Source organism: Diabrotica undecimpunctata, chromosome 6, assembly GCF_040954645.1.
Source record: "Diabrotica undecimpunctata isolate CICGRU chromosome 6, icDiaUnde3, whole genome shotgun sequence".
NCBI lineage: Eukaryota > Metazoa > Arthropoda > Insecta > Coleoptera > Chrysomelidae > Diabrotica > Diabrotica undecimpunctata.
This window is the reverse complement of record NC_092808.1, coordinates 13693780-13819505: the sequence shown is the minus strand read 5'-3', so window position 1 is coordinate 13819505 and position 125726 is coordinate 13693780. Positions and strand designations below refer to the sequence as shown.

Here is a 125726-nt window from a genome sequence, read left to right as displayed (position 1 = left end):
TGGATGTCAAAATTCTACATAAATGCATTTTCAATGTAAATTCCCTATAGCGTCCTGGATAAAGTTAAATTAATATAAAAATGTTTAAAATTTTGATACCAAAGATTCTTGTGTCTAATCTTTCGTATTCATTGTATAAATTGAAAACAATGGCTCTTAGTGCCATATACTACTACTAATATAATCGCGACAATATAAGTTGTACAAAATGAAATATAATAAAGTTTTTTTATATTTCATTTTCAAATAATAGGTCTTAGCGTTTAATATATCGACAATATTAAATCTAAGAAAAAATCTATGGTCTTCGTTTACTTATGTAAGAATATATTTTATACAACTGTACAAATTATAAAATATTTTAAATATATTTAATTTCTATACCGCTTGTTATTTATTTTTTTACTCCACAGTATACTAATGTAGAATATTTCAGCGTTCTTCATGTGTATAATATCTACTATTTATGAAGTCAGTTAAAACATTTCACAAGACAGTTCAAAATCACCAATATTTTACATGCTACTTGGACGTTTGCTACCGCCGCACATGCGTTGATTTTAAATAATTAGCCGGACAAAAGTCAAATTTCAAAAGTGACGTTAAAAATTTAAGAAACATCATAGAGATACATGATGGTTTCAATTAACAAAAACTATTTGTCCTAACTCTAGAACTGTTCACCATGCGCGTGCGCAGACGCAGGCGCGCGGCAGGTAGCTTGTCAATAACGTTTTGTTGTCTACGCCCAGTAATACACTTTTCAAATATCGTGATATTTTGTGATATTTAGCTTATTTTTTAAAGTGAGTGTGATGGAATCGAATCATTCAGGTAAGAATGCATATTTCTTGAAATATTTAAAGAATGTTTACTTTTATCTTATATTATTTTTACAAAATCAAAGGCAAGCTGTTTTGTATTGAAATTTCTTTTTAATTTTTATGTTTATAAGGCATTAAGTTATATTATCGCCCCAGATCCAACAATGCTGTTTATTTTATAGTATACTACATATATTTAGCTAATTATTAATGCCGTACGATATAGCTGCGGATGACCGAAATACAGGGGTTTTTGTTTATTTTGTTATATTGATGACGTCACAAAAATTAAAGTACTTAATTGTATTAACTGTAACACGTTCCGATTTTCTTTGTCTTAGCTACATCTGGTGCCTCTGGCATAAAAATAGTAACCCGTAAATATCTTCACGACCAAATGAAGCTTCAAGATTTGCCTAATTTAGATGATAAACTGAAATATTTGGAAAATCACTTAGTGGCCTGTTATGGTGACACATCTGAGAATTTAACCAGTTTAAAGCGAAGATTTCGGCATTTTAAAATGGTCATGAAAAAGAAATGGTTAAAGGCCACCGAAAATAGGGTATTTCTACAAACAAATAAATGGAATGGTTGAATGGAACATTTATACTGGTAGAAAACGAAAAACTGCGACCAGGTCGGTCATCTAAATTATTTATTGACTCCAGTGAAAGAACGAAAAGAAGAAAAACACAAGAAATACGTTCTTCGCTTGATGGGAAAGTTATCGTTCATGCATCCCAATCAACATTACAGGCTCGAGAAAAAAGAAATTCTTAAAAAATATTAAAAGAGATTACAAACTCTCCAACTCGTGCAGATAATTATAGAGATGCGTTCAGGAAATTACATAAAGAAAACATTACTGCTTTTCCACCGTTGCAAGCCCTAGCAATGTTTGTTAAAGCTGGCTGATTTAACCAAGCGACAGTACGAAATCGTTAGAAATACAAATAAATCTTTTTATCCATCCTATGACTTACTGTTAAAGGAAAAAAAAACAATGCTACCCGCCAACGGATTGCATCAAGATTTCAGGTACTTGCGCAGAAAGCAGTTTACAAAGTTTAATAGATAACACCGTTCACCGCTTATCAGTGGGGTTAGAAGAAATCCTATGTTCTCTAAATGACAATTAAAGGAAGTCTTTAAAAATAATTTGTAAATGGGGTTGTGACGTATCTCAACAAGCCAAATACAAACAGAAATTTGATGATGACGCTGCTTCGGATGCGCATATATTCCTATCTTCTTTTGTTCCACTTCGAAGAATATGTGGCAAAGAAGGTAAAAAAGTAATTTGGCAAAACTCAATACCGTCCTCGCCTAGATATTGTAGACCTATACGATTTAGATTTGTGCAAGAAACAGTTGATGTAACGAACGAGGAGATCAGTTACGTTGAAGAATCTTCCCAGAACTTAACACGTACTGAAGTTGTTTTGAACGGTAACACATTCATGTTTGATCATGTTTTTAAGATGACCATGATTGATGACAAGGTTTGTAATGCTGCAACTAATACAAAATCTACAAGTCGGTGTTATATATGCGGAGCGACATCTATAGACTTTAACAATCTGAATAAAAAATTAAGTACGAGTTCTACGGCTATTGAATTTGGTCTCTCGGTATTACATTCCAGAATCCGAATGCTTGAAAGCGTTTTACATTTGGCATACAAAGTACCAATAAAAAAGTATGGAGAAAAGAGAACTGACGAAGAATTGAAGATAGAAGTGCTCACAAAAAAATATATTCAGGAAAGATTTAGAAAAGAAACTGGATTGTTAATCGACATGCCAAAAGCCAATTTCGGGAACACTAATGACGGCAATGCTAGCCGAAGATTTTTTGAAAATCCTCAACTAACTGCCGATATAACAAAAGTTAATTTTGAATTGATAGATAGATTTAAGACTATATTAGAAACAATTTTAAGCGGTCATAAAATTGACGTTCAACAATTTGATGATTATTCCAAAGCAACAGCGAAACTGTATGTCCATCTGTATGGATAGCACCCTATGACACTGACCATGCATATATGACCAGAAATAAGCGAACATGTCTTATTACCCATAGGACAGATGTCGAAAGAGACAGCAGAAGCTAAGAATAAGCGTTTTCGATTTTATCGCAAAAACTATGCACGAAAGTTCTAGAGGGAGGAATGCAACCTAGATATATTCAACAGACTTCTTCTAACTTCTGACCCACTATTAACCATTTTAATCAGCAAAAAAAGTGTACAGAAAAGGGTCAAACCGGGTCATTTTCCCTGAAACAATTCAAATCCTTTAACTATGTGACCCGAATACTGAGTCCGATATGTCAGACACTGATATGTAAGGTAAAACAAAAACATATATTTTTTGTTCATTTTAAAATTTGATTTTGATTTTTTCCATGAAAAATAGATGCCGATATTAAAAAAAAACAATATTTCCGCTAATTTGTACCAATTTGAGTAGAACTATGCTGTAAAATAATTTTGGAAGCGTAAATCCATTAAATCGACGTATGTGCGCCGCGCCGGCGAGGGTGTACAAATAAAAAACGCTGTTGACTCATGCCAGTGCTGTACAGCTTAATGTTTGTTTAATATTTTACGAGGTGTGATAAGTTTTTTAAATCATTATACTGTCAATATCAATATGACCGTTTGGCGACCATTTGAAAATGAGGAAAATATTAACCTTCCGTTACTCGCGCACGGTGTGTCAGACCGGCCCTGTAAATAGTTTCCAGTAACTCTAATTGTAGTGGAGATTTGGAATTGCTGCTCCATAATCTCTTCAGTCGTCGTTCAACTGTGGTATTTGTTGATTTGAAGGTATACAGATATGGATTACGAGAAGGAGAAACAAAGATTATTAAAATAATTTGAGAAAGTATCGACCGATGAGGAAATGTATGAAGATGGTGATGAACAAAATGAAATTGATCATGTAGAAGAACGATTTGAATGTAGTGATACTGAACAAGAATTTGGAGACGATCAAACAGAGGAAGAAAATGTTAGTTTCAGAAGGAAGCTGTACTTTATAGGTAAAGATAAATTAACAAAGTGGAAAAAACATTGTCCACCGAAGAATGTAAGAGCACACAGTACTAATATATTTGTACGATTGCCAGCTATAAAAGAATTTTTTAAAACTCTATTAACACCTATTGATATCTTGAATTGCATTTTTGACGAAGAAATGCTAAATCTAGTTGTTGACTGTACAAATATAAAAATTGAGAGTATTACAAATGATTACAGCAGACAAATGATGTGAAAAGAGATGCGAAACCTACCGCCATTGCCAAAATCAAAGCCCTAATTGGTCTTCTGTATCTTGCTGATATTAGAAAATCAAACCACATGAATTTGGGGTATATCTGGAGAACACATGGCAGTGACATTGAAATTTTGGGCTTGTAATGAGTAGGCCTAGGTTTTAATTTCTTTTGCACTGTCTGTGATTTGATAACATTCCTACAAGAAATGAAAGAATACAAGTAGATAAGCTGGCTCCAATATGCACATTACTAGAAAATGCAATGTGCATATATGAGCATATTTTACAGCAACATTAAAAATGCAGTTTCAGGCAGTACATTCCTAGCAAGCCGAAAAAATATGGCATAAAAATTTTTCCTATTTCCGATGCCAAACACTTCTATACCAACCACTTAAGTGTACGTCGGAAAACAACCAAATAGCCCTTTTTAAGTTAGTAAAGCGACGCAAGACGTAGTAGTAAGACTTTGTGAACGTATTTATGGGAGTCATAGGAATGTTACTCTGGATAATTGATTTTGTAGTGTCTCTCTATCTGATAGAGTTGCCATTAGAATTTGTACAAAATAATGGCCAGTGTATTGGCTCTTCAATGTTTGGTTTTTACGACGGAATCACCTTAGTTTCGCATATTCCAAAAAAAAAATCGAAATTTCCTACTCATCTCTACAATGCACCATGATTTTGATCCTACCACAAATAATCCTAAGAAAATATTTACTTATAATAAGACAAAGAGCGGAGTAGATGTGGTGGATAAATTTGCGCGCAATGTAATTGCGCCCGTGCCACAAGCCGATGGTTTATGGTTCCTTTTTTTAGTTTGTTGAATGTAGCAGGAATAAACTTTTTTGTAGTCTATACTAGTCTAAATGAAGAATCTAAAACACCACGTAAAAAATTTTTACTGCAACTCTCGATGTTACTAACCAGGGAGTATGAAAAGTACGGGCTATGTCTACCAACTTACCCAGAACCATCAGAATGAGGCTTTGGGAGATATGTGACTTTCCAGCAGAAGTACCAGTCATAACACCAGGGACTCAAGGTCACTGTCCTGTTTGTGATTGGCGGAAAATAGGAAAAAAAAAATATAGATATAGAACGAAATAGGCCTAGACGAAACCCAGTTTGGATTTAGGAATGCTAGATACTAGTGAGGCACTTATTGGCTTAAATAGTCTTCTTCAAAATTGCCGCGACCACCGGAAAGTTATTTATGTGGCTTTTATCGATTACGAAAAGGCTTTCGATAGGGTGAAGCCTAGAACGCTTTCGAACATATTAAGAACTAAAGTCATTGATGGTAGAGATCTATGTATGACAGAAAACCTATACTGGAAGCAGTCGTACGAGTCGATAGGAGACTAACCAACATACAAATCCGTTATTTAAGAATAACCATAAGGGTAAAATTTATTATAGTCCATTTCCATCATATTGATAGCACATTATGTATGCAAATCCCTAAACTTTTGATACGGGTGACTCAATGAAAAATAGATATTTGTCAACAAGTTTACAGAAGTATATAGGAAAACAATTTTAAATTCAGTATGACCACCAAGTATAAAGGTTGAAGCAGAATAGAATGTAATAGTTTTGAAGGTTACTAATCCCTAAATAAAGTTGCCAGTATCGGAGTGATGGAGATTAACAGGTACTAATGAATTTGCAAGAAATGTAAGATGTTTATTTTATTGGTTATATATAAAATAATTTGTGGCCGTAACAGGGGCCGATTTGTAAAAAAATGAATATTATTTTAATCAAATTCCATTTCAGATTCACTGCTTTCTTCAGAATCTAAGGAATCTTCAACTCCAATGTTAATTATTACCGGTTCCAGCATTGCATCAGTCATATTATCCAAATCCCACATTTTATTTTCTTCCTTGTGAGCATGACTAACAGCATTTTTCCAATTTTCTGAAGTTACTTTTGATAAGGAATGTTCTAATAATTGTTGTAAGTCTTCTAATTTAAAAGTCTTGTTGTTGCATCCGACTTCACCCTTTACTTGAGACAATATATTTCTATCGGATTCAGATCACAGTGGTATGGAGGTAAACGTAAAATAATTACATCACAGTTTAATGCCATTTCATCAATTATATATTTTTTATAAGCTGCTTTATGTTGCCTTACAACAGGTAATATTCCTTGCGTGTTTATCCAACCATTCGATTATCTCTCCTTTTTTCCATGCCGTTGTTGGCAATTTTTCTGCTAGTCTTGAATGGTAACTAGCATTATCCATGACCATGACAGAATTTTTTGGAATTAAATCCAACATTTGCTCAAAATATTCTTCAAAAACGTCAGCAGTCATTTCCTCGTGGTAATCTTTGGTTGATTTTGAGGCAAAACTTAATAATCCACCATTGACAAAACCATATTCGTTTCCAGTATGGGTTATTATGAGTCTGCGTCCTTTTCCAACGGGAATATTGTTTATTCCAGTAGATACACCTTCGATGAATGCCTGACGGGAACTTTTCACATTTGTATCAACCCATAGATATGGTACAGTATGACCTTCATTTAGCCAAGTCTCGTCCAAATAAAAAATTGTTTTCCCTTCTTCTCGGTACTTTTTAATAGTTCTTAAATAATCTCGTCTCCAACATACAATGTAATCTTTTTCAATTAAAACGGATTTTCTTCTATTCTTTTGCCAACGAAATCCCATCTCTCTCAATAGTCCCTATAATTTCTTGTTGCTCATGATTGGTAACTCTTCGTTTTCTCTAATTAATGTTTGGATTTTGTCCAATGTTGGAAATTCCTTGTTAAAAAAAAAATGAGCGGACGCTGCGTCTTATCATGTTTTTATGTATTTCTTCAATTTCCAAGGGTTTACTCCCTCCACTCTTCTTGGGAGATGAAACAGTTCCTCCTTTTCTTTCTTTTAGGAATCTATAAATTGTTGCTTCTCCAATCCCTGTCATATTTGAACACATGTTAACGATTTCACGAACATTACTTAAAGGGCGTTGATGTACAAGTGCATCGTGTACATTTAATATTATATTTTTCTCTCTTAGACTGAAGGCACCTTTAAAACTACACTTAACCGGTATAAAACCTATTGTCGACGTCATTTTTAAATGCAAATAACAAAATATCGACACCAAAAACGTAGGTAGGTAAGACATGAACAATGTACATCTACAAACTAAATGGAGAACGCAAACAATTTCTAATTTATATTATTGGCATAAGCTGTAATGTGGCATAAAAACTACTTAAACTATCATTAGTGAAACCTTATCAGTAATTCCAGGTAATCGTTCAAAGAAGGTATTCTTTAGGTGTCAGGCGATAACGTGTATAGAAAACAATAATCACCTTTAAATTACTGTTTACATTAATTTATTTCGCGAAACATTGAATTCTCTCGTTAATCACCCGTGTATAATTAACAATAATCGTGTGGCATATATACCGACGTTTTTTACGCACAAAAAAGGTATAGTGAGATTAGTGGACACATATTTTACAGAAGATTTTTTAAAAGATAATGAATTGTTGACGGCATCTTAAAATATTAATTTTTTTTATTTATTTCAAAACAAGTATAGGGTGACGCCTATGGTTTTTTGACCTGTTGAGGATTTGCATAGATAATGTGCTATCAATATGATGGAAAAGGACTATAAGGATGGAGTAAGAAAAACGTAAAACAATGAAAGATTAGCGTAAAAATTTATTATTGCGAGTTAGAAATCTTTTTATTTATTATTATTGCAAATGCGATTAAAACAATAACAAAATTATTTTACCGACTTTCCGGTACTTTTCGCAACTTAATTGTTACTTTTAGGTAAACATGGTCACTGGTCGTACTCACTATTGTCATCATAGGATCTCATTTTATTGATTCTCATCTGATAAATAATCATTAGAATGCATGACCATTATTTACTATTCGATTATTTGAGACATTAATTGCACATTGTTTCGAAAATTACAATTTTAATCTAATATTTTCTATTTTTCTCTGCTTCTGGTATATTTTCTAAGTCCGGCAACAGCGCATTACAGTTCGGTATATTTCCTCGATATCATAGTGGCATTTTTTTGCTTAATTACTTAATGTATTAGTTCACTGTTATTGTTTTTTTTCTCACATCAGTAGTTAACCTGTAAATTTGATCCACAAACGTTATTTAAATTTTTAATTTGTTTACCGAACAATTTTAACTGTTTATATAGGAGATAAAATCAAATGACATTAATGGATGATATTAATCTGAAATTCATAATATGATATCAAAACACTTCCTTTATCGGTACGTTGGTTATCATTTGTTTTACAGGTTCAGTTAGGCAGTTATATAACGAACATTCACTTCAATATTTAGTTTACTTCCAAGTTTACACCAAAAAAAAAACAAATGAATTTTTTAGATGTAACCATTAGATAAAAAAAATCAATAAACACTTCAAATCAGGATTAATCCATTCCAATCTGTCAGAAAATAATAATTACAATATTGAACTAATGATTAATGCGCATTAAGTAAATGACAATAAACAACAACAATATGATTTAAAACCAGGCCTTCCTTCCAAAAAAAGATTCAGTGTTATCTATACCACTGTTACTAAGAAGAAAACTAAGAAATTACAAAAAAAAAAGAAATTCACGTACTTAGAAGACCCCATAACTTTCTGAAATTGATAAAATATTTAGATTTTATTTTTCTCGAGTAAGACGCTATACAAAGAGCCTAGGTAACTGATATTCCAGAAGAAAGATTCAGTGTTATCTATACCACTCTTAGGTTTTTGCCGAAACATTTAGGCGTGGGATATCGCTGTGGAACGGGCGCCAGCGACTGGGTTATCACATAGATAGACATATGACAATTTAATAGATCTCAAATATATGTAGGCTCGCATGGGAAAATAAGCATAGAGGTGACCTAGTCCTGAAAGAAACAGTCGGTAAGAATAGAAAAATCAGAGAAGCTACTTTAATTAAGTTAGATAATGCAATAGAGTAGTTATCTGAAATAGAGTTAAAGATACAGTTGGCGCCGGAACTGTCCGAAAGATAAAAAGTCATACGATATTGTTATTATTATCCAGATTTAGCCATACGGCTCACACTCCCCCTAAGGGAAAAATTCACTCATCCCAGATACCTACGATATTATAGCGACTATATACTGGCCTAAGAAATTATCCAAAATAATTTTGGAAGTACATCAATAATAAGCGATCTAGTCATAATCATAACCTTCTTCAGTCCAATCTGCAATGAATGGTCAAGATATACCTAGTTAATTTATTTATGAACTTCTTCTAAACTATGCATTCACCAAATTACAACAACCTTTACATACCTATCCATTCATTAAATAGCAACTTTAGTACAAATATTTGTCCTTTTAAGATTACTATGACTGTTCGTTTTAATGGCATAAATGAGCTACCCAATAAGCTTACTGCTGGTCCAGATGGTGTGCCTAATTTTTCATTAAAAAAGTGTGTCTGTACCCGTGTAATGCCATTTGTTATATTGTTAAATAAATCTCTGGAAACCTCTGTTTTTCCTTCTTTATGGAAAGAAAGTTATGTTGTTTCTATATTTAAAAATGGTCAGAAAGACAATATTAAAAATTATCGTAGCATTTATGTAAAATCTACACTCCTCGAGCTCTTCGACTGTCTTATAGCAAAGCAACTTTCTTGGTTATGTAAAGGCTTAATATCTCAATCACAACATGGTTTTTATAGTAAAAAATCCACTGCAATAAACTTGGTTTGCTATCAATCTGATATATTATCTCATTATGGAAGACCGTAAACAGGTAGATTCAATATACACAGATTTTTCCAAAGGATTTGATCGTGTGGATCACCAAATACTTTTAGGCAAATTGATTAATGTAGGCTTTCATGTCAGGTTTGTTGAATGGATTAAAAGCTCTACATCTGGGAGAAGTCAAAGAGTCAAGATTGTTGTCATCTGTTTGACAGTATCTCAGTAACACCTGCAGTTCCTCAAGGAGGCCACACTTCTCCACTTCTTTTTAATATCTTCGTAAATGATATCAATTTCTGTTTCCTAATTAGCAAATGTCTAATGTTGGCAGATGACCCTCTCCCTTCAAGAAACGTCGTGATATGTCAGGAGCTATATTTATATATAAGATCATTAAGATCATACATGGATTTACTGATTGTTCAAACCTGTTAAGCCAGATTAACTTTAATGTTCCTCATCAAGCTCTACGTTACCACAATGTTTTGAATATTCCTTTTCACAGAACAACCTATGGTATGTTTATTGTATCATGGGTTATAATAAAACAAATGGCGCTAACTTCACCTACATCGAAATATGTCCATTTCAAAGATAGCTACATATGGAATTGCGAACTACGTTCATTATGTACATAGATTCTAATGGTTCTATATATTCTGGCGCCAATTTTTAAATTAATGCAATTCACCACATTTGGAACAAAACTTAAAATAATTATGCGGTTTACTGTGTAAATAGCTCAAAAATGGAAAAATTGTAGTTAGCCACATTTGGATCCAAGCTATCGATATGTCATGTCTCGCAAAGTGAGTTCCGTTATTCACAACAATAACATCATTAAACATTACCAAGAGTGTGAAGTAGACAATTTCTGTCCGTAAAATCATGTATTTCGTATTTAAGGTCAGGAAAGCAAAGTCACGATGAAGAATAAGAAAATCATCTTCAAGAATTTAAAATTTATTTAAATAAATATACAGATTTTTTAAAAATTAAACTATCTAGCTATAACATAAATAAATTAAGTATTGTTTGAATTATAAATGTTTAATAAAATTATTCACAGCGCGTACACTTTTATGTAGTCAATTTGAAAGTGACTACTGTCAGTCGTCATATTCCAAGTTGGCATCCATAAATCTTTTGCCTCCCAGAATTCAGTCATACTTGCTCGACCATCTGTATTCTTCCAAGGCTTTGGATAACCGTCGTTTTGAGCTAAATCTGAAAACCACGAGGTACCACCTACTGCAAGATTTATGATGAAGTAAAACTCTCGATCAAAAGGTGCCATCCTGGTTCCCGCTGCCCAAGGATTTTCTATGTTAGTTGAGAAATTCCCAAGTTCCCAAAAGCCTCCGTCTGGAGGAGTGACAGTACCCAAAACTGTATTATCAATTGAAAAAGTTATAGATGTCGTATTCCAATACATTTCATAGATATGAAACTCTTTATGATAACCTTCTGGATTGTTCAGTGTGTAATGTGTTAATGGAAATCGGTTCAACGAGGAGAACGGCCCCCAGTGTAAAGTGCAGCCGACTTGTTCCACTCCAATATTTACTCCGCTTTTTATAAAACGGCTATTTCCTCGACTTTCCAAAAGGTCTATTTCACCCGAACTAGGCCAGGTTGAATATTCGTTGTATCTTGGTTTCATCCACAGAGCTAAAATAAAAAAATTCTGATTGTAATACTTATATAAAACTTTAATTTATGAAGTTTAGAAAGATATGTTGTTAGGACTTTTTTTATTTGGTGATTTATGTATTTTTTATGTGGGAAACATACCTGTCGTGAATACAATAATAAGTATGTTATTTATACAAAAGACTGCATATACTATTGAGTATATAGCATGCCCGCTACGGTCTATACTAGCTAAAAGATTAGTCCGCTGTTGGTCTCGGTATTCTTGAATTTTTTTTAAATAATCTAAACGCCAGTATACTATCCTCTTACTTTCCGTAATAGCCACCCGTTTATTAACGATTTTGTATTTAAACTCAATTTTTTTCAGCCGTCTACGTAAAGTGGTTTTAGGGCAGCTTCTTCCCATCGCAACAAGCTTGGTGTATATAATATCAATTGTTCGTATTACATTTTTTTTGTATTCCTCGTAAACCAAATTTCTTAAAGATTTAGCAGTCACGATATTAATTTGTTTAGGTTTTCCAGCATCCGATCTTGTTTTTCTCTTTTTAACACCACTTTTCACGATATTTTTGAAATATTTTCATTAGATTGAAGAGAAGAAGCAATTGTTTTATAATTGGTAATTCCTTTTTGAAACAAAATTCATGTTCTGCACGACGAATGGCCTGTTTGGTTGTATCATCCAATTTTATTTGTCTCCTTCCTCTTGTCTCAACCTTCGAACTAATGTTATCGTTTGTTTCATAGTCTGTTTTAATTACTCTGTACTCACTAGTTTCGGAAACTTTTGTCAAAGTACTACATAATGTAACTACATCACTTACATTTATATTTTGTTCTCTGGCTCGAAGTCCTTCAAATACATTTCCAATCATAGTTTTTTCTTCGCGTGTTAAATTGTGACGTTTTTTTTTTCATACACGGTTCACTATACTACTGTCAGTAATATTTATTATTTATCACCAAATTGACATATACTCTCAATTAAAAAAAAATAAACGTAAAAGCTCCTTCCCTAGTAATAATACTACAAATAATTCTGTTCTTTGCTTTATGAATGCTCTGTCAGTGCGCTTATGAAACTCCTGTCTGTACGCTTATGAAACCGACATACAGATAACAGACAATAAAATTGTTACCCGAACAATGGCGTTGTTAACAGTTATATCGCCGTAATTTGCGATGATGTTGTTGATCGCACACATTATCTACCGTTAGAGAAAGATATTAACTACAACATTGCAGAAAACTTCAAATTAAATCATACACGCTGACAACCTTACATTTTTCTTAGAACTCAAATCTTTGCCAAATTATTTGAACAGTGCAAATATAGACCAGTCAAATTATTGAAATGAGATCTCTTCGATCTCAACGCATATTCTTTTAACAGTCAAAAGAAGAAGATTTTTGTCAATTTTTAAGAGATTTAACAGATTCTGCAATAATCCTCTAATTTGTTTATTAAATAGTAATTAAATTTTCTTCTTTTGTCGAAACAAAAATATTTTTTCTATAGGGTAAACGTCCAATTTTACTGAAGTTTAATAGTTATCTAACCAACAAGTGTATTAATAAGGGCGATTAACAATTGAGATATATTGACGCGCGAGCGAAGCGAGTGCGTTAATGTTCGTGATTGTTAATCGCCATTTTAATTCACGAGTTCGTTACAAAACTTTTCCGTCGGCCGTACTTTTTAGAAATAAAAATATCTTAGTTTAAAGTTTTATTTACTTAACGATAGATAATGACATACAATGACAGACAGTACTTACAGCGGCTACTTCATTTTAAATAATTTTTTAGTGGGAATATAAATAGGTATGTTTGGTTGCCTACACCACAGGTAACTGCCAATCACAAAGCGTTAAATGTGGTTAAATTAATTTATACAAGCAATGTATGTTGTATTGCCTATAATGAAATCGTTCATTAATAGAAAATCATTCATTAATAGGGGTCATTAATCAATGATTTTGAGGGTGTTAAAATTAATCATAAATGGATGGTCGATGGAAAAATAATTAAAACATCAATCCCTTTCTACAATTGTGATATTTGATTGTAGTTACGATAAAGAAGTGTTATTTACTGTTATAGATTTGCGCCGCTCACTATTGCCACTGTCGCTTATTTACGTAACAAATAGCGCTAAATTGAGCCATTTAAAATTGATTCGACACACCTTTATACATTTGGTGCTTGCCGTATCATATTAAATCAAATTTATCATCTCTTACCTGGCCATAGCCAGTCACCCAATGGGACTTTGACTTTGGCTTCCACTCTTCCGTATTTAAAAGAGAAAGAATATGCAGTATGGATTCTGGCACTTTTAATAGGATTTAATATTATAGTGTCGTTTCCCGTTCTAAGGCAGCCATCATATCCAGGAATGGTACACCTAAAATAAGCCAGAATATGCAAATAATTATCAAATAAAATATTTGGCTACAAAACCCAAAATATGGATGTTTTGGGTTTTGTAGTCAAATACTGGCCTTTAAGTAAAACTCTTTAAGCCGCTTTAACCGCTGAAAAATCATATTTTTCTGACAAAATTGATTTGCTGCTTCAATTATTCTAACCCTTAATTGTTGTTCGTCTTCTATTGTTACAGAATACACTTTCTCTTTTATAAGCCCCCAAAAGCAAAAGTCCATGGGGTTAAGACCTGAATTTCTGGGTGGCCAAGAAATAGGTGCGTCACGACCCCTTCCAATCCACTGACCAGGATACTGCCTGCAAAGGTATTCCCGGACTTCATTACTGTAATGCGGTGAAGCGCCATTTTGTAAAAACCACAAATTTTGCCTTATTGCAATATTCACTCCTTCCAAATACTCTTGTAAATCGTTTGCCAAGAACTGCAAATAATTATCACCATTTAAATTGTTGGAAAGAAATACTGGGCCTATTAGATTGTTATCCACAATTCCTGTCCAAACATTAACTTTGAAAGTCCTTTGGTGATGAGTCGTTTTTTTGGAATGAAGATTTTCGTCGGCCCAAATGTGCTCGTTATGATGGCTTATTATTCCATTTCTACTGAAGGTAGCCTCGTCGGTAAACAAAATATTTTTAATAAAATTAATATTTCGAGTGTTTTCCATTAACAACCAATCGCAAAATCCAATCCTTTTAGGATAATCTTCAACCAATAACTCTTGAACCGTTGTTAAGTGATAGGATTTAAGCAGCTGATCCTTCAAACGCCTCCAAACTCTTACGTGAGGAACATTTAGTTCAGCAGCTATTACCCTTGTACTTGTTCCAGGGACTTCTTCAATGATTTCTAAAATGCTTTCATCATTGCATCCATTATTGGACGACCACTTTTGCCAGCAACTTGCGGTTGGAATGTACCCGTTTTCCGTAAACGACGATCAATGGTCAGATATAATCGTCTATCGGGTGTATTTCGATTGGGGTTAAATGCATATCTGCCATTTCCTGAAATGTGTAGGCCATTGTAATATCAAAATTTTTAATATTAGTCTTATTCACACAATAAATGATAGCTTCAAATTATTGTCTATTATTGATTGAACTGTTTGTAATTATTGTATCCGTAGAAACTAATTGTAATTTTATGGCCAACTAGAAAAAACTAGTTTTTCGAAAAAGTGATAACAGGCAAAAAAGTTTTAAAAATAATGTGTTAAACTAATGATGCCACAATTCATTTGATTTGAACGTACTCAAAAGTTTGGGGGGATTTAGGGCTGCACACCCTCCTTAAAATTTTTTTGTGCGCTTAGATTTTGTTGTTTCTTTTGTATGAAAAATGCTTTGAGAACAAGAAAGTAACGTGTCCATTTTTATTACAAAATGTCAAGTAGTTTTGGAGATAATGCAAAAAAACAATTTGTATTTTGTAACTTCAAAGGGCTGTAACTTTTGTACTAAGGTAAGTTGGATTCAATCAATTTATTTTTATCCCCGGAATGCGTGATTTAATTAATGACATAGCTTTTTGAAACACCCTGTATATTCGAACAGTTTCTTGTTGTGATTATTATTTCTAACTATTGCATTTGTTCAGACATCCATGTCTCTTTCTTTCTTCTATAGAGTTTCGTGAATGGTTTTTATGTTCGGTATTGGTTCAGTTAATCCTAACACTGTCTTAGTTACGTAAAATTGATTTTTAAAAGGTAAAAATATTTTATTCACACTTACTGTTCATTCGGGAAGGCTCCATTAACATTAATTGTTCCATTATAGAGGAATCCTTCTCCGTTATCATCAGCGAGCAAAGTTGGTCTTAGGTGCAAAACACCATCTCTAACAAAGGTGTTGCTTCTATTATTAAGATACTGCTGGAACTGCTGGTTGCTCTTAAACAAATATTTGAATTGCTTACTATTTAGCAAAAGTCTCGTTTGCTTTAGACAATTACACAATATTAAAGATTATGAGCATCCGATCTAAACACAAAATAGAGCTCCTATATCCCACTAATCAATGACAAATTCAGCGTCAATTATAATTTAAGGGGGTTTCAAGCAATACCGAATAAATCTACTTTTTACGAAAATTTCATTAGTGGCCAAGACTGGAAAAATTTGATATCAGGAATTAAAAAAAATAACCTTAACAATATTGTTGGAATATCAGACTTAAAAAGAATCTGTTTGGAAAAGATACACATTCAAAAAAATTAAAGAAATTAAAATTTTTATTTCATGCTTTTAGCATTATCGATTTAAAGTCCAATCGGAAATTAGGCGAGCAATAATCCAAAGGGGAAAGTCATTAAAAAAAATTTTGCTATCGGAAGTATACCTGCGAAGTGCTATTCTACTAAAGAAGATAAAAAGTGTCCAAAAACTTCTGGAAAAAAACAATTTGGAAAGGAGTAGAAAAATGACGAAATTTTTTTGTGGTGTACGAATCTATTATGTGAAAATAATCAAGTTGAACATACTGAGGAAGAAGGACATACTCAAGAAGAAGAAGAGCTAAGAAATGAATGTGACTGTCTAGAAGAAGAGTTTGCACTTTATATTTAAATTGGATGTGCTGTTATTCTAACAAAGGCCATATGCCTTTTTTTGTATTACTAATAAAAATAATACTTGTGTTAATTTTTGCTAATAAAGTTGTGAGCAAAATGAAATAAATCCAGTTATTTCAAGCAAAACCAATTCCCAAAAATCCGTTTTAGTGGATTTATTCGATTTTGCTTTAAACCTCATTTACTAAATGTATACATGGAAGGTGAGAAGGTTTTAATAGATTTCGTAAGGACTGATTTTTATAAAAATCAGTAACTATATTTAAAATAATTAAAATTAATTTACAAGTAACTCATTTTGGCATAAAATAGTGATTTATGTATTGCTTACTAAAAATAAAACAAAATAGATTAAATATACAAAAACAATCAACACAATTTAAATTTATTTAAATTCAAAGCAATTCTGCAGTAAATAGTGGTATTGTTATATTAAAATGCATTCGTGTATACGATAAATTTATTAAGGAGTAAATGGAAACGTTTCGTGACCTCAAATTTCTATTCCTTAAGCCGGGATATTCCTGTAACCGGTATTCTAATGGCGAGTTCTATTGTATGGTTTTGATAATTTTTGATACCTGTCGAAAAGTCAACTCATGAATAAATAAAATGCTTTTAACAATAACTACACTCAGATGCAAAAAAAGAACGCAACGGAGAAAATTTTGGTCAAATTCATTTTTTTTTGTTTTTAGCCCTATTTAGATGATTATTTTAGCACACTGTGTATAAATTTATAAATGTTAATTTGGTATAGTCAGTCGAAAGGGCAAAAGAAGGGGTAGGCTGCCTGATACACAGTAACCTAATAAAGAATATTCAAGATTGGGAATGCATTTCGGAAAGAATTCTGAAGATAAGACGTAACTGCGGAACACAAACTAGTCAATATCATCGTTATGTATGGAATAAATGATGACGAAAGAGCAGCTAGCAAAGACCAATTCTGGAATAAGGCCTCAGAAATAATAGACAGTTTAGAAGAATACTATAGTACTAGGGGATCTAAATGGTCGAGTGGGTGTAAGAGATGAACATACCCAAGATGTATTAGGACCATATGGAGAAGAAATAAAAATGACAATGGGGAAGGTATTATTGATATATGCAGAGAAAGTAATTTAATAATAATGAAGACATTTTTTAAACACAAAGATCTACATAAATATATAAGAGAAGTCAAAAGTAGAGGCGAAAGATCCATCATAGACTATGTGTTAGTAAATAGATCATCGAGGCAATTTATTAAAGACGTAAGAGTAAAACGAGGAGCTGAAATATATAGTGACCACTATCTAGTTGTAGCCAGGACCAGCTTAGGAGTGCGACAAGAATCAATAACGAAAGAGACCAAGAAAACCAGAGAGAAGTAAAGTCTCTTAAAGAGAGTCTCTTAAAAGAGACCAGTAAAGCTCATGATACACCCACTATAGAAGTAATCAGGTCACATAAGCTAGCAGACAAGGAGACAGCAAAGAAGTTTGAAAACTACGTTAAAACTACCTAACAGAGCACGCTGAACATGACTGTGACTTAGACCAAAATTGGCAAATACTAAAAGAAGCACTCCTGAACGGTGGTAAACAAGTATGCGGAATAACAAGAAATAACAGAAGCAAAAAGTGTACAAACTGGTGGAACAATGAAATAAAAGCAGAAGTGAAGTCCAAGAAGATAGCTTGGAAAAATTATTTAAGGAACGGAACCGCAGACAACTGCCAAATATACAAACTGCAAAGAATCAAAGTCAAAGATATGGTACTAGCAGCGAAACGGAAAAGTTAGGAAGAATTCGGAAACAAGATGGAAGAAGACTACCACTCTAACGAAAAGTTATTCTTTAAAACACTGAAGAATTTAAAAGGCTCCATAAACACCAAAGCAAATAAGGGACAAAGAAGGACAATTACTGTATGACAATGACCACATCCTAGATAGATGGAAGCAATATTTCGAGGATCTACTGAATATCCAAAACGATGTAGACATTATCACAGAAGAATCAAAAGAGGTAAAGCAAGAAGACCAAATTCAAGACGAAATAACTATAGCAGAAACAAAAGAAATCATACAAAAGCTTAAGAAAGGTAAGGCGGCTGGAATTGATAAAATCACAGCAGAAATGATTAAAAACATGGGTGACAAGGGCATTGAACTGCTAACAAAAGTATGTAATAGGACATGGAGTGAGTGCCAAATACAAAAATATTGGGAAGTGGGAGTTATTCTACCCATTTTCAAAAAGGGAGACAGACGCGAATATAGTAACTACAGAGGAATAACACTACTGAGCATCCCATCCAAAGTATATGAGAGAATACTAGAAAAACGTCTTTTAGAAGAAGTTGATTCTAAAATGAAACAATCACAGAGTGGATTCAGAAAAGGCAGAAGTATCCAAGATCACATTTTTACTATCAAGAAACTAATACAAAACGCACGGAACTCAAGCACTGAGTTATACCAAGCCTTTATAGACTTAGAAAAGGCATTTGATAGTATTCCAAGGAAGGTGATTGACATATGTTTAAAAAAGAAAGGTGTGAAAATCAAACTCAGGCAAGCCATCATGAGTATATCTAGACATACAAGGAACAAAATCAGAACTGATAATATGGAATCCGAAGAGTTCATAGTAAATAAGGGTCTACGTCAAGGAGGAGTTCTAGGCCCAAATATTGTTTAACATTGTCTTGGATGATATAATTAAAGAAACTAGAGCAGAAACATTGAAATTATATGCCGGACATAGAAATCTAGAAGCAGTGTGGATCTCAGTGTGTGCATACGCAGACAATCTAGTGATATTTGGGATAAATGAAGAAGCACTCAATCGAAATTTGCAAGTATAGAACGCTGCACTAACTAAACGAAATTTCAGGATCAATAATGAAAAGACGAAAGTAATGGTATGTGAAAAAAATAGAAAACAAACGAAGATAACACTTAACGGAAATACACTTGAACAAGTCGATAATTACAAATACTGATAAATTAAAATCGAAAATACAGAGCATAGAAATGAAGTTTCTTAGAAGAATAATAGATATAATCAGTTTAGACAGGATTAGAAATGAGGCAGTCAGAGAACATCTTAAGGTCCAACTAATTATTAAGAAAATTAAAGAGGCCCAAGTGAGATGGTATGGACACATGGTTAGAATGAATCAAGAAAGACCAGTTAAGAAAGTATGGGAGGCCAGACGACAAATCAAGAGACCAAAAGGCAGGCCAATGAAGACATTGGATGATAATGTAACCTCAATCGTAGAGACACGAGGAATCAGCAAAGAACAAGCAAGAAACCAAGCAAAGAATAAGAAGCAATGGAGAAAAATTGTACATGCAAGTAACTAAAGACATTACACCCGAAACCTTAGGGTAAATGGGTTTAGGATTATATACAGTTTTTTGATAAAATTTTATATTTAATTTATTGTACGGGCTTAATCAACACGTGGTTTTATTATCCTAACTTAGAAACAACTTGTGGAATAATTCCAGCATTGTGTTTTTTGTTTTATGTCAAAAAATGCCTTGGTTCATTTTTTAGAGCCAAATAAATTTGCCATCCACAATTTAGGACATTTTTAATTATGATTATTTTGGAGTTATTTTGTAATACGACGATGTGGCTGTTATCATTATGTCATATTGATACTTACATTTGGTTACCTATGATTGATCATGGTTCTTAGTGTCAAAAATTGTGCGAAAGCCGTTGCTCTGGTTGAAGATGGGCGAAATTATGAATATGTGGCTAGAGTACTACACACTCATCGCTCTACCATCCAAAGGGTAGGGGAACGTTTTATACGAACTGGAACAAACAAGCGTAAAGCGGGAAGTGGCTTCCGCTTTAGATGATCGTTTTATACGAGTAAACGTTTTGCGGGATCGTCATTTAACAGCGGTGTAAACAAGAAATCAGCTTTAAGAGGTTCGAGGTAATAATGTAAGTGTATTTACAGTTCGTCGAAGATTACATGAATTTGGTGTGCAAAGTTGCAGACCAGCAACTGGGCCCAAATTACTTCCACGGCAAATAGTGGCTAGACTACTATTTTCCAAGGAACATTTGCATTGGAATTTAGGAAAATGGAGTGATGTTGTTTTTACGGATGAGTCGAGATACTATTTTCACTCATCAGATGTGAGACAACGAGTATGGCGTCGAACTGGAGAGAGATTTGCGGAGTGCGCTTTCAGTCCCCGCGTTAGCCATGGAGGGGTTCGGTGATGGTATGGAGAGGAATATCACGAGAGACGCACACTGAATTGGTATTTATTAAGGGTTGAAGGAATCACGTAGTACCCTTTTCTCAATATATCGGCGATGATTTTCTATTAATGCAAGATAATGCGCGACCCCACTCTGCAGTGTATGTCACGCAATATTTAGAGGAAGTTGGTATTAATAAAATGAACTGGTCAGCGTGTTCGCCAGATCTGAACCCAATATAGCACGTTTAAGACATGCTTGGTAGAAATATTGGAGGTCGCGAAGTCGCACCAGCCTCAATTAACGATCTTCGCTTGGCTCTAGAAGAGGAATGGCAAAACATCCAGCAATATGATATTCGCAACCTCATAGACAGCATGAGCCGACGTGTACAGGCAGTTATAGAGGCTAGGGGAGGCAATACAAAGTATTAAGTTATTTTTTAGTAGTTTTCCTTTGTTATTTTGAGTAAGTTACATTTAAGTTGTTTTTTATGTTTTGTTATTATTATCAATATTCATTAAAACCAAGATCATGTCGTTGCTTTTAAGCATTATTTAAATACAGTGCTTCTGCGAAGTCGATATGACATTCCTTCGATATCAGTTACCAAAGTCCCCATCGTCGTATTACAAATTAATACAAACGATACTGGTAATAATAGTGAAAGTCGTAAATACTGGGTGGCCAAGTCATTTCGCTCCTAAAAATGAACCAATCCATATTTTCACATGAAACACATAATTCTTAGAAGACATAGTTGCAACCGAAAAACAAGGTTTTACGAAAATCCGCTAACGGAATTATTCCATAGGCTGTTTCAAAGTTAGGATAAAAAAACACCTTTCGATTAACCCCGTATAATAAGTCAAATACAAAATTTTATTAAAAATGTCACTACACTAAATTAAAATTTATAAATTTTTACACAGTGTGATAGAAAAATCAGCAAAATAGGGCTAAAAATAAAAAAAATTGAAATACTTTGAATTTGACCAAAATTTTCCCCGCTGTATTTTTTTGCATCTGAGTGTAGTTTTAAATGAACGAATTCCCAAGAAAGTTTTTTCAAAAAATATAAACTTAAGCTTCAAGAAAGTAAATAAACTAAATAATACATATTTAACTTACCGCTCCTCCTCCGAGTGTCCTTTCATGCTCCCACGTTTTGAGTTCAAACTCGTCAAAATTTTCGTTAAAAATCAAATCGCCTTTACAAATTCTTCCAGTGGGGGCTCCTGTTCCACTAACAGTGGTGATCGATTGTTGACAAGCTCTTAACGCACCATGTACCGTTGGATAGAAAATACTTATGAAAACTGTTTGTAAAATTAGTTTAAACATTGTGGTTTGCGATTTGTTTAACTGTAGAAATATTTTATCGCCGATGTTTTTATAGTTCCAGTGGGGGCCAATAATTATCTCATAATTGTGATGATTATAGCTTTTATTAGTGATAAGAATGTGTACTCGACTATTTTTAAATAAAAAATACAGTACCTAATAGTGTTGTTTATTTGTATCTTTTATTTATGATTGTATTTATGTCTGCATGTAAACGTTTTATTTTGTTTAATATTATACTTTCCCCGACAGTATCCACACAGTAGTAAAATATGTTTATGCTATTATTAAAACAAAAGCAAAGGTAAAATAAAAAATAGTCAATTTTCGTAGACAATATTTATAAAGATTTATCAACATCTGTGTTTATCAATAATATTGTCAGTATAATGCAAATTTCGTTTTAAGTTTACCAATAGAATCAGAAAATTTACCGCAATGATCCACTAACCAGATGTTTTTGAAAAAAATTAAATGGAAACTTTTACGTCAACACTTATTACAGTGTTATTAAGTAACTTTTTCTTGTAGTCGAAACTACAAGGAGAAGAAGAAGAAAGATGTAAACAGTATCTACGCGACTTACGGGTTGTCACTCCGGAAGGTACTTTTTAAAAAGTCTCTTTTATAGGTACAACTAACAGAGTAACAGTACTTTATTTAATTAAATTACAACTGACTTTAAAATATAAATTTACAGTATATATAAGAAATTAATTGATGACGACCTCTCTGCAATATGTGTCGAAACTGCTGATCGACTGGACTATTGAACTGCAATACCGCTGACAATCGGGGTTATGCCAGGGTAATGTATCTTAATTTATCCATTCCCTGAGCAAATTTTGTGAGGGATCAACAAAACTATGTGTACTATTTCTGAAGACTCTTGGCTTTGGTCAGGAATGTATGCTTTGGATTCTGCTCATTTTTTTCTTCTTGAAATATTTGAAAATTTACATCTTCTTTCTTGTTCATAGTAAGGGTAATCTAGGTATGTCTCATTATCTATACCTTAATCTTAATTGTTTTTCTCTTGTTGTTCGGTATTAAAGAGCTCTTCTGCGATGAATCGGGGGCTGGCTGTTTGTTAAAAGCGGAAGTTTCTTTGAGATTGGGGTCTATTAAATGGATACGCTCGTAGGTGTTGGCTTATATGATTGAAATGGAACTTCTTCTTCTTGTAGCACTACAACCAGGGGTGGGTTTTGGCTGACTGCACAACTTGCTTTCATCTTGAACGGTCGTCCATAATAGTTGGGTCAGTGGGTAGCCCCATTGTTCTTAGATCTGACCATATATTGTCTCTCCATCGCATTCGTGGACGTCCTAATGGCCGTCTTCCTCCCATACTAGCTTGGCAAGGCGGTTATTAGGGAGTCTATGGACATGGCCGGTCCATCTTAGACGTTGGAATTTAATCTCTTGGACTATATCGCTCGCTCTATACATCTGCTTGACCTCAGCATTTATTCTCATTCGGTATTGGTTGCTATTAATGTCGTGTTAAGGCCCAAAGATTCTTCCGAGGATTTTCCTCTCAAAACATCTTTCAACACAAAGTTTTCTTTCAGTTTCTTTGATCAGGGTCCACGTCTCATACCCATACATGAGCACCGGTCTAATAATCATTTTATATACTCTAATCTTTGATGTTCGTGTTAGGTTTTTAGATTTAATAATATTGTTGAGGCTGTACATACAACTTTTTGGTGCCTGAACTCTTCTTTTAATCTCTTCCGCGATATCTTAGACCAATTTTCTTTGCCTCTATCTCCAATTTATTCAAAGTCTCCGTCACATTGGTGACTGTGTTTCCCACAATGTCAATGTCATCTGCGTATACTAGTAGTAATTTTGGTCCATTTACTGTCAGTAATTCTGTTTTAAGTTGTGCTGCTCTTACTACTTTCTCCAGGACGATATTAAAGAGGAGGTGACAGCGCATCTCCTTGTTTCAGGCCACTGTTTATTTCGAAAGATTTAGAGAGTTTATTACCTATCCGTATTCTGAATCTACAGCTATTCACACAACTTAAACAACCTGTATAAGTTTTTTTAATTTTTTTTTTTAGATGGAACTGGTTTATTGTGGAATTGTGCATATGTAATGATTTGCTGATTTTGTTGGAATCTTGGGGGTTAAAATGTCCCTCTTGAACTATTGCTGAATGGCTGTTGTTGCAAAGGCATTTGATCTAGCCTAAAGAATGGCTATGGCCATTGGGGCTTGGGCATCTCATCGAATAGGAGAGAGTGTATGAGTTAAATTGTGTCTCTGCGTTTGTGGAGTGGCAGATGGTTTATTAGAAGATGATAAGGAATAATTATGAGATTTTTGGAGCTATCTAATATTATTTTCTTTCTGAATATATTGGATAGTAAGAGCGAGATTCGGTAGTCTCATGGATCGAATGGTTGATCTTAGGGGTTCTCTTAGACCTGCAAAAAATGTGGTTAGACCTTGTTGTTGGAAAAATTCTTTTATATTTCTTTTAACCTTCTCATGTTGAAATATTATTTAAAAGACTGATGACTTTTTCATGGAATTGAAGAGGATTTTCGTTTGGTGCTTGACGAAGATTGACTAAATCTCTAGTTAATAAGTTTTCGTTACGTTTTCCGCAAAATTTTGGACGAGAATTGATTTTATTGACAGCCAGTCTTTACAGCCGTATACAGAAATAATTCCTTTTGGGTCTTCCTTTAATTTTGTTCATAATTCCTCGGGTAAGCATATGATTTTGAAAATTTTCGGGATTGTATGATCCCAGAAATGGTTTAGAAGCATTGAAATAACATCAACAAAATTGTGAAGTTTATTTTGATTACCGTCGTACTTTGGTACGATAGAAAGATCTTTATTAACATCAAAAATGGGTTCCATATTAGAATTATTTGAACTGGATGCTGGTGTAATAATTATAGAAAGTATTTCAACGAATTTGTGGACTTCTTTCACTAGATTCTACATTAGATTTGAAAATTGTTGAAAGAGAAGCGTATTCTTAAGGATGATACTTGCGACATGGTAATAGAATTAGAAATAAGATGAAATGTTCTTATAGGTATAGAATGATACTTAGATGCATTCTTTTTGGTATGACTTCCTTTTTATTTTAGTTTTTATTTCGGCTTTCTTCATAAATAGGTTTCTGTACCAATTTGTCTGGAATCCGTGGGTTAAACGGCTGTAGTTTTCCCTGGACTTTGGTTCGGTAGCGGATAAACATTTGAAACGACGAGAGCTGTTAACTTCTTCAAGACCTTCAGAGCTCTTGTACACGGGTTGGAATTAAAATTAACTTTTCCAAAACACAAAACATGAGCAAACTTGTACTGGCCAATAACATTTCAACTAATGGCACGTAAATAGAACAAGTTTATGCCTATAAGTATCTGGGCCACGAGATAAAATCAGTAAGAAAAAGTCAAAGAGTTAAACAGGAGAATGGGACTAACATGGGCAGCTTACGGAAAGTTGAGGGAAGTCGTTAGATCAGATATACCCATGGGCTTAAAAAGGAAGGCCTTTCATCAGTATATACTCTCAGTTCTGATGTATGGAGCAGAAACTTTAACCTTTATTTACAAATAATTATGATTTAATCCCGTGTAAAAAAATCTACACAAAAGATAATTCTTTATGCTTCGTTTTAATTATCTTTCTATGTTGCAGTTATTACTATTAACAGGGACCAGTAAAATCATAACGTTTTAGAGATTTACAGTTTTATTCCAATCAATATAAAAACACTTTTTACAACACAATTATCTACATTGAAACTGTTCGCTACATAATTTACAACGCGTAAACTTTTATATAGTCAATTTGAAAGTGGCTACTGTCAGTCGTCATATTCCAAGTAGGCATCCATAGATGTTTTGCCCTCCAGAATTAAGTCATACTTGTTCGACCATCTGAATTTTTCCAAAGCTTTAGGTACCTGATATTTTTAGCCTGCTTTGGAAAAAATGATATACTGCCTATAGCAACATTTATGATAAAGTAAAATTCTCGGTCAAACGGTGCCATCTTGGTTCCCGCTGTACAAAGATTTTTTATATTATTTGGAAAGTTCCCAAAAGCCTCCTTCTGGAGGAACGACGGTACCCACAACTTTATTATCGATTGAAAAAGTTATAGATGTAGTGTTCCAATATACTTCATACGTGTGAAACTCCTTGTGCCAACCTTTTTGTTTGTTAATTTTGAAATGTGTAAGTCGAAACCGGTTCAGCTTGGATGCCGGTCCCCAGTGTAATGTGCTGTTCACTTGTTCTACTCCATGCAGCGTAACGTCTTTTTAATGAGAGGTACCCCGGTCGCCCTACATCAACAGCTTATATGAGGAAGCTTCTTCGGAAGTTTAAACAAACAGGTAGTGTTTAAGATGTCAAACGATCTGGTCGACCAACAATTAGTGATGACAAAAAATTGACATAATTGCAGAAATGGTAGTGAACCCTACTTCTTCTACAGCCCAAGTTGCATCTATCTATGGAATCAGTCAAAATACAGTACGACGAGTGTTGGCTGAAAACAAATTTCATCCATACAAATTAAAAATTGTGCACCAACTTTCAGATGATGACCCCGACCGAACACTAGAATTCTGTGAAAATATGTCCAATAAAATAAACCAACAGCCCGATTACATAAAAATACTTTTTCTCTCAATGAAAATGTTAACACACACAATGTGAGGTATTGGAGTGACACAAATCCTCACGTCTTTCGTGAAACACATACTCAATTTCCAAAAAAAATGAAATGTTTGGGCAGGTATTTTGGGAAACCACATAGTTATACCTGTTTTTCTTAATACTAACTTAACCGGTGAAGTGTATCTGGAGATGTTACGAAATGCAATTAAACCGTTAATACTTGAAATTCTGGAGGATAATCTAGATGAATTCGGCTACTTGGAAATATCGTTTCAACAAGATGGTGCTCATGCACACCATTATGGTGCAATAAGACGTTGCCTAGATGAGGAATATCGTGGTAGATTGATTGGACGACGAGGTACGATAGATTAGCCAGCTCGGTCACCAGATCTTACACCGTTAGATTTTTTCTGTAGGGATACTTGAAATCTAAAGTTTACGCTACAGCACCTGAAAATATTGACATTTTAAAACAACGAATTGTTGAAGAATGTAGGGCAATTTCCCCCGACACATTTGAACGACTACGGCAAGAGTTTAAAAATAGGATGCATTACTATTAAGAAGTAGATGGAGACACTTTTTGAACACTTACTATAAGAACTGGTTGTTAAATATTTATTAATTAAATGAGACGCTAATTTTAGTATTTATTTAATTTATTCATCAAAATGAGCTTAAACTCAAACAAAATTATTATGACTGAATAGGTATTTTCAATACCTTTAAAACGAGGTATCACTTGCCATAACGTCCCATTTAAAATTATCTGTCACAGTGGCGCTGTAACGTCATCTGTCACTATTACGTCACCTGTTATGACTAGTTGAGAAGCCTACGTCTGTTTATTACCTCCCTTCAAATCTGACTATTATAACAATAACTGTTCAGAAGATACGAGGGGGGGGGGGAATGGACTTTTGACCAGCACTGTATATTTAAATACTAAAATTTTAAATAACAGAAAATACAAAAACGTATTGTAGTGATCCCCATTCTGACGGCAAAGCTATCTGTCTACCTAGAAAATACTCGAAAAGTACGTCTCTGGCGTACGATGGCCTAATGTCTAGCTAGAGAATTTGACTGGTTTTCAATATTCCAATTCTCCTTCCAAGCGGAAGCATATATAAATGTTAAATCAAATGATAGAGAGTTAGTTTAAAATGTAAATTTGTAGTGTCAAGTAATAAATATATCATATATTAATGAATTGTGTTTTTAGTGTTAGTGTAAATGATGTAAAATAGGTGTTAGAAAACTGAAAATTAAAGAATAAATAAATTAAAAAATAAAAACATTGCAATATATTTTTGTTTTGAAATAAAAGTGAATATTTCTGTTTAATTCGTAATAGCCTGAATTAAAAAATTGTAATTCTTCATAGTTTAAAATGTCGCAATAAAACAGTTGTTCTAAAAAAATTGCTAAAATTCACATTCCATCTAATGCAAAAAATCATCTTTTTATATCCTGGATCAGCACCATTTAGATTTTCTTACGTCAAGATATTAAGCTCGCATGTTATCCAATATCCATTCCAAATAGTAATCTACTTTTGTAAACAGTGAAGGATAATCACATCTTATGACACCAGCACTTAAGATTCCATGTTGAACATATCTAAAAAACAAAAAGTTTCATATACATTAAGTAAAGATTAAGAGAAAATAAAACAGAGCATACATATTTAATACATTTGTATTTGAACTAGGTTTGAAACAGCCGACCAATAAAAAATGTTAACACATTGATACCATAAATTATAACGAAAGTTAAGTTCGACATGTAGAAAATATCGCCCTAACTCCTCACAACTGCCTCAATACCGCTGCTGATATCGCTCTCTGTGCTCTATACTGACATGCGATGGTCGAAGAGCTAGTAGACATTTTTGGATAGGCATTTGAGGTATTTGAAAATTTTTTAGATACCTCTTCCATATTATCCTAATAAAGAAATGCAGACCTCCATGCAGGGTAACGGCCATTTAACAACCCCTAAATTAAAAAAAAAACAAGTAAACATTTTTATTACAAAAAATATATCTTTGAGGCAACTTGTAGTTTTTTTTAGTAGAAATTTAAATATTGAAAAATAAACAAGCCGAGGGATTTTAACTATGCAAAACTATTTCGCAAAGGAATACAAAAAATGTGGTTGAGGCAAGTTGCTTTTTGTTGTGAAACTGCTATAGGTAAGCTCCAGTGTAAGAGAGAACATATTTTATATCGACATTTGTTTGCGTCCTCGATCACAGCGACTCCATTGGCTCGAGCAAAATCACATGACCTGACGATATCCATGATGTTTTGCTTCAAAATGTTAAAGTAACTGTTATATATTTTATTTCTATTAGATTTCTCACATATTTTTTTATTAATTCTCCCCAACATCTCCCCAACAGCCAATATGATCAAACATGACTAAGAAATCAACAATGGCCCCCTTGCTTTCAACTTGTCTAATGTTAATCGTTTTATTTGTATTTATCAGTAGTTTATACTGTTTTTTTTTTCGCATATTATTAGTTTATGAAGTAGATTTATGGAGTCAAATATATCTGTCAATCAATACAAAGGTAAGTCTAGTCATTGAACTCAATGATTTACTTAATATTTGATGGCTGTAACAAAATTGTCAATAGGTGGGTGGAATGATAGTGGTATGATGTCTGTTTTTAAAATATGAAGCTTGAAAGTTGGCTGTAAAAACATGACCAGCTTAGTACCTAAAGTACCTTGCTAAAGTTTTCCATAAAATTGAGAGATTCCTAATAAAAATTCTGACCATTGACTTGAATGAATAGACTATTCATTAAATTAACTAAAGTTTAAATAATTCCTCCTTTTGTATGTTCATACAAGTACTCAGCCAAAGGTCTTCCTTTGTACTCCACCTGTCATCACCGAGTTGGATATCAGTGCCAGCTTTTAACAATGCATGATGTTATGGAGTTCCACAAAGCCTTTTACTCCATCCCAGAAAAAAGCAAGCAAGATGCGTTCATTTTTGAATACTGTCGGGCTGGTCCGCCCAACCCCAAAAACAAGAAGCTTGAGTCTATAAAGTGGAAAACCACAATCTTTCAATGTTCGGTTATAAACCACGCTGGCAACAATCTCAACGTTTGCAAGGATGCTTTTCTCAAGGTGGTTCAGCCTATTACTGAGCATACAATTATAGGAGTGTTCCGAAAATTCAAGAACGGTGTATCTCATGTCCCAGTGGAAACCCGAGGCGGAAATCACAAGGAAGTTAAGTTTGCTCCGAAAAGAGAAGTAAAAAAGTTTATCTGTAGTTTTCAAGCTATTGACTAGCATTATTCACGACATCAATCATTACGTGTCTACCTTCCATCAGACCTGAATATCGCCAAACTGTGGAAAATGTTGAATTATGGTAATGAAGAATATGAGAAGGTTACTTAGGGATTTTTCAGGAAAATATTTTGCTCAGATTTCAACATTGGATTCTCTAACCCTAGCATGAACGAATGTAGTACTTGTCTAGAATTACAAAACCTTATCCAAGAGGAAAAACGGAGAATGAAAAAAGGTGTCTCAATTTATACCTGGACGGAAGACGAAGCAAGAAAATCATCTAACGAAGTTGCAACTCCATTGTATTCAATGAGTTGAGATCAGCTGATCTCTAAGGATATGACTCCATATCATAAAATTTTTAAGAAATATGGTACGATTAAGTTGATTGGAAGGGATTGGATACCGTTGGACTGGAAACAAGAAGCGAAAAGTTTTATGAACACAGCGGCTCAACTTAATTTCAAAATTTCCACCTCCCGACGAATAGTTCTTTGGAAAACTAAATTGGGAAACATCGTTGTGAAAGGAGAGATGGCTTAAAACATTGACACTGGCGCAGAGAGGAAAATTTGTAAGACCAACTGCACTATTTGACAGATCAACCCAAAAGAAATTCGTATTGGTGCTAAAAGCAGAAAAGGTTAAGGACGTAGCAAAATTGTTTGAAAAACATTTTGGAGTAAATTGGAGGGAGAATGATACTTTGCAGTGGTACAAAAACATAATGCAAGCAGAACCTGAAATATCGGCTAAATGTGAAAATTCATGTGAGTGTGAAAATAATATTGCTGATTTTGATGGTAATCCTGTGTTAATTTCAATTTGAATGTTACCTAAGTTTATATGTTCTAGAAGTTTGAATATTCTACTTTATATATTTTTAGTTAAATTGCTTTGTAAATAGGTACTAATGCAAATTGAATAAAAGATTTTAAAATTGAAATTTTCATCTAAAATACTCACTCTTTCAAATAAAATTTTTATTGGCATCAAAAACGGACACCTATCATCACATTTGGATCAAACATGGACATTCACCCATTTTTGTTCCAAAAGCGAACATCTGTATTTTCAAATAATAATTTTATAATAATTTCATATATTTCTGATATCAGAATGTCTACAAGATTATTTTTGAAGCATTCACTAAAATAATAGGAAGTGAGATTTTTATAAAAAGAATAATAGCAGCTGTGTACAAAAAAAACCAATTTATTTTAATTTTTCTTGCATGACACATATCCGTCTTTGATATGAAGCACTCCATTTAGATAATATACTAACTTCCTTTCATTGTCAGGTGACAGCTCAATAACCTGTAATGGTCCGCCACTGTCCCCTGCACAAGCATTGGACTTATTTGTTTGTAAAATTCCACCTGCGCATATTCGTTTATCATCAATAACTGTGAATAAGTTATCCTTGTAAAAGTTTTGACAGTCAGTGCTTCTTACAACTTTCAAATAGCCTTTCTGTAGCACTTTACTAGTTCTTCCTAAAAATACATTAAAGATAAATTTTGTGGAACTTCTTTTTGAATATATTAAGCTTTATAAATTAATATTTGGGATGCTCAATGTGCCAAAGAAGAAAATTTGAAGAAAAGCATGTAAGAACAATATATGCTTTGTCCACAAAAAAGGGCTTTTTTAAAAAAATAAAAACTTAAAAAATCATATCGTGTCATTATACGTCCTAGCGAAGAGTATTTGATATATCAGCAGAAAGTGAAAAATAATTAATTTCCCTGGTAATGAAATAAGTAAAGAAAAATGAAAAAAATTCAAAAGATTCGACCAAGGCCAATATATAAAATATACACAAAAAGAAGATAAGTTACAGTGAGAAAATTATCGTGATATACCACTTCTGGAAAACTGATTTAAATTACTTAACAGTAACAAAAGAGATTGATTCTAGAAGGACGACTGAACCCTTTGTCATAGTAATATTAATAATAATACCCAATAATAATAATAATACCCAATTCTATAATTCACCAAGGATTTATTGAATATCAGTGTTTGGAATGAGTGAAATAAAAGGAGTCCAAGCTAAAAAGACAAAAATGAATGATTTTGAGCATAATGAATTGTTAAAACCAGCACAGCCTTATGATGAACCATGCCAAATGTTGACAGTTCACTACAAGAAGAATTCATGGTACTACAATTACTTGTTCTAGCGAAAATTCGTTCTTAGAGGAGAAACATTTGTTAACATCTGTTTTATTAAAAAATGATTATCCTTTATCGTTTATAAATAAGGAATTTTCAACAATCGACCGAATAGAACAGAACAACTTAGAACAAGATCCTGCAACAGCCAAAAAGAATAATACGAGGAAAATAACAAAATTATATATAAAAGGATTATCAGAAAAACTTCGATAATCAAAAAAGATCGAAAATAAATTAAATATTTTAGTTCAACATCAAAGAAATAGATGGTTAAAAGGGAAAAAGTGACTCTAATTACTGGTTATCCAAATTAAAAGAGGAAGTTAATAAAAGTAAAATACCACTATTAGTAGGTCAGTAACATTTCGAGGAACATCATTTATGTTTTTTAAATAATACAATAAAATCAGAGTCTTGTGTTTATTGAGAGTAAACTAAATAGAAGACCAAATACTTCCCATGTCGGGATAGTATTATGAGATTTTTTTTCCTGGTCTTTCCTCATGTTTTAGTATTCAATCACTAACAGGAGAATTTTACTGTCATCATGGCATGTGGTTGTCTTTTTAAAGACGAATCACATGCTATGATTTTTCTGACGGATATTTTCAAGTTAAAGTTGATTTCATGTAATCGAATAAACAATTTTACAATAATGTCGTCCCAGGAACGCAACTTAGCAATATTGGCAATATCATTTTGAAGTGGTCTACATTAAAATATATAATATATGTTGAATTATCAATATGAATGAGTCGGATAAAATTAAATTGTTAGAAGAATTTTTCACCAAGTTACAAAAAACAAAATTTGCTTAATTTATTAATTTTTGTCTTTTAAGAACGATTTTCGTAGTGAAAATTGAAATGTGAATACACTTATTTCAAACTTCTATTGTGGCTTATTCCCATTAAAATAGTAATTGCTATAAGATACCACAGAAAAATCGCTTCAGAACAATATTAAACAATACAAAGAAATAATAAAAACTATCGTACCACCAAGTTTCGTGATTCCCCAACCAGACAGTTCTGCGTATGTTTGAGTAAGCTCAGTATTACTTGTACGCGGCAGACATAAGGGTTTTACGTTTTCTAAAAATAAATAAAACATTGTATTTAAAAAATTCCTTTATAAAAGGTATAATAAATAATGAAAACCCTATCGGGCTACATTACAGAACGTTGTCGGTATAATTTTTTCATCATCAGTGCTATCCTAAAATAAGTATAACCACTTTAATTAAATTAAACGTGAAAGTTAAAATTTTGACCAAGGTTATTACAAAAGTGTGGTTAATACTTACTGGATGTAAGTTACATCTTAAATAATTACAACTATGATGTTTAAGTTACAGAAGGAATTGATTACATGTCAACGTAAGACTCTGTGAGGATGGTTTGATGATTGATTGAATGGATGATTTTAATTGATGAAGAATATAACTTTTGTGGGCAGATTAGAGAAAATTTACAGGAAAAAGTAGGGAAACGTATACTAGAGGAATGAAATAATAAGGAAAGTGCTAATGGGATAAAAGTAGAATGTGAAAGAATAAAGTGAACGAATAAAGCAAGGAATGACGTGTTGAGAAATATTAGAGAAAGGAGAGTAAATTGGTAAGATGAAGAATCTAAAGGAATGTATTATCGAGGAAAGTGCTAACAAGATAAAAGTAGAACCTCTTCAGGAAAGAATAAAGCACGAAGTGAAATATTGAAAAATTGAATGGATAGACGACATGTAGTATGACGTAGAGAGTTTGAGAATCCGATGGCGGCAGCAGAATGCCAAAAACAGGCAAAAATGGATAATTATTACCAAAAAGGGACGTTTCCTCTAAACTAAAGAAAGCCTTTCTGATTGACATGGATAGTCATAGCCTGCCACTTAAGTGAGGAAATCCACAGATAAATAATTATAATAAGTATAAGCTTCCCTACGAATGAAGGAATTTAAGAAAATTTCCTGAGAAAAGTAAGAGAATGAATAATAGATAGATAGAAAGGTATTTGACAAGTTGCAACAAGGTTTTGCAACATTACAAAAAATGGAACAATATATTAAAAATATTTCAAACATTAAAATACATCATAATCATAATCATATTATGATGTATTATGTATTATGCTTTATATTATAAAGCGTACAATATAGGCAGCTATAATTAAAATAATATTAAATTTGGTTATGTTGCAGCTTGGGCATTCTCGTAATATTCACTCAGTGTCTAAGAACACATGCTCACTAGGTACTCTTTAACTGGGTTTCTACAAGCTGTATTTGAATTAATGTTTTTAAATTTTTAAGGAAGTTTATACTCCTTATAATCAGCATATAAACAATCTATTCTAAATTGATTTAGTCCCTGAATATTTGACGGAAGAAGATGTACCCATCCTTTTCTTTTTCTTTTTTAAATGTCATTTCTTCATCCTTTACTTTATTTGCGTATGTGTTGGGCGCTTCATAAAAAAACCTACTCGCATAGGAGCCTACTGGCCATAGTTTTGGGTCCATCGCTTCACCGAAATTTTGTTCAAGAATTGAGACTCTAAAATATGAATACATATTGGGATGCCTAGCCGTTAACGACGTACATATTACTTCTGGAAAGTGTTTTTCTAACATCTTAAGATTTTCAGCCGTTGTAGGTTGGTCTACTTTAGTAACATGGAGATGGCCGAATCCCGGACTGCACTCGCGGATCACAAGCGTGGTTGAGAGGACGGAGGGGTTTTAGTGGGTAGGTTCTAGCCCTGCTGAGATTGCGGTTGAGCGTGTCACATGTGGTTGGGCTCGACAGACATATCAGATATAAAGACCTGGTATCTTACGAAGATTTCCCACACACCTCAAAAGAATATGAAAAAAAAGTAACATCGAGATGCATAAATTTTGCGATACCATTGATTTTAGAGTTCTCATTATTAACTATAACAGTACGTCCATTCCTTTTTTATGCCTAACAGCTTTCCATTCTTGTCCACTATCACTTGTAAGCGAATTTGTATTATCAATATTTATCAAATTTTTATCGTTTGTTAATTTAATAATATCTGTTTAAAACATAATACATAATTTAATAAGAATAACATTTTGCCTCCGTTTGTGTTCTTAAAATATCAGCTGATAATTGTTTATTTTTATTGGTAACATTTTTAAACAGTTTTTGTTTTTTGTTAGGGAACTCCTTTCTTTATCAACAGCGGAACTTACATTAACAGCAATATTTTTTCGGGTGTAGTTTTTTTTTGGGGTTTTCTTTACTGCTAGACTGTATTGTATCGGTCGTTCAAAATTGAGGTCTTTGTTAGAATGGTTTATTAAATTCATATTTTGTCCAGTAGATGGCGACAGGTCGGTTAATTGCATATATTTATAAATAAATAAATCTAGTTGTTCTTTGAGTAAATTTATCGTAATTTGTTGATTTGATAATACTATTTCATTCTGATTAATAATTTTCTTTAAGCACCTGATTTCAGTTAGTCTCGGATCCTCATCGTCATCGTCTCTATCCAAGATTTCGTTTGCTGGATGACTTATTCTATGGAAAGAATAAAGCAAGGGATGAAATTATGAAAAATTAAAATAGTATAGGAAGGAGAAAAGATTGAGATGATGAACGAAAAATTAGTTATTAAAGTAGAAGTAGTAAAGTAGTAGAAGAGTTTTAAAATAATGGCCACTGTAATGAAAAATAACTTTATTATACTTACTGTTATTAAAAGTGATTGGTTGGACCCTTAACAAACCGATATCGTTTTTCTTGTCTTTGGATTCATAGTTGGGATGTGAGATTATTTCTTCAATTGCTAGATCCTGAACAGGATAATTGCATTCCGTAAAAATGCAATCTTTTTCTGCACCTTTGTTGGAAAGGTCGTATTCTCCCACTCTTACACCCAACCTGAAATTTAAATTATTGAACATTTATTGGATGTTTATTGGATTTACAAAAAAAGTATTGTTAATAGAATTAATCGTAAATGATTAACAGGTTTGATACTCATCCGTTGATTGATGAGTAGCAGCAGGATTAGTTCTTCTTCCTGAATATTTAGCATGTGTCTCTGGTATTCCTCAGCCAAGATTTCTTCTTTCTTCCCAAGTCTTTTCTTCCCCCTGCTTTTCCTTATATGATGATGTGCAGAAGACAGTATTTATCATTTCGAAATATGTGAAGAAGATATGATGTTTTCTTATTTTAATTGTGTTCATAAGCTGTCTGTTCAATTCGTCTTAATCCATTTAGTCCTTAAACTTTTTTTTTATTTAAACCTGAATGTATACATTGAGTAGTGATTAAAAAGGCTTCAAAAGTCAGGAAAAAATAAACAAAAAAATATCCGACCTCCAAATTGGTCACAATTTGGTGTTCTTTTAAAAGGACAGTAGGACTATAAGTTACTTTAAATGAACAATTTTTTTTTCCAAAAATATTTATTTATTAGCAAGTACAATTCATATTCATTGAGTGTGATAATTATAAAAGCATTCTTTAGGATGAAAGACAACATTACACTTATGACAAATAAAATTTGCCTTTTTATGGCAGTGTACGCATCTTCGTTGGTGTTCTTGATAGGTTACTAAATGATCCAACCTATCATAACGTGAGTGTTCCCGTTGATTGCTTGGCGCTTTTGAAGGTCCCCTTTTGATGGTTCGCTTGTGCGGTCAAGCTGGTGAAGTTTTCCGCCATCCTGTTTTGCAAGTGGTATGCATTCTGAACTGCCATATCGACACAATGGAATATCAAAGGAAAATACCACTTTTTTCCTCGTACAGTTGTTCGATACTGAGCAATATTCTGGTCGCTTCTGTCAACTCCACCCATGTTTTTGTTGTACAGCTGTATGGGCTTAGGTTGATTCATGTATATATGCTTCTTCTCGGATTGTGAAAATCGTTTTACTTTATTTAGAGGGAAAACTGAAGACACGTTCGATGCAAAAGTATGGCGTAGTGGCGATACCCAACAACAATAATCTTCGTGTTAAACAGAACGAAAAAATCGCCAAATACAGGGATCTGGAAATTCAAATACGAAGACAGTGGAGAATGGAAAATACCCAGACAATACCTATTATTCTCTCTACTACTGGAGTTATTCCAAAGAACCTCCTAGAAAACATAAAAAAATTAGGTCTGAATGAACATCTCTACAAGACCATGCAGAAAGCTGTACTACTCTCAACGTCCAGATGTGTACGAAAATTTCTGGGTGATACTCCAGCATACCAAGTCACCTAGGGCTCGATACCACGGAAAGAGTCCCACCAGAGCTCAATCCTTTTGATACCGTAGGTATCTGGGATAAGTGAATTTTCCCCTTAGAGGGAGTGTGAGCCGTATGGCTAAATCTGAAATAATAATAATAATCTTTACACTTATGGAGGAAAAAGGTAACAATCTTAAAATACTTCTAAAAAAGTTGGATCACTTCACACCAAAAAAGAACTTAACTTGATCAAACAGATATCAGTTTCTTAAGTGTACCTAAGCAGAAGGTGAATCAATAGATCACTACGCCATTAGACTTTGTCATTATACAGCGAACTAGGAAATCTTAGGGATAGTATAACAAAGGATATTCGCATCTGCGGGATAAAATCAAATGAAATCAGAAAGAGATTGCTACAAGAGGATTTTAAAAGCCTAGATGAAGTAATGAAACATGCCTTGATGATCGGAAAAACCAAAGAACAGAGCAACATTTAAGGTAATAGAGAAGAGTCACTTAGAAAAGAAAGCAAACAGGACATAGAAGACAAAACAAAAAGTGAAAAAAGACAGTGTGGAAGTGCTTATTCAAATACGGTTATGCCAAAAATCCTGCATTTGGTAAAACGTGTGGAGAGTATGGTGGTCTAAATCATTTCTCATCCATGTGTAAGAAATTATTAGGCAGTTGATCAACCTAATTTTTAGAGTTCGTGAAATTTGAGAGTCCTTTCATATTTTGGTCATCGGCGACTTTTGCTAGATCACGTTTGTTCGCATGTTTGTGATCAGTGATCCCAGATATAAATATGAGCTCACAACGTCAAACTGGTCAATCGTGGTTATGTGTGGGAGATTTTTATGTAGTATTTGTATTGTATGTGTATTTTCTATCCACTATCATGATCTTTATCTTCGGTATATTTAACTGCAGAAATATTTCACTTTCGTTTTTAACCAGTCGAATGAGATCCATTAACTCTTCTTGATTATTTTCAAGAAAGACTGTGTCATCTGCAAAACGTAGGTTGTTTATTTTTAGGCCATTTATTAATATGATCTTTTCCCATCCTTCAAGTACTCTTCTCACCCGCATAGGTGTTAACATGAAATCCAATGATTTAAAATTTTTTGGGTGAGACGGTACCTATATTACTTTTAACTGCGTGGAATGGCATAGAACTGACAAATACTCCACATATAATGTATAATAGGCCTTTAATAGATGCCTTTGAGATGTATATATACAGACGAATGTTGAGGATTCCATGGGTACAAAGAGTTACTAATGTTGAGGTACTTCGTCGCATGTGTAAACAAAATGAATTACTAAGAATAATCAAAGAGAGGAAAATGCAATACTTGGGTCATGTGTTGAGAGGTGAAAGATATGAATTACTTTAAGTTATACTGGAAGGAAAAGTAGAGGGCAAAAGATCAGTAGGAAGACGCCAGAACTCGTGGCTGAAAGACCTGAGGAGATGGTTCGACCGCTTATCCGCAGAGATCTTTCGCGCAGCAGTTTCCAAAACTACAATTGCCAAAACTACAATTGCCTTGGATCGCCAACCTTCGAAAGGAGACGGCGCAATGAGAAGAAGAGGCCTTTAATAGTTGGCCCAAAGATGCTGCTGTTAGGAGATTTAACTTCCAAAGAAATTTTCAGCACATGAAGAAGACGGAGCAAGAATCCTGGAAGCTTCTACAAACTTTTATCAAAATAAACTAATTTGACAAGATACGGTAAGCATGTTTCATGTTAATTTGCAGTGTATTTTAAATAAAGTCGATATGATGAATGCTTTTCTTGAGGATCAAAATTGATATGACGTCATATGTTTTTCGGAGCACTGGAAAAGTAAAGAAAATTTAAAATTAAATAGCATCTCCAGCTTTTCATAAGCTAATTTCTTTTGTAGTGTAAAAAAGAAACAAGGCGGAGTTGCAATTTATGTAAAAGAAAATCTTATATATTCTTCTCTTGATCTAAATGAATATAATGTAAGAGTAACAAATCAAGATGTTCTGCTGAAGATGAGGAAGGAATGCGAAGTCATAAAAACCATATAAACGAAAAAACTGGAATATCTGGGCCACATAATGAGAGGAGAAAAGTACTCTCTGCTTAGACTCATAATCCAAGGAAAAATCACGGGAAAGAGAAATGTGGGACGTAGTAGGATCTCCTGGTTGCGAAATTTAAGGGAGTGGTATGGGTGCAGCTCAATACAGTTGTTCAGAGCTCCAGCCAACAAAGTAAAGATTGCTGTGATGGTAGCTAACCTCCGATAGGAGACGGTATTGCAAGAAGAAGAAGTAGACCAAAGTTCAAAGTTTCGTGCAACTTATGTATCTTCAATAAAAACCAATATTTTAACTGTATATAGATCGGGTAAGGGTGACTTTGACTTGTTTTTGATGAATTTTGATGGTGATTTTAATATAAATTTTAAAATTGAATCTGACCCCTCTTTAGATATATTTAAAATCTATTAATATCTTTTGGTCTAAAAGTAACTATAAACGATTATACTAGAAATCACATTCCAGTGGAGTAGTTGCGTCGACAACATTATGACAAATTTTTCTGAAAATATCTACAGAGTGGGCATATTTGAACCTTGTTTTTCTGACCATCGAGCTCAATTCATCCATTATTATTTGAATTTGACCTTGTGCGAAAATCTATAAATCCTGGAGTCATGAAACTTGTTACGATATTAAATTAGGAAGTCAATAAATCTTTTCCTTATTATCTTGTACTTTTGCCTTTACTTTTTCTTGAAGAAAAGTTCTACATTCTTGAAACTTAAAATAGGGATTTCATTTCCTATTGAACCTAAGTTCAGTATAAAGACTTTTGTTGAATTTGAGGTTACTGGATAATATTTTTTTTCTTCTCACATTTTTATGCAATTTCACAAGTCGAGTAGGTGGTAGGTCATCAAACTTACAGATTACGCTAAAAATTCAATAAAATATTTCGATACTAAATTTTAACAGTTTAATTTTATAAAGAATAAATTATAAGAATATCCTCAGAACACCTCAATGGCCGAGAATCGCAAAGAAACATAATCGAATTATGTCTCAAAAGTGAAAAGGATCGATTTACTAAGCAGAAAAGGCAGCAAATTAAACCACCATCACTACATGATAGGCGCCTTTAGAAGAAGAATATTGATTATAATAATTTAAACAATGATTTATCCTTCCATGTTACGTAAAAAATAATTTTCTGTACTGCCTTCAAAACTGTCATATCTAGTGGTTACAAGATACTTACAGATTTGATTTATCTTCCAAGCAATGGGCTGCTGTAAGGATATATCTATTGTTAATAATTGATCCACCGCATCTAAACACTCTTATATTACCTGAAAAGAATTAGGCATTAACATACAGAAAGAAAAAAGTCAAAAGTCTTCATCAGAAGATGAAGACTTTAAAAGTTTTCACTTTACAACAACACAATATTTTCAAAACAAAACTTCAAATGTTCTGAATTGACTGCACAAATTGAAATGAACTCTTAACTGCTCTGCGACCTAGGCACGCTGGCTGAAGCAGCTAGGCTACAGCAGCCACCCAAAAACCAACGGTTTACGGGAGCCCGCGCACTAGGCATCCAAGAATTCCTGGCTGCGGCATCTTCTAGTAAGAACGTGTTTGTTACAACAGCAGCCCGTTGTCTGCCCGCAGCCAAAGCCAGTTTGGATTCTGAAGGGAAATGAACATGGCTGCCTTCAGTCTCCGCGCACTTGCCGTATCAGCCAGACCTATCCCCAACGTTTTTAAAATGACTTTTGACACTGAATTTAATTCGGAAATTTGAAAGTTGTTTTGGAATAATGGTAATGAATGGTAAAACAGAAAAAAGAACAGCATCTAAAATGGCTAAATACAAAAAATACTGAAGACCATCAAGCTTACAAAGAAGCCGATAGACAACTACGAAAAATGATAAAACAAGAAAAGAATAAAACATGGGATCAGAAATGTCAAGAAATCAATACATACATCGGAGGGAAGCAATGTACAGAGGTATGGAATTTTATACAATCAGTAAAAAATACAGGAAAAGACAAAGCACACATACACACCATAAAACCAAGACAATGGAAAGATCACTATGAAAGTTTGCTGACAGAGACAAGACAAGAATACCTAGCGAACTCTTCAACACAGTCAGTACATATACAAGGAGAGGAAGCGAGGGTAGACATCGAAACAGTAAGGAAGGCTGTAATGACCCTAAAGAATGGTAAATCCGCTGGACCTGAGGGAATCTATGCTGAAATGCTTAAGAATGGAACTCATAAACTATTTGAAATATTAACTTATGTGATCAATCAGTGTCTAAATGGACACCCAGTACCAGAACAATGGAGAACGGCATACATGTCCTCAATACACAAAAAGGGGGACAAAAGGAATTGTAATAATTATAGAGGCATATCGGTAACCAGCACCCTGAGCAGACTGTATGGACGAATTTTGAGAAATATGATCGAGGAAGAATATAAGCACAATGAAGAGGAAGAACAAAGCGGGTTCCGTGCAGGAAGATCGTGCACCGATAACGTATTTTGTCTTAAACAAATAATAGAAAAAAGATCGGCTAAGAATCTAGAAACTCATATTACTTTTGTAGACCTGCAAAAAGCATATGACAACATCCCCTTAACAAAACTGTGGACAACGTTGAAAAGATCTAACATCAACCACACATTGATAAATGCTGTACAAGAACTATATAGAGACTCTAAGGCACAGATAAAAACAGGAAAATATCTAACGGAAGAATTCCTGGTTACAAAAGGCTTGCGACAGGGATGCTGTATCTCACCAACCTTATTCAAGATATATGTTGCAGCGGCATTGGAAAGATGGAAAAGAAAGGTACATAGGATGGGTATAGAGCTTAGCAATGAATGTATATATACACTCCAGTTTGCTGATGACCAGGTAGTGCTAGCGACCGACAGGGAAGACATGCAGTACATGCTAAGAAAACTGATAGAAGAATATAACGACTGGGGAATGAATGTCAATACAACAAAAACCAAATATCTTTGTATTGGAAACGAGTCAGATAACATAGACCTCGAAAACGGACAACATATTTCCTGCTGTCAGAGCTATGACTACTTGGGTGTTGCCTTTGACAATACAGGAACTGATACACGGGAAATAGAAAAACGAATCACTCAAGCAAAGAAAGTCTTAGGATGTCTCAATAGTATACTGTGGAGTAAAGAGATAACGAAAGGAAGGAAATTTAATATATATGAGATCATGATTAAAACTACTCTTCTTTATGGCGCTGAAACATGGAGAATTAGTGAAAAGAACAAAAAGCGAATAGAAGCAGTAGAGATGGATGCAATGAGAAGATCTTTAGGTATTTCCAGACGAGACCGAATCAGAAATGATGTAATAAAACAACGTATGGGAATAGAAGGAAATATAACTCAAGATATAGAGAAGAAACAATTAAGGTGGTATGGGCATGTTCAACGGATGCCAGCATCAAGACTCCCCAAAAAAGTAATAGAATGGCAACCGATAGGTCGACGGAAAAGAGGAAGACCCAGATTAGAATGGCAACACGGCGTAAACAAGTCCATGAGCGAAAGAAATTTAACAACAAACGACTGCGAAGATAGGAGGAGATGGTGTTTAGGTATCGGACAACGTCGAAAGACGTTCTAAACCGATGTGTATAAAGGCGATTTGGGATATATCATCTGAATAATACAGTAATCTACAAGAAAGAAAAACGAGGATGGATAGAAGTCACCAATATAATTTGCTAGGGCGATTTACCAGCCTTTTCTTTATTTTGTGTTTTTTACGAGACAAATGGTAAATAATTATGGCCTCTTCCATGTACATATCGGTTAATATTTATATTCTCTCCATAATTAAGAGCGGATACAACTGGCCATCGATTGGCTGCTATAACTTGGCTTCTCATATATATTGGCTGCGTAGTACGCGGGGGCCCTAGTAAACCAAAGTTGAAAAATATATTTAAATTGTTGAGAATAGGTAGAAAAAAGAGTAAGGAAAAACCCACTAATAACGTAGTCGAAAAGGGCTGCTTTTCGACTACCGGGCTGAGTATCAAGCCGCTTTTAGAGTTAACAGATCAGTAATAGATCAGATTTTTACACTAAAAAAAATCCAGACTACCTGCTATGAATGTAAGGTAAACCTTTATACAGTGTGGAAACCACTTATGGAATAAAATTGTTTGTGTCCTTATTTTAAAAAATAATAAAAAACGTTGAGATACCTAAACTTTTAAATTTAAATGTGCGCTTTTTAAACATAAATTTGAATGTACAGGGTGATCCACGCAAGTCTGGCATAGTCCATAATCTGTTTTTTAAATAGAACACCCTGTATATTTTTATGTTTTTAAAAGTTCCCTAACAACCTGATCTCAACGAACTATATCATGTAGGGTCTATTGTGAATAATACAGGGTGAAATTTTGAAATTAAGTATAATTTTCTTCAAGACAATTAATTAATAGAATACCCGAAGTAATTGATTGGATTACATTAAAATAAATGCTCAAAATGTTTTCCACCTTGTTGTTAGGAATAAAACAGTCTCCTATAAAACTCGTCCCGAATTTACTTAAAAGTTTGAGGTAAAATATTCCGTATTTCTGTAGTTATTCTTTTTTTGAGATCTTCAATGCTAGTTGGTTGTGTTGCATATACTTTGTTCTTGAGATAACTCCACAGAAAAATATCCAAAGACGTAAGATTTGGCGACCTAGCTGGCCACTCTATAGTACCCCTTCGTCCAATCCAGTTATTGAAGTAGATTTTATTCAAGTAATTTCTCACCAATAAAGCATAATGGGGATTTGCAGCGTCCTGATGGAACCAGATAGTTTTATGTGGTAGGGTAGGATCTATTAGATTGGGATATAAGTTAGCCAAGTGAGGAAGAACATCGTCTCTTAGCATGCTTACAGATTTTTCCACTGTCAAATTACCATCTACAAATATAGGACCAATAATATGATCTCCTGTAATACCTGTAATATTTACAGTTTCGTCGGTTTACCTGTCCGTTCAATGTAAATGTTGATTTATCAGAAAAAAGAATTGTGCCAAGAGCTATTTCATTTGTGTTAATTTTATCCATCATTCTTTCGTAGAAATCCATTCTACGATCTGGATTGTCTTCTGTTAGCTCCTGCACAAAAGCAATTTATATGGATGAAGTTTTTCTTCATGGAGACACCTTAGGACAGTTATGTGACTCACATTATTTTGACGTACAATTTGACGTGAACTTGATGTTGGATTCTCTGCGACACTTAAACAAAATATCCACTTTTATCTCATCTTCAATGAAGTTAGGTTATTTTTTAATGGTTTGACATGTCCAAGTTCTCTAAATTGTGTATAAATTTTAGAAGTTTGCTACTTCAACTTGACTTCTACAATTCTCCCCGTAACCGATCATCATTAAAATCTCAATTCGGCGGGTCTCAGTTAAATATTTCATTTTTATTTCTCTAAGAAATTTGTTTTTAATTAGGAATTTATTATTTTAATGTAAAATATCAACACACTAACAACTGATTGATAACAATTCGCATTATTTACCGATTTAGTTTAATTATCAGACTATCTAGACAGTTTTTACCTATTCATGACAAAAAATGTTATGACACGGTTACTAACCAGAAATTTTCCCCAATATACTGACACTTAGAGTAGAAGTGTATTTTGTGTATTAAGCTAATTTAAAATAATACCATAACCCGTGATAAATTACTAATTTCAAAATATCACCTTGTATTATTCATTATAGACCCTACATGATATAGTTCGTTGAAATCAGGTTGTTAAGAATCTTTTAAAAACATAAAAATATACAGGGTGTTTCATTAAAAATAAGGATTATGGACTATGCAAGATTTGCGTGGATCACCCTGTACATTTAAATTTATGTTTAGAAAGCGCACATTAAAATTTAAAAGTTAACGTGTCTCAGAGTTTTTTATTATTTTCTATAATAAGGACACAAACAATTTTATTCCATAAGTGGTTTCCACACTGTATATTGTAAAGAGATTTTAAACAAGCGTATGATATGATAAAAAGGAATAAAATGTAAGAAACACTGAGCTCCTTGGCAATACCCGCAAAACTGGCTGGGTTAGTAAGAATGACTGTGACTTGTTACAGGAAACATAAAAAATGTTATAAAGAGATTATAAGTCGTAGCTCTACATTTAATTTTATATATAAAATTTGATGACTCGTTATTTATAAAAAGTATAGAGATGTTTCGTGCTATTAAATCTTTATAAATAAACTATATATTTCATAGCCTATATTATTATCTTACCTATTCTGAAACTCAGTAAACTCATCCAGGGAAATTCATAAAGGCCTGCGTCTTCTCCATGTGTGACTCTAATGTCAATTAAATCGGAATAATCGATATAACCACAATCGGTTGGCAATAGTCCATAATTTTTATGTTTCGTAATATCAGTTAAGTTTCCAGCCGAACTTTCATTGTCGGACTTTGTCTTATGATTATTGGTTCCGTTGGACAACATACCTTAAACAATAGTAAAATGATTTGATTTCTACTAAATTATTATTTACATTTTCTATTATTTAATTTCATATAATTATTATGTACTATTTACAAGTTACAGGGGGTGCAAGGGATAGTGATGCGCAACGTATAGCCTCTCCTATCCAAATGTCAACCTCACCTGCCCATATGATGATCTTAATTATGGTCATCCGGTGCATCCCGCTAGAAAACAAACGAGGCTCTGACGTCCGAGTGATTGCCGGTATAAGCAATCCCCCACTTACTGACCAACGGCTTAGGGCGGATTAGTTGGTGAGTGGTAGGGCATTCTTTTGTCCTGGGATTGAGAAACCGGCTCCGAAGGCGGATGAATCAACAAATAATGGTCATAAGTAGACTTCGGCAAATATGCATATTGCATATTTTGCATATTGTGCATATTTTATGCAAATATTTCATATTTTGGCATATTTGTATAAAAGTTTGCATAAAGTGCATAAAAGTTCAGATTTTTATACTGTATTTGAAAATTTTTAAACATACCAATTTATTTCAATTCTTGTATAAAATTTTGTAGTCATTTTAATCAAGAAATGATCTAAGTACGTAATCTCTACAGGTACAAAACATTTACAATTTCAAAGAAGATCAATTTAAGTAGCCCTCAACATTCTTAGAAAGTCTCGGTCACTGACGCATTCAGTTATTGGATAATCGCTAAGGGTTCGCTCATTTGCATTTTATGATCTAATCCCCAAATCTATCTACAATTTATTGTATCTTAACAGCAGGTAAACGGCTAATAGTTTTGTTCCTAATTTAGGGATTTTCCAAAATCTCCCAGTTTATTGAATTAGGTACCTAAACATTTCTAATTTGATGCTCAGATTTGTAAATTATTTTTGTTTTGATATTCAAAGCGTAAACACTCGTTGTGCGTAACAAAAAGGAAGATTCTGATTTTATAATGCCTAAAACAACCAGTGCTTCAACTTGGATTAAACCTTATAAAGAGCTGTCTATGGATATGGGAAAAATCTACTGTTCAGTCTGTGGCAAAATTGTAAGTATCTAATATTTTCTATTAAATATCTAATATTTCATACATACAGGGTGTTTCCAAATGACACTTACAACGTTTGACTGTAGATACTTCTCGAAAAATTGAACAAAACGATATAGTTAATGAGGGGTCAAACTTATTTACTTTTCGAGATACAGGGTGTTAAAATTAAAAAAAATTAAATTCTTTTAGTTAATAACAACAATAACTTTAAAACCAATAAACGTATTTACTTGAAATTTAGTACTCGTAGGTTGTTTTTAAATGAAAAATAGCTTCCTTTAGTGAGAAAAAATTGTCCATGGTACAATACAATGGTGTGTATTTAGAAAAATGTTTCACCTTTACTTTTTTTTATGAAGTCAGCTATTCTAAAACACAATTATTTTTATTGTAATTGAATTAACAAAAAAAAAACTTTTGTTGAATTTTAAAATAAGTTATATGATGTACTAATGGTTAGTAACAAAAACTAATTTGTGGATTAATACTGCATTTAAAACACTTGGGGAGTGTTTTTTTAGTATATACCGCTTTCAAAATTAGCAAATGTAAATTTTAGTTCGTTTCTAAAAAAATATTGCAAACTTAATGTTCCAAGTGATCGGTCTCTAAGAAGAAATAATGTGAACGGGCTATACTCGTCGGTGTTAATTAATATTAAGGAAGAAATTGCAGATAATTATTTTTACATATCTGTAGACGAAACCACTGATTCCTCAGGAAAGTATATTGCTCATTTATTGATTGGTGTTCTTAAAGAAGATACCTTACCAAAATCTCATCTTATTTCATGCCAGCAACTCGAGAAAACAAATGCTTTAACAATTTCGCGTTTTATACAAGAAACATTAGCAACTTTTTTTCTTCCGACAACTATTCCTTCTAATAAATTACTGCTTATTTTATCGGATGCTGCTCCTTATATGGTGAAAGCAGGACAAAATTTAAAAATATTTTTCCCAGATTTAATACATGTTACTTGTGTAGCGCATGGATTAAACAGAGTTGCAGAGGAAATACGAAAAAAGTTTCCTCTTGTAAATACCATGATATCCAGTGTCAAAAAAGTATTTCTTAAATCTCCTATAAGAATTCAACTTTATAAAGAAATGCTACCTAACATTCCTCTTCCACCACAACCTATTTTAACGCGATGGGGAACATGGTTAGAAGCAGCTAATTTTTATGCAGATCATTTTGTTAAAATAAAGAACATAATTGATACGTTAACAGATGAAAGTTCCCAATCTCTTTTGGATTCTAAACAAACTTTTCAGAGTAACTTGCTTCAACAAGAACTTTCATTTATAAAATCAAATTTTAGTTTTGTTCAAAAAACAATTACTCAGTTAGAATCACCAAAACTGTCATTGTTCGAAAGTACAGCATTAATAAAAGAATTTGCGTCATGTTGTCGGAACGTTAGAGGTAATATTGGAAAAGATATTTTAAAAAAATTTGAAGCTACTATGGAAAAAAATAAAGGTTGCCATATTCTTTCTGAAGTAGTCAGTGTTCTAGCTGGAAATATTTCGGAAACAATTAATTTAGAACCAAATGTTTTGGTTAGTTTGAAAAATGCTCCCGTTACATCAGTTGATGTTGAACGAAGTTTTTCCATATATAAATATATGTACTCAGACAGAAGCCACAAGTTTTTGTTACAAAAATTTGAACACCACTTGGTCATTTATTGTTACCATAATTCTAAATAAGTTTATTCATACTTAAAAATGATGTAGTTACTTAAAATAAATGTAAATCTTAATGAATAGTAGGAAATATTTAGTTATGTACACTTTTTTTTTTAAATAAAATTGTTACTATTTTACGATTTTTTTATTTATTTGTATGCATATTTTGTAAAATATTTGCATATTTTCGGGTAAACACGTGCATATTTATGCGCATATTTTCTACATTTTTATTTGCATATTTGCCGAAGTCTAGTCATAAGAATACAGAAGGCAAAGGGGTATCACTGCATTAACGGATCATAGAGCACCTTCAGGAAAATTACCATAAAATTGACACTGCAATTGCAAACCGTTACTAATCATGGAAAGCAAAGGCCAAGATTCGACAGGAGAGGAGAAACATATTTATACCACGAGACCTCTCAGGTCGTAAACATGTGAAAACCTCGTGAAGAAATCCTAAAAATAAAGAGATTTAATTTTAGAATGTGCACATGGAATGTTAGAAGTTTATTTGCTGCTGAGAAACTTGACAACGCAATTCAAGAAATGAAAAGAATGAAAATAGACCTACTGGGAATCAGCGAAATAAGATGTCCAGAGTCAGGATTATGTAAAAAGGACGGAAGTGTATTATATTATTCCGGTAACAGCACAGAAGACCCGCATCACAAAAATGGTGTTCTCCGTTGCTCTGCCCATCGCGGAAATTTAGAACGGCATTATAAAACTTTGCATAAAAATTATGAAAATGATTTTCCGCAAAACAGTTTGTTTAGAAAAAGGAAAGTGCAAGACTTGAAAAGTAGTGTGAAGACGGAACAATCAATAATTACTATTCTATTTCAGAACAATATTAGAAACAATCAATGTTCACTAGGCCTGTTAAACAATCAGTAGCTGCAACAATTGCGTCGTTCAAAATTTTTTACATATTGGCACAACATAAAAAACCATTTGAAGGTGGAGAGGTAATGAAGGAAGCATTCATTGAGGCTACGAATGTATTATTTGAGGACTTCAATAATAGAACAGATATTATGTCTGCCATAAAGAAGTCCTGTTATCACGTCCAACTGTTACTAGAGGTATCGAAATCATGGGTAAAGATTTGGAAAGCCAAGTTAAAAGTGATATTATGAAGTGTATGTACTTTTCTTTGCAATTTGACGAGTCAACCGATATGACTGATACCGCCCAGTTGTGTATTTTCATTCAGATGGTATTTTCTGACATGTTGGCTAAAGAAGAATTGTTAACAATGCTGCCTCTGAAAGAAAAAACTCGCGGAGAAGGTATATACAACGTTTTTATAAATTTTGTGAAACAATGCGAGTTACCGATTTACAAACTCGTGTGTATTACAACAGATGGTGCACCATCCATGACTGACGTTAACAATGGATTTGTTGCATTATTTCGAGCTAACGATGACTTTCCATCGTTTTCTCATTTCATTGCATCATTCACCAGCAAGTTTTGTGTTCCAAAATTTTAAATATGGACGACATCGTGAAGATGACAACAAAAATTGCGAATTCAGTCAGAGCGCAAAGCTTGCAACGACATCTTTTTAAAGCGCAATTGGAAGCTAGCGACTCTGCGGAACTCACTGATTTACTTCTGCATACAGATGTGAGGTGGTTGAGCTGTGGAAAATTTTTAGATAGGTTCCAGGAGCTACTTCACAAAATCATTTCTTTTTTAGAAGAACGAGGAGACGACACTCATCTACTTCAAAGCGAAAAATGACTCCGTGATCTGGCTTTCCTAACAGATGTAACAAATCATTTGAACCTCCTAATAATTAATTAAATAATTCATTAATTTTGAACTACAAGGTAAAAATAAAACAATTATCGATATGATGAGCCCAATACATTCTTTTGTCAACAAATTGAAATTATTGATTAAGCAAATTAGCAGAAAGGATTTAAAGAACTTTCCATCGTTTAAAAAAAAAGGGTAGCGGGTCATTTGAATTATGTTTATTACAAGACGGAGCTGCAATCACTTCATAGTGAAATTGAAAGACGCTTCGCTGATTTTAAAAAACTGACAGGTATTGTAACATTCATGTCTTAATCCATTTTCTTGTCAAGACGTGGAAAAATAGCCACTGAAATATTCGTTACGTTCAATATGGAGATCATTTTCGTCCAAAATAAAGTATTGAAAATAATTTCGGATATACACATTAAATCCAGAGCGACCGATACGAAATTTTGGTCTTTCATATCGTCTGAGAAATATCCGTCTTTGAGACAAGTAGCTTACAAGACACCATACTTGTGTGAGTCTGCATTTCCCAAAACGAAGATAGTGAAATCAAAATATCGTAATCGGCTAACTGACGAACATCTCTCTTCATGCTTGTGTTTGGCCCTCGGTAATTACGTACCATCATAATGAAATACTTGTGGATGATATGCAGTCAACATCCAAATAAAATTAATATGGAAAACATGACTTTAATTACAACTCTCTGTAGTTACAACTTTTTACCAACTAGAAATATGCTATAAAGTTTTTTATTTTCAAAATTGTTTTTTTTTACTTTGCTTTGTTTTTAAACCAGGAGGAGTAAACTAAAGAGACAGATTCACACCCAAGAAAATCACTAGAAGAGTTACCAAATACATCTTTTTTGGTTGATCATATCGGCCTTCGACGGTAATCCAAAAATATTATATTATACTAATACGTCGCTAAAGAGTTCTAAAAATAACTGTTTTTATATACCTAAAAGCAGACTACTACTAGACTAGATACTAGAAGAACTTAGCGGGTTAACACAATTCGGTTTTAAGCGAGGACTAGGAACAAGAGAGGCAATTTTATGTTTGAACACCTTAATACACAACTGTTTAGATCAACGAAAAGATGTCTACCTCACCTTCATTGACTACGAGAAGGCATTTGACAATGTTAAACATGATATCATGATGGAACTACTACATAGGGCCAACATTGACCAGAAGGAGATCAGAATTATTCAGAATCTATACTGGAACCAAATGGCAAAGGTGAGGATTGATCAAGACCAATATACGGATGAATTTGAAATCCGGAAAGGTGTCCGCCAAGGCTGCATACTCTCTCCGATGCTTTTTAATTTATATGTTGAAAATATATTTGCGGAAGCATTAGAAGACACGGAATTAGGCATTAAGCAATTAATTAAGCAGGATTAGCAACCTACGCTATGCGGACGACACAGTGATTATAACTGATAATTTGGAAGATCAGCAGTTATTACTTGATAGGGTGAATAGCATAGGTAAAAAATATGGCCTCAAAATCAACATTTTGAAAACGAAATATATGGTCATTAGCAGAAACCCTCCAGAAAACCCGATAATATGCATAGGTGACGATCGCATAAAACGCGTGAAAACTTTTAAATACCTTGGCACCACAATCAATGACCAATCGGATCCACAACAAGAGATAAAAACCCGAATACAAATGGCAAGACAAGCTTTTGTGAAATTCAGACCGCTCCTAAAAAAAAACATCTATCAACAAACTTGAAGCATTTGAAATGTGGTCATTGAGAAGAATGATGCGCATACCTTGGGTGGATAGAGTTCGAAACGATGACGTCCTTAAGAGAGCCGGCGTGGAAAGAGAACTCTTTGAATTAATTAAAAAACGCAAGATTGGTTACCTTGGGCACATATTGAGAGGATCAAAATATGAAATACCACAGTTAATCCTACAAGGGAAGATCGAAGGTAGGAGAGGAGCCGGCCGCAAACAATTATCCTGGTTAAGGAATATTAAAGAATGGACAGGAATACACAATACAGGCGAGCTGTGTCACGCCGCCGAGAACAGAATTCTAGTAATGAGATAGTCGCCTACGCACTTTGGTGTATGGCATTTTAAGAAGAAGAAGAAGACTAAAAATCGCCGATATAACTTAATTAACCTATGAAATACCATTAGTGTCAAAATTTCATAACAGTGGAGTAAACTTGCCTGAGGTTGGACCAATTACAAACAAACATTGTGGCGCGGTAAATTTGAATTACTCCTCCTGGTTTAAAAACAGGGGATAGCAGTCGATCTCCGGACGTTTGCAGTTTATATGGTAGATCCCATACAGTATAAGTCTGAGCACCACTGAGTTAGGATATCTCAGAAACCAGAGCCAATTTGGCAATTTAGATCTCTCATTCGGATTTAGCGCACAAAAAACCTTCTGAAAACTATATTCTGATCGCTGGGTCTGAATATTGGTCAAATTTTGTCGGCCTGTTATTTTTTCTATAATTTTTGATTTATTCTCTTCCTTTTCCAATGGGTTGCTATTTTTTAGTCTCACAAATTATTGGCCCTGGTCTAAACTATAATAAACTAAAAAAAAAAAACATCCACAGAGTTGTTTTGACAAAGTCCTCGTAGACATACCGTCTCAGGACTTGCAACTTAATGTAGAGTCATATGTCGCCATGTTACCAATCCAACGGTAACTTTAACATCTCAACTGTAAATTAGACATAATGTAAACTAAATTTCATTTAATAATTTTTAAAGGGTTTTTACCCTCATATTTAGTGGCTACATCCATGTATTAACTAGACACTGATGATGGAATACTTATGCCGAAAACGTTTTGTCAATTCAACATAGCCCAACTGGGTTTTTTATATACCTTTTGACGTGACAACGTCTTAAATTAGGTTGTGGCTCGGAGTCATTTAAGAAAAAGTGTAACGTCCGCTCACGTCTGTTACAGTGAGTCGCCGAACGAGAGAGAGGCCCGCCGGACCGGCGAATGCCTTGCGTCTCTCTCCCACTCAAACATGATCGGTCCGCTGCGCGCGGCACTAGAGAATTAGGCGCGTTGAATCGCTAAAGTTGAAAATCGTTGAAAGTATCGTCAGCTGTGTCTGTAGTGAAAATGTGGAGTGCTTAGATTCGTCATTTACAACAACTACAACAATAAAGGTAAATAATTGTACACTAATATTTCATTATCGTAAACTATGATTGATTGATTAATTGTTAGATTGACACAAAAGTTGAGAAACTGAGTTTATAGGTTATGTCATACTATTGACAAATGTTGATAGTGTTAAGTAAATTATTAGTTTAAATCACTCTGCAATCAATCGTAATTCAGTCGATTGAGAAGAAACGCGTATTGCTAGTCAAACATTTAAAATAACAAATTATAACTTCTAACCTGTCAAAACAGGGCGACCAAACAAACGAACTAAACCGACCAATCACCACGCGCGGAGTTAGAATTTAACTGTGTTTAGCAAGAATTTCAAATTCCAATTTTAGTAAATGTTTTAATTTTCAACTTTACCATTTACATTTACAAATTTTAATTAATTTCAAATTTATTTAGCAAAAATTTGAACCTTCGATCTGAATAAGTGTTTTGATTTTCAAATTGATTGTTTAAAATTAAAAATATTAAAATATATATAATCAGAAGTGAACGTCACATAACATTATCTGTACTTATTATTATTTAATATGTAGGCAAATACATGTGACCATACTTGGTAGACACAATTGGAAATAGTAATTTTTTATAACTGAAAAAAATAAATATATAAAATACTGGTAGCAAACAATAACTTCAATGATCGATATCTCCGCAACTAATTGATATATCGAAAAAATTTTCAAATAAATTTTGTAGAAAATAATAAGATCAATAATATAATATAAAATAAATAATATATAAAATAATATATAAAAATATAATATATAAAATATAAATAATATATAAAATAATAATATAATAATATATAATATATAAAATAATATATAAAAATATAAAATAATATATAAAATAAATAGACAAAATCACTCAAATAGAAATTAGTTAAGTTTAAGTTTACATGTACAAAGTTTTAGTAAACAAAATATATTTCTATAGTTAAAATTTGTGCAATTCTTATTTTCATTCAATTCCTTGTTCCTATTGTGCAATTTAATAATATTCATATCAATAAATATTCTACCGAGAAAAAGACGTTGTCACGTAAAATCTTCGCCCGTAAAACCGACTTTACAGGCAACCGATTTTTTTTTATAAAGGATTTTATTCAAAATTAAAAAAAAAAACAGTACAAATTTTGCTTACCTTGTCCGTTGGAATGGTTATTCATAAGGAAAAACACAAATAAATATATGAAATATGTCAATACCATGTTTTTGTATTCACGACATACAAAAGTCTGGTTGGAATTTTGGAATATTGTTCGCATCTCTGTACCGCTGAATATACAGCATCAAGAAGTTGACATTATCAATGATATTAATATTATTTAAACAAAACAGTTGTTTTGCAATCAAAAACACTAGTAGCATTAAACTTATGCCATAGTTGTTATGACATTCGACCAGGAAAATTTAGGTCCCATATGGAATTTTATTATCAATTATTATTTTTATTAATTAACACATGCCACAATCATAGTTTACAGTTTACTACAAGCAATGAATATGCATATAAATTCCATATTATTAAAATGACAAGTGTTATTTGTTTTTGCAATCATTTCAAAACTGGTTTTGTCCGAATAACCTTGCATGTATAATTATTGCTATATTTAGAAAAAGATAAATTTAGAAAAAATCTATATTTTGATACAAGTTGAGACGATAAGGCAAAAGACGAAATGATAATTAGACAAGGCGAAAAGCTCGGGTTCGTTCGGGAAAATATGCTCATGAGATTTTTTTACATAATCACTTTCATAAGAAACCTACCTCAACATAAGGTTCAAGAGGTCGCCCAGGCGAAAAGAAAAACAATTTGTTTTAAATAAATTGTATCTATTTTGAATTGGATTTTTTTTAATTGTTTGTATCATTCTAAATAAAATAAGTCTTTTATAGTTTTTCTGTAAACTTGATCGTTTTCAAATTATAAATAATTTAAAACTGAGAAAAACACAAAATTACACTTTTCAGGCTCAAAAACACAAAAAACATTATTTTTGAATTCACCAAGAACCTAAATTCAAGATCAAACCTTATTCTATCATTTCCTGATAGGTATTTTGGGTTTATTTCATTTTAAAACATTATTTTTTAATCGTTAATGAAGCGCTTATATTCAGGACAGGCGCTCGAGCTGCGGCAAGTATAAAAGAGAGAAACAAGATCTAGGGCACAAATTTTACTCTGGTTTAAATTTTCATTGTACAAATGAGCGTCTACCTTGTCATACGCACCTCATTATCAATTAAAAAAAAAAACGGGTGTGGCAGTCCAGTGGGACTGCCGGTAGAAGTTATACTTCTATACACGCGTTCGCCGTTAAAAATTTATATAGGAGTCAATCTGCACAATCATTACATATGTAATGCTATAGGTAAGAGAGAGCAGAAAGAGAAAAAGAATTAGTTATATAGGTATATGGTGCATCGTTTGCTGTATATAAACATTTGACCTGTAATAGGAGTATAGTAAATGAAGGATTGTATCAATATTTTAATGAAAATATATATTTTTATTTTTAATATGTATAAAAGGAGTTGAATGCAAAAAAAAATTTACACATACTCTGCAGTAAAAGTTATTGTTTATTTTGTTTTTGATTGATATAAAAATTACAATACAATAAATACACTGCAACATAATTCAATATAATAATACAATATAAATTAAAATGTAATATTCATAAGTATTTAAAACTGCCAATATACATTTATAACTTACTTTACGAAGATAAAAATAAAAAATCAACAACTCGAATTATGTTGTAAATTTTCATTTTATTTTAAAATTTATGTTTTTTGCGTATATTACATATATTTAATAAGATTAACGTGAGGTTTTTAAATATTTCAAAAATAAAAAAGGAAATTCATAATTGGGATTCGAACTCACAACCACCAGCGTATGAACCAAACACGTAAAGGATTTACCAATTAGACATAACACTAACGGATTTTAAAATTGACAGTTCTCAATAAAACAGTGTTTATTTTAAAAATACAAAAGCCTAAAATAATTATAAACGTTTAATTTTAAATAATACAAAACATATCACATAAATAATAATATTAATACATATTATATTATATATAATATTATATATACAATATTATATAATATATAATATTAAATATATATACAAAAGGAACATTTTTATTCTCAAGAGAGGAAGAGAGAGAAAATATATCTTCTGTCTCTCTCTTACTCATTATCTTACATATGTAATGGTTTCACAGATTCACTCTCATACAAATTTCCAATGCCGACCGTGCGTATAGAAGTATAACTTCAACAATGGTTTAATAGTTATTTATGCGTCAAGAGTGTTATTAAGATGATTACGCCGGGAGTGCAACATAATCCAGCCAAAGGGTCTCTGGCCTGAGGGATGGATATTGCTCGATGGTCGTAATCATCCGGTACTTACTTTATCGTGTCCGATCATAAAATTTCGGCCCAGTATCGGGCTACGTCGCTTCCATCTTTGTGGCGAGCCACAAATCTTCGAGGGTACATCGATGAGAACAGTTTCTGCGCATAAGAAGATGTTCCATATTCTGTGTTTCTACACAGTCACAGTTCGCATCATCTTGGTCTATTTTTCCCCATTTTGCCATGTTTGATTTTACTGGAGCGACTCCTGTTCTTATCCTATTCATAGTTTTCCACGTTTTAAAGTCTAGGGACTGGTCGGTCCATTGATACTGGGGAAGAAAAAATTCTTCTGTGTCCATGCTATTCTAAGCATCCTCCTGCAACACCACATTTCAAAGGACTGTAACTTATTTGTGTGTTCTTGCTTTAATGTCCAGCTCTCAAGTCCATATTGCAGTATCAAAAACACGTAGCATCTCAGTGCTCTTACTCTCAGTTCTAATCTAAGGTCTTTGTTGCAGAGAATTGTTTTCATTTTTACAAACGCATTTCTTGCTATTTCTATCCTGGCTCTTATTTCGGTTGTTTGATCATTATTGTCTGAAATCCAGGTTCCAAGGTATTTGTATTTATCAACCCTTTCTTTCGATACATTTCACAAATATATGTTTGTTGGTATATTTGTTTTCTTTGTTATTATCATGTATTTGGTCTTTTTTATATTCATTTTTAGTCCATATTTTTCACAGAAATTGTTTGTTTTGTTTAGCAGTAATTGGAGTTGTTCAGCAGAGCTTGCCATAATCACGGTGTCATCTGCATATCTTATGTTGTTAATAGATCTTCCCTTAATTATTATTCCTTCACTTTGAGATAGTAACGCTTCTTCAAAAATGGCTTCACTATATACATTAAATAGTAATGGGGACATAATACATCCCTGCCTAACACCTCTCCTGATTTCAATTTCTGGACTGGATTCGTTATCTATTATGATTTGTGCTCTTTGATTCCAGTAGAGGTTTGTTATTATTCGTAAGTTTCTATGGTCTATGTTTTTTGTCTTTAGAATTTGGACTAAGTTTTCATGTCTTCTTTGTCAAATGCTTTTTCAAAATCAACCTAACAAACATATACATCAAGATACTTATCCATGCATCTTTGAGCTAACACATTAAAAGCAAATAACGCTTCTCTGGTTCCTAGTCCGTTTCTGAACCCAAACTGACTATCATCTATTCCTTCTTCCAGTTTTTTATTTATGCGACCATGTATTATTTTCAGAAATAATTTGAGAATGTGACTTATTAGTCATAGTGTTCTGTATTTACTGGAATATTTTGCGTTTGTGTTTTTAGGGATAGCACAAAAGATGGAGAGTAACCATTGTTTCGGTATGTGTCCTGTTTTGTATACTGAGTTAAATAAGTCTACTATAATGTTTAAGGTTTCATGATTTATGCATTTTAAGGTTTCTATAGAGATTTGGTCTGGACCTATTGATTAACCACTTTTGCTGTTTTTTATTGCCATTTTAATTTCCTCGTTTAATATCTTTAAAACCATATCCTCTTCTACTTCTATCTCCATCTGTTCTGTTCTATTGTCTTTGAACAGTTCATTGATGTACTCTGTCCATCTCTTTAATTTGTCGTTAGTATTCAACACAAGTTTTCCATTTGCATCTTTCAGTATTCCCGGTTCTTGTTCTATTGTTGTGAATTAATTCTTTAATTTTTTTTATGTGTGTTAAAACTATCATGTCTTTTCTAGTATTCTTCTATTTCTGCGCATTTTTCTTTTAACCATTGTTCTTTAGCTTTCCTAATTCTGTGTTATATTTGTTTATCCACTTTTTTGTACATCTGATTATCTTTGTTTTTTATATTGACGTCTTTCTTCCATTAAATCTAAAATTTCTTCCGTTATCCATTGCTTCTTTTTATATCTGGTTGGTATTAGAATTTCTTCTTGACTTTATCTATTTCTGTCTTTATTAATAACCATTTTTTATCCGTCTCAGTATTTTGTAGGATTTGTTCTTTAACATTTATTAATCCGTTGTTGATTTCATCTGCCAGGCGTTGCCTTATGTGTGGGTTCCTTAATTTACTTGTATCGATTTTTGCATTTGTTGTTCTTCGTTTTATTATTTTTATTTTGAGCCTAATTTTGGTCATTACTGGGTTGCGATCCTGTATCTTTGTCTAACGAATACATAGTCTATTTGGTTTCTTACAATTCTCTCTTCTCGATCTGCTGGTAACTTCCAGGTATATAGTCTTCTCTTTGGAATTTTGAATAATGTATTAGCTATAACAAAATTATTGTTTTGGCAAAATTCGATAAGCCTGTCACCCCTTTCGTTTCTGTTGCCCAGACCATATCCTCCTGTACATTCTTCTACTTTTTCTTCCCCAACCTTTGCGTTAAAGCCTCCCATTATAATTGTTACATCTTGCGTTTTAATGGATTTTAAAATGTTGTCTAGGTCTTCATAGAAAGTTTCAATATCGCTCTCTGGTTTGTCCGCAGCTGGAGCATAAACTTGTAGGATGCTTATTTTGTTCTGGTTTAATTGTTAGAGTATAATTCTGTTGGAGTATGGAGTGAAATTTATTACAGCTTCATCAATGTTTTTGTTTAGTATTATCCCGACACCATATCTGTGTGAACCATTTTGCCTTCCTGAATAATATATTGTTTTATTGTTGATTTTTATTTTTCCTCGGTCGGGCCATTTGACATTGCTGATTCCTAAAATATCTATATTCAGCCTTTCCATTTCTTTAACGGCATTATGTACTTTTCTAGCTTGATGTAGACTTCTAACATTCCAAGTCGCTACTTTGCAAGGTTTTCGCATGTTGACGACCGGGGAGGACTTGCAGTCTTGTGAGTTTCCTCCTCTGTCGGATCTTGTTTTCCGAGTTTCATTATCAATAAAGTGTTTGATTGTATTGTTAGTCATGATTATTAACTAGGGACGCTTTATGAGCCTTTAATGTAGTCGTTTCCCATTGCCTTATGTTGGGGATTGCTTATACAGGCAATCACTCGATATACTTACAAGTGGCCTGCACGATTTCCAATATTACACCCATGGACTTCTTTTTTTGAAGACATTTAAAAAGCATCATCTACGATCATCCTGAGGCTAGAGCCAAAAATTTGGATAAATTAAAAAACCAAATAAGAGAAGTCTCCAATTTTGTTACAGCAGAAATTCTTACATCTGTCTGCAGAAGTTTTGATGACAGATTGGGATACTGTTCAGTCGTAGGTCAAATATTTAAATCATTTTGTAGGGCATAAAGAAATATTTCTTATTTTATTAGGAATTATTTTTTATTAAAAATAAGAGTATATTTTTTGTTTTATTGTTTTAAAGAAATGCGCTTTTATTTTTAATTCAACCACAAAAAATTGTTCACATTATTAAAAACCGATACCAGTGCACTGCCTTATAATGGTTAGTGTATTTTTATCGAGTTTATGTTATAAGAAATGAACCGGGTATACGTAAGCAAAACAAAAATCGACGGACGGAGATGCATATCTCTTGCGTTGTTATGTGTTACTAAATAGTTTTTGTTTTCTCTTTTTCTGTCTAGGAGTCTAAGGTCTCGGAGTGGATCAGAGAATTACAATTACCTCGTACGAGGCAATGTTGCCGAATGTAGCGCTTTATGTAGCTTGCAATATCTAATCCAAAATTTAACGTACTGTATAGTATTTAATAATCATCATCATCATCATCAATCAGCCCTGAGTTGTCCATTGTTGAACCTAGGCCTCCTCTAGACTTTTCCATCTGCTTCTGTTCTGCGCCTCTGCTATCCAATTGGTCACGATTCTTTTGAGGTCGTCGGTCCATCGCATTGGGGGTCTTTCTCGGCTTCGCTTGTCAGCCCGTGGTCTCCACTCAAGCAATTTTTTTGTCTAACTGTCGTCTTTCATTCTTGCAACATGTCCTGCCCATCTCCATTTTTGCCTTGTAATATTTTCGATAATGTCTTCCACTACTGTTCGTCTACGAACTTCCTCGTTTCTTATTCTATTTCTTAAGCTTATTCCAAGCATTGATCTCTCCATCTTTCGTTATGTCCTTCTCAATTTTTCGGCTGATGTTTTTGTGAGAGTTAAGGTTTCTGCTCCGTATGTGAGGACTGGTAGAACGCACTGGTTAAAAGCTTTTCTTTTTAAATAAATCGGTATATTTGTTTTAAATACGTCTCTCATTTTTCCGAATGCAGCCCAACCCAGACTTATTCTTCTCGCATTCTTCTCGAGTAGCTCGCATGTTTGGTTATCTCGCGTTAACCTTATTTCGTGACCCAAATACACATATTTTTCCACAAGTTCTATGGGCGACTTTTCGATTTCCATTTTTGTTTTTCCATAGTTTATTTTTAAACCGACTTTCTGGGTTACTTGCTGTAGTTGTTGTAGCATAACTCTGGCTTCTCCTAAGTTGTCTGTTATGAGAACAATATCATCGGCATATCTGAGATGATTGAATATCTTTCCATCGATGCTAATACCCTTTGATTACCACTCTATCCGTTTAAATGAGTACTCCATAACTGTTATAAATAGTTTTGGCGACAAGGTATCTCCCTGCCGCACCCCTCTGCCAATTTTAATCTTCTCAGTCATGCAATGGAGGTTAACGGTTGTTGTCGCATTTTCGTATATATTTCAAATAATATTTGCATACCTGTGATCTATTCTGCATTCTGATAGTGCTTTTAAGATAGCAACTGTTTCGACTGTGTCAAATGCTTTGTGGAAGTCGACAAAGATAAGAGCAAGGGGTCTGTTATATTCGATAGACTTTTCAACTAGAGTTTTTGAGTTTTGAGAGTTTTGAGGCATTGCAAATGGTCATTTGTTCCGTTATTACAACTTTATTCATTATTACACTATGCATTCTGCTATGCTAGAACTTGGCCGGAGCAGGAACTGCTAGGCCTAAAAGCTTTCTTATTGTGGGATGAGGTATTTGTCAACACCTTTTAAATTAGGGAATTAATAACTTACATTTTAAAACCAAAATTGTATTCCAAAATAATATACAAAAAGTAGCATTTATTGTTTTTATAAATATGTTACATTTAAAAAACAATTGAAGGCACGAGTGGATGAAGGTGCTATGTAGCATTTTTCTAAAAACCGTTTTTTTAATGGATGCAGTTATTATGTACCTATTTATCACGTGGCTCCATAAAAATTCTAACATTCTCAGATTCCTAACAGAGGTCTAGAGTTATGCTACATTATTTTGAAGGTATTATAGGTACAAAATACTTTCATCCGCATTATATATGTATAATATTTTGTATATCTTAGTCATATGAATGATGGTTGTAAGTGATACAAATAACCCCTTCATCCACTCACTAGCCATTTTGTTTTACTTGGTGAGTCGCTATTGCGCGGACTTATTCTGTCAGTATTACAGTATTTTACAGTAACATCATAATATTAATGCTAGTTAACATTTAAAATGAGTTTAACATAGATCAAAAGGCGAAGAATACTTGTCCTACAAAAACATTCTCGTTCCAAGAAAGGAGCCGAAAGAAGGTATGTAGACTTTCTTGTAGTACTAAATTTTCAGAAGATGATAGGAATGCGTTTTTTGATGAATTTCATAGACTTTTAATAAACAATGTAGTTTTTGCAAAGGCCTAGGAACGCGCGAAGCTCTTTTTTCACTTAATATACTGATACAAAGATTGTCGCCAATTCTTTTTATTGCCTACTCCGAAGATATCCTGAAAAACGCTCTTGAGGGTGAAACAGCTGGAATAAAGGTAAATGGAGTTCCCATTAACAACATTAGATAGGTGGACGACACTGTGATCTTAGCCGAAAATATTGAAGATCTTCAGAGACTGGTGACCAGAATAGCGGAGTACAGAAACGAGTATGGTCTAACAATGAATGTCAAGGAGACAAAATTTATGAGAATATCGAAAACTCAAAGAAATAACGAGAATCTTCTAATAAACGGAACCAACGTCAAACAAGTGGACAAATATGCATATCTGGGAATAATGATTAACTCCACAAATGATTACATTCAGGAGATCAAAATCAGAATAAAAAAGGCTAAAGCAAATTTCAACAAAATGAGAAGAGTGCTATGTACAAGGGATTTAAAATGGGAACTAAGAGTTAGGTTGTCGAGGTGCTATGTTTTTTCGACTTTATTTTATGGAATGGAATCTTGGACCTTGAATGCGACATCAATGAAAAAACTGGAATCATTCGAGCTGTGGGCGTATAGAAGAATTCTGAAAATATCGTGGACACAACACGTCACAAACTAAGAGGTTCTGAGAAGGATGAATAAAGAAATAGAAATTTTAAATATAATTAAAACAAGAAAATTGGAATATCTCGGACATATTACACGTGGAAAGAAATACACCTTGCTCCAACTGATTATGCAGGGAAAGATCCAAGGAAAGAGAAGTATAGGGAGGTGTAGAATGTCATGGCTGCGCAACCTGAGAGAGTGGTACGGATGTACATCAAATGAACTTTTCAGAGCAGCCGTCTCAAAAGTCCGAATAGCTATGATGATTGCCGACCTCCACCGCGGAGATGGCACTTGAAGAAGAAGATAGACTTGACATTAATGCAAAAAATGCTTTATTATTTAAATCAATCACTAAAAAAGCAATATTGAGGGAAAGAAAAGATGCTGTAAAACATAAAACTGGTACATATAACGTTACAAAAGATGGAATTACCGAAAAAGTGTGCTAAGAAGCGTTATGCGCTCCATACTAAATAGGCAGTAAGAAACTTGATATTATAATAGTGATGCTGCAGCAGCTCCTCCAGATAATAGAGGTGATCAGTCCAACAGGCCACACAAAATAGACCAAAATGTTGGGGATTTCTGATAGAGCACATAAGTAAATATCCTGTAGAAAAATTGCACTATTCCAGAAATAGAAATCTCCATAAAAATACCTTTCTCCTCTAATAAATGTCAGGAACATGTATGAGTTCTATCTCGAGGAATGTAATCTAGCTGGACTTCCAGGAAAATTCAGAAATAAAAAATGTTCATATTCCAATATTTTTGCGACAAAGTTTAATTTATCATTTGGATACCCAAAGAGGGACAGTGTAGGATCTGTGATGGTGGTAAATCTAACGAAAGACATAAAAAAACTACATAGCAGCAACTAAAGCGATCAAAGTTGACAAGGACAAAGCAAAAGATTCAGACAACTTGGTCTACATTACAACAGACATGGAACAAACATCGCTGCTACCAAAAATAACAACGTCCAAAGCATTTTACCTTAGGCGAATGTGGTTTTACAATTTTGAGGTGCATATAACAACAAAAGACCTAGATAAAGCATGTTTTTATACCTGGACCGAAGATCTTGCAAACAGAGGAAGTGCAGTAATATGCAGTTCTTTACTCAGATATATTGAAGTTAACGAAAGCATCACTAAAAAGGATTATCTGATCATCTGGCCTGATTTCACATGATTTGCCTTTATCAGTTGAAGGGATACTTCAGTTGTATTGAGCACAAATTTCCTGAGGTTGGTCATACTTACTTAAATTGTGACAGAGATTTTGGAAGAATAGAGAAGGTTTTACGAAAACACGACACAGTATATGTACCAGAAACGTACTGGGAAATAATTTCAAAAGCAAGCCGATATGATCGATATCACTCAAAACTTTAGAAGGATTGCTGATCTACCTTAAAAACTTCATCTTATTAATAGAAAAAAGGATGAACTGAATGAAACAGTCAGATATAGAGGCGGTATTAAATGGTTAAGAGTAAAAGAGCCTGGTTCCTATTTGTATGGAGAATCATATGACGAAACAATTCCGTTTCATCATCATAAATCTATCAAGGATCGTTTTTCTAGCTGGGTCATTTTGATCCATTCGCATTACATGTCCTATCCACCTCAGACGTCCTATCTTAATATGTTTTACGATATCAGGTTCCTGGTATATTCTATAAAGTTCGAACTTGTAATGTCTTCTCCACACACAATTATCATTCACTGCTCCATATATTCGCCTTAGTACTTTTCTTTCGAAACATCCTAACATGTTTTCATTATTTTTTGTTAGAGTCTAGGTCTCTGAACTATATGTTAGGACTGTTAGTTGTGGATTTAAGGAGGAGATTGAGCCCAAAATAGCATCCGTTGGCCGTGCAAATTCTATCAGTGTTAAGGAACAGTGTTAAGTGTTAAGGAACCCTCTCAGGTATACAAATTCGTTCACAGCTTCGATGACATCGTTTTCTATAACAAGTGGTCGTAGGATTTGTAGTTGCGTGCTTATTTTCATATATTTGGTTTTGTTGGTGTTTATTATTAAACCCATTTTTGTAGCTGATTCTTTTAATGCTACATACGCCTCTCGTACAGCGTTTGTTTTCCGTTCTCCCAACAATATTGATATCATCAGCATAGGCCAGGATTTGCACTGATTTATTATATATTGAACCAGTGGTTGTAATTTGTGACATACATATTACTTTTTCCAGAGCCAGATTGAACAGTATACAGAAGAGAGGGTTTCCTTGGCGCAGCCCTTAATTTGACTTTTTCATTCAACTACATTCCACTTTTTTAAGAGTTAGTTTTGTTAATTTTACCAACTGATTTGGTATTCCTAGCTCTTTCATTGCTTTGAACATTTTTCTTATATTCACAGAGTCGTAGGCTGCTTTATAGTCTATAAATATGTGATGAGTATCAATGCCATATTCCAGTGTTTTTTCCAAAATTTGTTTCAGGGTTGCAATCTCATGAACTGTCGATTTACCACTTCTGAAACCAGCCTGTATTTACCAGACGGTATTTTCCTACTATCCATTCGGCATATGGTGCCATATGGTGACATAGTACTGTGAAAAATATTTATACGCTGCATTTAGAAGCGTAATTGCTCTGTGGGTAAAGATTTTAATGATATATCCTTTTTCGTGTATGGTGCAAAGTATTATAATATTCCAATCATCGGGGAGGGATTTCTGTGTCCATATTTCTTTCATAAGCTGCTGTAATGCCATTATGGTATCATGGCCACCTTCTTTATACAGTTCAGCTGGGAGATTATCTATTCCGGGTCATTTGTTTCTGGGTAGCTTTTTAACTGCATCTTTAACTTCAAGAATCGTTGGTGGTTCTTGTTCCCTCTCGTCTGTTCACCTTACCCCATCTCTTTTGTCTTCCATGGGCATGAAAACTCGGTCTCGTCCTATTCTTGCATTCATGTCACCTAATACAATCTTAATTTCATTTCTGGGACATCACCTGTAGACTTTATCAAGGTCTTTGAAGAACTGTTCTTTTATTTTGTCTGGTTTGTCATCATTTGGGGCATGTGCATTGATCAAACTGTTATTAAAGAATTTCCCATTTAAGCGCAAATATCACATTCTTTTTCTGTAAGCTTTACAGTCAATAATAAGGCTTTTTTTCCTTGGGAGGTTGTCTGTCTCCTATCGGACGCATCCCCAGGTGGTGGATAGTGGAACGCCCTAATCGGTCATAGGACCCGTGGGTAGTTGGGAAATAAAAATACCAACCGCGAACCAAAACAGACTAAGGTATGGCAACCCTAACAGAAGAATCTCTGGCCCTCCAGGTTGGGGGTTGGGCTAGAGGCTGACAACCTCTTCCTGTAAAAAAACATATGTTACCGAATCTCAGGAACTATTAGCTGGACGGAACTCACGACGGCGACTCTGCAAACGAAAAATGGAATTAAGATTAGGAACATGGAGTACCCGAACCTTGTACCGAATTGGAGCACTCACATCTTTACTAGACATAGTAAACACGTACAAAGTAGATGTGCTACCACTGCAGGAAATGTGGTGGACGGCAACTGGCACTCTTGACAAGAGAACCTATTCCATATATTACAGATGCAAAAAAAGCCAACACATAGATGGAGTGGGATTTATTGTAAACCGAAGGACAAAAAAAGCTCCTTTTGTAAAAGTAAATATTCTGCAAAATACGAATAGAACAACAGAAAGAATTCGAGATAATTATGGAACTATCTCTGAAGAAAAAAGAAAAAATCTCCAATTACAGCTTAAGTTTGTAAAACTAGAATATCGATATTTGTATGAACCAATCTTGGAAAACAAATAATGTGTTATTAAACTGCTTAACATTGTATTAAGCAATATTATCTTGTTAAACGGTTAAATAAGTTTTTCTTTAATACATGATCTTTCCATAAAACAGTAGTTCATGTTTTACTTTTTCTATAATTTTACAGTGGATGAAGGTGTTATGTACAGTTTTTTTTTTCAAATTTTGTTAAGACATAATTTGTTTGTTGATATTTTTTTAGTAATAACATATTCCATATAGTAGCAACGACACAGAGAAGTTTTTATACAATAACAGTACATGTGAGAAAAATTTACAATGAAACACTTTAATCTTAATTTTCTCAGAATCTTTATTTTGTAACATAGCACCTTCATCCACTGGCATCTTCAATTCTAAAAAGTTTTCTGAAAACCACACCAAACTCAAATTTAGGAATTGGAATTATGAGTCGTCTGGTCTCATATTATCCAGTATCCAGTTCATATAGTGGTCTACTTTTGTAAACAGCGCAGGAAAATTACATCTTGTGACACCGAAACTTACAATTCCATGTTGAACATATCTAAAACAAATTTTATAAACACAAAATAAACAAATTTTAATTGTAAGAAAGCTGAGAAAAGTTTATTAATAAAAAAGCTTAATAAGATACAAAATAAAGGTTATTTCCACATTTTTGCTCAGCTTCAAGCTGCCTTCATCGGCAAATTTTCGGCATCGCTTGAGCATGGTAAAGCAGGTCTTTCTACAAAATTTCGTTTTCGCATGGAGAGCTTCGAATTCCTCTTGAATCTTTTTTTAAATCTTGAAATCAAAACCAACTTGATCTTCGATTAGAATAGATCTGCCAGGATTCTTCTTAGAGTGCCGTCACCCTACGGAGGTTGTTAATCATAATGGCTATTTTTATTGTTGATCTTGTTGCTCTAAACAAATACCAATGCAGATGTTCAACTGCAATCTTCAAATGCAGGTCTTCAGATTCTTCAACTAAGAATCCTGCCTTCGGCCAACAGATCTTCTTCCTTGATTTTTTTTTTGTATTTAAGACTATGAGTTTTAAAATTTAATGTTTTTCCCCCTTATGACGTGGTCTAGGTTTTACATTTTTCTTGTTTGTATAGTGGAGATTAGTTTTGTTACTTTAACAACTTTATTTGTAATTCTTTTAGTCCATTATATTTCTAATAATCTGCGGTATAAGCAGAGTTCGAAAGCCTTGATTTTTTTTAATAATAATATTGAAATAATAATATTTATAATAATATTGAAAAACAACCGAAAATTTGACAATATACTTTTTGAACAGGCAGAGAAAGCTTTCGATAGAAAATTAAATTCCACTGTATTGTACAGAAATTAAATTCTTGAGTTTTGAGAAAACCAACTTTCGACGCCAGATACTCAACAACAATGCTGGATGGATTAAAGATACGAGGAACAACTGTCAACACTACAGTAATAGTCCCTATGAACCTTTCATTACTGAAGAAGTCCCGGACATTATCAAAGTGCTTCATAACTGGAAATCTTCTGGACCAGACAGAGTTCAAAACTTTTGGCTAAAGAAGTTTTGGAGTATACACGAGCTTTTAACAGTATTAATTAATCATGCTAGTTCTAATTCGCAGTATATACCACAATTTCTTACGCAGGAACCACTTATCTAATACCTTCTTCTTCTAATGGCGCTACAACCCTTTGTGAGTCTTGGCCTGCTTAACAATGTTCTTCCATTCTGCCCTGTCGGATACTTTCCTTCGCCACTGCCTGATGTTCATGGTTTTAAGATCCCTCTCTACGTCGTCTATCCATCTTTTACGGGGCCTTCCTCTTGTTCTGTTTCCTTGGGGCTTCCATCTCTGGACTACTTTTACAGCTCGATTATCTGGCATTCTTTCTAGGTGACCAAGCCAGTTTAGTCTTTGTGACTTTACAAATCTGACAATATCTGCGCTCTGCATTAGTTCATCCAGCTCGTGATTCATTTTAATTCTCCACGAACCATCGCTGCATTGGGTTGGTCCAAATATCTTCCTTAGTATTTTGCGCTCAAATATTCTCAGTTTATCTAATACCTAAGGATCAAAATAACACCAAATTACTTGTCGTCCAACTTTGTACAAATTGGTTACATCCTGTGTAGCCCAGCGTATCTACCAACACTGTTATTTAAACAACATCATATAGACTCAACAGAAAGGATGTGCTAAAGTTTCAATGGGCTGCAAAGAACAACTTATCGACTCAGTCATTTCCAACCAGGCATACACCAAAAAACGAAACCTTTTCACCGCCTTTATTGATACAAGAGGGCTTTTGATTCAGTACCGCATGAATGGCTTATAGATATATTGAACATACATAAAGTCGATGATAATATAGTGACCTTTTTAAAGTATATAATGACGGAGTGAAAGACTAAAATTTACCTTCAAATACCCGGTGAAAATAACATCGAAACTGAGGATATCCCAATTAACCGGGGCCTTTTCAAAGGGGACTTGTTGAGTCCTCTTTGATTCTATTTAGCGATGAACCCACTATCTCAGCTGCTCCACTGACTCAGGTTTTAGCATAAAAAATAACAATACTGTTTAATTATCTGTTGTATATGAATGATTTAAAATTAATGGCTGCCACTCGAAACCACCTAGATCAGATGCTAAAAACTGTAGAAACTTTCTCAAATGATATTAGTATCCATTTTGGACTAGACAAGTGCCGTATACTAAATATAGTCAGAGAAAAGGTTTAGCCGGGAGGTTTCGATATGCAAGATGGCCAAAACATCAAGACAATGGGTGGAAATTATATGTACAAATATCTCGGAGTGAAGAAAGCGCGGAAAATTGACCATAAACAAATGAAAACCGAACTAACTTCGGAGTTCGTACGAAGAGTAAGACAACTAAATCGGTCATATCTTAATAGTAAAAATTTGTTTAAGGCATTAAATACGTACACATGTTCCGCGCTGAGCTACTCATTTCGTATTACAAAATGGTCAAAAACGGATATAGAGAGTCTTTAGCGGAAAGTAAGAACACTTCTCAAAATAACATATGTATTTAGGTGAGACATAGGTGAGCAACTGGATAAACAGGTTATCCAAAACTGGATAAACATCTACTTTACATCAAGCAATTTGCGCAGTAGATGATACAGTGCCGCTTAAACTGAGGGAACAAGAAATGCGCATAAACCACCTGACTAAGTAATAAAAAATGAGCACCTGGATGAGTAAATCTCTGCATGGGCAACATCTCTATGAGATCAGCCAAGAATATGTCGACAATGCAGCGTTGAACTATTGGTTGGCATCAGGAAAGAGGTTTTCCGAGACTGAGTGTTTAATACTTGCCATTCAGGATCAGGTTATTCCAACTAAAAATTACTTAAAGATCTTCAAGTCCAAAATGACAAATGCCGATATGGATGCCAAACCCAAGAAACCATCCATCATCTTACCGGAGACTGCCAGGCGTTTGTCGGTACTGATTATAAAGAACGCCGTGACTCAGTAGGAAGGATTACCCACCAAGGTAAGACAAACTGTGACCGAACCAACCATCTTCCTTATTATCAATACGTCCCTGACAAAATGCTTGAAAATGATATCTACATGCTATACTGGGACTGTATTGTGCTCACAAACCAACCAGTGGCACATAATAGACCGGATCTCATACTAATCAATACACTTACTAGGCTAACTACACTTCTTGATGTGGTGATACTCAACACCAATAATTTGCATGTTAAATATAACGAAAATATCGCGAAGTACAGAGATCTAGAAATACAAATCAGGAGACAATGGTGAATGGAAAATACTCATTATTCTATCTACTACTGATGTTATTCCCAAAAACCTCTTAGAGAACATAAAACACCTGGGTCTAAACGAACATCTCTATAATGCCATGCAGAAAAATGTATTCCTCGTGACGTGCAGATTTTTGGTAGATATTTCAGCATACCTAAGTCACCTAGGGTTCGATAACGAGTCCCACCAGAGCTTAATCCATTTGATACCGTAGGTATCTGGGTATATGATAATGGGTAGGTATCAGATAATAAAAATATATTACTTAGTCTAATTTCCAAATTAAGATTTCTTTAAGTTAGGAGTGGTTCCTTTTGTATAATGCTAATCTGGCAACCTCTATTCGCTTGTTTATTTCTGCAGTATGATCATTGGTTTTATTGATGAAAGTTCGCCAGTAGGTACTGGTATTTTTCGCAACTCAGCAATATTGGCAATATCATTTTAAAGTCGTCTACTTTAAATTCTATAATACAATATGTCTGAATTGTCAATATAAATGAGTCAGATAAAATTAAATTATTAGAAGCATTTTTCACCAAATAACAAAAATAAACTTTATTTTTTTTTATTAATGTTTGTATTTTGAGAACGATTTTCGAAGTGGAAATTAAAACGTTAATAAACTTACTTGAAACTTCAATTGTGGCTCATTAACATTAAAATAGTAATTGATATTGTTCTACTTTACACTTTACCATTTATTGTAAATATGTGATGTATATTTTGTTTTTTTTTTGTAATTAGCATATATTTCATTTCTTAACGTTTATAGTAATTCTAATTTCAGCACTATTCATAATTAAACTTTCGAATAAATGTTGCAGGTCTTATATGTTCGTTTCAATGATCACAGTTTCATCTGCATATCGTAAGCTGTTAATTAATTTTCTTTGTAAATTCTTCAAAAATGATATTGTAGACGGCGCTGTAAAGTAGACTTCATTATAATGCACAGCCTAGGTTTGGCGTGATTGGTTGGTGGGTGGGTCCCAATTTAAAAATTGGTGGGTTTCATGTAAGTAGACATCTACTAACCTTGGGTTTCATGTTTATTAAAATGACAATTGAGGTATCTCTCTAAGGTTATTAATTTAACTTAGAAAAATTATAATAATTTTATATTTATTTTATCTTTTGGGACTCTGAAATATTTTCAGCCCGAAAATAACTTAGACGTATTTTGCTAACATTATTTTCTCTTTTAGGAACTTCGAAAATATTTCGAATATTTTATTTCTTTTTCAGGTTAAAAATAACTTAAGATTATTTTTCTGATATTTATATACTGTTTTGGGACTTTGAAACATTTTTACTACAAAAATAACTTTTTCAGTTTCAGGATTATTTTTACTTTTCAGGTCTTTTTCGACTTAGGAAATCGAAACTCGAAATTTTTAATACGAAATTTGTGATTAACTTTTTATTTGTTTATATTTTGTTGCATGTCTTTGTTGATTAGTCTCGGAGGCACTACGACAGACAGAAATTTCGCATTTTCAAGAAAATCTGACAATTTTAAATAACTTTTGTTTCCCGAAATTATTGGACTTAGAAAAATTTTCACTTTTTTCAAATTTTACTTTTTCTTGCTTTTTGCATTAATTAGTCTTAGGTGTCATAACTAACGACCTCCTTTTACATATTCTTAGTTCTAAGACTAATTAACACTTTATTTTCAGATTCTTAGTATTAAGATATCTAACCCCTTTCTTTGCAGATTCTTAGTTATAATTCTAATCAACTTTTATTGCAGATTCTTACTTGTTATAAACATTTAATTGTATTTTAATAAAGGTATTTTTCCCGCTAGCTAGGGTTCATATATAACCTATATGTCCACGGACCGTGATCCCTATATGGTCCGGTCCAACATAGCTATGGATAGTGCGACTGGACCACCTTCCCTCATTCCCGAGGGTTAAATCCAGCGACAATTAGTAATATATGTAGTAAAATTTCATAAAATATATGTATAAATGCTTAGTTTAGGCCTGAATTTTAAAGCTGTGTTAAGTAATGATGTTATAATGATGTTATATTTGTAGGTTTTTATATTAGAATCGTATTTTTAAATCGAGATGTACTGGGCCCTAGGCGAGGTTTAGAGGGGTTTTCCTTCGCCATTGCACCAATAACGGCCCCCCCTCCTTTGATTTTCCAGATTTTTAATAAAGAATAAAGATATTTTAAACTTAGCTGTTTAGTGTTTTATTTGGTTTGCAATAGTTATTTCCAGTAAACCTCTGCTTCATTTTGTTGACAATGACAATTTTTTATAGTACTCGATTCACAATATATCTTTTTATTATCCTACATTTGTGGTGAAATCTAACATATTTCAGTGTTCTAAAAAATGAAAACGGATAAATGTCAATTTGGATTTATGTAAGGAGGCAGGTCTACATCAGCAATTTTTATTATAAAACAGCTAATTTAACAATTTAGTGTGAAAGAGATAGACTTGCACATAGTATTATGAATCTTGACAAAGCACGTGATGAAGTTATTAGAAACCTACTGTGGCAGAGATTTAGTAGGAAAGGAGTGCCGGCTGAATATGTGAGTGGAGTATGAGCAAGTAACAACTATAATAGTGTTAGAACTACTATATATAGTTAGAATAACTATTATAGTGTTAGAACGATACAATTGTAGGTGAAACTGGCCAATTTTGTGTGAAAATAGTATGAACAATTGTATGAATATGGGTTTCGCCCATATTTATTCTCATTTGTGCTGGATTAGATAACAACTGAACCTCCTTGGTATAGATAGCGGAGACAGGTCCTTAATGAAAAATGATTAAAATTAAGTTGGATAAAAACAAAATATTTAGAATATTCTTTTAAAGATGATATTTCAAGTCCAGATAGAGTAGTTGGCTTGAATAGACAAGAACTCACAAAAGATAATAACTTTTCGGCTTTTAGGATCGGTATTACCGTTTTATTTATAATACTTCAATTAAAGGTAAAGGAAAGAGGCAAATTGAATGATGTGTGATAAAAAAGGTACCAAGAAAACTAAAAGGTAATTGTATAGGACTGTTTTTAGACCAGCTATGATGTATGGTACTGAATGTAGGGCAGTAAAAAAGGGGATGAACAGTAGTTGCATGTTTCTGAAAAACCATAATCTCAGAGAAAAAGCGGAGAGGTACTTAGTCCCTGGAAGAGAACAGAAAAGTTTACAGGAAAATAATTAGAGAAGCCGATCCCACATTGAGAAAGCTAACGAGAATAATAATGTTAATGAATGTTCTAGAAATAAAAATAATAAGAAGAACCTCTAAATCTTAATAAAAAAAATTACCTAATCAAAAAAATTAAAACAATATCTATATATCTAATAAAAAAAAAAACATCACTAGCATATCAAAATAAAAAAAACACAAGTCAGAATTTAATTTTACCTACATAATCTCAAAAGAAAAAATAATTACATTTCTAATAAAACTGTAATAGCCAGCTTAATCCTAAAATGTGAATATCATCCGCTTTGTACTAATACCACAGTATATTGCTACTCTGTATATTGCTAATAAATTCTTTAGCGATATACTGTGTCACAATACCTCAATATTCTCATTTTAATAAACATGAAACCCGCCAATTTTTAAATTGGGACCCGCCCACCAACCAATCACGCCAAACCTAGGCTGTGCATTATAATGTAGTCTCTGTAAGACAGGAGCCCGGACACCAGCAGATGCATTCGGCTGTTGTGTACATTATACAGTGTGTCCATAAAGTGTGGAATAAATTCGATATTTCCTAAATGAAAAGCCTTTTTAAAAATATCTAAAACATGTCGATTTTTAAATTGAATATTCTACATTTTACAATAAAATTTCATTATACAAGGTAATACACATTACAGTGATGACGTCATCGACACTTTTTTTAAATGTAACACCCTGTATTTTAGGACATTTTTAGATCGATAAAAATAAGCTGATTTCAAAAAAGTATAGTACTCGGGTCTAATGGATATAATTTGAAAAATATGCGCTTAAAAAATAAAGTATTTATTATCAATTGCAAAAAAGTAGCCTACTTCTAGTTTTTGGTATACTGTAAAATTATTTTTAGTAACGTTCAATAACATAAGTAGTACAATAATTGTATTAATTCGTGAATATTCTGTATTATTGCTTAGAAATAATTTTAAGTAGAAACTAATTTGAGTATAAAGCAAAGAATTGAAATACTCATGATGATTGGGTTATTTGCCAACCTCCTAAATTTGATAAATCGAAATTGCAATGAAATACCATTATAATTTTCTAACAAGTGCACATTTAGCAAATCGCTGTCCCGGTGGAACAATGATGCAACTACAAAAGAGTAACTTTTCAGGAGAACCAAAAATATAAAATTATTTTACTTAACACCTCATGCAATGAAGCATAATGAAGTTACTGGATTAGTTGCTGACTCTTCTTCTTTTGCTTTTTTCCGTTCCTTTATATAGTTCCTGTGAAGTTCCGCAATAATTAAACCAACGTCTATGTATTGTCCCGAGGAATCACTTCGAAGAGAGTGACTTTCAATTCGTGGAATTGAATTTATATGGCTACGAACATAATTATTCCATTTTGCAGAAAATCTAGAAGCCTTCGTAATGGTGATCGCCAATGTCGGATAATTCTGATATGGCACGTGAAGAAGAAGAAGAAGACGAACAGAATCCAAAATTTTGTCACTTATTTTCTTGTGACTGTCGTGCTTCCCACGTTTATCTTCTGGTATAATAGTAGTTTTTTCACTTGAAACTGCTTTAATTATAGAGCGAATAGCTTTTTCAGTTATTTTAAAAGTATTAATGAGAAACGTCTTACATAACCGTTCTTGTTTTCCCTTGCCTGTAATGAAAAATGCACAATTTGTATTTCTGGGAGTGGTTTTTGATGTAGAAATACGTCGGTAGCTCAATAAAAAGTGGCTGAATATAAGAAGCCAAAATATCTCGCTGTCTTTGCGAGGGCCCTAATGCCCAATGCTTTTTAAACTGTGTCTCTCTCAGCTTTTCAGATACCCTATTTGGACATTTCAAACGGCATTTGTCGGTACACACAGGTCCCATTTTTTTAGCAGCTACAGGTTTTCCTGTTCTAGAAGTATACCCCTGTCTAGAATTCTTAAGTTTTTTTTCTTTTCTTTTAACCAATTATCCACATTCCTTTGTCTTTTTTTCCCTTCTTGAGTAAGAGACCATTACCAAGTGTTGGTGTTTGGGGATCTTGGTGTATATGTTACTTACATAAAATGCACTTATGTTAATGTTGCCTCACAATAAGGAAAAATCTAGATGAAAAATGACACAGAATACAGTTACGTCAATGTTTCTGCGTATTTGTGAAAAAATCTTAGAGCAACAATAACATAAAATACAATTGCGTCAATGTAGCACCGTAGGTACAAGCACATACTCGACCTATCAAAGCACAACTATACATTCTGTCATTGTTTCTCCGAGATCGGTTGATTTTTCAAATATAACGCATCTGCTCCCTGGTGGCTAAAAGCTGAACACCACGTCTGATAATAATCTGACGAATTGGGTAACCAAGTTTGGACCCAATGATGACATAAACTTATTTTTGATAAATTTTGCAGTTACGTTAATGTTCCACCGGGACAGCGAAATACGATCCCGGTAACTGTCAAATGTCCGAATAAAATCTGATAAAAATAATACAAAAAATCACAATTTTATAAAAGTACTTTTTGTAAATTATTTAGATAATATACTAACCTTGGTCCAAGACCTGGTACAGTCTCTTGAACTTGCAAAGGTCCGCCGCTGTCCCCTTTGCAAGCGTTGGAGGCATTGTTTTTTGCACTTCCTCCTGCGCATATTCTTGTGTCGTCAACAATCGTGAGATTGTGATAAGTATTTTGACATTCACTCTTGTTAACAACTTTCAGTGTAGCGAATTGTAATATATTACTTTGTTCTAAAAGAAAATATGAAATATTATTTTTTCTTTAATTTCTTTACATATAATACAATAGAAGTTAGAATACTTCGTAGAAGAGATAGAAATACAAACCCATAAAGATAAAAAGGTATATGACACACCTGCAAAAACGATTCCATATGAAAGAGTCTAAGAATAAGAACTTGATTGGCTTAGGATACTAAGAGACCGAGAGCTGCATGGGACTGGAAACACACAGCGAAAAGAAATCAAGCAAATTGGTGTACGAAAGAAATAAAGAATAAGTAAAATTAAAGAAATATAAACGACAAATGTAATGCTTTATACCGTGCAAAAATAATTGGAAAATTTAATTGAATTGAAGAAATTCAATTGGAGAAATATTTAAAATGAACAAATAAATAAATGGAAGTAACACTCACAAGATCTACAAATGAACGTGACAGGGAAAAGAAATTTACAAAACGAGTAAATGATGATACCAAAGAAAAGTAAAAAGTATTGGACCACAGGAGAAATACCATCCCAAAATATTGTTTATTAGAATATGGACACAACAACATATACTTAAAAATTGGCATTGTATGCAAAAAGTAGCATTGTATATATGTACAGCATTAATAGACCTTTTAGGCTCACATGGATAATTTCCGTCGTTTTCTGTTCTTAGCTATCAGCTTCCAATCTCTGATTTTCATCTCTCTGACATCTTCCATCGCTACATCTCTCCATTTCTTTCTTGGTCTCCCTCTCTTGTTTTTGCCCTCAGTTACCCTCCAAGCAATATTCTTGACTAGTCTATCACCTTGCATTCTTTCTAGATGTCCGAGCCATTCTAGTCTACGTTTTTTTACCACGTTATTGTAGGGTTAGCATACAAATGGTACACTTCTGCATTAGTTCGTCTTCTCCATTCTCCCTGTACTACTTTTCCACCAAACATTCTGCGAAGGATCTTTCTTTTCCATGCTTCCAATCTGTTCTGTATGGTTTTGTTCATAGTCCATGTTTTGGCAGCGTATAGCATTGTGGATCTACTTATAGTTTTGTATACTCTTATTTTTGTATTACGAGATATATCTTTGGCTTTAATTATTTCGCTCATGGCTCCAGCACACCTGTTACTCTTGGTCAGTTTCAGGTTGATTTCAGTTTCTTCCTTACATGTTTAATCAATAAGAGTACCTAAGTACATATATTCATCCACCTTCTCGAATTCTACAACTGATCCATCCTCCACCTCCACTTAAAAGGATCCCCTGGTGTTTATTCCTTTTTTGCTCGAGATTTCCATGTATATACTCCGATTTATTATTAGTAACTTTCAGTCCCATTTTAGAGCTTTCCCGAATCAGTCTTTTTGCAATATTTGCCAGTTCTTCTCCATTTCTTGCAATGAGAACCACATCATTAGCATATGCTAAGCATTGGCATTTTTCACTTCGAATTCTTCTGACACTTTGACCAATCTTACTATTTTTTCTGGCACTTGGAATCAATTTAGCGTTTCTATTAATTTGTTTCGGTCTATTGTATCGTAGGCGGCTTTGTAATTAATGAAAAGTACTTGTGCTGAAATGTTGTATTCATAGCAATTGATCAGGATTTGTTTTATTTTTCTAGATTCTTCTCTACATATATTTCTAATCGTTTTTTAATTAGTATGGCGAGCACTTTATATATTACCTCTAATAAGGATATTCCTCTATAGTTTGCGCATTAAGTTATATCTCTCTGTATATAGGAATTATAATCCACTTATTCCATTCCTGCGGCATTTTTTCGGCATCTCACACTTCTATTATTAGCTCACCAAGTTGGTTTATTAAAGCCTCCATATTATAAGTTCTCTGTTACAATGCCGCTCTCCCTGGGGCTTTTTTGATTTTTCATATCTTTTATTATTTCTTCAATTTCTTCTCTTGTGGGCTTTGGTATTTCTTCTATTACTATTTGAGGCTTAGGAACATTATAATTTTTTTCAGTAGTCACTCCGTAATTTAGCATATCTTCTAAATATTCTTTCCAACTTTCACATATTTGGTCTTCCTCCACTATCAGGTCTCTTTACTTATCTTTGACATTCATTCATTTTTATTTCATTTTTCTTGTAATTTTCTTCAATACGCTTTACTTTATCACCCATATACTTTCTTTTCCACTCCTTTAGGATTTTCTATACCTTTTTTCGTTGTTCAGCATACCTTTCTAGGTCGTCTTGTTTTTGCGATCGTAAACTTTTTAATCTCAAATCTGATCTCTTTTTTAAATTTGTTCTACATTCGTCATCGAACCTGTGGTTTTTTCTAATTTTTTTTTTGTTCTTGGTTTGTTTTTGTTCTTGTTTTTGTTTAACGTTGCTTTCTTTATAGTGTTTGTCATTTCCAAGAACTTTTGTTGTATGCTACTCAAAGTAGTGCTATCTTGTTTGGCATAGGTTTCTTGTGCTTCCTTTTGATAATCCTGCACTAGCTCAAGTTTTCGCAGTTTTTCAAAATTAAAGTTACGTTGCCCTTTCTTTTTCTACAAGGAAACTAAGTTCCTGTAGTTGGCTGTATACCATATATTAAAAAAAATTTCAATAAAATCCTTTATAAAAAGGTATATAAAAAAAATACCTTTTTATAAAGGATTTTATTGAAAATTTCTTTCTTTTTCTGTTTATGCTTTTTAATTATCACGTCTCTCATATTAATTCTAACCAAAAAATGATCTGACTCTACGTCAGCCCCTCTGCACGTTTTTACATTTGTTATTATTGGCGAATTTCTTTTGTATTAAGATATGGTCTATTTGATTACTTTCATTTGATCCCAGAATTTTTCACGTTCCGTTATATAACTTTTTTCTCCTGAAATGCGTGCTCATTATTTTCATCTTGTTTTCAGTTGCACATGTAATCAATTTTTGGCCATTATCATTTGTATTCATATGTTTACTTTCACCGTCTGTTATGTTTTATATATATATATATATATATATATATATATATATATATATATATATATATATATATATATATCTTCTCTTCCGACCCTTACATTGGCGTCGCCTATAATAATTTTAATATCTTGTCTTTGTATTTCTTCAGACAATGACAATTTTTCATAAAATGTATCTTTCATTTCTTCTCCTTTTTCTTTTGTTGGAGCATGAATATTTATCAGCGATATCATGTTCTCTTTTCCTTTAATTCTAATTACACACATTCTATCAGATTTTACTACGAATCGTTTTATACGTATAAAACGTGTATGGGCTAATCTTTTTAATGTTGTTTCCTGTCAAACATGTTTCTTGTATTGCTATAATGTGTATTTTATATTTTTTAAGTTCTTCTAATAGGTTAATTAATGCTCCCTCCTCGTATACTCTTCGTACATTCCATGTCGCAATATTTATGTACGTATTCTTATTTCTTGTTTTGCTATTTATGTTCAAACTCATTTTCCTGTTCATTGCTAGGGTCCATCGGCATAACTGGCCGTCTTTTTCTTTTTCCACTAGTATATGCCATTTTTTGAGTGCATATTTCTAGAATTTTTTAGTTTGAAAGTACCATTTCCCGCCCATTCCCATTTTATGACATGCACAGTCAGTTTTTTGTACCCTATCTTCACGTTTTTACCTTCAGCTCTTAATTCCTTGCCTTTATTTACAATTTTCTCATGTGTCTTTCCTTGTCGGCCAGGTCATCGTCGATAAAGATCTTTTCTTCAGTAAGAAATCTGAGATTGCTTTTTTCTTTCATTACCTTAGTTTTTTCGCCTTAATTTGTACCAGACATAATTTGTTTTTAAGCTTCATTGCAGATTATATTTCGACATTCTGTTTTAGTTGCTTTTGTATACAATTTTCACGTTTTTTTAAGAGTGTTTCATCTGTTGCGACTATTGGTAGACCCATAATTACTATGTTATTTCTTTTCATCTATTTTTCAATGCTTTCAACTTTGTTTTCAACCTGGGTTTATTTGTTTTTTGTTTCTTCTAATTCTTGCTTTATCTTTATATTTTGTTTTTTTAAGCGCTATCATCTCTTTTCTACATTGCTCATTTTCATTCCTGATTTATTTTAGTTTCCCCATCATCTTCTAGAACATACTCATAACATCGTCCTTCTCCTCTGAATCTTCTTCCCTTGGTTTTCTATTGCTTGGTGTTCTGGCAGTTTTTTTGGTTTGCAGGAAAGGTGAAGTTGACCCTCTATCTTTTCTCTTCTTGCCTTCTGATGCGTTATCACCACTGTCCATGTGCATCATATCTGTTTCTGAGGACCGCGAAAGGAACTATACGCTCAAAAATCCAGTTCCTATCAGTCCTCAGTTAGCAGAATTATTTTCAACTTTGGCAACGTTGCAAAACTAACGGACAGAGTTCCACCAGTATGACTGTTTCGAATTATTGTAAATAACCTTACTTACTCTTATTACTCACTAAAATTTACAGCAGACCTAATAATCAAAAACAGGAAAATAGCAAAAGCCATAGTAGGTCGGTTAACAGAGCACTGTAAGCTGAATAGACAGTTGAGGCTGATGGGATTGGCAGATGATGATCTATGCAAATTCTGTCACCTAGAGGAAGAAACAGCAGAGTACATTTTGTATCAGTGTAATAGCGTGGCAAATGTGCGGTCCTTTACATTAGGCGAACATCCACCGGCAAAGAGCTACATGGAAGGTTCAGTCTCGAAGTTCAGTCTCGAAAAGGTCGCAAGCAAAAAGCATAAAAGACTATTTATTCACGGTGAAATAAATCATAGAAAAGAGTTGACAATAAAAAAAAGTATACGGCATTTAAAATGTAAGTCTACCGTAGAATGTTGCGCATACTATGGACCGCATATTGCACAAATAATTCAAAACTTGAAGAACTAAATATAAACACTACACTCACCACAATTATCAACCAAAGTATACTAGAATATTTTGGACATATAACTAGAAGAAGAGAAGGCATGGAACGAATGATAGTTGAAGGCAACGTAGCGGGCAAAAAATCCAAAACAAGATCTCCGGCACGATGGTTGGACCAAATACTAGACATGACTGGAAAACATACTCATTTACCGAAGCAAAATAACATGCACACTAGGGAGATAATTGGACAGCAATAGCCAAACGTATTACACGACGCCATTTTATTCTTCCAAAGGAGAAAAGATAGAGGAAGAGGATCTGAAGAAAGCTTTCGATGAGGTACAAAAAAAAAATTATGGAATACAACTAATTATTAAAATAATTTTTTGAAATTATATATTCAAAATTTTCAATTAAACAAATATAGCTAAAACTTACGTCCACTTCTAAATGACGTACGTCCCCAACCTGAAACTTGTGCTGATGTTAGATTAAAGTTAGATTTCTTTTCTCGTGGTAAACACACTGGTCTTATATTTTCTAAAAAAAAAATAAATGACTGACTAAATTACAAATACAATCGAAATTAAAAATTAGGCTTTAAGCGGGACAGCGGGACAGGCTCTTGTCCCGTCCCATGCCCCGCACCTTTACATGTGTATCGTCCCGCATCCCGTCCCTCAGCTATTTTCGCTGTCCTGAACCATATCCCACAACGTTATTTTATACTTTTATTTATAATGTTCACTTGAATACCGTAGAGTAAGGACGTATTCCGACGAGTACGATAGCAAAAAGTGACCACCAAAATTCTGGTTATTAAAATAAACAGTAGAGTGGCGTACCAAATTCTGTTTTCTACAATGAACAATTCACACACACGTAACACAAACAAACAGTGTTTATTGTAATATTAGCAGAAATTGCAGGTAAGCAGCAGGTCCACTATTAACAAAAATTCAGGACCATGTACACAACTTTCCAACAATATTCGCCACTAGAATACACATCCGAACATGCACCAAACCACAAATACTGGCAACCGACAAATACTCCTATATCAAAAATTCCACAAAATCAATTCGCTCTTCAACCACAACCACAACAATTTTCACCACAACCCCAATTAATTTACTGCAACCCAATCAATCCATCTACTGTAGGGTAGACCTCAAACACAAAGCTAAAAGAAATCCAAAATAAAAACTCATGGCAAGTAGTCAAAAAACGTAAATTTCCAAAACAAAATACCGATCCCAATTCTCCAAGCTCATCACCAACAAAAATACAAAATCGATACAGAGCATTACCAAACGCCGAAAGCTCTGAACAGACTGAAACAGAAAAACAACAGAAAATACCAAAACCACCTCCAATATTCGTATACGGCGTCAAAAACTTTAAAGATATTGTCGATAACTTTGCATAAATTGTCGTGGAAGAAACCTACTATACCAGAACTCTGCCAAACGGTACTGTCAAGATTATAACATATACAATAGATACATATGGTAAACTGATAAGACATTTACGAGAAGAAAAAATCGTTCACCACACTTACCAAGTAAAGTAATAACGTGCCTACAGAGCGGTAATAAGACATATCCATTACTTTATACCCACAACATATATACTGTTCTGAAGCTATTTTCTTGTGGCATTTTAAAGTAATTACTATTTAAATGGGAATAAGCCACAATTAAAGATTAAAGTACGTTTATTGACGTTTCAATTTCCACTTCGGAAATCGTTCTCAAAATACAAACATCAGTAAATTAAACAAATTTTGTTTTTTTGTTACTTGGTGAAAAATTCTTCTAATAATTTAATTTTATCTGACTCATTTATAGTCACAATTCAGGCATAGATTATACATTTTAAAGTAGACGACTTTAAAATGATATTTGTAAGATAGTTCATTCGATTACATGAAATCATCTTTAACTTGAGCCGTCAGTAAAAAATCATAGCATGTAATTTTTCTTTAAAAAGACAACCACATGCCATGATGACATTAAAATTCTCCTGCTAGTGATTCCATTGTTAATCATGAGGAAAAACCAGGAAAAAACCGCATAATACTATACCGACATGGTAAGTATTTGTTCTTACCTTTAGTTTACTCTCAACAAATACCAAATTCTGATTTTATTTGTTTGTTATTTAAAAAACATAAATGATGTATCCTCGATATGTTACTGACTTACTAATACTAATATTTTCCTTTTATTAACTTCCTCTTTTAATATGGGCAACCAGATCTTACTGCATTCTGCCGAGAAATTTGCGACACAATTGGTCTTATTTAGCATAATTAGAGCCGCTTCCTTGATTTTTCTCTTTTTGCCATTCGTTTCTTTTATCTGGAATCATTCCATTGAACCCTATGTTCAATATCCCAAGCTTGTTTACATATTTGAGCTCTATCACATTCTCTTTTTAATATAAGATTGATGTTCACTTATTCTAACATTTAATGGCCTTGATGTTTCACCTAAATAAAACTGATCGCATTCACAAGGTATTTTATAAATACAATTCTATGTCCTTTCTTGTTCATTGTTATGTTTGGTTTTAGACAAAATAGATCTCAATGTGTTTGTTGAGCACATTGATACCAGCACGATGGAAGGAAAACATAATAGTGCTCATCCACAAAAAAGGGAACAAAACAAAATGCGCGAATTATAGAGGAACTTCACTCCTAAACACGGCATACAAAACCCTCTCAAACATCATTCTTAGTAGACTAATTCCTTACGCTGAAAATGTGCTAGGGGAATATCAAGCCGGTTTTAGGGAAAACAGATCAACAATAGATCAACTATTCACGCTCAGACAACTTCTAAAAAAGGAATGGGAGTATAACAGACCCATACACAATCTTTTCATAGACTTTCGACATACATATAATAGCGTAGAAAGAAGCCAAGTATATAATGCCATGGCGGAGTTCTCAATACCAAAGAAACTCATTCGGATGACCAAAATCTGTATGGAGGGTGGAATATCTAAAGTACGTGTAAATAATAAACTGTCTGGCAGCTTTGAAATCAACAGTGGACCCAAACAGGGTGATGCGTTATCTCCACTAGTTTTTAATCTTGTATTAGAGAAAGCCATGAGGTCGGCCGAAATAAAAACAGAATTGCTATCGGTTCAAGGTCCCAAGCTATTACTCGCATATGCAGATGACATAGATCTCGTTAGAGACTCCATCCTATCCACGAAAGACATCTTCAAAAAGGTGGAAGGAGCAACAAGTGAAGTAGGGCTGAAGATTATTGAAGAGAAGACGAAATATATGCGTATAAATAGAACGACACGAAGAGTCAAAATGGGATAAAATGTGACGGTCAACACCTTCAATTTCAAAAAAGGACAACGTTTTAAGTATCTGGGGGCCGTAATCACAGCTGACAACGATATTACTGAAGAAATAAAAGACAGAATCCAATCTGCAAACCGCTGTCTATTCGCACTGGATAAGCTCATAAAATCAAAAAATCTTACAAGAAGTTCAAAGATCAAAATCTATAAATCCATCGTCAGACCTGTAATAATGCGATGGAGAGATAACATCTAAGCAGATCTTCGAAAAATGAATATTCCATTTGACCCTAGGTTGATGGAAGACCGAACAAATTGGAAAAAAGTTGTACAGTCAGCTCAGCCCCCCCCCCAGGGTTGTAGCGCTACGTGATGATGATGATGAATGTGTTTGTTGAAATGTTGAATTTATTTCCTATCCTTTTAAGTTTTTTTTATAATCATATGGTATTATTATTTTCCTCGTATTATTCCTCGTGTACGCTGTAGGATCTCGTTCTAAGTTGTTCTGTTCTATTCGGTCGATTGTTGAAAATTCCTTATTTATAAACGATAAAGGATATCATTTTTTAATAAAACAGATATTAACAAATATGTTTTTCCTCCAAAAAAGAATTGTTGTTAGAACAAGCAATTTTGGCTCTATCGTGAAGGATTTAATGATTCCCTTTTTAATATTAATATTCTGATTTGATTTTTAATTTAAATATCTGTTGGTGTGTGTTGGTTTTCTATACACCTGAGTCTCATATCCAGTATCGTTCATAAAGAATAAAACATCCAGGAAAGGTAGTGTGTTATTATATTCCTTTTCCATGGTAAATGTTATTGACAATAACATGTATGAAAACAAGTTTATTGCAAACGCTTTCACAATGAACCTTCGCAGTAATCAAATATATAAATTAATAACTTAAAGCCAATCATTTATTCCTTTACAACTGCTCTAAAGAACGTAATAAAAAAGAATGTCGTTCAAAATACAGGTCTTTGAATTTACACCGCACCGAGTCCAATTCAAACCCTATAATGGGACACTCGATAGATTCCTCTTAATCTTTAGAAGACAGTATACGAGTCTTCCTTTTGCTGCTGCAGTATCATCCAATCAAGAACATCCAATTATACCCACCGTATTTGCTGACGGCTTAAAAGGTATTTCCAAATTTCAAATTGAACTGATCACCCTTTTTATTACCGCCTACAGACTTACTTGTTAAAAATTGGTTTCCAGATATACTTTCTACATGCAAACTCCTCCTTGGACAACTCACATTCGTTCTCCTGACTCTACTGATATCAACCTATTGCGCTTAAACAAATGAGAAACGCTAGCAAGTCAACTTCTTTTCAGGTGTCGCTCTTACTCTTGTTTGTCACTCATTTCTGTCCATCTTGTCTTCTTTATTTAAACCATTTTCTCTCAAGTCCTCTATCACATTTTAAAAAATGTACCTTGATTCGATCATTTTACGATTTTGCTTGTTAGAGAATTAATTTATAAAGACATTTTTTTAAATAAAATTTTTAATACTTACTCTCATTAAACTCGATTTTTTTAACTCTCAAAAGACCAATATCATTTATAAATTGTGTAGAGTCAAAGTTCGAATGTGAAATTATATCTTCAATTGCTACATCCTGAATAGGCTCGTTGCATTCTCGGTCATTACCACTGCCTATACAGTCTATTTCTTTATTGGAAATGTCATATTCTCCAAGTCTTACACCTAACCTAAAATTTACATAAAGCAAGTTAATATTGGTTACCTCAGACAATTTGAAAACTTCAGAAAAGAAGTTTGAGAATAAAGAGACCTGGTGGTGACCAAAGAAATCAAAAATATTACATAGCAGTACAAACACAATATAAAAACATGACAACAGCAATAAAGCATACTCTAATTCCTACACCAAATGGATTGTTTACTATGGAGGCCACCACAGTAAACATCTTAACGGAACACGACACCCTTAAAATAGTTTCAGCATATGTTAAATAGATACAGAAGAGCCCACAGTTATCATAGGAGACCTAAACGCGAGATCACCCAATTGGTACGATAGAGCAACAAACCGAAATGACAGACCGTTGGACTGTTGGACCGGTGGAACCAACATGCTTCCATCGAGAAGACAGACTTCCCACTTTTCTGGATATAACAATTCTACATCATATAGGGCAACAATACGAAATACACTCACTAAATGGAGGGGATTCAACACATAATCCAATCTTACTGACCCTAGGAGCAATTGAAACAGAACAATTTCAACCCAACAAGAAGAAGAGAACTAGTTGGCCAAACTTTAAAAGCATAGTAAAAGATGGGCAATCACTCTGTCGGATTATCAATACGATATTTAGTATAAAAAAGGGACAACAATTAATAATGCTGATGGTTTATCACGATTACCCGGTGGTGAAAATACAAAAATTAGAGATTGTTTGTATTCATTTAGCTTGGTGGATGGATTTGCTGTTAGTAAAAGTAAAATATTTTATTTTATCTGGTTGACCCAGGAAAGTGTGATGAATCCTTGAAACCATACTTTAAACCTAGAAAAGAATTGTGAATGGAACAAAATTGCATCCTATTAGGAAATAGAGTATTTATTCCAAAAAAATTACAAGATAATGTATTGGACTTAAGTGATAGATTCGACCGTTACTTGATGGAAATTCGTTTAATCTAACAATAAAACATTGAAAACTTTCATTTTCAACTCTTCCACAAAATTTATTTTAAATTATAATCACTACAGCTGTTTCAGCCAGAGTGCCTTTCTGGAATGATCTATTTTTGGTATGTGTTTACATTTTATAGTCTTTAACCAAATAAGTTGAGGAGGGGAGAACTTATTTCAAGTTGATCATTCAGAATTATGTTTCTTGTTTATGTATATTTGTAGTAAGAGCAAGGATTCTTGTTAAGTAGACGAAAACCAGTAGAAACAGGCCACATAATTATTGTAATCAGATAGATCAAACTAAAATGCGACAGAAGGGAGATGAGTACAGAGAAGTCTTACGAAAAGAATTTGTAGAACATTATCAACAAGAATATTTCGACATGAACACAAATAATAAAGAAATGCAACGAAAGCTCTTGAAAGCAGGACTGACTGTTGCAAAGAAAACGAAAAATAAAGAAGACAGAATAAGTGATGGAACAAAACGGTTGATGAAAAAGAGACGCACATTTCTAAGCGAAGGAAAGCGAAACACCGATGGTTTCAAAGAAATAAATAAACAAATAAAGAAGAGAGTAAAGGAAGATTTAAGGATCTACAATGAAAACAAGGTAGAAAAAATAATAAAAAAGAACCAAGGCTTGAAATGCTTGAGATCAAACTTAGAAAAGCCTATAATAATCTCATTGAAGGATAAAGATGGAAAAGAAATAAGAGAAAAGAACGAAACCCTAAATGTTACTCAAACATTTTACCGTAATTTATATTCCTCAAACAATAACCCAAGTAACACTGCAAATGAAGATCTTAAGAGAAAGATAACGAATGTCAACTCAGAAATACTCCCTAACATAGAATCCTTCGAAATAAAACAAGCTATGGCACAACTAAGCAACAATAAGGCTCCGGGCCCAGATGGAATACTTGTAGAAATGTTGAAGGATGGGAGTGAAATTATTGTCGAAGAATTAAAAAAACTTTTTCAACGAATGTCTTCACAGAGGAGATGTCCCAGATGATTGGAATGAAAGTTTGACAATACTTCTCTTCAAAAAAGGAGACAGGGGAGATCTGAATAACTATAGGCCAATCTCCCTTCTGTCATAAATGTACAAACTGTTCTCGATAGCTCGATAGTTATCAACCGGTAGAGCAGGCAGGATTCCGAAAGGCTTACAGCACAGCGAATCATCTTCTTACAATCAGAACGCTAATAGAGAAAGCCAATGAATATCACTTGAATTTATATATTAGCTTCGTTGATTATAAAAAAGTATTCGTCTCCATAGAACTTTGGGCAATAGAGAGAGCTATGAATAACTGCAGGATAGACTTCCGATACAGAATGCTTATACATAATATAATCACCAGAGGAGTTCGCCAGGGAGATGTTATCTCACCAATGTCTTGTACGGGGACCGATAAATAATTTTCTGACACCGCATCACTTTTAGAGTTATCTGCACTCATTGTCTGGTTAATAGTTACACCTAACGGCGTCTTTCTTTTTACAGCTTCCCCCATTTAGGGGGAGCTATTTGCACTCCGTACACTATATCACAAAAAAAAATTTAAACTAGTTTACAAAGTAGAAATTAAATAATTAATAACCGATACCAGCAATTTCACAGGTTTGGTTGATAGAAATACGTCTGGTAGCTAGCATGTCTATCACTGTACTGAAGAAAAGTTCTTAAATTACAAATAACTCAAAACCATTATTTTTGTACTTACTGGTTTTACCTCATCACGGCAGAATTGTAAAGAGAATAATAGAAACAGCAATATTGTTGGTTAATTTAAAGCTTGCTGCTAGTCTACAGTACCGTCTACTTAACTCTGTTTTTTATAATTTGTAATATTACTGTCGTATTTCTTGTTTACTTACAATGCTGATCTATCCTGTAAGCAATGGGCTGCCGTGAGGATATATCTATTATTGATAATTGATCCTGCACACTTAAACTCTGCTTTATTATCTGAAAGAAATTAACCAATAGAAAATTGTAATTATGTGTAGTAAAAGGAGATAGGTCTAATCAACTAGTAATAAAAGACAAAAATTGCAAGAATGAGAATTTTTTAAAAAGATATAATTTTTTTTCTTACCAGATCCTCTAAAACTCAGTAAAGACATCCATGGATATTCACTAAGTTCTGCATCTTCTCCATTTATCACTCTTATATGCGCTATATCCAAATAACCACAATCTTCGGGCAATAGCTTGTAGTTTTTATGTTTAGTAATATCCACATCGGTTGAATCCCCGTCACTAATGACTATTTGACTAGTAGGACAACACACCTTAACACATAAAAACATTAAATTGTAATAATTGACAATAGAATGCTTTTATTTTAGTCATAAGATTCGTTTTCTTTTATTTACAAAAAACCCGCTTCAACCTAATAAGGTTATTAGCAAAACGGTAACAGTTAATTACACTCAGCTTAGTAAATTAAAGTCTTTTAAAAACAAAAGTAGGTTATCTATAGTGCTGCCCTCATAAGCTAAAAGGCCCTAACTCCAACATTTTTGTAAATCTCTTTTATGGGCATTTATGAATCGGCGTATAAAAATACACTTTGTCGTTAGAAAGCCTTAAATCCATCAAAATGACGAGTTATTGTAAAATATATATTGGCCCTAAATCCAGTTTGGTGTCATTTTTGTTAAAAGAAAGCCCTATGTAGCAAAAAAGAACTAAAAGTACCCCAAATCTACAAACATTTGTATTTAGGGCCCTTTTTTCTTCTAATTACGCCTATGAATACGGAATTAAGGCCGTCTTCTGTGAAATACCGCGGAATAGTTTTTGAAGTTAGGGTATTCTTTTACCAAATGTTATGGCGTGACTGGCTGTTTTGACGTGGCTTTTGCCAGTTTCATTCTCATTAATTGTTTGACGCTGACGAGTACTACTTCTTTGGTTTGTGGATTTAATTTTGTTTAGTTGTAATTTTAAGATCCCGTTTTCCCAAAAAGATATAATATCCATTTTATTTTCCGCATCATTTAATCAAGTAAGTTCATTCATATTATGTATTTAAAGATATTCAGTTATCAGTAAAGTTGTAACGTTAACCTCAAAATGTAATAGTCTAGGTTCTTGAATCTAATTTTGATAGACCAACATTGTTGCATAACTAATATTACCAATTTGGACACAGTTTAAAAGTTGCTTGCTCAAAAATTGAAAACAATGTATATATATATATATATATATATATATATATATATATATATATATATATAGTAAAAACAGAAAATGAAACTTCTAAAATTACAGTTAAATAAGAGTAGGAAAAACTAACTTTATAAAAATAATTTATTAAATGAACGTTACACAAAGAGAAGGATATTTTAACAAAAATTAAAGTTGCGTTTCTATTTCTCACTTTAAAAAATTTAATAGTATTAGATTATCTTCCTGTCAGTTTGGATTAAGATTTTTATATTCTTCCAGTGTCTAGTTTTTGTATTAATAACAAAAATTATAACATAGATCCAATTATTTGTTTTGAGCTAGTCAGTTCATCTTTTGCATAAGATCTAACGATTTTTTATATATTTTAGGTGGGCGGTTTAATAAGAATTTTGACAGTTTAAATCGTTGAAGCAATGATACCTAGACGTAATTTATCAAGAGGAGCTTTAATGCCATCGACGTTGTCTGAACAAAATCAACAACTCAATGATGTTCTCAAAAAGACTGAATACAACTTAAAAAAAATCTGCTACCAATGGAAGATGATAGTGCAACTTCGTTAACTAGACAGGCTCAATTTAAAACCAAAATAATACCTGCTTATCCAGTGATTGAAGAAGATATTGACTCCTTAAATTTAGAAATAGAAACTGTAAACAATAGTGTAATTCGTAATAAAAATCCTCAAGAAAATAAACAGCAGTTAGATTTAGAACAAGAACCAGATAGAGAAAATAAGGAACTTGGTATTACAAAAAGTGGAACTAAAAGGATACGGAAGAAAACAAGTACAACTTTAAAAGAAAAATTACGAAACAGAATAGGGAAGACCATCCCACGCGCGATCCTTATGATGATAAATGTCGCTACACATGCAATGTAACGCCGAATTTTGAAACAAAAATTTCACCGAAAGACGACACTTTATCGTCTTATACACCACTGCGCTCCCGGTAAAAAGACATCGAGGTATATCGCAAACCAAACACAATTCATTTCGATATTTTTTTAATGACCAAAAAGGCGAAAGAGTCAGGGTATTTAAAACATTTTTTCGAATGACTCTTGGATTTTCTAAAGAAAATAACTCAGTTATTTATGATACCCTCACATCTGATGACAAAAATACAATGACAGGTACGGCGTCAGGTGTAACCGACAAAAGGGGAAAGCATTCTTATTATAAGAAAATTGACAGAAGCGTCATTAGAAAAAATCATATATAGAGTTACAACACAAGTATTTCTCATTACAGAAAAAACATGCACCAAATCGCCGATACCTCCCAAATGATGTGACCATTCAAAGGATGTATGATGACTTTAGACGAAGTGAAAACTTTTGTGACTGTTCTTACGATTTAACAGAAAAGTTGTTAATGAACTCAATATATCATTCACTAAACTCGGTCATGAAGAATGTGGCATGTGCTTCAAGTTTAAAGATCATAATAAAGACCACAGTCAGGAAAACTTATCATCAGATTGTTTGGTTTGCGTCTGTTGGAAAAGCCATATTGCAAAAGCTACAGAATCAAAACAATTATATAAAGAGCATACAAAACTACAGTCTTCCAATGACACCATGTTCTTTTGTGCTGATCTTCAAAAGTCATCATGTTGCCATGCATGGATTTCTTTAAAGAAGTCGTGTTTACTCGAAGAATGGTAGTGTTTAATGAAAGTTTTGTACCTATTGGTACTAAACGTAAGACCAAACCTCCCGCGGAATTGTGGCATGAGGCAATAAGTAGAAGAAAAAAGGAAGACATCCTAAATGTCTATAACTCGTCTTTTTACCATTTCAGAGATGTAAAACATATTTGTATTTGGCTGGACAATTGCTCAGCACAAAATAAGAACTGGACTTCCTTTACCTTTTTGGTGTATATTGTTAATTATTGCATGGAGATTTCTGTCGACGCCATTGATATTTTTTATTTCGAACCAGGTCACACTTTTATGGCTGCTGACTCCTTTCACCATCAGGTAGAATTAGCTATGAAGCATAGTGGAAAAGTGTACGATTTCCAAGATGTTGTTAAGAGTGTTCAGGAAGCAAACTTAGGGAAAGTGGAAACAAAGGAGCTTAGTGGTGAGGATCTTTTCGCTTGGAAAGAGTACACTTCCAAGCCAAAATTTACGCATCGTGGCAACGATAGAGTTCCGTATCTTACAGACATTGTAAAAATTATAGCTAAACGAGGCAATACAATTCTACTATATTCCACTAATTACCAAGAATCTAATATCAAAGTGCTAAATTTCTTACAAGCTAAATATATCAAGAACTTTCCAATGCCTGAGAAAACTAAAGAAGTAAGAGGATTTAATAAAGCTAAGAAAAAAGAAATAGTTGAACAATTGTGCCCTCGTTCAAATTTTTATATGTCTATTCATTTTAAGATATTACACAGTTCTTAAAAACATAAGTTGTATTTTCAATAAACCTTTTATGTTCAGTCTGTATAAAATTAGTTAATTTTTAAAGTAAAAAGCTTTAGCTTCCTATACGAGGGAGTTAGGGGTTCTTAGAATCTGATAAGTCAGCATCCAACTTTAAAATAAAAAGCCCTAAATCCGTTTTTCTCCTAAAAAATTTAAATATTCTTTTTTATTATTTAAAAACAAAACTACATCAACCGCGTAGGGTTATTAGTGGATATATTCAATTGAATAACTTGATGTCTTTTAAATAGCCTAACACTGTCAAAATTTTTTTGGTGAGAACTGTCTTGAGATCATCATCTGTGAATCCCTGGGATCTTCTTTTTTTCCTTGAATTGAGGACAATCAAGCAGGATGTGTTTCACAGTTCACAGTCAGTGGATTAGAGCAGCTGGAGCAGATAGGTAGTGGTTCTTTTGTTATTAGGTATTTGTGTGTTAAGGCAGTATGGCCAATTCTTAAACGATTAATAATGACTTCGTTTCTTCTAACAGAGAAGATAATCTCAGAACTTTTTCAGTGTATTTTAGTGAAAATGCAGATAACTGTTTGTGTTTAATTTGTAATAGATAGGATATATGTAATAGATAAATAGATAGGACATATGTAAGTCTGTTTTATATTTTATTTTGGTATAAACCCATGTAATTTGTTTTTCTGTTTGTGTAACTGCATGTTTGTTCAAAAATAAATGTTTATTTCATTTCTTTGAACCATTTTGTCTTTTATTTTAGAAAAATCTCCTAACCTTTTTTTTGTGTTTACTTCTTTAGGAAGGAAGAGCCTTTTTTCCTTCATCCAGCAAGTTTAGGATCCTTCGAAGCGGCGTCCTTTTTTTTTCTTAAATAGCTAGAAGTCTTTCTTGTTGTTCTATTTGTTCATTTGTCCCAGTAGATTCATGAAAGTAACCCCTTTGTTTAATTTTTTTGTAGTTGCCCTAATCCAACCTCATTGCCATTTACTTATCCACGACCCCAGCTCTCCTAACAAACCTTGAGTGCCGTTCGCATACATTTCGATTTATTTTCCTTGCCTATCTCGACCCCCATAATTTCAGTCCCTAATTTTCTACCCCTTATAATAATACCCCATGTGGTAAGCAAAAATAATTTCGTTACAAATCTTTTGTAAAGTTGTGAAAGAAGTGAAATTGGTCGATAATTTTTCAGTTCTACGGTGTCTTCCTTTTGTGTATTAGTATTATTTTAGCAGTATTCCATTGGTCGGGTATGTTGCCTTTTATTAAATAGTATTTTTAGACATGTGACGGCTTCTTCTCCGCCTTTCTTCAGCATTTCTGCTAGGATTCCATCGCTTCCAGGAGCTTTATTCTTTTTTTCATTTTTATTTCTTTTACTGCTCTTTCTATTTCTTCGTGGCTTATTTCGGGCATGACTTCTGAGTTGATATCTGTTATCTGCTTTGAGGAGTTAGAGGGATCGTTTCTGTAACGATACAGATCGGCGTAGAACTTTTCAATTGAGTTTGCTATATCAGATTTACTTTTTTCTAGTTCATTTTTAATGGTTACTATATTTTTCTTTCCTAGTTTCGGTTTGGTGCATTTGAGACTTAGGTTTTTCTCTATGGCTTGTTCTATACGGTCTTCTTGATGTTTTTTAATGTCCTCTTTTATCTGTTTTCTTATTACTCGATTAAGTTCCTTAAATTCTACAGTATCTCTTTTGTTTTGTCTCAGAAGATCTTTTGTTTCAGCATGTTTTGTGATTCTACACTTATTTTGGATTTTCGTTTTCTGTTAGCGGTTGACACTTCTAAGCTTGCATTTAATACCTAGTTCTTTTGTTATGACTTCATTGATTTCATTTAAGATAAATTTATCTAGATTTAATACTTTCGCTGGTTTTAACTTGCTTTTATATTGTTCTGTATTAGATTATAGTTCATCTGTGTCTGTATTTTTATAAGTTTATTTCTATTTTTATTATGTTTTATCTCTAATTTGCCTCTAACCATTCGGTGATCGCTACTTACTGACGCCGTATTTATTACTGTTACGTCCTGTATGATATCTGTTTTGTTACACAGTATGTAATCTATTTCGTTCCGAGTTTTTCCATCTGGGGATAGCCACGCCCACTTTTTTCCTTATAGAATGTGTTCATTGCATAGTATTTGTGGGCTTGTAGAAAGTTAACTAAGATTTCTCCTCTCTCATTCCCAACTCCACAGCCAAATTGTCTTATACAGTTTTGGCTTTTTTCTAGTCGTTGTCCAATCTTAGCGTTGAAGTCTCTTATTATCATGGTATACGTACTGTGATAATTCGTGCTAGTTTCTGCAATTTTCTCATAAAATTCTTCCCACTCTTCCCCTTTTCTTTTCACTCTGCTAGACCAATTATGTCCCATTTTAAGTCCTTAATGTCTTCTTCGAGTTCGTAGACTTTTTCATCTTTGCGTAAGGACCTAATATTTAGAGTCAATCGTGTGGTTTTTAGCGATTTCTTGCACTGTATTGTCTACCTACCTGGGGACCCCTTCCTTTTGTTTTATATATCGCCATATTCCTGTTATGAGGTTTTTTAGCCTTAAAACACCACGCTGGCTAGACGGGTTGGTGAGTGATTTTATACAATTCCTAAAATCAAGGGATTACCACTTCCGCCATCCACACCGTACCGAAGGTATTCTTCTCTTCCGTGGCTGCCGTTGTGGACTTCATCCGTGACCCTGAACAAGGGACCCTAAGCAGGTACTAGTTTCCCGGGTCAGGAAACAGCTGACCCGGGTATTTTGGAATTGTAATAGACAGCAATTGACTGTTGGAATTTTTATAATCAAAGGTAAAGATGAAGATATATTTTTGTATTGATATAAGAGTGGAAATTGCTTCCAGTTAAGTGGGTTAATTGCATGATAAATTCCGCGGGAATATGGGAGATTAAACTTTAAAGAGTCATTAGCCATGGATATGTCTAAAATATTATTTATTGGAATTGTTTTATTTACAGTTATGATAGAAGTGTAATTAAGGATTATTGGCTGCCTCCGAAGCTCTAGCGTGGGTTCACCTATTTCATCTTGTATGCTATTCATCGGAGTTGTTCTGTAGGCTCCCAGTATAATCCCAAGGAGGGGTGTTATGTAATGTATCCAAAGGTTTTAACATTGTTGTGCTGTTTGGAATAAAATTTAGGAACGAATTAAGGATCTGTTTCACATGACTAGTGTTTTACTAACAGCACCCCAAGTTTTGTGAGCTAGGTACTTTAACAAGTTAAGACCATTTCGACATGAATATGACTTTTCCAATTTAACTGTTGATCAAATATCACTCCTAGAAATTTTATTTCGTTTGTATAAAAAAGATTTGGGTTTTCAAGCATTAGATTCGGTTTATCCTCGATATGTCTTTTTGAAAATATTATACATTTTGTTTTATTAGAACAAAACCCGAAACCGGTACTTAGGGACCAATTTACTAGTTTATTTAAGTGTTCTTGTAATATTGACGCCATACGATTAACGTTCTTGCCTTTGATGTAAATAATTAGGTCATCAGCATATTGTCTTGCCTGAACAGGTTTCGCAATGATTTTTATTATATCGTTTATTGCTAATAGAAATAGAGTAGGACTGATAATCGATCCTTGTGGGATTCCTTTTTGTTGTTCTCTAAGATAAGATATAGCACCATTTGCTCGGACTTGAAATGTTCTTAAAGTTAAAAAATTGTTTGTGTAATCCAAAATATTTCCGTAATATCCCAATTTTATAGAACATTCGATATGCGGTGTTTCCATAGCTTATACTGTGTCAAATGTTTTAGTTATGTCAAAGTAAATTGCCATACATTTTTGATTATTTTTAAAAGCTTCGTGAATAGCGTTTTCTAGATCTATAATGTTGTCGTTTGTAGATAAGATTCGTTTTGAAATTATTTTTAACAATAAATTATCTTTCTCATCTCTCGTTTCATTAATTGCAGCACACTTTTATGGATCGAAAAATTAATACATTGAACTGAAAAATTGAAAAAGTGATGGAAAAATTCATGGTCAAACGAGTGAAAACAAAAACATAATATGCAAAATTTATGTTCAGTATTTCATTTAAGATTATCAAATAACAATAATCAAGATAACTTACCTTATAGTCTTCAGAGCAAAGGTAAGCCTCAAGTTGTTTCTGTGCTGTATCGGATAAGGGTCTTTCAACAGTTAGAAGAGCTGTCATCATAGGTTGACATGATCTTATTGGAATACAACTTCCCTGTTTTTTATCAGGAGTCGTACAGACGTCTCCATCTAAATAAATAAATTAAAAATAATGTACGATATCCCACATCATATTATAGTATACACACAATACAAAAATGTAAAAAAAACAATCAAACAAAAAATCAAAGAAGCAAAGGAATTATATATATTGTGCAGAAATGCAAAGATTAAGACAGCCTTTTTTTTTATTAATTTTTGATTTTTAATTTTAATCCCAAGTAACTGTAATAGAGCCATCTAAAAACCGGATTACAAAATGCCAGAGATGGTTTAGTTTCATTATAAATAAATAAATTTATTTATACTTTAGTTGTCAAAGAAGAAAATGCCACTGATCCTCTAAAAATCATACGAACAAGCTAAATTTGTCTGAGAATGTTGATTTTTGGACCCTAAAAAATGCAAAAAAGTTTACTATTGTTATATTTAAAATTACATTTTACATTACAATTACATTTAAATTTAAAAATAAATAAATCAGGGAAAAAAACCTGAAACCATGGAAAAGAAAGTGCGAAGGAATGGGTATACCAGTAAGGAACGAATATCTGTATACGCTAAGTTTTGCCGACGACCAAATAGTGATCGCACAAGACGAGGATGACCTCAATTTTATGATGAGAAAACTGGAGCAGGAATATACAAAGAATGGGATGGAAATAAACCTAAAGAAAACTGAATACCTAACAACGGAGAATACAGAAATAAAACAGCTGGAAATAGACGAAGGTAAACAAATTAAAGGAACAGGCAAGTATAAGTATTTAGGTTTCATAATATCAAACAAAGGAACAACGGAGGAAGATATAAAAAATAGACTAGGACAAACAAGAGACTGCATACGAAAATTGAACCCGGTACTGTGGGATAAGAACATCAGCATGAAAACAAAGAAAAAAATATATAATACCATGACCAGAAGTATCCTCACTTATGGGTGTGAAAATTGGACAATAAATAAGAAAACCAAAAACAAAATAAAAGCAACAGAGATGGAAATCCTAAGGAGAAGCTGCAGAGTAACAAGAAGAGATAGAATAAATAACATGGAGATTAAGAGGAGAATGGGAATGAACTCCGACATAATAGACTACATCGAACAGAAGAGGTTAACCTGGTACGGACATGTCAGAAGAGCAGACCAAAATCGGTGGATAAATGGAATAACAGAGTTGAGCTCGATAGGAAGAAGAAAGAAAGGCAGACCCCGAAGATCTTTCAGAGATGAAGTGGATGAAGCAATGAGTAGAAGAAACCTACAGGAAGGGGACTGGCTAAACAGGAAAAATTGGAGAAAACGGTTGAGTGAAGTAATACAGTGAAAACTGTGGAAATCCTTGTATATATATATATATATATATATATATATATATATTTAAAATTATACGCGCCCGATGGGGGACTATACCCGTATTGGGTATAGTCCCTCATCGGGCGCGTCCCGGGTGGCGGATAGAGGAATGCCTCCCAGATATGGGTGGTACCGGGGAAATGAAATACCCGGCATGGACCAAAAACTAGCAAAACAATAGCGTCTGATCCAGAGTGGACGGCTACGAACAGCGTCTGACCCAGAGTGGGCAGCTGATACAGAACTCACCAACCCGTCTGGCAAGCGAGGTGTTTTAATGCCAAAAAAACCCTCTTCAGGAAACATGAATTATGAAACAAACGGAATAGGACCCCAGGTGGGTAGAGTTACTAACTCGGAATCTCCCAGACCGGGAAACCGGTCCGCCTCAAGGATATTAAGCGAGGCAAATATTCGACAAAAATAAATGTAGGAACGTATAACATCAGATCCATGAACAAAGAGCCTAAAATCCACGAACTAGAGGAAGAACTGACTAAAATACATATCATCGGCATATCCGAAGTAGGAAGAAAATGAGAACAAAAAATACAGCTAAAATCAGGAAATTTGCTACACTTTAAAGGTAATGAAGAAAACACCAACAATGGAGTAGGATTTATTATAAATAAAAAAATAGTTAAACACATACAATCTACCAGGGGCATATCAGATAGAGTAGCATACACGACGATTAAATTAAAAAGAACGTCCTTAAAAATCATACAGGTGTACGCTCCAACAAGTACCTACAGCGATGAGGATATTGAACATTTGTACGAAGACATAACAACAGCTATGGAAGAAAAGAAATCAAAATTAACGCTAATAATCGGGGACTTCAGTACCAAAATAAAAGAACAACTATATAAAGAAGAAGACAAATTAGGACACCATGGATACGGCAAAAGAAATGATAGAGAACACACATTGATGAATTACTTGGAGAAGAAGCAACTATATGTAATGAATACATTCTTTAAGAAAAATCCCCAAAGAAAATGGACATGGATTAGTCCCAATGGTGAAACTAAAAACGAAATTGATTTATATTCTTTCAACGCAAAAATCCATGGTTAAAGACGTAACAGCCCTAAATCGCTTCTCAACTGGTAGCGACCATAGACTAGTCCGAGCCAAGCTGATCATTGATAGTAGATTGGAAATAAGAGAGACAATGAAAAATAATCAGAAATTAGATATGGAAAAACTAAAACAAGAAAAACAGATGTTCGAAGAAAAAAAAAGGAAATATTGCCGACCAAGGAAGATATAGAACAAAAACATATCGATGAAATAAATATGATATGTACTGAAACTCTAACGAAAGTGGGTAAAGAAATAGCACAGACAACAATAAAAAAAAAGAAAGTTTCATATCCCAGGAAACAAAGATTCTTATGAACACAAGAAGAACATTACTAGAACAAGGGGACAGAAATAAAATAGAATACAAAGAAATAAACAAAACTATTAGAAAAAATATCAAGGAGTGTAAACGGAGAGTACAGGAAGAAAAGATAGAGAAAACAATTGAAAAAAAATAGAAACATCAAGTGCTTAAAGCAGAACCTAGAAAACATACAAATTAATAGCATAAAGAACAAAGAAGGAGTGGAGACCAACAATATAAAAGAAATTTTACAGATAACGCACGAATATTATATAAATCTCTATAAAACAGAACAAAAACCAACCCAAGAAATCCGTAATCAGTTACAACAAAATAAAGAACGTTAACTCTGACCTACAACCAGAAATCAGTAAAAATGAAATTAAAAAGGCACTCAAAGAAATGAAGAATAACAAATCTCCTGGGAAAGATGGAATAACTGTGGAAATGCTAAAAAATGGGGGAAAACTACAGTGGGAGTCCTTTATGTACTAATGAATAAAATATTGAGCATAAAACAAATACCCACCACATAGAACGCGGCAATAATACTATTACTATTTAAGAAAGGCGATGGAAAAGATCTGAAAACCTATAGGCCCATAACGCTACTGAATGTAATGTACAAACTGTTAACTAAACTACTAAGAAACAGATTAACAACTAAGTTAGATAATTACCAGCCAAGAGAGCAAGCCGGTTTTAGAAAAGGATTCAGTACAAGCGACCATCTGCTTACGATAAAAATATTATTTGAAAAGGCCAACGAATATCAAATCCCAATGTATTTGGCATTTGTAGACTTTGAAAAAGCATTCGATAAGGTGGAACATTGGGGAGTAAAGAAGTCTTTACAAAATGGGAGAATAGACTATAGATATACGGACTTAATTTCCAATATATATGATCAAGCAACAACATCCATCAAATATTGTTCTGAAGCTATTTTCTTGTGGCATTTTAAAGTAATTACTATTTAAATGGGAATAAGCCACAATTAAAGGTTAAAGTACGTTTATTGACGTTTCAATTTTCACTTCAGAAATCGTTCTCAAAATTTTTTTCAATGTGTCCCCAGTAAGTTGTTGTTCCATCGTTTTCGTGGTCTTCCTACTAATCGTCTTCCTATTGGGGAACCGTCTCTTGCCGTCTTTACTACTCTATTTGTTGTCATTTGGCTTACATGATCGTTTCATTCTACTCTTCTCTTTATACCTGGTTCTTGATGTTCTACACCTTGCATCTACGTCGTATACCTGTACTTCTAGCTCTGTCCTCTAGTGTCTTGCCATCAATTTTTCTCATCTCTGCTGTTTCTAACATCCTTTTGTCCTCTCTGTGTCAGGTTTTGTTTCTGCCGCGAATGTTATTATTGTTCTGATGACTGTTTTGTCAATTTTGCCTTGATAAAAATATCGGGAAATTTCTTTCCCGATATTTTTATTTCTCCATATTGTTTAATTCAGACAGCCTGCGGCTCCGTTTGCCCTATTAACTTGATCTTCCACTTCAGTTTAGAGCTTTCCGTAGCTAAATAATGTGATGCCTAGATATGTAAACTCCATCACTTGTTCTGTTATCTGACCTTCCAGCTCCAATTTACATCTTAGTAAATTTGGTAGTGTAACCATGCATTTTGTCTTTTTGGGGAAATTAACATGTTAAATTTTCTGGCGGTTATACTAAATTGCTGCAGCATACGTTGTAAATTGTCTTCACTTTGAGAGAGTCGTATTGCGTCGGCTGCAAGCAAATTCTTCGAGGTTGTTTTTCTCCCATTTGTTATCCTTTTTTAGTTCTTAATTTTTTTATTATTTTATCCATAATCAGGTTAAACAATAGAGGACTTAGGGAATCTCCCTGTCTTTTCCCATTTCCAGCTTCAATAGGGTCGGTTAGTTCTTCTTCCACTTTTACTTTTATTGTGTTCTTTTGGTAAATATTTTCGTTCGTTTTTATTATTCCTAGAGGTATCTCTCTTGAGTACAATAAGTGAACAACGTCCTTTAATTTGACCCGGTCGGTCAAATGCCTTCTTAAGGTCCACGAAACATAGATATGCCGATTTGTCGTATTCTAGTGATTTCTCTTGCACTTGCCTCATTATCCTGCTAGTGTTATAATTTCATTCAGTTTATTTATTGTCACTGTTGCGTAACAACAATATCTATCCTACGGAGGAAAAAATTCAACTAATAAAGCCTGCTCTGTCTCCAACAAACCTTACTGAATTGAAATCTGATCTTGTGTTATTAAATTATTGTTGCGTAACAACAATATCTAATATTTTTATTTTATGTTTGTATCATATCATTATATCACACTGTATATTAGTTTAGATTTATAAAATTCCTTTGTACCATCTAATAATCTGTACGGCGCCGATAACTTGCGCCAATGAAAGGATTAGTTATTCCAAATTATTGGTTTGAGTCATTTGAAATTTCCCAACATTAACGAAAGCTACCCTTCTATGAAAGGAAAGTCGAAGGTATTCTAAATGTAAACATATCCTTTACTTACGTCGAGGGTCAGGGGGGAGATTTCTGAATGTTAAGAAACGATTACGAGCCGAGTGATTTGAAATCAGTTTCATATCAATCAGTATTAGTTCGAATCCAGCATTGGATGAGCTATATGCTCCTGTCCGCGCTAGTAGCACCTCAGAAGGTTTAGCACAGTCGGTATAGTAATAAGTTTTACTCAGTTCGTGTCAATATTGTATTACTGACAAGTTATCTAGTTTTATAGTTTCATAAAGTTTAGTTTCATAAATCAGCTATCGTAAGCAAGTTATCGGCGTCCAACATCCATGTAGAATGTAGAAAATGGGCGGCCAATAGAGCCTGATACACTGCGACCTTTGCAGATCTATTGTGTTTCCCCCTTATTTTAAAGCACTTCATCTAGCTTGGTCCTCTTAATGAGACTCAACAGCCTTGATAGTGGCCTTTTCATGTAGCCTGGTGCTTCCGGTTTTTCCTCTCCGAGTTCTAGAAACCGCGTTCGTGCGAGACCTTCGCAATGGCACAGAACGTGTAGAGCGGTTTCCTCTTCTTTCAGACAGAAACGACAGGTGTCCTCTTCTGTCAAGCCTATGAGACTCAAGTGTCTATTGTGTCTACAGTGCCCAGTGAGCAGACGCACTATCATTCTGACAGTCCTGCGTCTGTGCGAAAGTAAGTCTGCTGTAAATTTAGCCGAATGTCCTTTGATGAACTGTTTGGCCTGCCTCTGTCCTGGTGAGTTGTTCCACCACTCAAGAGACTTCTGTTGCACCCATTTGTGTATGGCTGCCCTTTTTATCGTATTTGCGATTCCAAAGAAGGGTTCCGGACCAACCAGTGGCGTAGATGCGCCTTCTCGGGCAAATTCATCGGCCTTCTCGTTGCCACGATGACCCTTATATCCCGGCACCCAGGCAAGTGTCAACCTGTTTTGACTTCCCACCTGAGAGAGGACATCCAAACAGTTCCATACCAGCCATGAATCGACCTGTACCGAATTGAGAGCCTTTAGAGCCGCTTGACTATCCGAATAGATAACGATGGAGTCGTTATCTACATTTCGGCCGATTAGTTCCATAGCGCACCTGTGTATAGCAGCTAATTCGGCTTGAAATACGGTCGCGTATGTTCCTAGACATACCCGGACTTCCGTCCTTGGTTTTATGCCATATATTCCAGCCCCCGTACCTGTATCCGTTTTGGAGCCGTCCGTATACCATATTGAGTTTGCTGTTAGCGGCGGACCAGTTTCCCAGTCCTCTCTTTTTGGTATTGTAATTTGAAATTTTTTGTTAAAACTATACCTCGTAACCATTCGGTCTACAGGCATTCCTAGAACGGGGTCTGCCTTTATGTCCTGGTATAGCCTTAAGTTATCAGCTCCCTGCATCATACTTATTGGAGCTTGGCCTTGGATCAACCGATGTACTGTTGATCTGGCTTCACTCTGTATGTATATATGCAGAGGTGGTAGGTTTAGCAGAACTTCTAGCGCGTCCGTTGGGGCTGTTCTCATGGCTCCTGTAACACTCAAGCATGCAAGTCTTTGTGTGCTACTGAGCAATCGAATCGCTCCGGACTGTTGCGTTTTGTTCCACCACGCCACTGAACCATAAGTTATCATGGGCCTTATAACCCTTGTGTATAACCAGAGGTTCATTTTAGGATTTAGCCCCCAATTCTTACCACACATTCGTCTACATGTGTTCAGGGCCATAGTGGCCTTCTGTGTGACTTTCTGAATGTGTGCATTCCATGTCAGCCTCTGGTCGAATATTACACCTAAGTACTTGGCCTGACTTGTGAATGGGATTTCTACTCCCTTGAGCACTAGTGGCCTTGCAGTGCTCTTTTTCTGGTGAAGGGAACAACAGATGTTTTTTTAGGGTTAACCTTCAGGCCTTCCTCCTAACACCAGCTGTCCACCATCCTCAGAGCGACTTGAAGTCTCTCCGAAATTATTTTGGTAAAGCGTCCTCGGACTACAATTACCAAATCGTCCGCATAACCCAGACAGTAAAAACCCTCCCTGGACAGTGTATTAAGTAGGTCGTCCATAAGCGTAGCCCACAGTAATGGGGATAAAACTCCTCCTTGTGGGCAGCCGCTTCCTGCCTTTGCTTCAATAGTGGCTTGACCTAACGAGGACACAATGATCCTGTTTGTTAAGGTCGCCTTTGTCCACTCGCATATGAAGGCAGGAACTCCTCTTCTTTTAAGCGCGTCCGTTACAGACTCGAAGGAGACGTTATTAAACGCTCCCTCTATGTCCAGAAAGGTCGCCACCGCTATCTCCTTGTCATCTAGCGACTTTGAGAGCAGTCTGTTAAGATCATCCAGCGCCAAGTCAGTTGACTTTCCTGGCTGGTATGCATATTGGCGATCGCTAAGTGGATGGCTAAGTCCCTAATATACCTGTCTATCAATCTTTCCAGCGTTTTTGCTAGGAAAGAGGATAGGCTTATTGGTCTGTATGACTTGGGGGTCTGGTCCATTACCCTACCAACCTTGGGGATATATGTGACTTTCATCCTTCGCCATGCGGTTGGAATATATCTCCATGCCAAACTAGCTTTGAAGATCTTTGTTAGATGCGGGATGATCACATCCTGTCCCTTCTGTAGCAAGGCTGGATAAATCCCGTCCATTTCAGGTGATTTGTATGGCTGGAATTTATTGATGGCCCACCTGACTTTTTCCGGTCTCGTGATGTCGGTAGCTAATTTCCAGTCCGCCTTAGTAGGCCTTCTGGGGTGAGCTACCTCTACCGAAGGATTATTGTCAATGGATGAGCTGGGAAAATGTACCTTGGTGAGCATTATTAAGCTTTCCTCCAGGGTTTCTACATACGTTTCGTCCTCTTTCTTCAAGAGGCCGACCTGATTCGCAATACCATCCTTAGCCAGGACCTTGTGGATTCTGGAACATGCGGGAGCCTGTTCGACTTCCTCGCAGAACTTTCGCCACGAGTCTCTTTTGGCTTTTCGGATCTCCTTATTATATTGCGTCAGTTTTTCTCTATAAATGGCCCAGTCCTGGTTGAATTTGGCTTTATTGAATAGCCTTCTTACATCTGCCCTAAGCTTTTGTAAGTGTTCATTCCACCAGGGTGTGTTTTTCTTTCCTTTCTTTTCTCTCTCTGGACAATTCTCCTGGTAAGCGGCCAGAACAGCTCCCCTCACCGTTTCGACTGTCAGTTCGAGATCTTCCGTATCTTTTATGGTGCCGATTCCTCCCTCAAGAGACTTCTCGAGTGAGCCTCTATAGCCTTCCCAGTCCGTCTCTCTCGGGTTCCTGAACCTTGCCACCATTCGAGTCGAAGTAATTAAATCAAATCGAATGTGCCTATGGTCGGAACATGAAGGTTCCTCTGACACATGCCAATTCTTTATAGTATCGTACGTTTTTTCACTGCAAAGTGTTACATCTAAGACTTCTTTGCGCGTGGCCGTAACGAAGGTAGGTTTATTTCCTATATTGGCTATTTCTAAACCCATGCTTAAGATGAACTGTAGTAAAGACTCACCTCGACTGTTGATGTTCGTACTCCCCCATGCCAGATGGTGGGCATTGGCATCACATCCCAGTATTAGATGAAGGTTCTCCCTTCGGCTGTAGGTTATAACGTCCTCTACTATGCCTGGGCGGAAGACCTTCTCTCCAGCGAAGTAGGCAGAACAGACCAACCATCTTTTACTACCTTCCTCGGTGGAAGCGGTTAAAATACCTGTAACAAAGTCTCTAGAGCAAAGATCCGGAATCAGTGTACAGTTTACTTCGTTACCATATACAATGCATGCTCGAGGTGTCTCTCCTTTCGCATCGTATAGTAACTTACCTTGTTGCGGCTTCAAGCCTGCAATCTTCCCTCCGTGGAGCAATGGTTCCTGCAGTAGGGCCAAGTCCAGGCCTTCCATGTCAAACCTTCTGCACAAAACCGCCGACGCAGCTTTAGCATGATGAAGGTTGACCTGCAGGACCTTTACTCTGCCTTCCTCTAAACTGAAGGCTAACTTTCGGGTTTTCCCGTGTCCTCTACCCCTTCCATGGGAGCGGCCACCCGCTCAGTGGCTTCTAGCCTTCTCCCCTCCCCTGCAAGTCGGTACGGACTTCTTTCGGGATTATTCCTTCTTTAGAGCTGCTCTTGGCGCTGCTTTAGAGCTTTGCCCCTCTGAAGGTTTTACTTCTTTTCTTTTTTCCGGCCTCTGCAACCTTCTTAATGTACCCATCATCCTTGACACGGAATTTAATTCTTCCGCTGCCAAAGTAAGGACACATTTGAAGTTTGTTGAGTTCCTCAAAGGACTCTTTGTCCATTGAGAGGACCCATACCTGCCCTTTTTCTGCAGGTGTTTTGCCCAAAACGGTCCATATAAGGGTGTTGAGCTTTCGGTTGCTGACCCTTAATCGAGTCAGCACACTTTCCGCCTCCAACCTCTTTCCGTCCTCGTCTGGGATGTAGACAGTGCAAGAACACGGCCTCTCGACTTCACTCTCGTCCTTAGCCTGGAGGCTTGCACCTTCCCAAAGCTTCAGAGTGGGAGTAGTGTCCCTGAGCCATTGTGCGCTTGCACTATCCGCGCACGTCATTACCAGGTAACCGGGCTTGAACGTGCTCTTTAGCAGCCTGATTTGCGGCCCTTCTTCTGACGTTCTCTCCAGAGCCTCCAAGATGGATGTTTGCACTGCCTTAAGCTTTGTGGGTTCCATCCTGACTCCAGGGAAGCAATCACATACTACAGCCACCTTTGCCGAGCAAAGGGCTTGTGTAAAAGTCATTTCTGACTTCCTCGGCCTCTTTTTGGCTTCCGCTGGCGGCGTACTGTGGTCCAACCTTTGTCGCTTCTTTGTAGACTTTTGCGTAGCCATTTCCAGCTTTTGCTCCGCCTTCTCTTTAGACTTAGGGGGATTGTCCTTTTGTCGTCCAAGCACCTTGGTGAGGTTGGCCTTGATCACCGAGCGCTTGGCTTCAATGTAATCCTGGCCTTTTCCCACCAGATCCCTTACTTTCTTCTTGGAGGCCCCGGCCAGCCTGGCCTTAATAACCTCCTCGTCTGTCATTAGATCCACCTCCTCTAGGGAGGTGACTCTGACTGCCTTCCTTTTGGTCGGCTTCGCTATCTGTATAGTAGTGCCTTCAGGGCTTTCTACTACGGGTTGTTCGGGAATATTGGTTTCCATATTATTTTCCATATTGTTCCCACGAGTAGCTAGGGAATTACAGTCCACTCGAGCAGAGCCCCGCATGCCCGAGTAAGGCTAATTACTGTGAGGTGTCGCCTGGTTCCTTACAGGAATCGCTCTCGACCAACTACGCATGGCCATTCATCCTTCGCCGCGATGTCTTCCAGCTTGAATTGCGGATTTTTTAAAAGCTGGTTTTCTCCATCTGGACTCCTCTGTCTGGGTTACCATTCCATATCCAAGAGGTCCCCGTTTTTTGGCGCCGGGAATTCGCCATTCATCCTTCCGTGAGGATAAGGACTAGTCGGTGATGCATGCTGAGATGCAGTTGGGCTGGTATTCTCTTCTACTGGTATTTATTGGTGTCACCTATTTGGCGTCAGTGACCCCACCAGTGCCTCGCCGACAATTTCCGAGCTACGAGCTTCCTGTTGGGGTGTGAGAGGGCGGGAAGTTGGATAGGGTGAGTCGGCTACTCCTAGATAGTCTGTCGAGGAAGGCTCGAAAAGTGTGTGTGTGTGTGTGTGTGTCAGGATCGAGGGCGGGGTCCCCGCACCGGCAGACGCGTCTAATGCGTGGGACCCCACCGCCGCCGGGTTTTGGAGTTTGGCGACTGAGATTAGAGAAATTTGGAGTAGCCGTAGGGAAGTTGGAAGGGTAAACTAAAAGCTGAAGGCGAAGGCGCCGCAACTGTTCGCCTCAATTGCCACGCCTTTCTTGCGTCCAGCGGCGGTGTCCGGCGGCCACCCGGTGTACAGGCGCTGGACGCTTAGGGACTGTGTTTGGTTTCACTGGTCGTGCTCCCCTCACAATTTCAGGGACCAAGACCAGTTACTCGAGCCAACATCCATTGTTGTAATTGTTTTAATAGACTTGTTAAAACGTTATTTTCGAAATTTTCATTTGTCCCAGTTTTCTGGGTGCTCCTTCAAAGAAGTAAAGTGAACCTATTTCCCTAAAGACAAAACTTATTCCCCAAGGGCAGCGACCTATGACTGGTGCGCGAAACAAAGGCATCAGGACAAGGTGTAAGGACAACATTTTAGTGTTGTGTTTAATAAATTAATTTCTCTATAATTTTCCTTGTCCAATTGGTTTCCCTTTCTGAAGACATGTATTAGGATGCTTGATCTCCATTCTTGAGGAATTCTGTTTTGTTCTATTATTTTTTTAATTAGTTTTAATAGTTGTTTGGTCAGATCTGGTCATCCGTTCGTTCGATATTCTGTCTTCTCCTGGTGATTTTCTATTTTTTAATTTCGTTAATGCTTCCTTTACCTCTTCCTCCTCAATAGTTACTGCTTCGTTTGTCATCACCTCTGGTGTTGGTGGTTCATTATCGTCACCTTTAGCAAATAGGGATCGAAATTAGTCTACCCATTTTTTCTTCTGAATGTGTTTTGTTTTTATTAGTTCATCTCTTTTCTTTGTCCTCTGATCATTCTCCATATTTCTTTTTGTGTTCCGTAGCCGTTGCGTTCTGCCAGTTTTCCCTTTTTATTTGTCTAACTAAGGTATTCGTTTCATTTCTGATTCATATAGTGGTTATATGCCTGTTTTGTTTGTTATGTTTTGGCTTTTTTTTCACATTTTGTCTTCATTACCTATTTAAACCATGGGGTTTTCTTTTTTGGTATTTTAGTGTTTGTTACTTTCCTCTCTCCAAGTGATTCTGTTGCTGCTGATTTTTGAGTTTTTCCCGGCTTTCACCGATGTTATCTTGTTTTATTATCGATGTTTTAAACTTCTTCTTCTTCTTCCTTCTTTTATGTAGGCTTTAAAACCTGTTCCTTCTTCAATATTAGCCTAGTGAATTGTTTAAATTATCGCACTATCTTTTTCTAGGTCTGCCAATACTTCTTCGTTCATTTGGTGACTTATGTCGTGATATTCATACTATCCTCTTCTCTGTTATTCTACTAATGTGTTCGTTCCACTCCTGTTTCCGTTTTGTCACCCATCCATTTATGTCTTCTATATTGCATGCTCTTCTTATATTTTTGCTTCTCTTCTTCTTCTTCTTTCTATTTAGTGGCTTGCATACTCGTGCATCTGCCAGCGCATTTGGTAGTGTTACAGCTCGTCTTGGCTGATGTCATAATTTACAATAAATAGGTGTTTCCATTAAACATTTTAAAGAAAAACAAATTTTAATTTTTTCTATTCGAAAATACCCTCTACCCATGACAATTAAAACTAAATGCAATTGTTTTATAGTAGATGTAAATTAAATCATCCACACTCTTTCTAGTGACACTAATTTCGTTAAAATCGGTTGATATAAACCAAAGTTATAGGTATTTATACACAAATACTTCCCCACTCCTCCCACCCTTTATTTGATAAAATAAAAAAAAAGTACTTGAACAACTTTGTGCGGAATTTAGGTTTCTTTCTAGTTTACTTATTTAACACTTGGTATAATTGGGCATATTTCACAAAAAACTGGTTTTCAAATTTTTCTTCACAGGTTGCGCCCCCTAGCGGTTAACCCAGAAACTTGAAAGTTATTTCCAGCGATTTCTCTTGGCCAGTTTTACTAAAGAATTTTTTCTCCTAAAGTTATAACATGAATAGTTTCTGATATATAGCCGAGAGATCGGCTTATTGGACCACCCGGTACAATTTTATAAGGAAGTCTTGTTCATTCAACTAACATGTTTTTGGTACTTGCAAAGTTTATTAGTGTCAACCCGTTATCATTTGACTCTTTCAGTGCGCTGGAAACCATGACGTGAGCATCTATAAAATTCTTTGTCCAAGGAGTCTTTATTCATTGTATCTTTTATCAAACTTAAAAATAACAATCAGATTGTTTAGAAAACGAAAAATTCATAGGTATTCATAGAGAGGTTGTAACTTCTCCACAATAAAAATAAATAAAATATCTGAGAAATATTGATATCACGTAAATTAAAATTAATGGAATAAAAATTAAGGTGAAATTTTTGCATTCTTTTAATTATTATAAATAAATACCTAATAATAAACATGATGTATTTATATACGATTTAGGCAACCATATTTACCTAGACTGCTTTGTTTTTGTAAATATTTTTTTAATAAATCGTTAAATTATTGTAATAGAATCGAATGATTTTTTGTTGTAAATGTAAAATATTTGTAATCACCTGCTAAAATATGTCTAAAAGGTCACGACTCTTGTTGACTTTGACCATCATATCTATCTACTAATTGCTTCTTAATGTTCTTAATAAAAAAACGATATAAACAAGTGATTGCTAAGTTATTTAACCTTTGGTCGGAAATTACCGAAAATTAGAAATAAATTTTAAACGGATTTTACTTACCTTGTCCATTGGAATATCTAACCACAACAAAAAACACAAAAAAATATATCAGACATGTTGACACCATGTTTTTATGTCCGCAATCACGAATTTCTGAATCGAATCTGGTTTGAAAAATACACACAAATCTGGTTGAAATTTTGAGAGGGTATTCACATCTTCTTATAACGTTAATACCTCTTAATATTTATGTTATTCTAGAAAAGTTAAGGTTAATAGGTTGACATTTCCAACACGGTTCCGATTATTCCACCAAAGAAAAAGTTGTTTTTGAAACGGAGGACTAATGCTGTTTAACGAGAGTGGGAATACACGAATAGTAATTAATATACTATGATAGCTATTGTATAGATATTATATATCGGAGACTTGCGTGATACTAAGTTATGGACACTATTTCCAAATTATACCGGGTATTCCCTATTTTAAATAATTTATAAACAGGGTTATTACATTTTGTGGCAAAGTCCCTTATATCTGTTATTATAAAAGATACTAAAAAAAGTTATTTACAAAAATAGAAGCTGTAAGCTTTAAATTTTAAAACTATTTATAAATATAAGTAGGGGAGATCGGGTCTGGTTGACGCACAGAGTTGGTTGACGTAGTGCGATTTTCTTAAAACTAAGAAACTTGGCAATCACGCGTTTACACAAGGTCCAAGGCTTCCTTCCCACTGTTTCTTATTTTAAATAAAATAGGTACACTTAATTAAAAGAACTTTATTTTATCAAGATGAACATAACTCAGTCCTTGGCGTTCGACCGTTGACATAACTGCTTGACCTAATTCTTCTTCTGGTCTCCGCACACAACATATAACTTTCGTAAATTCCAAAATTTGTGATTGATTTCTGGGTTGCACGTTCCCTCTGTGGACGTTGATTATAATTTCAGCCATTTTTTAGACAGGCTTGTCTGTATTTTCAATCAGGTATTAAGCGTTCACTACTGTACATCAAGAAATTTACTACCAACATATGTATTTGTCACTAAATATACCTCCAAGTACAAAGGAACCTACCTAAAACTTATCAAAACAGCTATAGTCTTTTTCCATCATATTGATAGCACATTATCTATGCAAATCCTCAACAGGTCAAAAAACCATAGGCGTCACCCTATACTTGTTTTGAAATAAATAAAAAATATTAATATTTTAAGACGCCGTCAACAATTCATTATCTTTTAAAAAATCTTCTGTAAAATAAGTGTCCACTAATCTCACTATACCTTTTTTGTGCGTAAAAAACGTCGGTATATATGCCACATGATTATTGTTAATTATACACGGGTGATTAACGAGAGAATTCAATGTTTCACCAAATAAATTAATGTAAACAGTAAATTAAAGGTGATTATTGTTTTCTATACAAGTTATCGCCTGACACAAAAAGAATACCTTCATTGAACGATTACCTGGAATTACTGATAAGGCTTCACTAATGATAGTTTAAGTAGATTTTATGCCACATCTTATGCCAATAATATAAATTAGAAATTGTTTGCATCTTCCATTTAGTTTGTAGATGTACATTGTTCGTGTCTTGCCTACCTACGTTTTTGGTGTCGATATTTTGTTATTTGCATTTAAAAATGACGTCGACAACAGGTTTTATCCCGGTTAAGTGTAGTTTTAAAGGTGCCTTCAGTCTAAGTGAGAAAAATATAATATTAAATGTACACGATGCACTTGTACATCAACGCCCTTCAAGTAATGTTCGTGAAATCGTTAACATGTGTTCAAATATGACAGGGGTTGGAGAAGCAACAATTTATAGATTCCTAAAAGAAAGAAAAGGAGGAACTGTTTCATCTCCCAAGAAGAGTGGAGGGAGTAAACCCTTGGAAATTGAAAAAATACATAAAAACATGATAAGACGCAGCGTCCACTCATTTTTTTTAACAAAGAATTTCCAACATTGGACAAAATATAAAAATTAATTAGAGAAAACGAAGAGTTACCAATCATAAGCAACAAGAAATTATGGGGACTAATGAGAGAGATGAGATTTCGTTGGCAAAAGAATAAAAGAAAATCCGTTTTAATTGAAAATGATTACATTGTATGTTGGAGACGAGATTATCTAAAAACTATTAAAAAGTACCGAGAAGAAGGGAAAACAATTTTTTATTTGGACGAGACTTGGCTAAATGAAGGTCATACTGTACCATATCTATGGGTTGATACAAATGTAAAAAGTTCCCGTCAGGCATTCATCGAAGGTGTATCTACTGGAATAAACAATATTCCCGTTGAAAAAGGACGCAGACTCATAATAACCCATTTTGGAAACGAATACGGTTTTGTCAATGGTGGATTATTAAGTTTTGCCTCAAAATCAACCAAAGATTACCACGAGGAAATGACTGCTGACGTTTTTGAAGAATATTTTGAGCAAATGTTGGATTTAATTCCAAAAAATTCTCTCATAGCCATGGATAATGCTAGTTACCATTCAAGACTAGCAGAAAAATTGCCAACAACGGCATGGAAAAAAGGAAAGATAATCGAATGGTTGGATAAACACGCAATTGAGTACAAGGAGAATTCGACAAAAAAGGAATTATTACCTATTGTAAGGCAACATAATGCAGCTTAGAAAAAATATATAATTAATAAAATGGCATTAAACCGTGATGTAATTATTTTACGTTTACCCCCATACCACTGTGATCTGAATCCGATAGAAAATATATGGTCTCAAGTAAAGGGTGAAGTCGGACGCAACAACAAAACTTTAAAATTAGAAGACTTACAACAATTATTAGAACATTCCTTATCAAAAGTAACTCCAGAAAATTGGAAAAATGCTGTTAGTCATGCTCACAAGGAAGAAAATAAAATGTGGAATTTGGATAATATGACTGATGCAATGCTGGAACCGGTAATAATTTACATTGGAGTTGAAGATTCCTTAGATTCTAAGGAAAGCAGTAAATCTGAAATCTAATTTGATTAAAATAATATTCATTTTTTTACAAATCGGCCCCTGTTACGGCCACAAATTATTTTATATATAACCAATAAAATAAACATCTTACATTTCTTGCAAATTCATTAGTACCTCTTAATCTCCATCACTCCGACACTGGCAACTTTATTTAGGGATTAGTAACCCTCAAAACTATTGTATTCTATTCTGCTTCAACCTTTATACCTGCTGGTCATACTCAATTTAAAATTGTTTTCCTATATACTTCTGTAAACTTGTTGACAAATATCTATTTTTCATTGAGTCATCCGTATCAACAATTTAGGGATTTGCATACATAATGTGCTATCAATATGATGGAAATGGACTATAAAAAAATGTACTACCAGAATTGTCTGGGAAGCTCTAAAACTGTTGCAAGAGAAACTTGGTACATAATAAACCGTCTTCGAAATAAAATTAATACAGCTCAAACATTTTTTCTTCCAAACCCTGAAAATCTAAATGAATACTTTGTTAATGTACTTAAGTAAAAATAAAACATCAACTATTTTGCCACAAGATCCTATTTCCTATCTTTCCAATTCAAAAAGGTCTCGAATTCATTCTTTATAAGAGCAGTTGATAAATCTGAACTGATCCAAACAATCAGTAGTATCAAAACCAAATCTTCCTGTAGTACTGTCCATAAAAATTTTCTCAAATCTCCCAAAAATTGTGTTGAAAGTGCTGGTCTCACTAATTAACGAATCCTTTGAAAAAGGTATATTTCCAGAGTGACTAAAGACAGACATTATTATTTCTCTTCATAAGGGTGGTAAAAAATCGAATGTCGTCAACTATAGACCTATCTATACTTCACCTAATTTACATACCGTTGCACGTCATCTGCGTCATAGCCCGCGAGGTCACATGATAAAGGTGTGTTCTTTTTTAGAAACATTTTTGTCGAGTACACTTGCATTACAGCCACTAGACATATTTTATTACATACGCATAGAAATAAGATTTAAAGATTTCTATTTCTAATCCACTTTTGCAATAATTATGTGACCTATTTGATTTAAAACGGAATCAGGATTTTTTTATACTTTGGCAACTATGTCAACTTCGATATCTGTCAATGATAATGACGTGCAACGGTAAGTAAATTAGATGGACTGTATTGCCTTACTACCGGTCCTATAGCATGTTTCATATAAAAATGCTTGCACGTCATTCAAGATTTACGACGTCAGAACCCCACAGCGTTGCCAAAACATCAGAATAGTTAGTGAGGAATTTTTAAAATGTCAACTATTTGTCAAACTATTATATTAACAGTAAATAGGGGAGGGTGTTCCACAGCGAAACATGTTCCACACTGAAACAAAGAGATTTTAAAATTCAAATACCGCGCCAAATCAACGCAACCTTCGCTTCAGAGAAGTTCCCGCCGTCCTCTACTTGTTATCTTAACCTCAGTGTGGGTAAATCCGCCGTTCTGTTGCGACGAAAAAAATATTGTTTTTCTGGTTCCAAATAAATTTTAAGTGATATATTTTCAACCCAGTAAGTCTCCAATTATTTAATTTAATATTTGCTAAGAACGTTGCGGGGTAAGGTACATAATTGATTGATGATTTCTGAAATTTGCGGCATTTTGAATGTTTTAGGTTAGGTTCTTAAGTTAATTGTTGGGAAAAGTGCTTAATGGTCCAGATTGAAACAAGTCCATGTGGGGCACAGTGAAACATGTTTCACTGTACCCCATGACACATGCAACAATGTTTTAATTATTTATTTTTTAGTTGTCATCCAAGTTTAAGATGGCTCGTAACCGTAAGCGCAAAACAAACATTGGCACTTTCAGTCAAGAGCAGATGAAAGCAGCTGTGCGTCTCGTTGTTCAAGAAAATCTGCCTATAAGACGAGCAGCCGAATTACAAGGTGTTGCCTATGTTACTTTGTTTAGGTAAGAAATCAGATGCATTTAAGTAACTTTTTCTCTTATATGATGCACTATTTTTCATTTCTAGAAATAGATTTTTTTTATTTTAGGTATGTACGCAAAGTTCTTAAGCGTGAGTCTCGTTTTAGTGATGGCAGTAGAGTCTTTAATTTAGACGAAACTGGAACCACCACAGTTCATGCTCCTCCTAAAATTCTTGCCAAAAAAGGTATGAAACAGGTCTTTCAATGTACTAGTGGGAATAGAGGGGTTCTTGTAACGACCTGCAGTATCATTTGTGCTGGTGGTTATGCCTTACCTCCGGCCATGGTATTTCCCAGAGTTCATTTCAAGGAAATGATGATACAAGATGCTCCAGCTGGTACGTTGGGATTGGCTGCTTCTTCTGGATGGATGAACAGGGAATTATTTCCTCAAGTAATGGAACATTTTATAAAATATTCTTCTAGTTCTTGTAACAACCCCAGCCTTCTCATCATGGATAATCACGAGAGCCATTTGTCAATGGAAACCTTGGATCTTGCAAAGTCGAATGGGGTTACAATATTGACACTACCTCCACCCTCCACACTGCTCAAACAAAATGCAGCCCTTAGATGTAGCAGTATTTTCATCGTTCAAGGCGCATTATAACAATGCCATGCAAGGTTGGCTTCTTAATCACCCTGGTATTCCAGTAAATATTTTTAATGTCGGAAGTTTTGTTAAAGTTGCGCATGAAAGATCAATGACACCTACGAACATCAGTTCAGGATTTAAGAAAACTGGCATCTTCCCTTATGATCCAGAAATATTTTCAGATGACGATTTCCTCATGTCGGCTGTAACAGACAGACCAGAAAATAATTCTGAACCAACAGTTATTCAACAGCCTGAGCAAGAAACAGAAAAACAGCAAGGCATCGAGGGAACTGATGAAACGCCAGCAGAAAATAAAACCAATAATAAATCTTCTTTTGTTTCTCCACAAATCTTTCGAGGATTTCCAAAGGCACAAAAACGAAAGATTCAGAAATTTAGAAGGCAAGGAAAAACAATTATTGCGACTGACACTCCTGAAAAGGACGAACTAGCTAAAAGGGAATTGAATAGAAAAAAAGTAAACCAAACAGCTGTTAAAAAGGTGACAAGAAAAATTACAGATGATGATGATGACGAAGAACAAGAATGGCAGGAATCATCAAGTGAAAGCGATTGGACACCGGAAGATCCAATTCCAGATCTTACTGAGGAATTAACCAGACCTCCAACTAAAAATAACTTCGTTTTGGTACAGTTTACGACCAAGAATTTGATTTACTTTGTTGGGAAAATATTGAACGTTTTGGAAAAAGATGAATTTGAAATTTCCTTTATGAGGAAAAGCGCAAAAGTAACTGGCAAATTCATCTTTCCTACAAATCCAGATATTTCAGTTGTTCGGTTAGAAGACATTAAAATGCTTTTACCTCAACCGATTCTTTCTGGCTCAACGTCAAGACAAAATGCCTACATGAGTTTTGAAATAAATTTTAACAATCATGACGTTCGGTAAAATATATCTATTAATAAGTTCATTTAGGTCCTAGTGAGTAAAACTTGTATGACACTACATATTTTACATTAAACATATTTTTGTTTAGAAAATGTTTCATTGTACCCCACCGATAGTTTCAGTGTGCCCCATATTTGGGGCACACTGAAACAAATGACATGGTAATAAAAAAATAATAAAAGATAGGTAATATTATTAGGTAATTCAAACCAATCGCTGCTATAATGACAAGTAATGTCTAATATTTGCGATATTACAAACAAATTATACAAAAATCTAATTTTTCTAAAAAGAAATGTCATTTGAAAAAAAAATGATCCACTGTGGAACACTCTCCCCTACACTTAGTTTTAAGACTATTGCAACACACTAAAATACATAAGAAACCATTTTAATACAAAATTACATATTCTAAATTTTAAACTTACCTCTTTTAGAGCTTTAATAGTAAAAACGTCATTATTTCTTGTTCAAAATAATCTATCTTATATGAAAGCTTATCAGCTTTCTACAACTATTTATTTGTTTTGGCATAGCACAATCACAATACACAACAATAATTAGTTTTTAAAGCTATTGAATGACTAAATCTAGATATGTTTATTGATTTCAATGTACAATAAAGAATTATAATTAGTAGTTTTTTTTACATACATGTTAATTTTACATTTGTCACTCAAAAATCGAAAAAACATTTACACATTACCCGTTAAAACCTATTGGTCGAACACAGAAATAGTGTGTGACGACATTTAATTATATTTATTTAGGTGTATAATAATCTACAAATATTGTATAATATGTATATTACATCTATTTAATTTTTTTTTGTATTTACACGAACGAATATAACAAATCACTCTATTGCAAATATTCTTCTTTTTTTAAACCTTTAAAACTTTATCTTTAAAACCATATCCTCTTCTACTTCTATCTCCATCTGTTCTGTTCTATTGTCTTTGAACAGTTCATTGATGTATTCTGTCCATCTCTTTAATTTGTCGTTAGTATTCAACACAAGTTTCCCATTTACATCTCTCAGTATTCCCGGTTTTCTTGTTCTATTGTTGTGAGTTAATTCTTTAATTTTTTTATGTGTGTTAAACTATCATGTCTTTTCTGGTATTCTTCTATTTCTGCGCATTGTTCTTTAAACTATTGTTCTTTCGCTTTCTTAATTCTTTGTTTTATTTGTTTATCCACTTTTTTGTACATCTGATTATCTTTGTTTTTTTATATTGACGTCTTTCTTCCATTACATCTAAAATGTTTTCCATCATCCATTGCTTATTTTTATATCTGGTTGGTATTAGAATTTCTTTTTGACTTTTATCTATTTCTGTCTTTATTAATAAACATTTTTTATCCGTCTCAGTATTTTGTAGAATTTGCTCTTTAACATTCATTAATCCGTTGTTGATTTCATCTGCCAGGCGTTGCCTTATGTGTGGGTTCCTTAATTTACTTGTATCGATTTTTGCATTTGTTGTTCTTCGTTTTATTATTTTTATTTTGAGCCTAATTTTGGTCACTACTTGGTTGTGATCTGATCCTATGTCGGCACTTGGATAGGTTTTTGCGGATATAATTGCGTTCCTGTATCTTTGTCTAACTAATACATCGTCTATTTGGTTTCTTACAATTTTCTCTTCTTGATCTTCTGGTGACTTCCAGGTATATAGTCTTCTCTTTGGAATTTTGAATAATGTATTAGCTTTAACAAAATTATTTTGGCAAAATTCGATAAGCCTGTCACCCCTTTCGTTTCTGTTGCCCAGACTATATCCTCTTGTACATTCTTCTACTTTTTCTTCCCCAACTTTAGCGTTAAAGTCTCCCATTATAATTGTTACATCTTGCGCTTTAATGGATTTTAAAATGTTGTCTAGGTCTTCGTAGAAAGTTTCAATATCGCTCTCTGGTTTGTCCGCAGTTGGAGCATAAACTTATAGGATGTTTATTTTGGGTTTGTTCTGGTTTAATTGTAAGAGTATAATTCTGTTGGAGTATGGAGTGAATGGATTCCTAAAATATCTATATTTAGCCTTTCCATTTCTTTAACGCCATTATGTACTTTTCCAGCTTGATGTAGACTTCTAACATTCCCAGTCGCTACGTTGCAAGGTTTTCGCATGTTGACGACCGGGGAGGCCTTGCAGTCTTGTGAGTTTCCTTCTCTGCCGGATCTTGTTTTTTGAGTTTTAGGTTCAGTTGAGTGTTTGGTAGTATTGTTAGTCATGATGACTAACTAGGGATGTTCTATGAGCCTTTAATACATTGGTTTTCCGTTGCCTTATGTATCTCCACGCCGTTGACCATGTTGGTTCGTCCGCCTTCTTCTTCTTCTTCTTCTTCTTCGTGTGACTAGGATTACTCCTGTTTGTCTGCCTCTTATTCTGTTTCAGTCGTTGTTGACTGTACATTATCTTTCCACCTTTTTGGCGGCCTTCCAACAAGTTTCTGAAATACGGCTTGTTGTTTTTACAGATGTTCGCTAATCTATCTGATCCCATTCGGTTTATATGTTCGTTCCAGTTTTTTTTTCTTGTTTTTATCCACCTGTTAATATTTTGAATTTTGCATTGTTTGCGTATACTTCTGTTGGTTCGTCTGTCTCTTAATGATATGCCCGCTATTGATCTTAATACTTTCATTTCGATAGTGTTGATTTGTTGTTTCGTCTTTCTTGTATCGGTATCGGTTCGTCCGCCTTTAGAAACGATTTTCCATTTCTAGGACAAGAAGGTGCCCTTCCACTTACCGACTCTTCCACCCGAAGCTGTTGATCAGTAAGTGGGGGATTGCTTATACCGGCAATCACTCAATATACCAGCAAGTGGCCTGCACGATTTCCAATATTACACCCATGGACTTTTTTTTTGGGGCCATTTAAAAAGCATCATCTACGATCATCCTGAGGCTAGAGCCCAAAATTTGGATAAATTAAAAAATCGAATAAGAGAAGTCCCCAATTTTGTTACGGCAGAAATTCTTACATCTGTCCGCAGAAGTTTTGATGACAGCATTGGGATACTGTTCAGTCGTAGGTCAAATATTTGAATCATTTTGTAGGGCATAAAGAAATATTTCTTATTTTATTAGGAATTATTTTTTATTAAAAATAAGAGTATATTTTTTGTTTTATTGTTTTAAAGAAATGCGCTTTTATTTTTAATTCAACCACAAAAAATTGTTCCCATTATTAAAAACCGATACCAATGCACTGCCTTATAATGGTTAGTGTATTTTTATCGAGTTTATGTTATAAGAAATGAACCGGGTATACGTAAGCAAAACAAAAATCGACGGACGGAGATGCATATCTCTTGCGTTGTTATGTGTTACTAAATGGTTTTCGTTTTCTCTTTTTCTGTCTAGGAGTCTAAGGTCTCGGAGTGGATCAGAGAATTGCAATTACCTCGTACGAGGCAATGTTGCCAATTTTAGCGCTTTATGTAGTTTGCAATATCTAATCCAAAACTTAACGTACTGTATAATATTTAATAATAAATGAGTATTATTACACTAGGTATTCTGCTGTGCTAAAACTTGGCCGGAGCAGGAACTGCTAGGCCTGAAAGCTTTCTTATTGCGGGATGAGGTATTTGTCAACACCTTTTAAATTAGGGAATTAATAACTTACATTTTAAAACCAAAATTATATTCCAAAATAATATACAAAAAGTAGCATTTATTGTTCTTATAAATATGTTACATTTAAAAAACAATTGAAGGCAGGATTGGATGAAGGTGCTATGTAGCATTTTTCTAAAAACTGTTTTTTTAATGGATGAAGTTATTATGTACCTATTTATCACGTGGCTACTCAGATATATTGAAGTTAACAAAAGCATCATTAAAAAGGATTATCTGATTATCTGGTCTGATTTCACATGATTTGCCTTATCAGTTGAAGGGATACTTCAGTTGTATTGAGCACAAATTTTCTGAGGTTGGTCATACTTACTTAAATTGTGACAGAGATTTTGGAAGAATAGAGAAGGTTTTACGAAAACACGACACAGTATATGTACCAGAAACCAGGGCCGTTCCTGGCAGGTATGCAATGAATGCCCCGCACGCAGGCGCTAAATTTTAGGGGCGCAAAATATTTGGTTACCATTACAAAAATATTCTCACTACTAAAACAAAAAAAGTCAGTGTTCAGTATTTCCCCGGTAAGCGCTAAAGCAATCATTTCATCCGATTGCTATTCCCTATTATAATACCAAAATTACTAATTAAATTACCACCCTACAATTTTATTAGTGTCAGCACACGACGCGCCGTCTAATTCTGCTCGCTGCGTTTTAGTAAAGAATGTACTATTGATAAAGAGCAACAAAAATATTATGAAATTGAAAAACAGCGATGGCGTGGAATCATTAAAAGAATGATTTGTATTGTGCAGTATTTACCTTACCAAAATTTAGCTTTTAGGGGTGACAGTACAAATCTTTATGAGACTAATAATAGCAATTTTTTGAAATTAGTTGAAATGATTGCTAAATTCGATCCAATTATGATGGAACACCTGAGCAATATTCGAAGGTCTAAAGGGTTGTGCCGAAATATGCCTCATTACCTGAGCAATCACTTCCAAAATGAATTAATTCATTTATTGTCAAGAAATATTCAGAACGAAATTCTGAGTTGCCTCATAACAGCAAAATATTACTCAATTATTTTGGATGAATCTCCAGATGCTAGCCATGTTGAGCAGCTGACGGTCATAATTCGCTTCGTTTATTGTTCTCCATATGAAGTCGAAATTAGAGAATACTTTCTGGGATTTTTCAAAGTTTTAAATACTAGAGGAGAAAGGCTCTTCAATTTTTTAAAAGAAGAAATATTATCAAAATTTGTAATAAACCTTGATGACATGAGAGGTCAGGGTTACGACAATGGGGCAAATATGTCTAGCAAGCATGTGGGCCTTCAAGCTCAAATTCTAAAAATTAATCCATTAGCAATGTTTTTGCCTTGTTCAGCTCACACTTTTAATTTAAGTGTCAATGATGCAGCTGAAATTTCATATGAGACTGTAGTTTTTTTTTCAATTATTCAGGAGTTGTTCAATTTTTTTTCTGCTTCGCCCTACAGATGGGACATTTTAAAAAGGAATGTACTAAACTAAACTTTAAAATCAGTAAATGAAACACGATGGGAAAGCAGAGTCAAAATCATTCGCCCTCTTAGGTTTCAATTCCTCGAAATTTGTAAAAGTTTACATGATTTGGTGGAAGATAATTCAAGAGATATGAACACGAAACATTCAGCAAGGTCACTATTAGACAAAATTAAAACGTTCAAATTCATTTTTTCTATTATAATTTGGCATGACGTGTTAACAAAAGTTAATATAGTAAGTAAAATGGTCCAGAATCCAAATACAACTTTAAATGAATGCCATACAGAAATAAAAAATCTTATTATTTATTTCACTGAAAAAAATTCAGACAAACATTTCAAGATTTTCATGAATGAGGCTGTAGCAGAAGCAGAAAAAAGTGATGTAGAGCAAACATTTTCCTTATTAAGACAAAGAAAGACGAAGCTTCAATTTTCGTATGAAGGTACAAATGAAACTGCATTCGATCCAAAGCAAAAATTTAAGATCAGTTTTATTTTCAAATTTTGGACACAACAATTCAATCCCTACAAAGACGCTTTGGGGGAATAGATAAGTGCCACGATGTATTTGGATTTTTGGTTAATTTTCAAAATCTAGATTCTGATGTGATTAAGAGATCATATGTATGGATTTGGATTTAGCTTTACAAATTCAACATGAAGGAAACGTATGCAAAGGTATTGATGGTCTTGATTTGCATAATGAACTTCTTTCATACAAAGTTCTTAACCCAATCACAGACTCTAGCAAAATTTCGGATTCGCCCATAGATGTTTTAAATTATATAACAAAGAAAAATTTACAATCCGCGTTTCCAAATCTATTTATAGCCTTGAGAATATTCGTGACCCTTCCAATTTCGGTGGCATCTGGCGAAAGGAGTTTTTCAAAGCTAAAGCTCATAAAAAATTATTTAAGAACGTCAATGTGCCAAGAAAGGCTATCAGATTTGGCAGTCAGTTTAATTGAAAATAAAATTTGTGAAGCCATTGATCACAATGAAATGATTAATGAGCTTGCATCTTTGAAAGCACGACGTATCATGTTATAATTCCAATATTTGTTATTTAATTATTTTTAACTTGGTATATATGTATTATTTAATAAAGTTTTTTTGCATTGAGAGTATCTCCTTTCCGTTATTGTTTCGTGTTATATTGCAGAATGCCTTATTAATTTGCGAATTGAGTGTTTTCTTTCTTACTGTTAACTTACATAATAATATTGTTTTAAAATGACCTTTTTTCTTCATTTAATTTTAAAATAAAACCTTTTTTCAAACATGGTTCATTTTATTTTTCTTTTGACATTCATATCGTATTTTCAATCATATCACAAGAACATGTTATGATATAGGTATCTTAAAAACATAATATGGGGGCGCACAAAAAATCCTGCACGCAGGCGCTCACTACCCTAGGAACGGGCCTGCCAGAAACGTACCGGAAAATAATTTCAAAAGCAAGCCGGTATGATCGATATGACTCAAAACTTTAGAAGGATTGCTGATCTACCTTAAAAACTTCATCTTATTAATAGAAAAAATGATGAACTGAATAAAACAGTCAGATATAGAGACGGTATTAAATGGTTAAGAGAAGAAGAGTCTGGTTCCTATTTGTATGAAGAAATATATGACGAAACAGTTCCGTTTCATCGTCATAAATCTAGCTTTACAACCCAACTTGAGTCTCGTTCTGGATCTTCCTCTTCTTCTCTGACCAATGGGACTATCAAGGAGCGTTTTTCTAGCTGGGTCATTTTGTTCCATCCGCATTACATGTCCTATCCACCTCAGACGTCCTATCTTAATATGTTTTACGATATCAGGTTCCTGGTATATTCTATAAAGTTTGAAGGTGTATCGTCTTCTCCACATTCCATTTCCATTCACCGATCCATAGATTCGTCTTAGTACTTTTCTTTCGAAACATCCTAACATGTTTTCATTATTTTTTGTAAGAGTCTAGGTCTCTGAACTATATGTTAGGACTGTTAATTTTAGATTTAAGGAGGAGATTGAGCCCAAAATAGCATCCGTTGGCCGTGCAAATTCTGTCAGTGTTGAGAAACAGTGTTAAGTGTTAATGAACACTCTTAGGTATACAAATTCGTTCATAGCTTCGATGACGTCGTTTTCTATAACATGTGGTCATAGGATTTGTGGTTGCGTGGTTATTTTCATATATTTCGTTTTGTTGGTATGTATTATTAAACCCGTTTTTGTAGCTGATTCTTTTAATGCTACATACGCCTCTCATACAGCGTTTCCGTTCTCCCAACAATATTGATATCATCAGCATAGACCAGGATTTGCACTGATTTATTATATATTGAACCAGTGGTTGTAATTTGTAACATACGTATTACTTTTTCCTTTTGTCAGGCAATGGATTTCGGGGGGTGCGGGGTCTGCAACGCAGTATGTCGTGCCCTCAGTTCTCCATGATATGGCATGCTGTACGAGCCATACAGTCTA

General features: G+C 34.1%; 4 protein-coding genes across 4 annotated transcripts; 1 reads left to right on the top strand and 3 right to left on the bottom strand.

The window, feature by feature from the left end:
• Nucleotides 1–10837: 10837 nt before the first annotated feature.
• Nucleotides 10838–22200, bottom strand: LOC140444751 (beta-1,3-glucan-binding protein-like). The gene is made up of 4 exons (XM_072536513.1): nucleotides 21931–22200; nucleotides 15737–15894; nucleotides 13795–13958; nucleotides 10838–11563 (listed from the first exon to the last, which is right to left on the bottom strand). The coding sequence occupies exons 1-4, from the start codon at nucleotides 22141–22143 to the stop codon at nucleotides 10956–10958; spliced, it is 1143 nt and encodes a 380-aa protein (XP_072392614.1). The 5' UTR covers nucleotides 22144–22200; the 3' UTR covers nucleotides 10838–10955.
• Nucleotides 22201–27725: 5525 nt separating this feature from the next.
• Nucleotides 27726–55406, bottom strand: LOC140444750 (trypsin-1-like). Its single transcript, XM_072536512.1, has 7 exons — nucleotides 55011–55406; nucleotides 45935–46153; nucleotides 40836–40926; nucleotides 36043–36233; nucleotides 33319–33414; nucleotides 31425–31635; nucleotides 27726–28437 (listed from the first exon to the last, which is right to left on the bottom strand). Exons 1-7 carry the CDS (start codon nucleotides 55132–55134, stop codon nucleotides 28326–28328), a joined length of 1044 nt encoding a protein of 347 aa, XP_072392613.1. The 5' UTR covers nucleotides 55135–55406; the 3' UTR covers nucleotides 27726–28325.
• A 6885-nt stretch (nucleotides 55407–62291) lies between these two features.
• Nucleotides 62292–112016, bottom strand: LOC140443149 (phenoloxidase-activating factor 3-like). Its single transcript, XM_072534242.1, has 8 exons — nucleotides 111694–112016; nucleotides 97817–97974; nucleotides 90158–90353; nucleotides 89937–90027; nucleotides 86893–87089; nucleotides 82463–82564; nucleotides 76977–77178; nucleotides 62292–67949 (listed from the first exon to the last, which is right to left on the bottom strand). The coding sequence occupies exons 1-8, from the start codon at nucleotides 111758–111760 to the stop codon at nucleotides 67829–67831; spliced, it is 1134 nt and encodes a 377-aa protein (XP_072390343.1). The 5' UTR covers nucleotides 111761–112016; the 3' UTR covers nucleotides 62292–67828.
• A 4420-nt stretch (nucleotides 112017–116436) lies between these two features.
• LOC140444231 (uncharacterized) lies at nucleotides 116437–117212 on the top strand. The gene is made up of 2 exons (XM_072535979.1): nucleotides 116437–116582; nucleotides 116669–117212. The coding sequence occupies exons 1-2, from the start codon at nucleotides 116437–116439 to the stop codon at nucleotides 117210–117212; spliced, it is 690 nt and encodes a 229-aa protein (XP_072392080.1).
• Nucleotides 117213–125726: the final 8514 nt, after the last annotated feature.

What these genes read in the sequence shown, in the direction of transcription:
- LOC140444750 (XM_072536512.1), bottom strand. Translation starts at nt 55,134, where the DNA reads ATGCGAACAATATTCCAAAATTCCAACCAGACTTTTGTATGTCGTGAA. An exon ending in TTGGAAGATAAATCAAATCT is followed by an intron (nt 36,234 to 40,835) that starts GTAAGTATCTTG and finishes TTTAAATTTCAG; the next exon opens with GTTGGGTGTAAGAGTGGGAG. An exon ending in GGGAATCACGAAACTTGGTG is followed by an intron (nt 31,636 to 33,318) that starts GTACGATAGTTT and finishes ATGTATTTTTAG; the next exon opens with GAAGAACTAGTAAAGTGCTA.
- LOC140444751 (XM_072536513.1), bottom strand. Translation starts at nt 22,143, where the DNA reads ATGTTTAAACTAATTTTACAAACAGTTTTCATAAGTATTTTCTATCCA. An exon ending in GGACACTCGGAGGAGGAGCG is followed by an intron (nt 15,895 to 21,930) that starts GTAAGTTAAATA and finishes TATTTGTTTAAG; the next exon opens with AGCAACCAGCAGTTCCAGCA. An exon ending in GGGTGACTGGCTATGGCCAG is followed by an intron (nt 11,564 to 13,794) that starts GTAAGAGATGAT and finishes TTTTTATTTTAG; the next exon opens with CTCTGTGGATGAAACCAAGA.
- LOC140444231 (XM_072535979.1), top strand. Translation starts at nt 116,437, where the DNA reads ATGGCTCGTAACCGTAAGCGCAAAACAAACATTGGCACTTTCAGTCAA. An exon ending in GCCTATGTTACTTTGTTTAG is followed by an intron (nt 116,583 to 116,668) that starts GTAAGAAATCAG and finishes TTTTTATTTTAG; the next exon opens with GTATGTACGCAAAGTTCTTA.
- LOC140443149 (XM_072534242.1), bottom strand. Translation starts at nt 111,760, where the DNA reads ATGGTGTCAACATGTCTGATATATTTTTTTGTGTTTTTTGTTGTGGTT. An exon ending in ACTGAGTTTTAGAGGATCTG is followed by an intron (nt 90,028 to 90,157) that starts GTAAGAAAAAAA and finishes AATTTCTTTCAG; the next exon opens with ATAATAAAGCAGAGTTTAAG. An exon ending in GTACCAGGTCTTGGACCAAG is followed by an intron (nt 67,950 to 76,976) that starts GTTAGTATATTA and finishes AATTTGTTTTAG; the next exon opens with ATATGTTCAACATGGAATTG.